This window comes from Camarhynchus parvulus, chromosome 2 (assembly GCF_901933205.1).
Source record: "Camarhynchus parvulus chromosome 2, STF_HiC, whole genome shotgun sequence".
Classification (NCBI taxonomy): Eukaryota; Metazoa; Chordata; class Aves; order Passeriformes; family Thraupidae; genus Camarhynchus; species Camarhynchus parvulus.
The window spans coordinates 25,831,506-25,961,595 of record NC_044572.1 but is presented as its reverse complement, the minus strand read 5'-3'; the positions used below and the strand labels follow the sequence as shown (position 1 = coordinate 25,961,595).

Genomic DNA, 130,090 nt, shown 5'->3' with positions numbered 1-130,090 from the left:
AAATAAAGCCTTGTTCACCACGACCTTTCTTTCTAGGCACAACAAACAGGACTCAATTTTATTTGGAACTTATCATCACTGTTCCTTTACCAGCCAAATGGGATGCTGTTGAGTGACATGGTAGACTCCACAACTACTACTGGGAGGTAAACACGCTATGAATTTTCAAAGCAGGAGAGTATTCTCTTTTTAAATAGATTTTGCAGTGCCTGGTAAAAATAATAACAATAAAATGCATTAGAGAGACACATTTAAATAATTTTAGGGCATGCTACTGTATAAGCAAAGTGTTCTTTGTAAGAATGTTCCATTCTGTGCGTACAGCAGGTTGTGGGACCGGAGCAGAGTCACAGCACTGAGTCAAAATGCTGGAAATAATTACCATTTCCAAGTAGGTAATATACTCACCTGTAGAAACAAATATTTATTTGTAAATGTGGTTTGTGGTGTGACAGCTATAAAACAGGCTTTAGGAGTTTGCCTAATGCTAATTTATAATACATTATGCTAAATACAATAAAAGTGCATTTACATAACAGTAAGCAACAAACCTGTAAAAGCAAGGAAGTGTGCAGTTAGCTTAAAAGTGTTCAGTTGAGGTGGCACAGTATTTGAGTGAAATATATGATGGATTTCTGTTTTAATTGCATGTTTCCTTAGATTTCTGAGTCCATGTCAACAGCTTTAATTGCATTTTAAAGCAAGTTTGGGGATGTGAATCTTTTACATCCCAAAGTAAAATATAATGCAAAACTTCAGCATCATTAAAAGAGAAAGGAAAGAAAGGGAGCTGCTAGTAGGCCCTCAGCAGCTGGAATAATCTCCCATGGGGAGAGGTGGAAACCTTATTCCATGAGTCATTTAATACCGAATAAACAAAGTACAGGAGAATAAATTGTAAGGCATGATTTTTTTTTCAATTGTTCATTGACAGAGGTAGGGCTATTTGACTTGATGGAGCTTTTCCCTTTAAAAAATTCTTTAGTAATAGAAAGTGTGGACAGTGTTAGAGATATAGTTTATTTCTCATTGTCTCTTTGGCCCTTACTGTCCTTGTAACAAAGGCACGAGTAACTTTAGCCCCTGCACACTATGAAGTATGCAAGATCAGGTCCTCAAAGGCTGCTGAAATTCAGGATCCTCTTAGGCAGTGGCCCTCACTTGATGTAGCTACATAGTGGCTTAATTACAGCTCCATAAAAGGTTTTGCACACCCAACTATCACAGCTCCTGCTATTAAGTGCTTTGCTCTAGTGACAAAGCTCTGAGGAAGGCAGCTGAGTAAGCTGTGTATGTGGCGTGGTGTGCTTTTGGTCCCCATTGGAATCCAGGACAGATAGAAGGCAACAAATAACCCCCTTGCATCGCACAGAGCCTGTCTGTAATCAAACGTAATTATGGAATCACTACCAGTCAGAGCTGTTATAGTCTTGCCTGTAATCAAGAACAACATTATTGCAACATTTATTACTCTCAAAAGTACTCTGGGATTTATGGGTCCTTGGAAAGAAAAGCATTGTTTGGCAAATCGATCCATAAGCATTATTTGGCCATAAAGAGAGTTCTTTCTCTGAGAGATCAGAGCCGTTCCAATGAAGCACATCTACTGGATAATTTCTTCAGATTCTTTTTAGTCCTAAATGAAAAAAGCACACAAGTTACTTGAAAAATTCAAACTTCTACTTGCCAGCCAAGTAGATGCAGACAGGCATTATTTCCATGATGCTTGAGATACAATGTAACCACTGCTGGTGGAGATAGAGCATTCCAATAAACAGTGGGAATCAGTGCCATCATGCAGAAACCAAACTCTTTGATGTAATTGCTCAGTTATTATACACCCATGATGAAAGGTCTCAAGGGGAAGACCTTCCCCTATAGTACTGAGTTATGGCTTTGGCTCTACCAATAAACAGGAATGTTAAGCAAAAAATGTATCTGGAAAAATGATATGTGACATAACTCATAAGGAGTCTAGAAAAAGGGAGTAATAAATGCAATTGATCATGCAAGGGTAGAAGAAGCAGTATCTTTTAATTTTGGAAAGAAAAGCAAAAAGAATAATTTTTTGGTGACTTCTTAGCCCACAAGGAGACAGAAGAAAGCTGTATGTTCAGAAGTGGATGTGGGTGGGAAAGCAATGGGTGAAGAAAAAGCTTGTTACCTTGAAAATGTTCCCTCAAAAGGTTTGGAAACCATTAATAAAACCACCTCAAAGCTCCCTGAGGAAACCATGTTTTTTCTCCAAGCTGCATAGGTGATCTGTAGAGTTGATCTGGAGGGCACAGGAGCTGATGCAGACAGCTCCCCATACCAAGGCTCTGAGGTTAGGAGAGTCAGCTCCTCTGTTTGTGTGTGTGGTGACAGTTCTGCCAAATACTTTTCAGATACAGCAGCTTTATCAGTGAGAAAGATCTGGGCTGCCCTGCAAAGATAATCCTCCCAGTGGTGTGTCAGCCTCAAAGGAGGGTGTGATTATCATTCCAAAGGAGTGTAATGTGAACCTGTGCCTCCCATTCAGCCAAGTGATGGCTAGATCAAGGAGGCTTCTGCTCTTTGCTCACTCTTTCTTTTGTTTCTTCTCTTTCTTTCCTTTTTTTTTTTCCAGCAAACAATTTATCTTCATATTAACTTCTTTTATTTTGTACATTTAGATGTCCTAAGAGTGAGCCAATGTCCTAAGGCACAGTGGTCCTTAGAAATGGATCTCCTGCTAGACCATCAGCAGAGTACTAGGTGGATGAGTTTCTCATCTTGGGATGCTTGGAAATTTGCTGGCTCTGATTAGCATTTTACAAAAATAGGGTTTCTCTGCAAACAGTCTGGTGGAGTCTTTCAGGGTACTTTCAGCTCTCCTAAGCCTGCTGTTTCAAGATTTTGCTACCAGCTCTGGCCTGGGACACACAAAGCTCCAGATGTAAGGGTGACTCACCCCTTTGATTGAACAGGTCTTAGAGATGGATGTTGTCTTTTCTGTCACTTCAAGAAAAAGGTCTTCATACAGTGAAATCAGGTGTCTGATCTCCCAGGTCTCCCGAACTGAACTCATGCATGTTTGTTGTTGGTTTGTTTGTTTGTTTTCCACAGGAAGGACAAGCAAATCAAACTGCAGATGGGAGAATGGCCATCCTCTAACCATATTGAGTGATGCTTATTCACGGGTCATAATCCACAAACAAATTGTTTGTGTTTGTCTGGGTTCTTGTTCTGGTCTTGCAGCAATGATTGAGTTCAGCCTGGAATTTAATACATAAAAAATACTGAAAAGTAAGGCTGAAAAACTCAAGATTAAACAAATAACTAATGCATGACAACAGCGAGTGAGTTTGATCTTTAAAACCAGAAATTTTTCTGTACCAAACTGCCTTTCCTCAGTGCAGTCTGCATAAAGGAAGGAGCAGAGGCAGCTGCAACCACCTCAGCTTCAGAGATGGAGCTCCCAGTAGTCAGTCTGTAAGAAAACACCTGGCAGGCCTTAACGAACATTACTTTCTAGAATGTTCCCAGAGCTCTGCTGGCAGGGAAATATTCATGACTTGTAAGGGAGAACATAAAGAGGCAGTTCTCCAACAGCACATGGTTTGACTTATAAAAGCTTTCCTTACGGGCAGAATTAATTATATATCATAAAGATCTGTTATATATTCTGTTTATACAATTATAAAGCATTATGGTTAATTAGTTGTGGTACAGGCTCCTGAAGCAGAATCTGGTTAGAGAATAAACAAAACGCTCAGTCAGCTGTGACCGTGGTTAGCAACTCACACTTTCATATCAGCTTTCACACTTAACTCTCTTGAAGTGATTTATAAGTTATGCAATCCAGTGGGCTTGACCTTTGTGTATTTGGTAATTTTTTGGCTTATATAAAATTAGAATAAGCTGATCAGAAATGGTCTGAGATTCAGACCTTTAAGAAATTAAATTCAAAATATTTGTTAACCAACTTTATTTCAACTGTTTTCTTACCTGTTAGTTACTTGTGATGCTATTATGTCTGGCATTGTATATACACAGAAAATAAATACTTCTTCATGCCCTTATTCTGTGCTGATGTGGACAGTTCTGGCTGGCAGCAATGGGAATCCCTGTCTACATCACTATCCTAAAAATAGGGGTGAAGTATTGATTGTGAAAAGATATTGATAGAAGTGTTTGTTCGAAAACACACAAAGATTTGCTTTCAAGCTACATTTTTACAGTGTTTCAATGCTATGATATGAGTTGACAATATTAATGTATCAAACCATCTGATGTCTTCAAACTTAATTACTTTTTCGCCATCACGTAATTTAGCACTGAGTCTTATTGCTGTGCATGTGCTACTACAGGTGTCTGGGCAGGGCAAGTGCTTTCTGAGATCTTATTAGTGTCATGTGAGTAGAGCTCAAAAAAATTAAGTTAGTATTATTTGTCATGTCATGGGATATTGTACTCATTACTGTGCATGCCTGAAAAGAACTTTTTGCAAGAAGAACCCTTGCAATATTTATAAGAGAAACTGAAGAAAAAAACCCACAAGATGGGGGCAAGAGAGTAAGAGTATGTATTTAGTATAGTCTAGATCTCTACTCTATAGTATAGGCTGTAAAATGTAGCACTCAGTATTTTTTGAAATCTACAAATAAATGAAAACAAGCACTTCTCATTGAAAATACCACAGCCTGGTATCAATTCTGTTTCCTGAATGCATCACGAAAGTAGTGGGATTTGAGATAACTTTGAAGGAAGGCTTCATAGTCTTTTTAAAAGTCTATTTTGGGCAAAGTTTTCTAGAAGAAAGCCTGAAATACATATATGAAAGAACTTCTGAGAGAGAAAGATGTAAGGGCAACTGAAAATGGCATTGTCAGCCTGGAACAACAAACTGCACAGTAAGATGCGAGATAAGATTACAGGTGAGTACCCAATGGATGCTCCTAACTTCTATTCAAAAAGGCACTGAAGGGAAATGAGTGCCAGGAAAGGATACAGTGAGAGGCTGATAAAATCAGAGAGAAAATTCAGGAAGGTTATCTTTACTTCAGTGTTTTAGGCTCAAGGGGAAATCAGGTATGGGTAATGAGAAGTGGAGAAGTTGCATTCTAGCTATGACAGTTGTATTGAGAAAATTGGAAGAAATCACCTAGAAAAACCCACAAGTAGAATGCTAAGAGGTAAAAAGAGAGCCTGGTGAGGTATCTGTTGAACTTCAAGATGGACATCTCCCACAGCTGAAAGAAAGGTTAAGGCAATAATTTGAAATATAAAACAAGAAAAGAAAAAAAAACCCTTTCCATCTTTTCAATGGTGAGTCAAGAGAGGACAATATTTCTGAGTCCCAGCATGAGTAATAACATCACAGGCTGTGGAGGTGGAAGGAGTCCTGAAATTTGGTCACATTACTAATAATGACCTCAAAAGAGCTGAGTAGGGTGTATGCAACTGAAATTAAAGACAACTTGGGAAAAGGTGAAGTTGTCAGAAAGCCATCTGGGGTCATAGTTTCAGGCAATGCATTATTTTAATTTAAAACTTACAGACAGGAGGAAAATTCAGCAGAAATAGGAGAGGAAAATTAGGTCAAATGTAGAATTTAGTAAAATATGGGGATGGATATCATTCGGTGTATACTGGGATATTTATGAAGGGTTGCAACAAACAACAAACAAGGGAAGAAACCCTACAAATAGAAAATTACAGGATTACTGATAAAGAAGGAGGGGTAAAATGAAAATCTGATAAGAATTGCCAGGAAGAGGGATTGGGAATGAGAGAAGAAAGTGGGAGAGTGAATGAAAGGAGAAAGAACATGGTTTTGTTAATTAGATCTTCTCTTGAAAAAGAAAGAACTGATAACATGGATAAGAAGAGGCAGAGGTGTGTGAAGCTGATTTCAGGATAGCGTTATTTAAATTAAATGTTTGTATTTATAAATTAAACATACTTTTAGGTTTTAAACCTGGAGAAGCTATTACATCATTTGAATCAACATGACAGAGATGTAAAATGTTCTAGTGTAATTTGAATCAATGTGACAGATATGTAAAAAATTTTAAAACTGTTTCCAGTCTCATGTCTGAAGTGTAAATAAGACTCAGATCCTTGTACAGTGATAAAAAACTCAAATATTATCTTGAATTTGTGTAGGAACTGATTATTTTTCAAGCAACTTTCAGAGAGGTAGTTTTTGTCTTCTGTCACTCAGGAAATATGTGTCTGTGTAGATTAAAACAAGATGACATTTTCAAAATTATTGCTCCCTGTCAATAGTAATAATTGACTTTACACAAAGAGATTTTGAAAATAAAATCAGAAGTCCTATTCCTGTGCTTTATGCAAGTGGAAGCCCACTTTTGTTGTTAGTGTTTTGCCAGCTCCCAGGCATTTATTTCCCCATTCCCTCAATAGTCCTGTGCATAAACAGCCCATAACTGCTGTGTAAATGTCATTATCTGCTTATAATTCTTACATTACTATAAATTAAGCTTCTTGCTGCCTAATTTTAGCAGTGACATGATCAAACACATGGAGTAGGGAAGATTTAGAAGCTTGCCTTATCTATCCAATAGTCTGAAAATCTGGAACATATCATCCTGTGGAACTTTAACTTCCCAGATAAATCAGCTTTCCTTCTTTCAAGCAGCAAGCTTTCCAAGGAAGAATTCTCGTTAACAAATTCCCCTCAAACAGTTCATTACATTTCAGTTTCTTTATTTTGTTGCTATTTGCCATATATACAAGCTAGCTATGCTGAACAACACTAAAAATATCTCACTTTATTATATGCAAATAAGGAATGTTAATTGGCATCAGTCTCATAGAAACACTCAAGAACTTAAATAGCTGTACAGAAGGGACTTTGCCACCATGTAAAAGTAACCATAAAGTTTATGAGAGCAAAGATCCCAAGGGCTGAGCTTTTGCAATAGTAATGTGTTTGGAAAGAGTAATACGTACATGGGTGGGATCACTTTGGTCCTTTGATGCAGGCATTGGATTCAATGCATGGAATGGACATTGCTGTGACGTCTGAGCACCACATGAATACACACCTCTCACCTTTAAATGTTTACATTAGGCAGGTAGGCTTTTACTATTTGTGCATTGGCTTTGAGTGTGCCCATAGTCCAACACCATCTCTCTGAGGATGGCTTGGTGTTTGGAAAATCCCTGCTTTGCCCAGAGCTAGCAGAGCCCTTGGCAGCCCAGCTCTATCCCCCAGCTTGCGTGGGCTCCTGGAGCCTCTGGCACGCAGCTTGGCAGCCACAGATGTAAAAATAACTTTGCTTCCCTCCCACCGCCTTTCCACCCCAGTGCAGAGGGAAGGAAAGGATATTTAGTGCTGAAACTACAGAGAGTTCAGGTAATAATAGCATTTTAGGAATAAATTATGAAGATATGCATATTTCAGGCAGTTCCAACCTGCCCCTAAATTACAGCCTGCAGTGCATCACTCCCCTGCACACTTGGTAGAAAAGTACTGGGCTGAGCCTACATATAAACTAAAATTTAACATGTTCAAAAGCAGCATAAATTAAAAGTACAGAAAAAGCTGTTATAAGACATTTAGGTTTATCTTGAAACCACCATTTTCTTTCAAGATGCGTAGCATACTCACAAGCACACAGCAGCAGCTCCAAAAAACATCATCCTCCAACATTCCAGGGTTTATGGGTGTGCCTTAATTAAAACTATTCTGCCAAACAAGGAAACCTGACCCTTTAGGAGAAAAATATTGATTATATAAGGACACTATTACAAATTCATACAGATTCAGGAGAGAAAAGGATTTGCTTATTGTATCTACATGACAGGCTTTAAAAAAAAACAAAGAAGTTAGTTGATGTGCCAAATTCTGTTCTATACCAGCATATATATCTTTGGAAAGAGAAATCTTGATTTCAATCTACTGCTGTCCTATAAATAAAAATAATGGTACTTCAAAAGTCTTGTGTAGTCCATGTCTGATTTGAGAAACAAACATCTACAAGAAATTAATCGGATAATGAGAGTCAGAATTATGAGTTAATTTTTGTACCCACATATCTTTTCTTCCTCAGTTACTGCGTGACATACATAGAGAAAATGTGTAGCTATTCACACCAATGAAACATGCCAATGGACTTTCTATGAGCTGCTTTTTCATGTTTTCCCAAATCAATCCTAAATGGTTCAAACGATATATGATTTCTTAGAACATGTCTATTTATAGTGGTACTGGTATGTTTACTCTGGAAAGACAAAGAAGTCCCAAGGAAGTCCCATAAGGGCAATTCAGCCCTTTTGAAGGTTTATTTTTGAGTATACTTATTGCTAATAGTACATACTCTGTAGTTGTCCCGCTGCCTTTTTTTCTTTTTTTCCTGAACAGGTCTTTCCTGTCTCTCAGACAATATATTGAGATTATTTTGCACTTTTTGTGCAAGACAAATACTGCTCAACACACAGTGGGCTAGCATGGATTATTCCCATTAATGGGAACACAGTGTTTGCTGTATCTTAAAGTCATCTCTGTCTTCATTGGTCTTTTTACAATCACACCTACAAGATCAGAGAGAGCTTTATCATGGTCCCTTCCTTGCCTTGGAAAAAATCCTTCAAAGGTCCACCCACCTGGCCTCATTCCTATACTACCTGTCCTGGAACAATGTTTCAGTCTCGAAATAAAACACTTTGCATGCAATTATTTGCTTAAAACGTACATGACATATGTGAGTTGGCACACGTGGATCCACAGCTGCAAGACAAGGTTAGACCTCACTGCACAGAAACGATCAAGGCTGATTTCAGAGGAGTGTTGCAAGAGGCAAAAGTCTGCTTTTCCAATGTAGGAAAATCAGAACAAAATTCATCTTTGCCATGGGGCATACTCCATAATACTTGTTAATATTGAGATGGCCTTTTTCTAATTATTTTCTGGATGAAGCTTTGTCTCCTTTTCACAATTAACTCTCAAATAAGTTGGATACATCATCAATATAGAACATGCACATTGTAAGTGGAAAGATTATTTATGATACTGCCTGAATAACACAGTGGAACTGCAGGATCAACCTGCTCCATGGATTTTGGGAAATACGTTGCTGACACAAAATTCAAGCACAGCACGTAAGTGCTGTGGTCAGCTCACGGCTCCACCATTGCCCAGCGTTCCTGGAGGACAAGCACAGGGAGCAATGCCTGGGCTTCTCTCTCCCTGCTGAAGGACAGGGCTCCCCCTCACCAGCCAAGGCATGATCTGGGCTGAAATGTAAGGACACACCACAATAGAAAGGGCCATTTCTGGAAAGAGTAGGGAATCAGAAAATATTCCTCCAAGCAGCACAGCTCACCCAGCTGATTCCATTCCTTTTGCAATGGAAATGAATCTAAAACTTCTTTCTTACCTCTCTGGCAGCAGCTTTTACCCTGATAAGAGCAGCTGCATGTCATCTTTTATCAAGAGAGTGGTTGCTAGCCAGAAGACCTGTGTTGCTTCTTTCTGGTTTTAACTTAATTTTCACCTGCAGTGGAGAGATAAAACGAATTCCAGTTTAGCTTGACAGTCCTGCCTGTGCAGGTGTGCTGTAAGAATACCACTGTGGTGTTCAGCTGGGTAAATGTTTTAGATGACTACAGTAATTATCAAAAGTACTGGGTTTAGTTTCCCCCCACTTTAATCCACATCAGATCTGCCAAATAGTTTCAGCTGGCTTTTTTACCTAGATAAATAAAGCTGGAGGAGGAAAGGAAAGGATTTGTGCCTCCTTTGATGCAATACTTGGCACTTGAATAATGCAGAACTTGGAAGATGTATGGCCAAGACCTTCTTCTTCATGCAATTATTTGAATTGAACTTTTTAATTTCCTATCTAAATTATCCTTTAATTACCATGTTATATTCCTTCCTGAGATGAGGTCCCCAATCCCTGTTCCTGATACTGGTGTATTTTGTGCATGTGAGTAAACGTCAGGGTGGAGCAGCACCTCTAAGGGCAGGGCACAGGAAAGGGGAGGAGGAGCTCAAGGTCATCACCCTGAAAGTGTCCAGCTGCACACTCCTCTGCCCTGCTCAGACTGGGAAGGGAGGCAAGAGCCAGTGACTCTCCTTGTCTGCCATCATTCTTTCCATCCATTTGGCAGTGGGAAAAAAAATTATGAGGAGCAGAAGTAAGGAGTTTGTGTCTTAGGGATGGGCTCTGACTGACCTAATATTTATTATGCATTTTATATAGAGGGGGTATTAGTTATATTAGAGGAAGAGTTATAGCAGGAGAGACTGAGTGAGATTCAGCTCCAAATATCCTGGTCCTTGAGGCTGAAGGATCCCTCCAAATTTAACCCAGTTTCTCACATCTCAGTGGGTGAAGCAGCATAACCATGCAGGTGTTCAGCAGGGGGTACCCCCACCTCCAAATTTCTGTGAACTGAGTGCTTTGATTCCGCTTGTTCTAGTTACTTCTGAATAAAAGAAGCTATTTCCTGTCAAAAGTAACAACTTATCTGAATTGGAACTTCTGCATTTTTTCTGTTCCGCATGAAAAAAAGAAAATATATTTTGGGTCAGTCTAAACAAAATGCCCCCTAATTAATAGCAATTAATTTTCACTCTAGAGTTAGTACAGAAAAAACCCTAGGATACAAAGTATACCTAGATGATTTCTCTCTGTGTTAGTACCAGCTGTGTCAGTCAAGTTAGGCCATCTGTAACATCCTTGTAACCTACAATTTCTAAATTCCCATCCAGCTACACCTATGCCACTCCTTTGTTTCCAGTAGCATTAAATGGGATTAAGTGAAGAAGGAACTAAGCCTCCAAAGTTAATTAAAACATTGTTGATGATGACCAGGAAGGCATACTTTGCAGCTGTAGGTGGAGAGATATAAGTGCTGAACATGGGGCAGTTGTGCCCTGGCTTTAAAGCTCTCGATCTATCGAACAAAAATGCCTCTGGTTTCTTGTGGCAGTGTGAGCTAAACACTGAGTGAAGTGTAGCTGCTTCAGCTTCTCCCACAGGCTCCCATCGTCTCTTTCCTCTGGAGGCTCCATCTTCTCAGTCTGGTGCTGTTACATCTTTAATAAGATCAATAATCTTTCCCGACTTCAGCAGCTTCATGCATTCTGATTAAGCTCCAGGACAGCAGTCATGTATTAAGAAAAATAGGCAAGAAGAAGACTTTAGTGTCTCAGTCCATGAAGCAGGATAGTTTCTTCTTTAGGCAAACTGATATTGATTTGGTTTGGGGTTTTCTCTGTAAATAAAGTGCTAGCACACAGTGCACTCACTGTTCGACTCCTCTTCCCTGCAGACCAATTCTTTCTGTGGAAGACTTACGTTAATTGTTCCATGACTACTAATGTGTTTAATTAAGGCTCACGTGTTCAAGTCTTTGATGAGAAAATTAGACATGCTTACAAGAATTAATATAGTAAGAAATCACAAAGGTGCAATCAGGAACAAAAAATGGGAATGGTCTCTAGCACTGCCTTTCGACAAAGCACCGGTGTGTGAGATTCTGCACATCATTAAAATTCAATTAAGTATTTGGGGGAAAAAAAGCCTGGCACTGACAGGATACATCATCTGACCACAGGAAGCTGTGCTGACAAAAATTCATAAAGTGGAAATTGGAAACCCATACTCTGCAGCTTTCCTGGATTAACAGTTTAATGTCCAACTATGTAATATATAATTTATGAGAATTCTCTAATGTGATCTAGCCTTGCATATTTTGGAATTTATTATTCTTATTTAGGAAGGAGTGGAGACAAAACTAGTCTTTCTGATTTCTGGAGCCATTTCTAATAATTTTTCATATATACATCTTGTGGTAATTTTCCAAAGACTGACTTTGCAAACCCCAGTTTTCAGTTCTCACTTGTGGGTTCATTTCAGCTTGATTCGTGGCCACTGTTTTCCTTTTAAAGATGGAATTTTTCAGGGAATTATACATCTGGGGCAGAGAATGATGCAATTACACAGAAACTTAGATAAAAGTATATTGTTGTTTCACTGTTTTTTATGGAAGTGTCATTCTGGAATGACTTCTGTTGTCAACTTTTGAGACTTCCTGTAGCCAGAAACAGCCACAAGTCCTCTTTCCATATGCTGAATTACTTGTTTTCTGTAGTCTTTTATACACTTTGTGTTCCAAAAGTGGATCTTTTTACTGCTTATGGTCCTTCCGTGGCAACAGTAGTACCTAAAAATCTTGGTTTAACAACTTTATGGCTCTTGTGTATTTAAATGCTTTCATTTCTGCTACTTTTTCTGAAATACATTGTGTGAAAGAATATTCTTTGTAAATCCCATTTTTGTTTTTTAATATCTTCTCCTAGTTGTAAGTATCCACTCCACTAGGAGCCTTGAGAGATACGACACATGCCAAAAATACCATATTTGGGAGTAAACTTACAGTGGAAAAAGAATAAAAAAATCATTAACATGCTTTATTTGGGAAGGAATCTTAAAAGTGCCTTTTAATAAAAAGACAGAGAGGAGAGAGGCCAGAGAGTATTAAAATATTGACTAGGCTAACAGGCAGTATCGTACTGTTTAAAAAAATATGCAGGAGTGCAAGGAGAAGGAGCAGTTGGTGAGCCCATGGAAAAGGTGACCATGTCCTTCAGAGCAGTTACCTCTGGAGCTAGATTGGAAAGCAGATACCCACAGCCTTGGGGAATAGCTTCTGGCAGGATAAATATTCCACAAAGATGACACTAGGAGAAATTGAATTCAGAAATAGGGAAACTAAAAGTAAATGGAAAAGAACCTGATAAGGAAAAGTCAAAGAATAATCAGTGTGTGGAGACTAATAGATGTTTTTTCTTCCAAGTTATTTCAACCAAGAGGCAAAACTTCCTCCGCTAATTTCTATTTGCATTTTTGTTACTCAAGGTATCTAGAAGAGGATTAAGCTGCTTCTGGTTGGTTCAAAGGTGACATAGAAGGGTATTAAAAACAAGTTTGTTAAAAAAGTAAACTTCACCAAAGTTTGCTTTAAAGTTTTCAACACTGTTGCTCCAAGAACTGTCTGAGATTACTGGAACTGAAAAATAGAGGTAGTGGTGTGGGAAAGCTCAATTTTAGGGTACTTACGTGTAGGATATTTTCATGCTTTATATTTTTAATAATAATAATAATAATAATAATAATAATAATAATAATAATAATAATAATAATAATAAACAATAACACTCCTGTTGGTTGTCTGGGTCTTTCATACAGCAAGAAGAAAAAAAAATTTTTAAAAACTTGACTGTACAAGGCTGAGTGCTTACCACCAATTTAAAGTGACATTATAAGAGAGTGACTCTTGAGCTGGTGGTGTTCTCACAGATCCCACTATGACAAGTGGAAAGTTCCAGAAAGGTCTATAACAACACCATGGACAAAGATCAGGATATAAATGTGACCAGCACACCATTAACTTCAGTGCACTCTCACTTGCAAGAACCTGGTTTATGGTGTTTGAGTACAACATTGCTTTTTTCTCACCAACTCCTCATGTAAAGATAAAACAGCTTTGCCACTTATGCCAATGTGTAAAATGAAGGAAATTACTCTCTTTGTCCTTTAGAATGATTCCCACATTACCAGCCCTCTCTGGCTCATGCTGCTTTACACAAGCAACTGGAGGATCCCGGTAACCATGGAGATTAGGGATCAATAATATAATACTATTTGTTTATAAATTATCCATAGCCCAAATATCTTTTGTAAAAGGGAGATAGGCAAGTAAGATCCAGGCAGCATGCTCAGCTTATTGTTATTTTCTAAAATCAAATGTGATTATACTTTCTGTGGGTGACTACCTTCCCGTTAATAATGTTATTTTCAAATTGTTCCATACAGTATGGATTAGGGGAGGTGACTGTTTACAGGAGAAATATAAAGCCCCTCAATATTGAAGGCATATAAATACAGGAGTCATATAAAGCTGCATATATCAATATGGAAGTCCAAAAAGTTACATCTGAAGGCTGTATAGGGAAAATTGCTTCTTCTTTGGACCAAAACCCTTAGTTGGTACTACCAGGCTGTGTTTCATCTCATGGTGTTATTAGGGAAAAAGTTATAAAAGCATGTGTATCATACACAAAACGCAATTCACACTCCTAATTATTTCTCCAGTTAAAAAATGCCCATCACAAAGCTCCCAAATGGTGGCAGTCATAATTAGAAGGTTATCTCAGATAGTGATGTTGAAGAACCTGGAAGAGGTTTTAAAACTTTATAGTTGCTTTGCCTATTGGTTAGCTAAAATATTTTCCAACTAAATATTGTTTATCTTCTTCCTTGCTTTTAAAGAAGCAACTAATCAGTTTACTGAGAATATTTTCCACTGGAAAGTCAATAATCATCAAAATCTAAACTCTTCACATGCTTTGCTATTCTGGTAACTTTTGACTTGTAGGGAAAAGAGTAGTTTATCATTAAAAATAACTTCAAATGTTTTGTTGCTTTCAAAATTACTTTGCCAAAAAATAATATTAAAAGTGGAAAAGACATGTCACATTTTACAGTTTTAAGTAATGTAAACCCAGATGTGACCTGTTTTATGTTTCACTCCATGTTGAGTTTGTTTTCTTTCTATTCAGAATAGTAATTTGAAAAAAATGCAACATTTGTCTCCATGACATTTACATTTATATTTGTATAAAAGGCTAAGTATGGAGAAAAAAGAGCAATTTCAGAATAATCTGTTATAGTGTTTCATTATATCCAGGGAATGAAATAAGGTAGGAAACTAGAGAATATTCTTGAATAAAATTATTGTTATCTGATCTGCACCGAGAAGCTAAGAGGATAACTGATTTTATGACAAATCCCACTTTTGTAGCAATTACATAATTATTATGTAATTGCCATAATAAATCCCTGGTTTATGATTTCACAAGAACAACTTCAGCATCTCCTGAGCTCCAGTCTGAGCTTGCTGAGCTCGCGCAGTGAAGTCCTAAGGTTTAGACAGAAGGGATGAATACATGTCAGCATTTCAGCTTGGGACTTTGGCTCTAGGAAATTCCAACTTACCACGTTTCCATTTCAATCCCAAAGTCATCTCAGGGCAGGAAAGCTGGTTTCCCTTTGGGTGAAACTAAACCAGGATATGTGATGTGGAATCCAGAGGACATTCAGCCCGTAGGGCAAGAGCAACAGCAGTCTAAACTAGAAATATGTGTGAGAGTGGGTGTTAAGCCTTCAGGCTTGGGTTTTTTACTCTATAGATCCATTCCCCTTGGGCAGCATTACTTGCTGTAATATGGACATGCCTAGTCAGAAGCATTACTACTCTAAATAATAACAAAGTGTGGTACCCTAAGTGTCATCTTAAACTGACCTTTATTTAAGAGGATGGATAGGGCTCTGAATTTTCTGAAAACCTCCCATTCTCCAAAGATGCAACCCTCCTGCATGAATTTCAAAGCCAGCAATTCCATTGCTTGCTGCTCCCACTGCATCCTTGCTCTGCAGGTTAAGGAACTGCCACTATACCATGTCCACCCAGAGACAGCCCCTAGTGAGCAGCAGGTTGATGTGAAGCTTGCTCTGCTGCTGTCCAAGTGCCCAGAGGCATTGGTCCCAGCGGGATGGGACAATTGCCAAGCACCTGCAGCCCAGGAGTGGCACTTCCCCTTACATGGAGATTGCTCTGGGCTGCCTGAGGCACGGAGGGAGCCGCAGGGCTGCTGTGGTGAACCCAAGCATGCAGAACTTGTTTGCCTATGCCATCAGGCTTACTTCATCCTTCACTCCAAGCAACACCTGGAAACATTTGTTCTCTAATGGTATTTGGCTATAAACAGACTGTACTCAAATGATCTTACTTGGGTTGTTTTTCTTAAAACCTTCATTTTTTTATAACCAGTTATATAAAGGTGGAATACATATCCTTCTGTTTAAACAGAGGAGGAAGGTGAGGATTTAACCCTGAGGATGAGGAGCCCCTCATGAAAGCCATGAGACTGCCACTGAGTTACAGCCAACTTTGGGAAGGGATGCTCTGGGATGTAGGAAGCTGTGTCCTAAGGCCTGGACCTCTGATGATTCAGGTGGGGATTTGACAAAATGCAGGACTCCTCCTCTAGCTGCACACACTCCTTCCAAATGAAGGTAAAGTAGGGGAAAAACAGCAGATGCCATGGCCTCGTCTTGATGTGCACCCAGGATAGAATCTGGGTGTGTGTCTCAGGAAAGAAGCCTTTCAGACCCCTGAATTAGATACATAATTACTAGGAATTGTGAGTTAAGAATCTGTGTCCATGAGAAGCAGAGTTCAGATCCAGCAGGAGCTTGGAAATGGGACACAGTCATGGGAACAAAATTTTTCCTTAGTAATCAAAAAAAACTTCCTGGTTCCCAATTGATCTGCTTGCTTCCACTGAGATCAATGATCCCTCAGTCTGCAGGATCAGCAGGTGAGCCCAGCGAGGGGCTGCAGGCTCCAATCTGTGCCACTGAAACTGGCAATTAGCAGAATGTGCTGGCCTACAAAGCACAGCTCCTGCACTGGCTGCCTTTTAGGAACCCCAGGAACAGCCACTCTGCTGAGCTTCTGGAAATACTCCACAAGGAGAATATTCCCCCACAAAGCAGCAGAACTCCCATGCTATGCTTAGCATTGCAATATTCATGCTCTTTTAGGTTAGATTGAAGTGGCTTTAATGGTCTAGATTTTAAAAAGAAAGTCAACCTCAGGATAACCTGAATGCAGCTCTTGCCCCAAAATCCATCCCACTGGCTCCAAGTGCCACCCCACCTGGGCTATCAACAGCACTGGGGTTCAGCTGCCCCAGCAGCCTGAGAGTTGAAACCATGAAAAAGGCACAGATGACTGTACTGATGAAATTCTCAGATATTTCCTAAGAGCACAGAAAAGGTGAGATGAAGTTGCCCGAAAATGGAGATGAGATGCAATTGAAGGGCGTGCACTGTTGACTGGAACACACAAGATGCAGACAGACTCCTTGGCAGGCATTGTACACACAAACAGCACATTTTTAAAAAGCATGGAAGGCAGCCACGTTTTAATAGACTTTCTCCCTGTCCTTTTTTTAATCTTACTTCAAAGAAGAGGTCAGCACAATTCTTTTTCACCAAGCCTTGTACTTGGAAATATCTAAGTCATGTAGACTAAAAAAAAATTAAAAATAAAATGTAGACTACAGAAAAAGAATTGGACTTGATCCTTTACCAAGAGGGATCACTGTTCTTGACCAGATTCTGCCAGCAATTTCCTTATGAGGATTTTCTCCATATATGACATAAAGTCAGCCATGGGGAAAGGGATAGAGAAGGAAGGTGAAGAATCAAAATAATACATTATTTGGTGCCTGCTAGAGAATGAGTCTGTCTTTAAATGACAAGAAAAAGATAGTAATGTGTTTTCACATTAAGTCAGTATTGGCATGTTAAAAAAGCTTTAAAACATACAGCCAGTTTTTGTAGTTAGGATGGGAAAATATTTTAAATTGGAAATGTGAATTTAATCCCCTCAATTAAATAAAAAATATTTAAATACTTAACCTGATTGCTGCCAACTGCAATTTCCTATAATAAGGAATTATGAGGATAGAGAGAAGTTCTTAAAGGCACATGGTTCACATGGAATGAGCAAAGATTCAGGTCTGGAAACTGCAGCTTTGTCTGTGTAAATAGTCTCTCTGCCCCTTCACACCAATTACAACTGGGAAAATTTCAAGTACTATTTTGTATGTGGCATTAAAAAAAAGAGTCTGGTATTTTTTTCATGTGGACTGTCTGGTACATGTTATTAACAAAAAATATGGCAAAACAACACAGGTTTTCAGCCAGTAGAGCGATATGAGGCCTCTAACAACCGAATTAAAGTACATACAAAATTTTTCTGAAGATACTTAGGACCAGTCTCACTCCATGTGGAATTCACTCTTTGTGAACAATCACCTTGTATGTCTATCCATACCTACATATACAGACACATGTGTAACATATATCCACACTCTCTGTGCATACATGTACTCTTTACATTGATTTTGCTATGATCTTTAGGACAAACCCTGTTCTTAGTTATGATGGTGTAAGATATAACTTTGCTGAAATACTAGTTCATATAAAAATCTATTTACATTTCTAGAACTGCTTTTTTTTGTCTGTGCATAAAATATCACTGTGCTGAGGGCAAGATGTAGGCACCAACTGGCAACTGAGCAGTTATGTGAACCCACAAGGCTGTTTTTTCACACATTTGGAGGAAGCAGCAGATTGAAAAACTCTGATTGCTGGCCTACAACTAAGCAGTATGTTCTTAAATCCACCTCAATCCATTTTAGCATGTGTGTGGTCATTACAAATTAACTTCCTCTGCATCTCCCTTCTCTGAACTGCAGTTCAATTCATGAGTAAAACTGTATCTACAGAATTAAGTTTTATTTTTATCTGACTTTTTCCTTAAATGCTGCATATTCTAATTTCCTCCTCCTCCCTCCTCCATGGCTGGCAACAGACCAGTTCTTTCATTATATTTGGAGCAGAGAAACAGCCCACTGAATCTTCCCCAGACCACATCATCGGGTCTTAAACACTGTGAACATATCAAAATACTTATTTAAAAGTAAATTAATTCCCATTTATAATACTGCCTTCCACTGCTAGAGACAGTTCTGATCTCTGCAGATATAATCCATAGGGAGACAAGAAGGACAAAAGCTGAAATAGATAACTTTGTCCTGTTCCAGGCATGCTGCTGGAGCTGTCTCTGGCAGCAGCTGGCTCCCTGCATAGACAGCCAAAGGAAGAGAGGACAAGCCAGAGGGTTATTCTCATCTTAATTGTGGACAAAGAGCTCCTCTTTCCCGTCCCTCCTCCCAGCAGATGGAAACTAGGATGACTGGGATTGTAATTAGGCACATCAGCATAGAGGAAGCAGAAAAGAGAGATTTGTGTCAGAAATTCCCTGCTCAGACTTTCTGGCCTGGCCTGAGCCAGCACACCACCAGGCACTTAAGAAAGGCACCTACAGGGCCAGGTTGGATGGATCTGGGACAAAAGGCTCAAGGGAGGAAATCCTCAGATAAGAATAATTCCCCTTATTTACCTCAAATTTCATCATCTTAATAACGTAATAAACATTACTTAATAATAATAGACACTGTGGAAGGGGCTTTCTCTAGGCCAGAGGTGTTCTATGATCAATAGATACGTACCAGAGGAAAAGGTAAATAGAGCAAGCCGAGCGTTGCTTTGTTACTCTGCTGTCAAAAGCATTTCTATCAGCTATTAGACCCTCAATACTTTTAAATATAAGAGCAGACTGCCAAATTGTAACCTTTTTTTTCCCCTCCCTGCTCAAAAGCTTAGGATATTCTAATTTCCAATGCCTCCAGTGCTCTACACTAAATATCTCACAGTGGGGATGCTTTCTCTCCTCCTGCATTGCTCAGGCAAGGCCTACACTGATCCAGTTTGCTGAGATTGCTCTGCACACATCACCTGTTTTAATACCAATTTCAGTGGAAGGCCTCTAAAAGAGACAAATTATTGGTCATGATCTCCAGACAACAGTGATATTATCAGAAGTGATCTCCAGGCTACAGTGATATATCAGAAACGGATGATGTTTCAAAGGAGAACTTTTTCAGCGTTATCTTCATCATTTCTTTGGGAGAGCAGAATGAGTTTGTGCACAAGCCAGAAAAACTCTTTGAAGCAAGATGAGGCAGAAGGTGCCAGAAAGACCTTATTCAGTTAATTTATCTAAAACCAGAATAACCTATTTGCAAATTTCCAAGTAAGATTTTATCCTTCAGTTGAATTACCTCATCTGTTTAAGAAGGGTGTAGTAGGTGATTTTTATTCTTCCTAACTATATAGGAGAAAATAATCTTTGTACAGCTAAATTGCTGTTGCCAAGGACACACTGGGAACATTTTTCTTGCTCTGTGCCATTAGATTATAAAACCCAATCTAATACCAAAAAGTAATGTTTTGAGACACTGTGCATGTAGTCTTATAAACAGCCAGAGCCTTCCATTGCTACAGGAGATCCTTGCAGAGCAAATCTTATCTGACTTCTTTTTGATATCTGTGGTGAACAGACCAGTCTTGGAGTGACTTCCTGTTCTAGCAGACAGCCTTTAGCATCACATCTGAAACCTTCCCTCCTGGTTTAGGCAGGGTGAAGTGGCACAGGCAAACTGCTAAGACTGGCAGATCACCAGAAGATGAATTTGCTCGGTTTAAAAAAAGGCAAATTGTTTTCCAAGAAGACAGAGTTTGACTTCAGCAGCACCTCTCATGCTTAGAGGAGATGTGTCAGGTATCTGTGATCAGGTGGCTGCTCCTGTACAGGAGTGGAAGTTGGTCAGCTCTGCACTGCTTTTACCCACAGGGTATCTATATAAAACATCCACTACTACCACCCTGGAGATGTCTGTCTACCAGGATATGCCCCATCATCTGTCAGTCCCAGCTGGATGGAGCGGAGGATCTCCCAGATACTGATGTTTCTAAGATAGGGTACAGCTTTCTTCAAAAGAAGAGACAGCCATCAGAGGTGGTGGTGAAGTCTCTTGAGTTTGAGAAGACTCAGGAGTCTTAATTATGAAGGCGAACAGTTTTGGACAAAACCTGAAAAATGGCTTTATTCCTACAGTTTCTCTCAGATTTGTACAAATCAATAGCTATAACAACAGTGTTACACAAAATTTCTGATGTGAATAACTGTGACATGAAATAATTTAGTTAGCTAGCCTCTAAGTAAACCAAAACATGTCAGCCATCTTTGTTCACTCACTCTTTTTTTTATAGCTGTTCTAGGATTAAATAATTTGTCTTCAATGTATGATATTAAAATTCAAGATGAATTTTAATACTGACTTGTACTATAAAGCATTTGAGAGATCTACAGCAAAACACTACATTTCCATTTCTCAATCAATGGCCTCTTAATTGATGCCATTTCTTAACAGGATGGCAACTTCTAGTTTTGAAGCAGGTATTTTAACTTGATCGTTGCATATACTGCAAACTACATGTGGTAAAAAGGAAGTTTTAAATTCCTCTATTAAACCACTATCAGGTGACATTACAACACTTTCCTACTTTGCCCCCAAAACAGAAGTTAAATTACAACATGAATTGAACTACATTAAAAGATAGTGAACATTAACCCCATGTGTCCACTTTTAGCCATAATTATACTATGATTCATATGTAATACCTGCAAGTACTGTACTATTACTTGAAATAAAATTTGGCAGTCCTTTCTGGGCTAAATTTAATGCATATGTTCTATTCCACCCTGACAAATAGAGGGAGAAGTGTAGATGTTTTTTATTTGAGAGACAACTGAAGGAGAACTAGGCAAACTCCAAAAGATATAATAACAAAACCAGTAAGAACAAAAAGATCCTTTGAATAAATTGATAATACAAATATTAAATATTCTACATAAGCCCTATCTAAACACATCATAGACAAACTTAGAGGAATCTAAAGGAACAAAATGCAGAATAAGCAGATAAGAGCAGAATAAGCCAAGCAGATGCACCAGTAGTTTTTAAAAACAGCTGGAAAAGGAAATTACACTACAGCTCACAATATGTCATATGTTGCTTCACTTTCTAAAGGAAAACAGACAAATAGCAGAACTTTTCATAAAAAGGCTGATGCAAGGTCAGACTAAAGTTCTACTAGTATCAGTTGCTTTAAATAAGTAATTCCCACCTCTGTGATGGCCAATTGCACCTGGGGCTTTGTTTTCTGAGCCCATCTGCTTCTTTTCCAGTGAGATTTAGATGGATGCTCAAAGCTGACCTCCCAGAACACTTACATGAACATTTGGATATGAGAGGCTACTCTAACCATGATGCTGATAGCCACAAAGAGTTAGATGAAGGATGTTTATAATCAAGGCTCATCTTTTTTTTTGTTTGCTTGTGAGCAGTTTCTTTCATGTTCTGTTATTGAAGTACATGTGTCAACTGACTTGAGAGGACAGCCTTGTAAATTAGATCTTTGATCTCAAGAGTTTATTTTATCTTTGCGGCAAGGAAAAATGAATTGAATTGGCTAGCAGAACTAAGCCCTCTCTTGTCTCTGGTCTACAGCTGCTGCATCTTTCTGGGGTCACCATAACTTCCACTTCCATCACTAGATACTCTCTTTTGCTACAGAATTAAAAAAAGGCTTCTCCAACATCTCATCATAACCTGCTGAAAGCTTTACAACTTCTGGTTTATTTTATGAACCATACAGCCAGACTTTTGCTTCTGTAGAGGGAGAAAACACTGAGCTGTGATACAACAAAGCTCTTTAAGGTACTCTCATACAGCAACAGAAAGTAAACTTTAATTGAATATTCAGTGACTCTTTTTGGAGTAAAACACAATTTAGAAAGAATTCTGCATGGAAGGCTGCAGACTAAAAAGAAGGATCTGTTCCAAAATGTTCAAATAGTATGTGTTCCACTGATCATCTCCCATTACTTATGTTAATGTGCAGAGGCATTAGGCACTATTGTGCTGTCTACTACATGTGCACAAAAAGGACTATGGGACATGATACTGATTTGTGTCCTGATTCAGATCACCACTATGATAGTGTCATCATATTCTTACCATCTGCATTTCATTCAGTTTCCATGGCTGTAATTCAGGCAGGTCAGCTAAGAAAGGGTCCCTGGGAATTCATCTCTCAGAAGGACATTGAAAAGAAGAGGTAGTAGTTCTCTAGGAGAGTCAAAGTACAAAAATATCTACTGGTAAAGAAAGAACACAGTTTCAATGGAGGATACAAGAAGTTAAATTTTTTTTCTTCATTTAAGGAATTTGACATATTGATGGGGAGAAGTCTGGCCTAACACACACGCTTTCTAATTTTGTGAGCTTGTTACAGAAAGTCAGGCTTAATGTTGATGAAAAGCTGCAGCACAGCAGGGTAGGCTGAATGAACTCAGCTTGGCTTACTAAACCTTTGTCTTGCTACAGCACCAAACAGGAGTCTACCTTTGGAATTTAAGGAGGATATTCTGCTTCTTTGTTGTTGTACAGTCTCTGGCTTCAAAAAGAAATCTGGTTAATCTGGAATGGCCCTGTCATCAATAGAAGAGTTGCAGTTACTCAGGAAGGGAAGGAGTTACCCCCAGGAGTTGCACTTCTGGTTCCTCTCCCTAGTCACTAGGCTGAGCAGAGAAAACCCAAAGCAAGATGAATGATCATGTCATAACAGAAGGGTGGCTGTGGGCAGGAGGACAGTTTCTCAAGCTCCAGTTTTCTGCTATTGTTCAGAACAAATCGCTCATCTTGCCCAGGAGGCTGCTTTAGTGCTTTTGTGAACATAACAGGTTCTCCAGCTAAAAATGCAATAAACTGTGTGTTATTTTGAGATACTGTAATTGCTGTGGTGAACATGCTCTTTGCATTTCTCCTTTAGGTGCTCTAGGGTGAAGCCCTCTCCTCTGTGACCACACAAGTGTGTATTTGCTGACTGTCATATCATGGTTTGGATCACACTTTACAGAAACAGCAGAAACCAGATCTGTAACCACCACCTTGACTGACCTGCTGGACACAACATTGTCTGGTTCCATCTCTGCCTTTGTCAGCAGGGAGTTGTCTGTAGGGAGCATCTCCCAGTCAGCCTTCTGACAGGCTGCTTTGGATGCAGTTGTTTTTTGATTTACCTTTGAACACGTGCCAAAAGGCATCAATCCAGTTTTAGGGACATTCTCAAGCAAGGGAGAGGTTTGAGCCCCAGCCTCTGCTAAAGGGAGGGCAGTCAGGAGACACATTCCCAGTATCCTTGCTCATTAGTGGTGCTTTGCTGGGTGTAAATTTTACCCTTTACAGGAGACAATTGAGGATGAAGACCAAATGTTTAAACCTACTGTCCACATTTCTCATCATGGTGAATACAATCTCCTCCCTACTCTCCTTTGCTGTTCCTTTCCTTTTGAAAGGACACCTGTGAGTGCAACAGAGCTCAAATCTGACACGATGTAATTATTTTAGATAAATTGCCTAACTTTAGGCAAAAAATTATTGCAAAAAATTACACACCAAGTCAGCTAGCAAATAAAGAACCAATATGGTGAGTTTGTTTGGTCTTCAACAGTGCTTTACAGCTCTGCTTCTAGACCAGCTCAGCTGCAGAAACATTTCAGATTCAAAATGGACAGCTTGAATGGAAACATGCTATTTGTAGAATGATCAATTTTTTAACTGCTGGATATAAAATAATAATTAAAATTGTTTTAGTGCTTTGAGTATACGTTAACTAAAAAACTCAGAAAACAAAACAGTTCTGAACTGTTATAAAATTAATTCTTCCTTCTATGAGGCCTGAGTACCTGACTACTTCCCAGCTCCCAGCCACACTATTCTCCAAGCAGTGTCATGGATGCCACCTAAACCACTGCAAGTCACCAACACAGCACACAGAATCCATCAGGTGAGAGGGTGATATATTTTATTAGAAGGACACTAATTTTAAAATGACACTGAAAAGATTTTCAAACTGAATTTCCAAGTTCAAGTTCCCATGAAAGCTGAATGGTCAGAGTTGTAGTAAACAATATAGGTGAAACCACATAATAACTCTCACATATAAAAAATAATTCATTATTACTTGGCTTTTTTATTTGAGTGCAGTACAGATACTCCCCTTGAAACAATACCTTCAAAACAGTTAAGAACATAGCTGTCAAAAATATAAAATATGCACATTTAAAAAAATTCTAAACCATTAATATTTAACAACCTAAGACATATTCACAATGTAATTTCTTCATCATTTTACAGTATTTATCTCAAATACTGTAAGAGGACCCAAGTCTGAAAATATATGTACTTTAAGCTACCACAAGAGTGTAAGAGCATAAAAAATAAAGGAAAATATCCATCAACATTTAGCACAATCTCTATATTGTACCCCAAGAGAGAAAACAAGTGTGTGCCACAGGTCACACATCCATCACAAACTGTGATGTGACATCAGAGAGCTGTTGCTGGTGGAACAGCAGCTCTGGTCTTAGCTGGTAAAAACATGCTCAAAGCTTGTGAGTGGGGACACAGCGGTCTGTGAGAATGTGTGTTTAGGCATTTAGCAGTTTAATTTAGTTGGATAAGAAACAATGTAATGTTTTCCTGTTGTTAAACATTGCCATCTGTACCTCTGGCACACAAATTAAAAAAAGAAGGGTGTGACCATTAAAAGTACGTGTCCTGAGATTTCCTTCTTCAGGGGGCAAAGAGGTTAAAATGGAAAAGCTGATCTGTATATAAATCAGGAACACATGTGGTAATGAGAACAAACAGCAGCCAACAGGCAGGCGGGGACAACTTCTCCAGGCAGGCACAAAATGAGACAGACAAAATACCATCTACTGGAAAAGGGAAGGAAGCAACTGATTCTCGCTTTAAAATTGGTAAGTTTAACCAATTCTATTAAGTCTTAATGATTACTTGAGGGCTTGTAATTAACTCTGAGTTTTAAAACTTAGTTTCACTGAAAAGCTCTCTGTCCAGTAATGCAGAGCAGCATTGCTTTAGCATTAATATTGGTTTCTATCTGTACAAAATCAAGAGGTGATTTTAATATGTGTAACAGGATCTATGTGTTTTGTAACTAATTGAAATAACAAAACAGTTGAGACATAGACTTCCTCTTAAAGTCAAATGTTTGTGTCTGCAGCCTACCTACTGGAAGTAGATACCAGCAGCCAGTCTCCTACTGAGGCTTGATTTCTTTGGAAATAAATGCAATATTTAACGTACTAAGTTGTTCTTCCCTTAAAGCTAAGAAATATATCACAGTTGTGAATAATAACCCCTTTGATATACCAGCGGCAAGCCCCCAAAATATTAAGTCAATTAAAGTAAGTCTTTATCTTCAATTTAAGACTTGTTCCTTGACAGAGGCAGAAAAGATAAAGAGAACATTATGGATCACAAAGCACTGAATTTTCAAGCGTAAAGTCATACCAAAACCTTGATAAATTATCATTGATGTCGTAGGTGAGCAGCCGGTCAGGAACGTCACCGTGGGTGCCCTGCACTGCTAACACATGTGGCGCCAGGGCAAAGGGGACATCGCTCAGGAGCTCTGACATGAAAGGGCTGCTCTCCAAAGCCTGGCTCCTTTGATTTCCCATCTCTGTGCTTGATACAGGCAACTGTGACCGCTGCCCCGTATTTATCTAAAGAGAACAGAGGAACAGAAATTTACACACTACAAATCAGGCAGCTATGGCTTTTTACTTAGAACCACAAGGACCTACTAACAAAGGGAAACAAAAAAAACCCCAAACAAATAAATAAAAGCAGTTTCAGAGTTCAGTTTAGGTAGATCTACAATAGCAGTTCTTAATACATGTTGATATAATTATTTGGCTCAAGTCCACCAGAATTAAGACTAAAACAAAAATAAGACTCTTTGTAATGATTACTGAGATCACAAACACAGAATATGCTGAGTTGGAAGGGAAATTAGGATCATTGAGTCCAACTCCTGACCCTGCACAGAACACCCCAAGAGTCACAACATGTGCCTGAGAATGTTGTCCAAACACTTCTTGAACTCAGACAGGCTACCCAACATTACTCTGCATTTATGAAACCCATAAGGCTCATGGGACTTTTTGTCATTATGTTCAGTCTTGTTTAGGGGAAATTACTTCATACAATTCCTTTCATAAACTGATGAAGCTCCATCTTTTTTTCCTCCTGTGCCTTTCCAGAAGTTGTCCAAGAAAAGCATGACTTTTGTGATTAAGAACTGTCCTATCCCAGTTATTTCAAAGGATTAATGATGTTGTTTTCCAGTGTGAAATAGAATTGCATGACTGGCTGGTAAATTCTATTATATAAGGAAATATATGCAGTACCAAATATGTTCTTTATAGAAAAACAAAGTTAAAACTTAAAAAAAAAACCAAACACCAACAACCCAAGAACCAAAACCAACAAGGAAATATAAAAACTTGCCATACAGAAGTAGTCAACACAATTTAGAGAATAATGTTGGACACAACAGACTTGCAAGCTTTGATCCTGACCTATGATCTTACTGTTTATCCTGACACTTTGGCCATTTTAAGAACAAGGAAAATACTATTTACTCTGCCTCTAGAAATCAAATGTAATTTTTTTTACTCTTTATAGAAATAAAATTCTATACAAACTGATACCTCTCATTAGGCACCCATAATGATGTTCCTGATAACAGGCTCTGAACAACCTGGTCTAGTGGAAGGTGTCCCTATCAATGACAGGGGAGTTGGGAGTTGGAGATGATCTTTAAGGTTCCTTCCAACCCCAATCACGCAATGACTCTGTGATCTCTAGGAGGGAGATGTTTGTTGTAAGGATTTCTACTTTGTATCAGCACACGTACAGAGATATTCAGTTACGTGTTTGAAAGCGCTTAACAAGTCTTGTCAGAGCCATGAACACAGACAGGAATTTCTGACTTTGATGAAGTCCAGACTTCTTCCTTTCAACCTCCTATATTCAACATGCAGCCAGAAAACTCCAAAGCTTACACAGCTATAGGGAAGGAAGAGCACTGAAAGTTTGAAACACTAATTTGGTATTCACTTGATCCTAAGAGTGAAATGGCTCCAGTCACATGGAGGTTGCCTGCACCCATGATTTTTAGGGGTGTTGTGCTGCTCAATATCTGACCTGTGCTAAAGTTGAATATCCCAGATCATGGCTGTTCCAGAGAACCTGAGGGCACTGCTGTCTGACAGAAGAACAATTTGGGTGGTGGGTGCTTTGTTTTCTTGCTCAGAGCATTTAGCCCAGGGAAAAGATACTCCATCTTCTTCCCAAAGAAAGGACTGGCTTTGCCTTGAACACAACCTGAGCACTAGTCATTCCTTACACAACCCAACATTTCCTCTGGTAGGACAGATAAACCAACACTAAACCTTCCATTAACCTGCCAAGGATGAGTCAAGAGTGACACAAATGACCTGGCCAGGCTGTGTCACAGCCAGCACTGTCCTGGGCGGCACGGCTCCTCCACAGCCTGCTGGGACACAAGGGCTAGTGAGTGGTGCTGCACTGAAAGGGGCCCTCACTTGGATGCTTTTGTTCATACAATGATTTGGAACCTAAGGCTTAAGATAAATTTCCCAAGATCTGTTACTATCATGTCACAGGATAATAATGGAAAATTTCTGAAGGTTAAGAAGTTTATTAAAAGGAGTGACTGCTACAGACAGCTACTAATCTTACTGGTTATGATCCAATGCACAACAACATTCTCCATGCTACTGTAATACTGGTATGCCTGTTACTACTGGATTCCTACAGCTACAGTTTACAGATATGTCTTTATTTTCCCTGTCTTTCCTTTTCTCAGTTCTCCATTTTTAGATGTAGTTAACAGCTCTTCAGAAAGCTACATGCAACAGCAGAGGCAACAGCTCATAGAAAAGATTTCTTTTGGCTTTCCTTACCGATTCTGGTACCTTTAGAGGACAGGGAAAATAGGAAAGCTAGCAGAGAAGCCAGGAAGATAGTTCTATTCCATAGTTCTATTCCAACTTTCCAAGCTGTGAGAAAAAAAACCATGGGCAATCATACTGGAAGACTGTTAAGTTCAGGAAAAACACTAAAACCTCTTGTACTTTTCTCATCAGCACAGTTATCTCCAATCCGCTCTCCCTTTAAGAGCTATTAGCTTCTGTGGCTGCTCATTGCTAACATTTTGAGAGAAGTCTTCCTTCTTGCCAGGGCCCAAGGTATGCATTAGAACAGAAGTCATAAACATCTTCTGGTACACACATATTCTCTTGCTAAGAACAGTGCCAAACAGACAGAACATTTATTTATGTTAATATTTATCTGAAAGAATGCCCCACAACACTTCAGGTGAGTCCTTAAATTTGTTGCTGCTGTAAACTTAAAAACTTGTCTTAATTTCTACTCGGCAGGAATTTATTACATTCCCTCTTGAAAGAAAGAACTTCATTTATTGAGGTGCTGGTATTTGCTTGTCTTTCATCATTCCCACATTCTGAAGGGAAGCCAGAAAGCCCCAGCTGAAAAACTGGGTTACATCTAGGAATCAATTAAACTAGATCTTCAAAGACCTTTCTGCCTCTCTCCCCTCCCACATTTCAGGAGAAAATGATCCCTTACTCACTGTCCTATTCCCGTCATTCAGATGATAATCAGAAATCCCTAGAATCTAATGTTTATTTTGATTGGCAAATTATACTTTTATGAGCACCTGTTTATATCTCAATTGTCCCCCAAGCTGGGGAAGACAATTTGCAATGCAAATTAGACCATCACGTGGCAAAACTAACTTCAAAGAGGAGAAAAAAGTCAGAGCAAGAACAAAGCATCTTGGATCTTTTTTCCTCAATAAACCTTACATTTGTTAAAATGGTGCTAAATGGGCAGACCCAGAAATTAAAGCCCTTTCTGTACATAGCAGATACAATATAGTGACAGTGATGGAGCAAGGACCAGCTTTGCTAACTCCCAAGTCCCACTCCATAGTTGAAAGCAAGACTGCAGTAAGGAAGGATGAATTATGTTAGAATTATTTTACTGTGAAAGCATCACTTTACCAAACTCAATCTCTGCAGGCTGCCAGTGAGGTTCTTAATAGTCTTAATAGGTTATGATACTATTTGAATAGTCAAAATAGTATCAAAAGAAAGCCCAGAATGGTTGACATAAACATAGTACTGGTAAGAAACAAAGGAAAGTGTCAGGTCAGTTTAACAAATGCCATTATCTTATCTTAATTCCAGTGGTCTTTGGATCTTAGTTTACTCAACCCCTCATGAGAAGGTCTTGGGCCTAATATGACAAGAAACATTCACAACACAAATGAAAAAGGAGTCTAGACTTTCTATTTCAGTTTCACATTTAATCCACTACTGTCTCTTCCATGAAAACAGTTATTTTTAATGATCTTTAAAAGTTTGCATTCACTTTTTCATTTATAAGAAATCACATTTTATATTTCTTCTCTATATGAAGAAAAAAGTTCCTGTCCTGAAGAACTCAGGTAACAAGAAGTAATTTTTCAGTTCTGCCTAGAGCAGTCACTACAAGACAGTCATTGCCCTTTGCTATGCAGAGCTGTTTCTGAGCATTCCTGTAGTGATATTTAGATGTTGGCCTCCTGTGCAAGACCCTATCAAACCAGACATGTTTCTGTGCTTCGAAAACGTGAAGATATCCTTTAAATGGGCTAAGATGTATTTCATTCATATGGTGAATATGAATGAAATACATCTTAGCCCATTTAAACCCATTTGAAACCAACCTCCTTAGCAGACTTTCAGGTAAAGTGATGAAGAACTGGGCACTCTGGTGGAGAACATCAGTCACCCGTGGGTGCTGAGGTCACTTCCAGCACAAACACCAGCACAGAATGCTGTGATGCAACCCAGGTCAAGGTTATGAAATGGCTTATGCTTTATGCATGCATTCTTCAAGCACATATAGAACTGCAAGTCCTAGAGAATTTGATATTGCACATTAGTCACACTGGTTTCTACTGAAATGCCTAACTAATGCAGAGTACAGTGCATTCAGAGCATATTATCTGGACATTAGCTAAACTGAGCACTGCCAAATGCTATGACACACAACCCTGTTGTGAGAAATATTAATTGAATGGACTGAGAAGATCATTGATTTATATTTCACCATACACCAAGGAGTCAAAAAATTAGTAAAAATTACATAAGGTATGGCAATAAAATTTAATTTGAATAAGCAAAGTGTCTTCTGTATTCTTGGTTTGCAATCCAAAAGAACAGGGAGAAAAGAAACACTATGTAAATATATATAGTAGCTGGCCACCAGACACTAATTATGCTCTGAAAACAATGTTATTTTGAAACAAACAAAGTATAAAACTACCCTCTAAAGTAAATGATTCCTTTTTTCTCTTTGTTAAAAATGTTTCTCAGCTGTTTTTAAAAACATTTAATTTGCTGCATGTCCTTGTATTAACCATAAAGTTTGCCAAGAGTCTCATAAGGAAGAAAAACCACACATTTTACAATGCACTGAGAAGCTGGATTTACAGTGCTCTGAAGGAGAATCAAAGATTAGTGCCAGCATTATTATTATCCAAACCCTCAAACAAGGTTTTCTATCAAAAATGATTATTTTTTAAAAAATTACACATTCTGTAAAAAAGATGGGTTTTTTCCAGAAACAAACCTACTTTTCTTTTAAAACCAGCCTTGAGAAAGAAACAGTACCTTCAGTCTTCCAGAATATTTAGTAGATATCCAGCAATATAATACTTATGACAGACACTTGCTGTGTGACTGGTGGTAAAGAATTATCTTTATTTCAGGCAACTTCATGGTATTACTGGAAATAGTGAATCATAAGGTATCTAGAATTTATTTAGCACCATGCAGTAGTTACTGATGTATCTAGAAATGAAAATTGTCATATGGGATTGTTCCTCTAATGTGTTTTGGTTGATGTTTTAGGGTATTCACTGGACATCCTTAGAAAATTTGTGGGAACCTCAGAATGAGTATCTCCATTGATGATAACAATTCACTTTTCAAATAAAAATGGTAATGGCAAAGATGAACAGAAGAGAAAAGAAAAAATACTCACAAGGTTTGCATTCAAAAATGTAACCTAGGGGAACATGATCCCAGAATCAATAAGATTGGAAAAGACCTCTGGGACCACTGAGTCCAACCTATCACCAGACACCACCTTGTCAACCAGACCATGGTGCTGAGAGCCACATCCAGGCTTTCCTTAAACACCTCCAGGGATCGTGACTCCATCACCTCTCTGGCCAGTCCATTCCAATTTTAACAATCCCTTCTGTGAAGAAATTCTTTCTGATGTCCAAAATTCCTTCTGATGTCCAAAGCAGGACCAGTAAAACCTTGGTGGTGGTGGGGAAAGTGCACAACATGACAATTTAAAGTACCATAAAACCCCCAACCCAAAACATTAACACAAAACCAGCCCAACACACCAGAAAGTATGTGACCTGCATCCTTACAGGACTGTAAGAAAGGAACAAACCCACCTGGACAAGCACAATACCAATGCCCTGTGGTTTCAGAAAACCACATGTGAATAATGAGAGCTGCTGTTCTTTCAAGGTTCACTCAAAATTGTAATCAGCCCTCCCCTCCAGAGACTCAAGAGAAAAGCTATTCTTAGTTGGGACAGCAAAATTAGATGTAAGAAGTGCTGGAGACCTTGCAGTGGCTTGTTGCTATATCCAAATTTCTTCTGGTTGTTTGCTTGCTTTCTTAGCAGAATTGCAGTGTCTGGGATTTAGCAGCAGCCAAGGACTGGTGCTCTCAGGGGCTGCAGGAGGGCAGACCTACAGGCTGAAAGGTTTGGGCTAACACTGAGTCCTTGGAGAGGCTTTTAAAAGCAAGAATGGTTCTCAGTGGAAATCAGCTTTCCCATTTGCTTTGGGCTTTAGTTTCCAAGCTGCTTATGAAACTTATTTTGTAATAAGCAGCAATTTGTCTTTCTTAAAGAGCTCCTGCTACCTGTAGAAGTTTATCAATAGTGCTATTCAGAGTAAAATAGAACCAATTTTAAAAATAAAGAGTTTAAGAGTATTTTAACTAATTTTTTACATACATTTTAGGTATTTTTCTTTCTCCTCTAGAGCATGCTTTTCAGCTGTTTCTTAACTAGAATGGATCAAGGTCAGGTTAATGTCACTGAAATCTTAAAGAAAAAAATTCTAAAGAAACAATGAAAAGAGGCTCTGACATTCTACAGTTTTTCTTTATTACAGCAAAGCTCCTCATGTAGTATCTTGGCCTGCAAAGAACAGCAGGGAAAGTTTTGCTAAACCACATTTCAGTATCAATACTGATGTACATTTCTGAATCTTTATTGGCATTAAAACAATTGGAAAAATGTAATTACTAGAACAACTCTATAGTGTAAATGCAGAATAAACTTGCTGTAATTAGATGTGATTATTACCCTCTCAAACAGCCATAAAATTGTTAATCTCTGTAGAGGGGGAGAACTGCAAGGTCACCATTTGAACTCTGGATACTCTGAATGCTCCATGGTTAAAGTGTGTTAATGTAAAAAATTGTATATTTTCTGTAAAAAAGATGTTCTTTTTCCAGAAACAGACCTATTTTTCTCAATAATCCTAGCAAATACTAGAGATGCCTGTGAGTTATTTATGAGAACTTACAGAATGTAATTCTACCCTGAAAAGTATTCTAAAGTACTACAAAAGACTTCAAATCTAGCGTCTAAACCAATTACCTCATTTTGCCATCCCAGAAAAAAAAATTACTTTCTTTGTTACCAATTTTGCAAACTCAGTACAAGATGAAGGTTCTGGTTTTACTCAATTCCCTATAACAATACATCAAAAGAAATATTTTGAGGGAGGTTAGTGATAAATTTATATATATTTATAAATATATATATATTTATAAATATATAGATATTGAATTTAATATAACCAAAATTGAATAATGATATTTTAATTTCAAATTCCTACTTTTATTCCTTTATTCCTAACTCCTATTATTTATTTCATTCAGTAGTTGTTTGAAGACAGAGAACCAAAACATTTCAAATGTGGGCATCTATAATGGGAAACTATAAAAAATGTTCTAAAGCTTTATTCAAAATTATAAGGCCTAATTTCCCATCATTAAGTGAAGTAATTATGCTCTTATCTTTCCTTCTATCCCAACCAATTTCCCCACTGTTGGGTCTGATAATTGAAGACCTGTATCAACCGTTGTGCCCCCTCAATAGCAGGATTCCTTTCCTTGCTGCCTCCCTGTTCCTCTCTGGAGGCCCCTGAGTTTTAGGGCACCATCTTTACAGTGCAGTCCCCTCTGCAACACAATTATTGTAATAAAAATTATCTTAGAAGAAAGACAGGGGTGTGGGTTCAACAAGGAACAGTTTATCTAGATCCTCTGTTCCTTCAAAGTACTATGCAAGCTATTCATAGCAAAGATCTCAGCATAATAAGCAACATGAACAACATTTAGTATATTGTGCTTCTGCTAATGCCAGGAAATTGTATTAACAGGGCCAGATTTTTTTTTCCTTTTTTCTAAAGCATGTGTGCTGGAAGATTAAAAAGTTAATGAAAATTACTATAGTAAGTGAAATGCAAGCCAGAAGAATTTGAGTAATTGAAAATGCACACAGCCCTAGACATCCACTGCATTCCACAACCACAAATCAGAAGTGAAGGACAAGTCAATATATTGCAAAATGAACAGGCAAGTCTGATAAATGCTGATAATGGATTTGTTTTGTAACTTCAGTATCATCCAGAAGCACAAAGCATTTACATTTATTTTTCTGCTACCTTCATTCATGATGTAATGCAAAACTCAGGTAACTGACTTTAAATATAGCCAGAGAATAGACTAAGACATTAATTTAACATAAAACGTTAATAGCATAATTAAAAAAAATTTAAATTAAAAAACAATATTTAAATAATTTGTTTTAATTTAGCAGCTACATTTCGTCGATGTAGTTAGTGACAACAAGATGTGGTATTTTCTCTACTGCTTCAAGCAAAAAAAATATCCTAAAGACTTTTGGGAGATTGATCTCTTGAACAGCAGAAATGTAGACTAACAGGGTCTCTGTATTCATGTCTCTCTATCTCTTGTTCCCAACCCCTGCTACTGTAGAAGCTCCAAGAGGGTAACCTGCTATGGTAGGAAAAAGATGACAGCTTCTCTGAGATGGTAGATGCCCATGGAGCACAACCTCTGAAATGAGGGCTAACACTGCATTCTCTCATTACTGTACTAAGTATGTGAAAATCCAAGGATTTGAATGCAAAAGAGAGCTGTCTACAAAAAAAAAAAAAAAGTAAGAAAATGTTTAGCAAACATAGTCACACACAAAAATAAAGCCAACACATTTTCCAGCAAATTAGAGAAACTGGGAAAAGTATAGATCAGAAGGTTGTTTTGTTGTTGGTTTGGCGGTTTTTTTAAGGAAAGGAAATCTTTCCTTGAGCAACTGAGGGAGTCAGCAACATCAATGAAATATCTCCCTAGATTGTCAATATCTATGAGAGGAAAAAGACAGAGGTGTAACAATTTCTATCAGAGGAAAGGAAAAGAAAATTATCTTGGATTTGACTTTCAGAAAAGAAGTAGAGGGAACAGAACAGAATTACTAGTCTGAACTCAGGTCAACCTTCCTCCAGCGATACCTGGGAACAACATCCTCAGCTGTGCTTCCAAGAGTTTTTTTAAGTAACTAAACCCCTGGATCTTAAAAGGATTCTTACACAGATGCATGAATAAAAATTGCTGTACTAAATGCTATGTTCTGAGGTTTTTATCATGCTGCTTAAATTCCAAGCACAGGGCAAGACTAGTAATATGTCCTGTTTACAAACTTAAATTATTTTAATACCCAAAAAAAAAAAAAAAATTAAGCAAGTATCTTCTCATACAACTTTCCACCTGCTTTCTCCATAGAGATTTGAGTCAGTAAGAGAAAGGAAGGATGAGTATTTGACTTTAATTTCCTCCATAAACAGTCTGTTACTGGAACACTTGTCAACACCACCTTCAGTAAACAGGTTACCAGGAGCCAGAGTTTGTAAAAGCTCCAGCCTACAAACAGCAACAAGACTGAGTTGTCTCCAGCACTGACTGAGCAGGCTTTCCAGATTCAGGAATAAAAGTGTCATGACTATAAAAGCAGCAAAAGACAAATTAATTAATTAATTAATTTAAAAGGAACTAATGCTGGTGTACCTCTTTTAAATAAGGTGGCCTCTTTGACTCTCTATGGAAAATAATTGGATCAAAATGAAAAGGAAGAAGGGTACATTTTTTTTTAAGATAGATATGACTTTATCTAGCAGTACTGTTAATCACATTAAAACAGTAGAAACACATTCTTAAAGTTAGTAGTACTGTGGAAGTAAAGAAAATAAAACTGTAAACAAATAACTTACATTTTATTTTGTATTTTTCAAAAATGCTTTAGAGCAAAATTTGAATATGTTCTTCCCAATGCACAGTCTCTCACAAGATGGACAGGAGCTGTGAAGTTCCAGTTTGGTTTTTTCCAAGGCAAAAATTACAGCAGAACTACATTGTAGCAAAAGGATCAAGCAACACTGATGGAAAGTACAGAAAAACATATTTCTGTCTACCAATATTAGCATTCTGGGCTGAAATGGGACAATTTCCATGTCATGTTTTCTTTCATTAGAATGGACTAACCACTGCCATTTGTGGTGAGTTTTATGTTTGGTTATTCTTTTTCCTCTGAAAGTGGCAGTGCAACTAAGCTAAGGACATTGTTGTTTCCCTTACTTGCTGTTTAGAGTAATTGTTAACGAGCTGCCCTACCCTACAGTCTTTCACCCACCATTTTGTGCTAATGCACCACCTTGTAAATATCACTGTGCCATATTCACACACAGTCTCATCAAGTAATGTATGATCTACACTGCATTTTAGATCAATTTTAATATTGGGAAAGCCCAGAAGGTTTGCTCTGAGAGGCAGGATGACTGATTGATTTGTTGACAGCAGCACAGTGAACCAGCATTACTGGCTTTTAGTCTAACCACATGTATTTGGGCAAGAGATACAGGATAATCAGTAGTTTTATCTGGGATTAGCTAGTCAGAAGATCCCAAAATTAGAGAAAGGCTAAAAAAGGTGATGGGAACATATGGGCACCTAGTTTGGGCATCTCTTGCTACAAATAACCAATCAATGTAACTGAATAAGCAAGCAATTAAACTGAACATACAGTGAGTCTCTGCCCAAACTAAATAGGGAATTATGCAGAGTGCGCTTCTGCATACATGTGCCTTGACCACCACTTGGTGTATATGTCTGAAAATCAGGCCAACTATACTATTTTATGAACTTTTTACATGTGGGTATATACTTTGCTATCTACAGGCACTGAATTATGAAAATATACCATGCCTGTGTGTCATTCTTTCCCTACAGGATGTCATTTTGTCTTCTGTTGCTCAAACCTCACAAATTGTGCAATCTGACTGCAGCACTGATTCCTGGCTCCACAGGCAGGGCTGTGGGAGAGGGGGCTGCTCCAATCCATTTGCTGTGTTCACATGTATTTGCTGGCCAGACAGAACATTCATGTCCCACCTGGGAAGACTGTAAGGCTTCCTCAGTTCTTGTACTGAAATCTCAGCTGAAGTTACACAAAGGGTTTAACAGCATTTCACACTTGCAAAGTGCTATAGAAAAGTGTAAGACAGCACTGCATTACGTTTTGTAAAATGAACTGTTTCCTAAGTTCAGAGAGGAAGTTGGTGACAACCACGTCAATTCACATCTCTCAATTTCCACCCAAGTTCCCTATATCTAAAAATATAATGCTTTCCTTTAAAAAAAAAAGACAATGGACATAGTATTAATGATGGTGCTGTGATTACTAAGTATCTGAATGACCCCAGCTGGGTATCGTGTTACAGAAATCAGTCCAGCTATTCACCTTAGAATTGAGAAAAACCATACAAGGTGATAGTCTTGCAAGACACCCCGGGTCTTACTGGTTGACCCTGGGTCAGTAGCTTGCACAAATCACAGTTTATAAAAATCTCTTTGTGAGGCCACTGCAACTAATCCTTTGTGACATGAGGAGCAGACTTTGTCATATGTATGTACATATACCTAATATATTCATACATAACGTGTATATAATCCCTCCCCTTCCCCCTGAGTTGTCCAGTAAGGTCAGACAAAAGCCCACTGGTCTATGTGTTCTGGAGATCTTCCTAGAATGAAAAGACCTCCTAAATATTTTGGTAAATTATCTAACAGATAGTAATAGGAACATTATGATATAATGAAGCTTTACTAAGTAAATATGTTATTGCACACTAATAGCTGTAACATGCAATAGTTGTAAAATGTAATAGCTGTAATATGCAATATTTGGGGTTTTTTTAGCTGAATGGGCTATTTACCTTCATTCTCAGTAAGATCACAAGCATATACTGTGCCTTTCTCATCATATGCCAGCTCTACTTCATATGCACTTTCCATCTGTGGCTGCACATGGATTCCCCATGAATGAAGTCCCAGCTATTTACCATACACACAAAGGATGAAGGAAGCTAAGAAAGGTGATGTCCATTGCAGCTGCCAAGGCTGTCCACGAGTCATTCTTATTTAAAGATAATGTTAAAACTTCACTTCTTACAGCTTATGATCATGCATGATAGTTGAGTAAAACATAACATCTTTCTTCTGATGGTACCAGCTTGTCTTTTAAGAGAAAAGTATATGCTTGATGACTTGTGCAGACAGTCTTATTCCAGTCCCTTCTAAGAGTGGATAATTTCAGTAAGTGATTATTGCTTACATATGCAATTAGGAAGAGAGAAAATATGGACCAACATGCCTTACGGGTTTTATATATGAAAAAGAAGATCTTAGAGTTAATATGACATATGACAATCAATTAGTCTAACCAGGCCATGACTAGAATTCTACCTTATAAGAGCTTCTAAGAAAAAAAAAAAAGCCAAGCTAAGCAACAACCTTTTCAATAGATCCTGGATTTTGTCAAAAGAGAGCACGCTAATCACAAATAATGTGATCACAATAAATTTGAAATATAAACTGCTTTCTCTAAAGTAAATGTAGGGAATTTAAACTGATGCAACAAATCTAGCCCAGAACACCCTTCTTGTGATTTTAAATATGGGACCCCCTGAACCATAAACCAAGAGTCAGTAAGTGAACAGAGACATGATCAGTAATAACTCCTTTTCTAGTAACTTGTAAAAATAATCCAGACAGACAAACTTAAGGAAAAAATAGCGACTAATAGGTCTGATAGAAGCAATTCATTTTAATTGAAAAAAAAAAGAAAACAAAATAACAGTAATATTATTCATGCCTTGGAATTATATCACCTGTGGAAGCTCTAAAGGATATCCTAAAAGTCTATCAACTTCAGCAATACCTGTTAATTTCACTAGAGGAGTAAAAAACTAATTTATTTTTCTACTACTCTGCAGATTCTCAACTCTCATTATCTCTTCTGCTACATATCTCTTATACTATATATATCTAAATACTAAGACATATTTTATATTTCATAGTATTTCTGTCTTTCTGACTCATACGTCCCCTAACCAGATGTCTAGGAAACTGTTATTTACATCCATGCAGAATCCTTTACACAGCAGCTGTATAAAGGATGAGTCAATGCCAATTAAAACATAAAAAAAAAATTCCTAATTTATTTAGATACTTGCCTAAAATGGTGCATACCTATTTCTATTTGCATAAAATCACAGATAATTTAAAATTTACTTCAGGAACTTCTATCTACTGTGTTCTCAGCTTTTAACAGCAAATTATGAAAAGAAAGGGCACAAGAATCATAGCAGAACTATTACAATTCATAAAGAAAACTAAGTCCTAAGATGATAAGAATCACAGCAAGGTATATAATTAGAGTGGCTATAACAACAACATATAAATTAGATAATTATGGATTAAGCAATCCCTTGGAGGATTCTCTCTTGCCCTAGAAAACATATAACAAGCTCCTTAGATAGAAGGCAATAACTATTAAGTGTTTGAGGGAGAAGTAGGACTATAAGGAAAAACAAAAAAAAAGACACAGCAAGATAAAAATCCTAATTTAAAATCTAAAGATGGCTTTCATTTTTGGTAGTTTATTTTAATACACTTACTGGTCCAGTTTTCCCCCATTAAATCTGCTGACATCTGTTGGCTAAAGGGCCCATGTCAGATTACCCAGAAGTGCAAGATCAAATAAACATGAACTGCTTTTTAAGGTGACAGTAGGGAGACACAAAACACTACAGTGATTACCAGAAATGGAATTTTTTTGTTGTTGTTTCTTACATCAATGTAATAATCCCAGGTGTCCTGGACACCAGACACACAATAATCTTCATAAATCCTAATTCAAAGCCATACCATCTGTCAAAAATATTTTTATGTCTCCTAATAGATATGCTACATAATTGCTCTCACAGTAGGGCAAAAATACATGGTTGTACTAATTTGCTTTACCAATTGAATAGCTCATTATCAAAATAACCCCATCATATTACTGGGGTCTCTAGCACTCTTCATGTATCAAAACTAACCTTTCCATTCTGCTATTTTCTATAACCTCAAATTCCCAATGAAAGTAGATAAAGATTGAATTATCTGGAAATTGTATGGTAATAATGGAAAAATCACAAGCATAAAAAACCCAAATCATAGTGTCTCTTCCTATTATGATTGTGTTGCAGTTAAAATTAGCTTTGTATTTCATGGTCACTTATTTACCAATTTAATCACTAATAAGACTAATCTAAGTTCTTGGCCCTGCAGAGCACTAACCATTTTGGACACAATCCAGAAAAGCACTTAAATATGTGTGTGACTTTTAGCTCATGAGCCTGAAGCAACTTCAGAGGGATCAGACACGCTTGATTAGGCCCAGAGCACTCATTACTCTGCTGGACAACAACACATCCCCCTAGGACTGACCAGCATCAGGAGATGACCCTCCCAACCCCCTGTCCATACTTGTGGAGATGGAGAGGACATTCCATATAGGAGCTTGTTCAAAGCAGGAGATAAAATGTTTGGGCTTAAGTTGGCCTTTGAGAACTCCTTCCTCCAAGGAGTTTCCAATGACCTGCAATTCCCCTAACACGCATGCAATATCCAAACAGCTGAAAACAACCCCAACTGAGGTATGGCAGGGCTTGCAAGAGGTTCTGTTACATATTCCGAGTGGCAGCAAGACCATCTTGATGTAAACTTTTATTTGTGCATTGGTTTAAATAATTTATACAAGATGATACAAATAAACGAACTTGGCAATTCAGTCATTGTACAGCAAGCAAATCCAACAGTACCTAAGGAAATGGGAAATTCCAAAGATGATGGCCATTACCAAAAAACACCCCAGAAGATAATTTCTTCAAAAAATCAAACTCAACCTCATTTCCCCTTTGAAAATCCATGAACAAAGTATTACTTCACACTTCTTTAAATCACATTTCCAAAAGCACTTTTCATGTTCCAGAAAGTTTATATCTAATAAGTAGTGAAAAAGTTTATATTTTAAAATAAAAGCAGGTTTCCAGTAACTGAAATGATGACGTGGTTGATGAACTAAATGTTCTTTTGTTCGGTTCTGCATGATAAATATCAGATGCCACTTTGCAGTAACAACTATATTTTAGCATACTGTTCTATGTTTTTCAAGAATTTGTGTTTTTATACTAACAAGGTTATTATTTCAATTGATGTGCTATGTCTCCATGACATATTGAATGTGTAATACAATGCTTTTCCAGTTTCTCTAAATTGGTAAATTATCCCACTAATTTACAAAAATATAGTCACCACTGAAAGGAGGAACATTACTTTCTTTCCTAATAGCCAGAATTATCCATTTAATTTCCATGATTCACAATTATTCTACTTAATTTGAGAACTTGAGAATTCCTTTGAGTAAATGTGAAGTCCAAATACTCTGGAATGAATTGCCTAAATAGTGCTGGATCTTAATTTAATTGATTCTGTCCCAAGCCAGTTCATGTTTTTGTATTTTTATGTATTGTATATTTGTGACATGTAAGTATTTTAATAGAAAGGTGAAAATTTATCTTTGTTTCATTTTCACTGTAATATCTGCTATTTTATTTTGAAAACTTTGCTTCTTCTCTCTAACTCATAAAACTTAAAATCAATGCAAGTTCCTCTTTTCCTGAAATTCCACAGAACTGAACAAACCACTGAGGCTGCAGTAACTGGCAGTTCACCATCCCCAGCAAGAACATCACATTAAGGAAAACTACATTTGTCCAGTAGATAACTACAACATCAATTAATTATACTGCCCAGATCTGCAGGACTTCAGTTGCAAAACACCCTGGCTCAGATGTGGATCTAAAAGTCAGACTAAAACTTTGCAATTGGTTGGAACTAATTCATACAACATTATCAGAAGGCAAACTACTCATTACTTCCAATGAATTAAAAGATTTTTGTACAGGACACAGTTTTAAACTTTTAATTAGAAAAGAAGACTACAGGCCACACATACACGCAAACCACTCTTAGAGGTGGAAAATTGTCACACACACCTCTACTATACCAAGGGACTTAGCAATAATAAATAGTGAAACAGTATTGGAAAGAGACAGACAGACAGACACTGTTAGTACCAAGGTGAGATATGGGAAAAAGAGACAGGATAGGTTAAGCAAAATAAATGAACCACCACAAAAGCACAAAAAGTCCAAGCCAAACATCTTCAGTCACCTTGCAAACAGCTAAAACTACATGGCAATGGAAAACAGGCCCATACTTGGTACAAAAACATTTTCAGAGTATGTGGAGAAGATGTACAGCATATGCAGAAATATTCTTAAAAGCCCTCGCCTGCAAACATGTATCAAATATCAAATAAACCAAAGAAAAAGAAGTTGAGATTTACAGCCACACAGTAGAGAAACAGAAAGGAAACACATAATAAAGACAATCTATTATACTCACATATGTACATGTTACTCATAATGGCAGTTGTGGAAATAGATGGTTTATGTAAATGTGCGACTTTTGCCATCACTACTCACCACACTAAGGCTTCTCTGCAATTCATGAACATTCTTGCTACAGTTTCATGCTTGCACAACTCAAGTATAAAAATAAGATATCCAGCAATACCATACAGCGCAGACTTCTGCTGTTTCCTTTTCAAATCCACAGCAGTGGGCTTCATATTATTGCCATCTAATTAATAGCAGTGCTGCGTTTTATGATAGATGACGAGGAAGGCTGGGAGTTGGGAAGGCCAATGGAAGATGTGAATGTGGTGAAATCATCTTCTGCAGGACATTCATGCTTCTTAAATGAGCTGCTGTGGAAGTTTCATATGTGTGCATAAGGAAAAAGTCTCCTACCTGTGATGGTTGACTGTACCTCGGTCTGGTCTCCGGAAATGAAGTTTTATCCTTTGAGTCTCTACTTTGATCATCAGCTGTGTCACCTACCAAAGTTAAAAAAAACCCTTTTAAATCACTGAAATCCTTGATAATTTACATAAAGTAAGAAAACCTCTTCAGTCTTCCTAAAATCAAATTATACCCTGAGAAAGGGGACTCTGTTGCCACATTTATATTTACAATTTTGAACATGAGAGAAAATGAGAGAACTGAGAAATTTTGAACATAAAAACAAAAACGTTGAGAAGTGATCTGTAAAACCCGGGAAAAAAATCTGTATCAATTATTTAAAGGAAAAATTCGTGAGGAAAAAGGGGAAAAAATAAAAAAGCAGGGCCCCTATTTTTGCATACTTTAGGACCATTAGGTTCTAATATTTAGCAAATGGTACATAGCAGTGTAAGATATCTGTGCATGAGTGCAGAGAGAGAGACAAAGCATTCTGAGAAATGGCCTGGTTTTGACTGTATGGGGACAAAGACTGCTTGGCAGGCTAGGCACTAATCCTCCCATTGCATATATGGGGCTACCTCTGCCCAGGATTTTACCAACAAGACACAACTCAGTTTATCCCAAAAGCTGCAGCTGGTACTGATCTACAGATGGGCAGATGACAGCAATAAACCAGAGACAGATTATTTTCACATTTATTCTTAAGACAGAAGGTACATTATCAATTTTATTTAAAAGGTAGAGGTAGTAAAAAAAAAAACAAAACAAAACAAAACAAAACAAAACCAGAACTTGTTTCTCAGATATTGCAAAACAAATGTCTACCTATCCTATCTTCTCCAATTTTCTTTGTCAATGGAAGAGTGTACCAGAAGCTGTAAAGATTTTGCAGATTATCTCCTTCTGCTATTAGTAGTAGTCAGTAAATAGTTTGTAAGAGCAGACAACTGAGAAAGATTAAAGATTTAGTTACATAATTTTGGTTTTATTTTTATTTGAATTCATACTGTTTTCTGTAATGGCATATTTTGGAAGTCTGTATCTTTAAATAGTCCTGCAGCAACAATTCAAAATAAAAGGGTTCAAGTTACTGTAGTTTAACTTTGCTAAACCAGTGGTTCTGGCTTCCCTATTCCATTTCTTTCAGAGGTTTACTTAAGAGCCAATGCACCAGGCAGAAGCCTTTGGAAACAGCAGCCACCTTCTGCCCGTGCCCAGCTAGGCTGAAAAGCCAATGGCACTGAGGTCCATGCATGTTTGCTCCATATTGCCATGGCCCCCCAGCTCTGACTGGTCAGATCCCTGAAGTACAACACAATATTTGGTATTTTTTTATGAAAACAAGCACTAATATATATTTTTTGTGTCTGCTTTTAATACCCAATATTATTCCTAGCAGTGTATGCAGAGAATCATCATAATTGTCTTTGTCATGGGTCTTTGATGCCTGTTAATTTCATTAATGTTTACACTTTCCAAGGCCTTTTCTGGAGTTGAAAGATGCTTCTTAGTAAACTAGTAATTCTCTACATAAAATACTCCAAAGCACTTGTATTCACAAGAGCTATTAAAAAAAAAGAGGGGTGGGAGAAGGAAGGAGACGGAGATTCAGTTAATCTTCCATTCCACTCCCAGTACCTTGAAAAACACAATTTGTAAGCACCTATAAGATAACAAGGTAAATAACAGTCATGAAAATCATGAATGTTGAACAGTTAGTTTACATTTATAATGAAGTAGAGGCCTGCAAACAAAAATTATTATAAGCTTTGTAAATGCACCCTGCCTCAGGGAGGTGTAAAAGTGGTTAACAGATGCAGGAAGAGGGCAGTAAGGTGTATTTTTGGTACACTTGCTGTGGATGAGACTGCAAACAGATTTAAATAGTACCAAATTTAGGCTAGATCAGTTTCTCCAGGAGTAAGGCTACCTAAGCACTTTGAACAACCTAACAAAATGGTTTCTCTTAACAGTGGTTAATCTCCAAAGGGCTTCAGAGATGGGTTGAAGAAACATCTGTTGTGAATGGTTTCAATCATGCCAAGACAAGGAAGATGAATGACCTGTTTGTGTTCCCTTCTAGTCCTACATTCAATGATCAATGCAGGAAGAAAGACTCCACAGGATACCCTGTCCCTAGATCAGGGAGCTTAGCTGTGTGATGAAGCCTTGGGAAGGTGCTGGGAGACTGCAGCGAGCTGGACATGCTCACCAAGCCTGTAAGGGCACAGCTGGCTGGGCAGTCCAATGGGACGTACTTGGTGAAGTTGGGTGTTTACATAAACACACTGAAAAACGTTACAGCAGGGATTCCATAAACACAGGAACCAACATTCTACTCCTTGTCTTTACAAATCATCCCTGACAAAGCATTCAAAAGTTTTTGAACACATTAAGAAAACCCAATGCATATGTGTTAATGCTATCCAGGATATACTTTTTCCCTGCGATTAGTTTTCCTTAAGATGAAAAGACTCTTGGTTTGTATCGAGACAAAAAGGTCATAAATGATCATAAGAAAGGAAGAATAAGAACAACTCATTTAGAGAGAAATGAAATTTTACTTAGAACTTTGTCATCCAGCTCCCAAAATTCACAAGCGCAGTATAGGAATACCTGTACTGTTTCACAATTCAAAGTGCCTTTGTGAAACTGCAGTTCAATGCAGAATTTTTCTTTGTTAAAAAAAAATAAAATGGGGAAACCCCAACATCTTGCTAAATTTTCAGGCATATGGTCCTGCAAGGATAAGCCATGACTCTTTGTACAGACTTTTATTATTTGAGTTTATGGAGTTGAAGCAGTGATAGGCAGCTGCCAAAGACACCAAACTGTCTAAAACATCCAGCAGGATGGACTATTTTTCCAGATAAATTGGTATTTTCAGTGTACTTTCACTGGTTCCTATCTCAAATATTCAACCAATTAGTCATCCTTATATCTACTGGCCCAAATAATTAATTAACTGTGACATACCTCCCCAGCTCTATCAATTCCCAACCCTATCTAGCTCACCATGGCTGACTCATCATGTTTAGCCACCCAATTTTTTTTTTGTGGTGTTTTTTTGTTTGTTCTTTTTTTTTTTGCTTTTTGTTTTGGTTTTGGTTTTTTTGTTTAGCTTGCCTTTGTTTCCCATTGACTTACAGTCTAATCTCTTTCCTTAAGTGCAAGTCATAGTTTGTCTTTCCTCTTCAGGCTCAGCCTTTAAAATGCTTCCCTCTGGCCTGGGTTTTCCTCTTTTCCTCTGCAACTCTGCGATCTCCTCTTCCCACCCACCTACCACTATGTGAGGAAGGGGGATGATGCCAAACACCAGACAGACAGACATCCATGAGAGCACAAACCTTTGGGTGCAGGAACTGTGTGGGTCCTTTTGAGCACTTCAAACATTTTAGTTGATAGCTTTTGACTGGGGAAAAACCCCGAACAACCAAGCCACCCTCCCTCCCCTCCAAACCTGGGAGAAAGCCCCCCCAAACAAGTTCTCTTACACAATCTTGATGTAAATAGGTATACCACCATATTTTTTGCCAAACTAAGCAACTGAAACCTGGCTCTGAAGAAAAATCACAAATACATGACCTTAGTGGAAAGCGCCCCCATAAAGTCTTTCATCAGAACTGCAAATATGTTCACAGATAAGGGCAGAAGGACTATGGTAATCACCTAGCCTAAACTCCTGTAAAAATACAGGCCATAAGATTTCTTGAATAATTTGTTTGAACTAGAGCAACTTTAAAGCTGTATTTTAATCAGGGGATAAAAGACAAAATTACTTATTTAAAAAACCACTTAGATTCTGGCTCATATATACCTTGGTTTAAGCATTGTGTAAATTTCAGTCATAAAACTCCTCTCGAAAATAAATCTAAGTCATATATCAAAAAATGATGTATACTGTTTAAAGTCTATAAGAATTAGAAATAGAGGGCACTTCATGAAATGTAATATGGTTTAAATATCAGCAGCATAATCTGTAATATGCAGTACTTTACTGGGAAAATTTATCAGGAAAAAACCAATCATGCTTATTGCTGTAAAATATTCCCTTCCTTATCAATGGGAAAATATTTAAAGTTTGAAAAGAAAGTAGTAGGCTTATTTATCCTACTGTCCAGATCAGCTTGTGTTTCAAATCCTCAGTCTTGGGAGGCTGTTTTTCAGTTATATTAAGCCTTTTCCAGGCCCAAATAATCAGTGTTCCACTGAAAGATCACAAATACATTTCTCCTTTCACTAAGCTGATACTGGATTTTCACCAACATTCTCCAAGTTCCACTGGTATCTTTTTCTAAGAACTGCAGCCAGGTGTTCCACAGGAAAGAAATACCTAGTCCAGTCCTCAGTATATACTATGTATATCCTCCCTCAGAACTCAGAGGTTTTGGTGTCTTCAGAAATCTGCATTCAGCTGCTTATCTGGACCTCAGCAAATTCTCATATAGAAAGGTTCACCCACAAGTTTGGCTTCTACTCAACAAGGAAGTGGTGTTTCTATTTATACTCTTTCCTCTTCCAGCATTTTGTTAACCTCAAGCTGTGTAGTCTCTTGATCAACAGACAACATTTAAAAGCCTAGCCCACCCTCAGTTTAATAAATTAAAACCAATTGTAAATGTACTTTATCATGCAAACTGCCATTTGTCCTGGTCTGTGTAAAAGTCCTGTGAGACACTGAGGCACGTACAACACAGCAAGCAGTAACTAGCTACCAAATACATGGATTTTCAAATGTCACCTTCAGCTTCAAAAGGAAGACAGCTATTTTCCATTATACTTTAGTTAGTTGCTTAACTCTTTGTTGCCTGTCATTATCTTCCAAGTCCTGCATAGAGATGGCAAGAACAAAGAATATTCTGGCTTCTACTTGGCAGCAAAAAGACAAAAAGTTTTAAGAGAGGATTAGTAAGATCTGAAAACAGGAGAGACTCACTCTGTGGAAGCATCAAAGTTTTGCTGCAGTTTCTTTTCCTTCTTTCTTACTCATAAATGTTCCCCTCTCTCCCTGAGATAAGGAAGAAAGGTCAGACACAGCGATTTTAAGCTACCCTGCTCCAGGATAAACTAGCAGAACTTCAGGCTTCAGTCCATCGATACTGACAGTGCTTTCAATCTCAGGAGGTATTTAAGAAGTATTGTAATTCCCTCTGAACATCTGAGTACCAGGAGTCCCTGCAATGGCACTTCCATGCAAAGGGGGTTGATAGCACCACTTTTTCAAGTCCTGCTCTCCTCTCTGCCTCCAGGTCTCTCAGCAGGGATGAAATGTGTTTCTGCTCAGTCTCTTCCAGCCCTGCTTGGTTCTCCAGCACTCACTTCCAGGGTCTCACATCTTCCACTTGCCAGCCAGTTTCTACCCAGTGAGTGAGCTGGGGACTGCACTGTGGTGGTGCCAGGGAACCTCGATGGCAATACCCCAAACAGAGAATTTTTTTGTGCTGATTTTATGGGATCAAGACAACTAACAGAAGACAGGGAAGACAGAAGGAAGACCCTTAGAAATCTTTGCTAATGAGCATAGAAGCACTGAATGGTTTGGGTTGAAAAGGAATTTTAAAGATCATCTATTCCACCTGCCCTGAATGGACTGTACACAATAAGCTGTAAGTAATTTAACAGTTTGTATTGGTGGTCAACAGTTCATTCAGTGATCCATCTGAATCAAGTAAGGCAGTGGCCAGTGCTGTCGTCTTCAATGGCACAGATGGGATATTGATGAATAGTTGGTTCCTCCATTTGCTTAAAAGTGGGACTATCATGCTGTTTAGTATTAGTGCTATAAAACTACATCTTAATCTTCATTATCACCCACTTGTACATGGCCAAGACATTATAGCCTTATAAGAATATATATCTAGTTGGCAAAACAATGAAGTCATCCTAGTTTCAGGTCACCTCATCCTGGTTTCATATTAAAGCTTTTCATATCAACAGCAGTTTCATTTCAACAAGCTAATAATATCCCCTAAAAAACCCCAACATATCAGCAGAAAGAGTCTCCACAGCTGCAACTTCCAGCAAAACAAGAGTTTAAGAGTTTATGCTGCATAAGGGTGAGTGAGAAGGAAGTCTGGCTAAGTCCACGTTGAGGCAGAGGTCTGGTAAGTGTTTGGCAGCCTTACACTGAGTTTCAATAGTGCATTAAGAGTGCACTAACCCTAACCCTAACCCTAACCCTACAGATAAATTTTTGATAGGGGTAGAACTTAACCAGTATCTTCTCTAATTCTCCTGATGAACCACAAGAAAAATCTATATGAACCCTGCAATGAGAATCCTGAAACTGATTTCCTCAAACTTGTAAAAGGTAGGGGGAAAACTGTAACAAGGTAAACATTACCCTGAACGGTTTTGCATTTGCAGACATGAAGCAACAAGGTTCAGTCCTTTCCCAATTAAGAAGAATAGGAAATCCAGCTACAGCACATGCCATTGGAGATTATGGGAGTGGCACTCCACATTGCCACCCAGTCTGATTTTGGTAACCCATCCTTCTGCAGGCATTCTTAATTCTGTCAGGGTGTCCTTAACCTGCTCCCATTATAAAGAACACACTGAAACCATAGATTAAAAACTTCCCTGTGAAAAATATTTTGCTTCCCCAAACAAAAATTTTTCAGAAGACAGCAATAGAGAAACAATTTAAGAGGATTAGAGGCTCCTGTAGTTTCCATATCCCAGATGTACATATTTTTAAGTTTGCAAAAAGTGTTTTATTTCTATATTTCCAACTACTTAAAAGTTTCACTTCTTTCAAAGCTTTCCTGAATCCTGAAACAAAGGACCCTTAGAGTTTAGCTCTAACTCCATCTCCAAACACTTCACTGAGGCTAAATCATTCCAACTTCTCTGACCCCCATTGAAAAGGCTCTCTTTTAAGAGGTGCCCAACTCTTCCAGAAAGCTGATGAATCCAAAGCCAAAGTTTCGTGGCAAAATTTTGGTTGGAGGGAATCCTGGAGATCACACCCATCCAGTCTCCAGTTCAGTGCAGGGCTAACTTCAAAGTGAAAGAAACCATGTACCTCAGGTTGTTTGGCTGAAATTTGAGGCTCCAAAGAAGGAGCTTCCTCAGCATCTCTCATCTCTCAGTTTTATCTATCCCTCTACAGTTTGTTACATCCACGTTCACAGTCACATTCAAAGCAAGCTGTAGAATTAATTCGTCCATAAGCCACAATCTCCATGATGAAATGTTACTTTTCTTTGGTTTTAGGTTATGAGACTTTCATGTCAAGCATAAAGAAATGTCAGGAATTAATCTCACTCTGATCCTCTGGTGTGATGCATCCATGCAAGTAATTTTCATCACTTATATGTGCATGACAGCCTTTCTCAATAGTCCACCAAAACACTGAACTCCCTCACCACAGCATATCTTTCCAGATATCTTGTTTTTCCATTTTGCTATTTGGAAATGCTATTCTAGACTTCATTACCTTAGATACTGCCACACCTTTCTTATCAAGTTGTGCTATCAGAATGAGCAAGTGATGGGACTTACCAGCTACTTAATACAACCTTAGGACTGAAGCAATCAACAGTATAGATCCAAGAAAGGGCTTATGACATGTTCAGTCATTCCATAAGGAAAAGTTGAAAGAAAAAGCTAAACAAGATACACATGCATCTTCTAAGTCTCCTGACCCAAGATATGTGCTGATCTGTGTGTGTGTGTGCCACTGCCTCAGGGAAACCTCAAAACTATTCACTGCTCTTCTGTATGGACAAGCCCCCAGCATATCTATTGCATGTTAGTATTTATCATGAATATTGGCCCTAAAAAAAATAAATCAGCAAATCTGCCGAGAAGGTATAGATCAGATGCCATAGGCCAGTCTCTTCATGCACTAAGTCACAGTTCTTGACATTCCTAGAGAACCCCTAAATCTTCCTGTCACTCACTTCATCTGTCATTTAAGCCACTCCATATCAAAACAAATGTAACCTTCCAAGGCCAAGTGAATCACACTTTTCTTGGGAAGCAAACCATTTAATCTACTTTTTGGAAAAGTTTTAAAAACTGATTTGTTCTCTTTTTATTTTAGACATAATCACTCAGTGATACCTGATTGTCATGGTTAGCTAGACCAGCTCAATCATCCCACAGAACAAGTACATTGTTCTAAGACTATGAATAAATCAAAAAGTCCCTTACATTTTTAGATATTTAGAACAGCTTAATGTTAATTCATATAATCTCTTTCCACTTCACTCTCAAATCTGCCTCCTGGTAGTGGAAGATGTCTACACTTCACATAATCCAACTCTGCTGTATCAATAGGCTGGTATGCAACAAGTGCAAAAGAAGCCTCAGTTTGCAAGCTTCATTTGCTTCCAGGATTACAGTCTCCCACTAGATCCTTTTTGCTTTTCCAAGGGACGGAGATAAAGACAACATTGTTTCCCTTTATTTGTTCTGTTTCTCTTGCCTAACTTTCTCTTGTTTATCTTTGAGAGAATATGACAGTCACAATCTTCACAATCCTTCCTGCGTTTTCTTATTTTGCTTGTGAGGATGATAAGAAGTTTAATCTCAAAACAATAGAAGTCTTTACCTCTTCAGTTCCTGATGAATGGTAAAAGGCTTTGGGGAAACATCAGTAATAACAACAAACTCAGAGGAAGACAATAGTACAGCTCACCCAGAGTAGTGCTGGCAAGCAACCTCCGCTTTAACATGTTTTAGCAGCATCATTTCCTTGTCACTAGTTAATCCAACCTATAAAACCTATCCCAGATTACAGGCTCAGTTGTTTTTCAAAGGTATATATATACTGTAACATTCCACTTTCCACTATGAAATTAACATTATTTCAGTATCTTCACTTAATTATGACATGAGGATTCTCTTCCTCCTGTTTTATTCATGATGTGGTTCTAAAGGCAATCCTGTCCAGAAAGCAAACAGCACACACTGAAGCCCACTGACAAGGACAGAGATTTTCCTAGCACTTAAAAACCTGCTGCGTGGTCTGCCTGTTCAGTATCTTGGTTACACTGTGCAACTTGCATTTCAGTAGGTCCAACATGCATTGAATTTATTTGCCTGTCAAAAACTGAGGTGCTGATAGCCTGATATTTGCATATGAAGCTTGTTACATAAATGGAAATTATATTAGAAAACAAACAATCCAAATTTAAGCTGGTTTCCTATGGAATTAAATTTACATGACCAGTCTTCTGTCCTTGATAACATAGGAAAACATTGTCAAATGTGGTTGAAACTGGCACAGAAGATTTGGAGATATTTAGAATTTACAGAATATAACCATCTGCGGCTAGGTAGTAAAAAGAGACTAGGAGTAATACCCCAGGTGAAGGAAAAAACCTTGCTCTGTTATTCTTGGCCTACTTGGTCAATTGGCAAAGCCTGCTGTGGTTGGTCACTGTGAATGAAGGGAAGACAAGGGAGGCCACTGTAATAATGCAGGGAAATGCTCAGGGCTGTTCTAGCAGGGTAAGAGGACTAGGAAATCCTCAAGGAGATCCTTGATAAACTATTCCAGGAACGCTGTGTTTTATTCTCTTGATAGCATTTCAGCTATTTTAAACAAGAAATACTCTTTTTATAAAGAGGGAGAGGAAAAATCCCACCTAAAAATTTGTAAATTTTTACAAATCAGTCAACTCATATTAGGGCCACTTATATCTTTGTCCCAAGATGCACTGACATGAACTCATGGTCACATACAGCCTCATGCCAATAACCAGCCTTCAAGTGAGCAGCTGCCTACAACATTCACATTACTTGTTATAAACCTTTTGTCATGCTGTCTAGAAACTCTGAAAGTAACAGAAGGCTGAGTTAATACTTCGTGGGAGAAAATTGGTAATGGGATAGAACACTCATTTAAGGTAACTTTTATGTAGCATAGTTATGAGAAATCTCCACAGTAATAATCATTTCATACCCAAATGCTACTATCCTCTCAGAGGCATGGAAACCCCACTAATTTTGAAACAATGTTAAGCAGAATTAATTTAAAACATAAAAACCACACACAAAGTTATAGAGATACACTAAAACACACTTAATGTCTGCATGCCATACAGGCACAATATAACTGATGAAGAAAGTTAAATCATAATATCTAAGATTCTACTAGAAGGCTTACAAATACTGTGGTTCAAAAAATATTCCCTCCCTACTTTTTTTTTTTTGAAGTTATTTTCTAGACATCAGACTGGAAATCTTATGTCACTGTGACTATATAATGTCAATTCTGAGCAGAAGACCTTATGGTACATCCTCTGCTGCTTTTGCATTTCTGAAACATGCTTGCAGATGATTTCTGAACAGCATGGGGTTTTTTCTCTAAAAAGCAAAAATTCTTTGCATTTTTTGTAGTGACAAGCACAACTTTATAAACATATCTAAAATTGGTACAGAGAGGCTTCAAGTATTTTTTTAAATGAAAACCTACATCCAAAAGCAATCTCAACAGATTATTCAATAACAAAGTATCTCTGCTTCCATAACTTTTTGAAAAACAACTTTTTGAGTTACACTGTTAATTCTGTTGTATCAGTAACATCTTCTGATCTCAGACTTACAAAGGGATCTAAAACTAATCAACCAAATCTCCTCACAAACCAAAACATAAATCCATTTAACATGTCCTCAGAAAGGACAAAAACCTGCATAATAGCTGAATTTTGGATCGTACCTCTGTCATGAATAACCAGCTCCACACTGATGATTAAAGGAGTACCTAATTTTATTTATTTATTTAGAGCACATAGGTCAATAATGTGGATTAACTGGGATTAAAGTGTTATTTTCTGATTATTTTTGTGCTTTAAGCTGGTTTAGTATTTCTAGGAACTTTATTCTAAATCCAGCTTTGTAGAAGAAACTATATCACAGAACTTCTGAATTACTCTTGACTAGTGTGTAAACAAAATGAAAATGTTCATTTCAACATATTACTGCTAGATTCCTTGGTTTTAATGGCAACAACATAAATAGTATTAAATATTCACAGATTTTTGAATAGTCTGGCTTCATTACTTTAAAACCTTTCTAACTATTCAATTGCATTTTTGCATTACACAAACATAGTAGTGCAGATCTGTTAGAAAAAAAAAAAGAATTATCAGCAGAAAAAATAACTAGAATAATTCTTAAAAAGTATCCAAAGAGCAGGGCAGAAGTTATTTTGGGGAGGAGAAAAAGGGATGAATAAAAATTCCTGAACAAAGGAATTTGCTTTACAAAGTCTAAAAAAGCCTCACCACATTAAAATATCCATTTACAAAGATACAAGAGCAACAGATGTAAAAGTCCAGCCGATATGTTTTTGGCTGTATTATTCAGTGAAATGCCCAAATGCTTGCATGTACACCAAAAAGTGACATTAACACTGCCCACAAAGCAAAGAGAAAAAACATAATTGTGCAGTACATGAATAATTCATTTTTAAGAAAAATCCGGGACTTTGTACCATATTTTTTTTATATGTGGAGAAAATGAAGAAAGGTCAGAGCAGCTGTTTTATTATCAGCTGTTCATGGTGTGAAACTGAGTGCTACAAATGCTTGTGTTAAGTTATGCTTACACTGTAAATCAGTGCCTTCCCTAAACTCTGCATTGAAATGGAATTTTCCAGCTGAATATTAAACATTTCAATTTGTAAGAAAAACAAAACCAAAACACCCACATAGGATTCATGCCAGCTTCAAGAGCAGAAAGGCAGATGGTCAGCTTTCAAAAAAAGAGCATTTCTTTTTTTCCTGAGATGGCAACCACCCACCCACTTCTGCAGAGGCCCTGGGGAGCTGAAGGGGTGAGCCACAGTGGGTTTCAAACTCTGCAGCCAAGGTTCCAATGGAACTCCAGGCTTAGGGACACTTAAGATCCATGGTGATAACTGGTAAACTACATTAACAGGGGCTACCAGATCTTCTGATAAAAACTTCACAATGTTCAAAGATGAAGGACCGCACTCTGCCTCAGGCTTTCAAGCTGGCAACACTCAGCAGAATAGAAGTACAAGGCTTTCTGAGTCCCTCCAAATGCAACAGGCAAATTGTCCCAAAAACCAAAGTACAAAGTTTTCCAGGTTCTGTGGCTCCTTATCCACTTGCTCAACACCAAGTTCCCAGACAGGTCCGCCCTGCACATGTAATTTTTCTGCAGAACTTTTTCATGCAATAACACGATTAGAATAGAATAAGTATCTGTTTCAAAACACAGCTCACTGAAAACAGACAAGGCCACCCTACAAAAACAAACTGGGTACAGCTGGTAACTCCCTTCTGGCTACTATTTGAAGAACTGTCAGTCAACCTGTAGTGTGAACATTATTACCTAAGGGTGAGCTTTCACAACATGGCTGAGTCAGGCTAACAGCTCAGTGCTGCCAACAGGAGCAGTCCTGCCTCTCCTCTCAGCATGGGTGCTCCAGCTCTGTCCTTTTTGGTGGGCCCCAAATTCTCCCAGGTGCTTGTGAGCCACTTGAGCTCACTGAACTGGCTTACAAAAAGATAAACACATATCCCCTATTTTGCTGGGTTAGTTTTCTGCTGGTTTTGTGAGCTAAATCAGAGATGTCAAATGAGCTGGCAGAGCTGGCACATGGATGATGGAAAGTAATCCTGCTGCCAGGAGCAAGAAGCAGTGACCCTTTCTTCAGACAGTTAAAGCTGCCTTGCAGAAGCATACCCTATTGTAGAATCAGTCTTGCCTTCCGCCATGAAAAAGCAGGATATTTCAGATCTAAATGTAGTCTTCACTCCAGATATAAGACAAATCAACATGGAAAGTTTCAAAGGTGTGCTAGACCTCACATATCAAAAACATGAAGAAGTTCTTAAACATAGGAAAAAAATTGCAAATCCCGATTATATTAGGAAATGCTCATTTTTATTATTATCAGTACACTACATATTCCTAGTTTTCCTCCTTTTCTTCAAGGGTTCAACAGTGCAACTTTCTCTCTTTAGCTTTCTTCTCATGGGAAAGTTGCATTCATTTTCACTCCATCAGCCCCAGGCAATCAGACAAGTGAGCACTTACTACACAATGCTGCACTGCGGTGTTGAAGGAGCCCTCTGTGGATGCAAACAGTATTAGTCTGGATGACAGCTCTTTAGCTACTTCCATAGACTGCCTTGAAAAAATACCATGGATAAAGCAATTTCATGAAAAATCTAAAATCTGGCTTGGTCAATGCAAAGAATTGATCCAAGTATTTTAACTTCTTTCAAGTATTAAAAAGTAGGTGAGATCATACTAGTTTTGTAAATTCTGTTTAAGATGCACTGTCCTGAATCCTGAACACCAGGAATTTTGTGAAGATGAGGCCTGAAACAGTCATAGTGATATTCTTTCCCATTCCTGGCCATGCTCCTTATCACTTCCTACTTGAACTCAGTACTCAGAGAAAAGCACAGACCAACAATGTCACCCTGATATCTCCGTACAAAACCAATGAACCAACCCATCCTCTGCACAAAGGGCTGTGTTACCACATACTGATTCAACTGGCTGCAAGCTGGCAGATGAAATTCTAGGTCACAAAGACCTGTGTTCCTGTATCTGATAGGCAGCTGCTGCGGTACATTAACGATTTTTCACAAAACAAGAGAGAATTAAGTTTCCATGATGCAGTTACTGCTTTATGTGTGCTCTACTCAGGAACATGTCCTATATTCAGATCACACTGCAATTTGCTCACAGTCATCATGAGCCTGATAGGTAGAAAAAACTAGAAGGAAAAAAAATCCAGGGCCATAAACGATATGGCACCATTTTCTTCCCCAAAGACATAGCTTCTGATTTCATATTTCAAAGACAACTGATTTCATATCTTCCTTCGTATCTCCTTCATACATCCTTTAAGGTGAGGACAACAGATTTTGTGCCTGGAATTTTACACACACAAACACTGCAACAGGGCAGAAAATGTACGTGGCTGCCAAATGCTGCCAAAATTTGTGACTTGTCTTTCCTTGCCACTCTGAGCTGTTTGCTCCTGCTGTTCCCTTCATCCATTCTGAGGGTAGTCTGACTCCTCGGGGTGTCCCCTCCTTTCTCCAAACCACAAGAACTGTTGCTGCTGGCTGAATTTGCTCGCACATTAGTCTGGTTCCAGACCTGTATCCCTGTCAGATATGTGAGCAATGAGACGCTCAGAGCCAATTGAGCAGCACCAAAAACCAAGGATGCATTTCCCATTTCTGTCTTCCCTCCTGCCATACCTGCTCCATCACTCAAGCCCTTTGAACCCATTCACCTTCCCAGAACAGCATAACACTACCCCAGAAGAAAGTTCACAAAATTGCAGAAAAATTAAATAGCAGAAGAGTAGAGTCTGTAGCAGGACAAGGGGACTGGCCCTCCTTCAGGGTGACAAAAGATCAGTCCAGCTACATACACAGCTAGCCTAAGACAGGGTGATTTTCTAAACAAAGCAACTATTTTTGCACGCAATATGATCAGTCATGTTTAATTGTGGCCTGAATAAAGGTGATGTTGTGTGAGACCACAAGAGCTCATCTAATCACTCACCACTATTAAGAAAGGGAATTTCTGTTCCCCTCACTCAAAGGCCTTTCCCTTGCACTGCCTCTGACAAAAAACGAACTTTCTGCTTATGAACCCATTTTCTTCTGGGAATTGAGCCAATTGACTAAGTCCAGCAAACACCACAGCTGGAGCAAAGCAAGATTCACTGAAGTGGAGGAAAGTAGCACCTTTGCTTTTGGGTAGTGGTGAGCTGATAAAATCTAGATTATCCTCACTTGCAAAACCACCACTGGCCAAAAACCTCTTAAATGAGTAAGATCAGAAATAGGAGAAGACAACATACAGGATTTTGCCTTTGAGAGACCCCATACTACTTAACTTTAAAACTTTGTGGTTAGAAAAAACTCCTTTGTGTTACTGTTCTGCCCCAAAGGGATTAAATAGGAACAAAGGCCTGAAAAACATCTAGTCTCAAACTATCTAAGCAACTTGGAGGTTAAAAGACTGTGCCTGTTGTTTGTCGAAATGCAGATGCAGTGTACAAATGTGGAGAATGTTTTGGGGCTAACTTATTGTGAAAGGGGTATAGCTGTAACACAGATCTCTAATTTAGGAGACCAGGCTCCCCACACAGGTATTGCTAACAGACTTTCCCAAAAGGTCCCCAGGAGACACCTATGTTAAACACCTGCTCAGTATGCAGGGAAGCATCTTTCCATGCAGTGAGTAAATTGGAAGAATTGGTCTCAGATGAAGACATTTGAAGTCAAACACTCCTACAAACAACCTAATCCATGATTTCTACACCATCCTCCAACACAAAGGGTACACTAAACCTAGGCAGTTGTTCTGAAAGGTTGCCATCAGAAGAAAAGCTCTGCTACAACATGAAGTTTCAGATATGGCATGTGAGCATGCCTCTAGGATCACCCCAGCAACTGCAGAGATTTGGGAAAGAAGAAAAAGGAAGAGAAGTATTCTGAGTTTGTGTTGCTGGAATTTGTTTCTAAATTAATAAAAAACATTGTAAAAAGTAACTGGAATACAAGTGTATCCCGAAGGATTATTTCCTTTTCCGTACCTGCTTCTATAATCAATTTACAGTTGCAGTTGTAATCAAAAGTAATGAAAACACATTGTATGTTTGAATTAGTGTATCTTTATTAGTGTCCCAGAATCCCAAATTAAAAGCTCAGGACAGACCAAAGAAACATCACCACTGTATAAATAGTCAATCAAACCTTTTCAAAACTTTGTCACAAGAGTTCTGGCATTTAAGAAAGGGGCTCTCAGTTGCACAGACATGCCTGTAATTACTTTCTTCCACCATCTCACTTCTAATGCCTGGGCGTCAGGTGAGTATATCCAAAGCTCAAATCCCCAGTAGCACACCAAGAAAGGAGTTCAGAAAACAACCTGACCACCTTTTGATCTATCACGTGTGAGCTTAAAACATCCCTGCCACTGCTCCCAGTGTTCTCAGGGGTCCATTAGGAAAACAGGATTATTTCTGATCTCAGCCCACATGGCATGGATTTATCTACCTGTATTAACCTGAGACCAGGCTGTTCTCCTCCGAGGTCTGCATTACCTACAATCCTCATAGCTTGCTTCCCACAGAACTAAGTGTCATTTGTGCTAATCGCTGCTAAGTGAACCAGAAAGGAGAGAATGGCAGGGATCCAGCTGACTCATTAATACCAGTGTAACGGATTAACCCTTTTACATTGTCTTCCCACCCCCCCCAATTAGTCAGCATCAAAGAGGTTTGAGACTGCACACACTGGAAACATAAAATGGGACAAAGTGTTTGAAAACAAAGGAGGACATCTAGCAGCAACATCATATTCTGCCACAAGGCCCCTTATTTTCATATTGCTTGGGAATAGGATTTGTTTAAAAGTTAAGCTAAGCTTTATTTTAAAAGCAGCAAAGAAATGAAATAGCCTGTTTGAAGAAAGTGAAACATTCTGATAGGTATAATAAATCCATAACAAACTTGTCATGTAAATGAAAAGTGCACAGCTCAGCATGAAACATACAACTACCCACTCCAAGTTCAAAATAGTTATTAACTGTGACTATAAAATTACTACAAAATGTTAAAGGTTTTTTTAACATATGGGCAGCACTTTTTGATTTCTTGTTTGAAACAAGATATTTTTGACTTAGTCAAACTGCTATTTAGAAAAATCCCTTCTAAAACAGTCAGTCTGAGGTTTTACATTATACAAGATGGAGCATTTATTTTCACAATACTTACCTGTTTGAACAAGTTTTTCTAAATGTGTAACTGCCACCAAAGATTAATGACTCCTCTCTGTGCCTCCAGTGGCCTCCTATTCCATTTGATAAAATGCAAGTATCTTTATTTCTTAAAATAAGCATCTGTATGAATGTGTGACATGCATACCTGCATTCTGACAAACAACACGTCCCAGACAAAGTTAAGAAAGAGACCTCAACTACATTTGCAATGATGTTTTCAGAAAATTGTGGCATTTCTTATTATGCAGTTATAGACACACTTCACCAAAACTTGGATTACTGTACTCTATAACTTGAATGCTAATGCTGAAGATTTAAACCCTGGTTTCTGCAATATATGCAAGAACATCACTATACATAAAATGTTTCATCGTGTAGTAAATTCTTGCCTGTATAAAAGCTTCTCATCCTTTTAAAAATTCAGTTACAGTTTAGTGAATATGCTGCTTTTAAGACATCCATCCAGCATTTATATTTGCTTCACATAGTCTGTCTCAATTATACTACAGCTGTCTCTCAGGGCAGAGCTGGCCATCTCCATCATGAACAACCATCACAGAATCTGAAGTTCTTGATTAAAAAGCAAATGGTTTTGTGAGCCAAGCTAAAACTACCGCAGCTGCTCCATTTCACAAACCAGGCGCCATTCAGCTGGGAAGAATGGCACCGACTCTGAATTGTTCTTCCTGAGAGTTTCCACAATAAAAACAAACCACACTACTTCCAAATTTTAAAAGACTGGGGGGAAAAAAAGAAAAAAAAAAAGTCTTCACTATTCTGGAAACAAGTGTTTTCTTTTTACTTAGAGCTTTTGATTTCTACATCAATGTTCCTCTATGAATAAAAAACCAAAACTAAAGCCAACCCCTCCCCCAGGCATGCACACACCACACGGCTTCCTGGAGATGCTTTTAATGACCATCTACAGCAAGTCTGCAGATGTATTGAAGAGAAATTGCAATGCTTAACTTTAAAAAAATACCCAACAACCCAAGTTACTACTCACTGATTGATCAATACTGATGCTGTTAAATATCATCAATGACAGGATAAGGAATGGAAATAAAAATAACAACAATAACAACAAAAATATTATTGTTGATATACATTAACACTATTAAAAAAATTGCAATTTGTTTCATAAAGACAAAGTATCAATCAACTCCTGATCACTTCCTCTCCAAGAATATACACTTCACGACAAAATTTGAAAGAAAACAATCTTATTCCAATGAAGGTGCAGCAAATGAAGTTGCAATATGTATTTTGAATAAAAACTGGGTTTAGTATAATTTACGATGCATAACCTCTGTATGTGTCAACTCGTTTTTTAGGTAACAACAAAATATAAGTGTTGATAACAAAAAACCCAATAAGACACCCAAAACATACTTACAAAAAGCTGAAATAGATTTTTTTCTTCTGTATTGAAACCACTCTAATGAAAATATCAGAATCAAAACCATTACATAGGTTTCCTACAATATCCTTATAACACTTTCTTGGTGGTCAGGCCAGGAAACACTTTGCACCTCAGTTAAATTTTAGACTTCAGCGATTGTGAATGTTTAATCAGATTTTTGGGGTTTAGTTATTTTTCTACATTAAAGTTATTTGATGTCCTGGCCAGAAATAAATTGGATGTAGCTAAAAAGAGTTCCTATTTTACTGAAATGAAAATATTTGGTAGTTTTTTCCTCAAGTTAATGTTTACTGACTGATGCAAAAATGAGAACCAACTCCTCCAAGTTGTTTAAATTCAATCGTTTCTCAGGAATGGAAGAAAAATTTGAGTTGCCTTAAGGATTTTTCTTTAATATATTGTCTGTTGCTTTCCTATGACTATTTCATTTATTTTGCCTTTATCCATATTGTATTTGACCCAGATTAGAAACACCAGGCTTAGAATAGACCACACATTACACAAGGCTTCACTATATTATAATTTTTAGCTTATAAAAAGAGTAAAACCCCAAAACTTAGTCTACCTATTCATTCTACTTTTAGAAGCTGGAAAAGATTTGATTTTGTGTTGCAAACGAATGACAGCTTTAAGGTTAATGAGTGTTTAAGGCTATGCATATCACTGCAACATTTTTAGAATGATTACAAGCAAATTTTACGCATTTCTTGGATTTTTTAAATGAAGTCTGAAAGTAATTACTCAGAGTAAGGATCTAACAAGACTGAAGAACTTTTGAGTATATCTTTAAAAATATCTCAGTATTTTAAGAACTTGATAGATTTGACTTTACAAGTCAAGACACTCTATATGAAATGGTTAACAGATTTGTAAATTATTTTACAGGATTTTTTAAAGTTGGTTCTGTAAACAAAAAAAAGGCATCCATGAAGATGAGACCAAGTAAATGTTTATCTGCAAATTTTAGTTACTGATTTCAATGGGAACACTACTTTCACTTTCAAAACCTTATATTTCACAGTACAGAACCGATTTGCTTGGGGCTTTTTTTGATTGTGGTTTTGTTTTGTTTATTTATTTTTGTTTTGTTTTTCTTTAGACAAGTCCTGGTTCCTGTCACAAAGTTATTGTGTTGCTTCCAAGCTGTTTGGCTTTTGGGTTTGTTTTGTTTCTTTTTTTTTCAAGTCTTCGAGCCAGTTGAATTCAGCACAACTCTCCAGTTTCTTGAAGCAAAACTGTTTCATTTTTGTAGGTTACTCCTTAGTACCTGACCAGCTTATGTTCACTTTGGTAAGACTGCATATAAGACAGCATAAGAATTGAAAATTCATACTTCTAGGAGTAAAAGTTAACAGCTTGAATCTACATTTGATTTTTGCCTCATTTCCAGCTTTCAATTTTGCTACTTGAGAACAGAGAAGTCACAGGCTGCCTGGAAGACCCACAAAATGGCAAGAAAAAGTCTGCAATTTGTTACTGCACCCATCAAATCCAGGTCAATGGATCTGATGCGCCAATGTTCCTCAGCCCCTCCTCTGACACAAAAATGTTTCTGGAATTCAGGTGTTTGCAGAGTTATATGCACTTCTTTCAACACTAGCCTAGTTAAGAGATAACTTCCCCCAGTTTCCTGCAATCTTCAGGCCAGATTAAGAAGGAGAAAAGTGAACCAAACCAGGTTCAACACACAACAGTCTCTCTTTCAGACTGGTCTTCTAAGAAGAGCAACCAACATATTTCAACCAAATGACACAAGGATAGAAGTCTCAAATATTATTACATCTTCACAGACGTCCTGAACAAGGCAATGGGGCAGACAAAAATTAATGTTCTGACTAAAGAAAAACTTTCAGCCAGATTTTGCAATAAAGCATAAGAAAAATCCCTAGAAGTCAGGGCTATAATAATTCCAGCCCTCTCAGAAACAGCCATGTAGCTCCTACTCTCAGTAACTCTTTTTTTTCTTCATTTTTTAGAATAACTAACATACAAGGAGCAGGGGGAGAGGAAGGAGGAAATATATTGAGCCTACATTCACCTTTTTTTTAAGTTTCTTAATAATTCCTTATTGCACTAAATCTCTTAATAATTCTCTACTTGGAAAAGTTCTAGGATCATTGCCTCCTCCAAGCCCTCCAATAATTTTACAGAAGAAAAGTTACTTATTTGCTGGCTGTTCCCCTATTTTGAATCCTTTTTTTCAGTCATGGAAAGGACTAGACCTTGTAAGGGCATGAAAAAGGTTGACATGAATTCATCAGGGAAGAGGGTGTGGGGGAGAAAATAAATTTTTTATGAAAAAGTCTTCAGATGGGAGACTTGCTACTGCAGCAATGCGAGTAAGATAAATCAGGTGACTTTCCTTAAGAGCTCAAAAGAAAGCTAGTAAGGAGCTAGTGAACTAAAGTCAAAAATCTAAGTGAGACCTCAAAACTCTTTTGAAGCAACATTTTCCAATATATATTCTTCATAATAGTTGCTCGCAAGGAAGCAAACATAGACATTTAGATGTGCAAAATAAAAACTAATCCCAGTCAATATTCTTTCAGAAATATCAAAATGCACTTGGCATATACAGCAGTCATTGTTAGGCTTTTAGCAGGGTCTGAAAGGTTGTACTGGGCATCACAAGGTCATAAAATACCTGCTCTGAAATCTCAACTATTTAAGATTGACAGGGATTTTGTGACAAAGTGCAAGGCACAACCTGCAAAGTCTAAATCAAAAATAAGATCAGAATCAGAAATAAGCAATCCTAGCAGCATTTTAAGAGGCAAACAGAAGTGTTTGGATCCAATTCCCACTTTGATCAAATATCCTGGTATAAACGGAATCAACTGGATACTGTCATAACCTTTGCTAAGAAGTAAATCTAGGTAAACATTTTTTAAAAGTTAGATACATTACAATTTACCATGAAAAGCAGTAAAATTCCAAGCCTTTTCCTCCCACTTGTTATTGCTATATTTTAAGGTCAAGTTCTGACTGAATAATCCAGGATTAAAACCAGTGAAATCACATGAGCCCTTTGTTCTCAATCATCTACTTCCATTAATTTGAAAGCGGCAGTGCTGATACTGATATTTGAAAGAGTATAATACCACCAGATTCAAAGGCTACAACATGGTTTTCCATTACAAACCTCTAACAAAAAAGTCCTTTTCAGTGTGGACAACTGAAAGAAAGAGGTAATTTCAAGAGGCCATAGATAATCTTCAGTACAACACTAATATTATCAATAAGTGGATATACATAACAAAGGATCACCAGTTTCTTCTTAGTGCAATGGAACATTTTCCACATTCCTTAATGGTAAGGTGATAGAGTTGGGTGGGTTTTTTCCACACAGTATTTACACACATTTGTTCTGAATAGGTGAGTAAGTCTAAAAGTATGCCCTGCAAGTGGCAGGCTAAAGAGCTGGAAGACAACATCAAGAGGCTGAACTCACTGACATACCAGGGAAGCAGAGAAAAGCAAAAGCACAGTGCCTTTGGAAGACAGCTTGCATGTGAAGACTTTGTCTATGTTATGTGAGTCACTGTCCTGGACAAGTTTCCACTTCCAAATTCCACAGACACTCATCACCTCACACTGTTTGCACAGTGGCCTCCCTCCTCCAGCATTAGATTAATGGCCAAGTGGCTTCTGCACACTTTCATGTATATTTCTCACTAAATCTGCAGCATTTCACAGAACTGGCAAGGGCTGGTCTTACCACACATACACTTTAGAGATCAGAGAAGTGAAGCAACTAGTACATAGAATCAGCAAAGTACTGCCTGCAAGCTCCCATTGAATTGATAAAACATGTGTTCAGTAATCAATTTATCTTTTAAGTCTTCTCAGTTTATTGAGGCAATGCAAATATGAGGCTGCCATATTTGAAAGGGCTAAGTATTGTTTAAAAATACTTCTATCTTAATGGTGCAACAGCAGAATGTACAACATTTCTGTTTGGTCCCATGCAAAAGTTAAGGCCAATGGGAACCAACATTTGGGAATACTATGTTCCTTTGGACTATGAGACACAGCTTAAATAGGCTTCTCTTGATGGTACTATTTATCTTGATGGCTATTGTAAGCATGACAAAAAAGCCACTCTTTCATTCAATGCCTTCTGTCTTCTTTTGCTCTTAATTGATCTCTTTTGTGCATTGTTATCTTCAGTTACACCACTTCCTTTTTACACTCTCCTTAGTACTTGCCATTTTTGCTAAAATATTTGTTCAACAGTAGAAAATCTTTGTGTTTTTACTGCAACTCAATGCACATGACCTCTGAATGGTATCTCCAGCTGGTTTTACAGAGTATTTACCTGAAGTAACATAATTCAGTTTCTTATAAATTATGTACCACGCAGTCATTCGTAGCCTGAGTTTTAAGGCAGCTATGCCACAGTGACATTTCTCTAAGGGGGCTGGTCCTTCAGACTGCTTCTGCTGCTCATCTGACACTTCAGTGAGACAGTTCAGATTATTAAGCAGGCAGGAAACCCCAAAGCATGTGTGGGTGTGGGTGGGTGAGTTGTTTTTCACCAGCTTAGTGAAATGAATCAAATCACCAAGAAATCAGACAAATGGCTAGACTGAGTCAGGTGCAGGAGAGAAGCAGCCAGCCCCTTGCAGTGGCAGTGATATGTAAAATGAACTTGTCAGTCCTATCTGCACCTTAAGTGGAAGTCTCTTGGGCAAAGCCCCATGAGATTATTCTCCCATTAAACACAAATTATCTGTCCTGGTTTTTTAAACAGAAGGATGTTATAAGAATGGCCCTTGAAGCTAGTCCTAGACTGTGCCTCAGAGGGGTGTGTGTGAACACTGATGGACATTTATTGCAGATCAGCTAAAAATCACCAATTCACTGAGCTCTAAAATTTCATCACTTATGACACAGAATGCAGTACTGTTTATTGCATTAGGTTTTAATATGAAAACATACCAATCAAGAAGCACCACGTCTTTGGCAGCTGAAATCAGCTATTTTATATTAAATATTTGTGATGGGTATCTCCAGGGGCATATAATGAAAGTTTGTTTTAAATTTTTTTCTCTGGTTCTGAAATTATTCACAGGTAGAATGTTTCTTTAAACTTCTCTGCAGTAGAACCTTTGGCATTTTAAAGCTGCCACGGCAGAGTAAAAAGAAAAAAAACCCAACTATTAGAGCTCTGCTCAAAGTGGAGCAGGGGAATTAAAAAAAAAAATCCAAACACTTTATTCATGTCCAATAGAATCCAAATTACTTTTTCAAATTGCAGTCTGGGATTTAGTACAAAATGTCACATACCCTAAATTTCATTTGCCTTTGACTCTATAGTGTCTCGAGATACCAGTACTTTTTCAGCCTTTTATTACGAAGTGTTTTAGAGCATTCACAATTTCCAAGATGTTGCCACTGCTTCTCTTTATTACATTTAAAGTACTTCTACAGTGGACAAATGTCTTAAAACACTGCAGAAGAAAAAACACACTTGGAAACATGGAAACCCAAGGCAAAGCAGTGAAGTTAAACATCATTAAGTGCTGGACAACATCTTTGTGCATGTCCTGGGCTGCAGCAGCACCACATTAAGCACATTTCACTCTGTGTATGACTGTTGGACTGCATTGCTGTGTCTAATGAACACAGTGCTGTTGCATTGGCCCAGAAGCAAATATAAAAAAAAAATTGAAAAAAACACCTACTCAGACAGATTTATCTTACTTTTTTTGTGCTCTGAGTAGGATCACTTTATTTATTTTCCAACAAGTTCATATTCCTGTTGGCAACATTCCTCTGTGGGTAAAAGAGGCAAAGCAGAGTCAAGTTGTGTTCCCCCTCTCCCTGTTCCCTCCTTATCCACTGTTTCTGGAACTGATTTACATTAGCCTTCTTCTTTCTGTTTTAAATAAGGCTAAATATTTTCCTTCCTTCCCTCCACCCCTCCCCCCTTTTCTTTTTTTAAACTTTTTGGGTGGGGAGAGAGAAGAGGGAAGGAATTGAGAGGTTTTTTTCCAAATAACCAGGGGAGTAACACCAGGCTACATATGCTTTGTAATCAGGTATTCAAAATACTAAGTAAACAAGAGTAAAAGCAGCACAATCAAAACCCATGGCATCACTAGCCAACTTAGCACAGCTATTAAAAATCTACTGGATATCTATCTGGCATCAGCCTTTCTCAAAATAACCCCAATTCAAAAAATTGCTAAGCACATCCCTGCATGCTCTGGGGAACTAAATGGAAAATTGTACCTTTCTGAACTGCCCTGACACGTGATGTTTGGAAAAGCTTCAGAGAAGTAAGCCAGAAATTCCAGATAACAGAACATTTCCAGATAATGTTATTTCTTCCCTTAATTGTGTTACCCTTGAAATATCCTTGTATCCTCTCATGGGGCTTGATTCTGGTCCTAAGAAAAGCAATTACCTTTCGTATGCAAGATCATACTATAGCAGGAGAAAGCCTCTACTGTCTATATACTGAAAATCAGCTTATTACAGACATCCACATGATGCCATACAAGAAATTCAATGAAAGTATCTGAATTGGAGCCTGGTGCATTTACATGATCACCAAAGCTTTCTGGGGGCTATTCAAGGTACTTAAGTAGAAATGCTAAATTTTTCAGTATAAGTTTCAACTTTCTTACAAGAGTTTGAGCTCTTGATTTGCTTATAATTACTTTCTCTTTGCATCTAACACTATGCTGCTGTGTCCCTCTGTTTATCCATCTTAGATCACTTCCATTATTCTGGTACTGAGGAAAAGGAAGGGAAGAAATATTAATCATATCCTTACTAGCTAACTTTGAACTGATAATCTGAGTTTTTTACAGTTAGTTTGAGTAATGATAGCTATGCCTCAATTGTCAAGCCTACAGTTACATCCTACATATTATTTACCACCACGTACATCCCCAGCCATGCTTTGTACATGTGCTTGTTTTATATAAAATACCATCGTTCAATACTATATTAAAAAATTAAGTCTATTAATTTTTGCAATATACAGAGATAGATTTCTTTGCAAAGAAATATAAAGTCAGTCCCCTCTGGTTTTTTAACTCATGACTTCTGATCCATTAATTGCCTCAGTTTTGTGATTCTTTGTATAGACTTTATGCTGTAGAGAGAGATGATGTTTCTTTGTTAAATGCTTTGCTGTTTCCTGTTGTGAGAACTTAATTGACTGTTACTATTCAAGTCCTAACAAAACAGCATTCTACTGTCCTTTGCTAATTATGCCTTGCCTGAATTTTCCCCAGCATTTCACACTACATTTGTTTTCTTCCTTTATGTTTTAGGGCAGCTTATTTGTAAGAATGTGCATTTATGTTCATATTATCTTGACCTAACAGACCAGATCTGATTGCTTTTTAAACGTATGCGAATAATTGGCTCGGAAGCAACACAGAAATACAAGTGCTGCATTTAGTGGGAGTGCAAGAAAAGTTAAATTGGGTTGGCACTTTAAATAAGCTCAACTTGCCACTGTAAGGGCATGTTTTGTTTTGGGCCAGTAATACAATGGATCCATCTTTGGGATAATAACAATTATGTCTATTTATCTCACAAAAATAAGGAGCCTAACCTGCTGGAGAACCCAAATAGTAGATTGTGCTAAATGTAAAATGGTGGTTAAGAAAGAGTAAAAAGGGAAATATCCAAGGTGCCTTCCTGACATTCCCACATAAGGTGTGGAACAGCTACCAGAATAGTCTAGTTTGTCTAATGATACTCATGTTCAGCAGGAGATATTACATCTGCCTATAAAAGTTGTTCTGCCTAAAGGCATTTTACCAAACAAGCATACAAAGTAAGTAAAGCAAAACATATATGAATAAAAAACCAAAAAGACAAGCTCTATACCAGTTACTGAGATCAAGTTACCTCAGAGTAACAACTGTTCAACATTTCCTTTGAGAAGCAGAGAAGGAATACAGAAGCTTTCAATATAACGTGTAAGTATGTCCTCACATACTGTTTAGCGAGAGAAATATGAACTAAAAATTCAAAGACTAATCTACTTTTGAAACACAAGGCAAATTCAATTAAATTTCTGCAATTTTAAGTTCAAAGACATTAGAGCAAAGAATCCATAGCATAAGGCAAAGATAATTTTTAAGCACAGAAAACAAAGTACAGTCACATCTTACACTCCTATTTTAGGAGAGGCTGTTGTCATTAATTACAGCTGTTAATACGATGTGTACGGATAAACAGTTAACACAGTGTAATCAAGCCTTAACTTCTGTATTTCCTGAGGTTGCTTCTTGGTTCCATAACTGACACCATCTGGTCAAAACCTCAACTAGAGTCTTGCACACTATTGCAGTAAGGGTATGTGACACCAGCAGCCCCCTTCCCCACTGCTGGTGGTCACCAACCCTAAGGAAGAGCCAGCAGAAGAGACCCTACTGATGTTCTTCATCTCTTTGCAAAGCAAAATGTTAGGCCTATTTGCTCTAGAAAATACTGTGACTATGACTGGCAGGAAAATTAGTAATAATTAGTTATGGATAGGAAAAATTACAAAAAAACCTTAAGAATTTTCAAGATAATTCCCATAATTCTGCTCTCTGGAACATGTACACCAGGTTGCCACTTAGCAACAACCACACAAATTTTATTTTTAGAAAAGGAAAAAAACCTCCAAAATCTTTCATATTTTTCTTGATTTGTGCAATTCTTAACCTGTCAGGTGACAAATTTTGGCACAGGGACGCTTTCCATAATAACTGCATCGTAAAGTTGGCTACCTGACAGAACAAAGTTATTATCAAACAGGAATTACTACTATGCAATGATATTGTTTAAATCAGAGGTGAAATTTTATTACAAAGACTACAAGGATGGGATGAAAAAGAAGAATAAGTAACTGCAGCTGCAATTTTCCGAAGGCCACATTCAACTTCTTTTATTTCATTCCTAAAGTGAAAAATGCTTTCCTTTGGCCTTCAACATGCCCATGTCTAAAGGAGGAATTAAGTCAGTTTATTACCTTGTATTTCCCTGTAATGGGATGTTTCTTTTCAAGCTTTAGTCCCTGCACAAACCCTCATCTCCCTTCCACCCCAAAAAAGCATTTTGCTTCAGCAGGGACTTCAGAACTAGATGCACAGAAAATAATCCAATGTCCCTTCCTCTGATGACTAGCCAGGAGTGTTCAGAAACAGTATAATCACTCCTCCACTATACCCAACAATATTGCATTAAACTGTAATTTAGTTGATCTACTTGTGGGAGTCATTTATTACATTCCAAGTCCTGTGGATAGTGATAAGGCCATAAATAGAGCTATAAAAAGCAAACTCTTATCAGCTGGACATCTATTTCTACTACACAAAACTTTGGTAAATACAAAGATTTATTACTTGAGCAATGCTCTATGAGAACATTGTTTATTCAGTAAAGTGGAGGTGATTTTTCTTTCATTCTGCAGTTTCCTTTATTTGCTACTTGCACACTGCTTGAAAGTGGAACTGGTTACAGACTTGTAATACACATGTATTTTTCAAAGTGAGATTTCATTCTTGACAAACTGATACAGTTTTTTAAGGCATGTCTGCACAAGATTAAAACTACAGTGTCCATATCTTCATGGCTTCTTTAGGTTGGTGAGTAGTGACAAGTGAGAAATGCTATCTGCCATGCACCTAGTCCCCTGCTCTCTGATCAGAGCTTTGCTGACATTTCATATGTAAGGCTAGATCAAAGCCCAAATCTTTATATTGTTCAATTAAAACTCTACATTCTATATGTGTCAAATAGCTAGAAAAAAATCTGCTTTTTCAGTTTTAAGGAGTAAATTATTTTTGTTGTGTTTAAAAGAACTTTTTGGTAAAAACAGATTTGGAAACAATCTGTCATTTAGCAGGAAGCTGCAATCAACTAACTAGACAAGTGAGACAGTATTTTTCAGTTTAAAAGAACCCCAAAATATTTATTTTACATTCTGCAAAACATCCCTACTGTCACTGTAAACAAAAGTATACTACCATGCATATAAAAAGTGTACTTATACATACATCTTCATTGACACTTAAGAATCTGCTCCATTTTTGTAATACTGAACAAAAATGCAAAGTACAAATACATGATAAGATCTGATTTGAAGAAATGTGCCGAAAACTGATTTCATACAGTAAATTTTATATGCAGAAAATTAAAAAAGCAATTCAATCACTCCACTAGTACCACAGAGCAGCAGCTCTTATAGTTGAGATGGTGATGACCCTCCTGCATGCAGACATGGAAATGTACATAAATCCTATACCTGCACTACTTTTGGTTACCTTTGAAAAATGCTGTACACCACTGAAGCATGGTGCAAGGAAGCAGGTAGTTTTAATTTGGGTTTTCCTACATATAGTTCCCTAATTTTGCAAGACTTACTATGAAGCAGTATTGTCCCAGTTTTAAATTCTTTACTGTAACTCCTTGAAATCTTTACAGTTAACCAACATAGGAAGAAAAACAGTTCTGAAGGATAAGAATGTACCAGTCTTTACCCAGCTGGTGATATCTGACTGCAACACTAAAAGAAGAACTAAAAAACAAAACAAAACAAAAAACGCCAAACAAACAAAAAACCAAAACCAAAACAACCAAAATCCCCCCCAAAAAACCAAACCAAAAGAAAAAACAACAACAACAACAAAACACCAAAACAAACAAGCAAAAACCAAGACAAAAACCACCACAATACCAACAAGAAAAGATACTGCAGGAAAACCATCATTACTTAAGCATCCATAAATTGACAAAGTGAACCATAAATTAATCACTCTGGACATTTCAGTTGGTATGATTTTTTTGTGGAATAAAAACTTCTGGTTTCCTACCAAGAATTTTGCAGCTGCTTAAAATATGTTCCTTACTAAGAAAGCAGGGTTCACATTTGCCTTAACCCATGCCAGGACAGAATTCTGCACCTACTGAAAATTCTGAGATCCCCACCTCCTCACTGCTTTAACCTGACACATACAGCTGGGTAATACCAAAACAAAGCAATCAGTACGAGCAGCAAGCCACATAACAGAGCTAAGTACTGAATAACTATGTTAGTGGAATCAATACAGCCATGATTCACTAACTTAAACTGATTTTTCATTTATTTTAAGTATGTTGTCCACTTAATTCTACAGTATGTCACTCATTACTTTATAAAATGCTTTTAAAAAGTGATCACTTTACAGAAAAAGGACTACTACCGAAAACAACACTCCCTTGCATTGTTGCCCACACACATTTTCTGATTCACACTTGTGAAAAAGAGCAACTTGTACTGTGAAAATTCACACAACTCTAATAATTCTTTTATAAGAAGCACTGGATTTTCTTCACTGCTCGTTTGTTTACAAAAATGTAGTCAGGATACACATGGTCTATAGGCTTACCTTGAGGGCTGGTTTCACAATCAATTTAACCAACATTAAGTGCAAGCTGCAGCTGAAATCCCCTCTGCATCTCATCCCAGCCAGGCTGCATCATCACCTTGAGGCCAGACACTCAGTGTGTACCTGATTAATTGATCAGTTCCCAGATCCAACTTGTGAGCAGCCACACCAGCAATGTTGGCACATGAAATGCATCTGGCTGCCACTTTCCAGAGGATGCACATACAGATAGATAACCATGGAAATATGGACTGAAAAAAACTATCTGCCATCTTATCCCAAAATAGCATGCGTGACAGCAGATGTCATAGAAAATACCAAATGCTATATATAAATTTATCTAAATTGTCATACATGCTGTTTGGAAAATATTGATTTTCTTTATATAACCTCTCTATCAGCCCTACAAGCCTTTTACAGAAAGTCTGACATTGCATAGACAAAAATCTTACTAAAAAACCCACATGTCTTATGACAGGTGTCTCATTTGCTTCATTTGAAATTAATTAGCTGAAGTCTAGATTCTAGATGTCCTATTCTCATAAAGTACCTAAAGTGTCCCTTATTGTCACACAAATTCCTGTTAAGTCTATTATAGAATCTGCACTGGGTCACTTAAGCTATCTGTGTTATTGCTAATATAAGCGTTGAACTTCTACGGCAATAAAAATGCACTATTGCTGACTACTGATATCTTCAGACAACAGACACATACTGAGTTTAGTATTTTACAGAGATCTGGACATCATTAAATTGCTATGACAGAAATCAGAATTTTCAACATTCAACTACTTGTTTTCAACAGTATACCACATGGATGTATGATTAAAAGCCAAAATAGATCATAATCATATAGCAACACATCACAATGACTCATTGAATATAAATGTCAACAAACGACCTCAGTAAAGTTAGTTTATTTTTAGTATGTTATTCAGGAGCAGCTGAACACAAAAGTGAAAGAGAAAGATCAAGGATGGGGATCTTTGCTAGCTAAATGTACTTATCACAGGACATAAAAAATAACATGGTTCACCATATAAATTTATAATAAAAGAAACCCACAAACATAAAACTCACTAATTGGGATGTAAGTCTAAGAGAGAAACAAATGGTGGTGAGAGCCTGGATTCCCCCACGCCTTCCAAACTAATAAACATGGTCCTTGATGTCAAATAAATAGTAAAGAATCAAGATATTTAGCAAACCCAAATTTCACAATTACAGATAAACTAGAGTAGATCTGTGTTATTTGTTAAAGAACGTATCTCTAGGCCAAACTGAGAAAAAAAAAAATCCAAACCCCAAATAAGTATTTCAAAATATTCCACATCTGCAATTTTAGTGGTTCTCCTAAAGTCAGCAGCTGACTGGAAATGCCATGGCAAAAATCAAATGTAAATACACCTGACAACTATTTTCAACATGTTGTATTCAACTTTAATATTTTATTTTTAAAGTTGATATTTACAAGACTTTTCAGTTAATGGAAAACTTCTCATAAGTCTTCTTCATCAAGCCTTGTCAACCTGGCTAATTTTGCTGTGCTATGTTAAACACAATCACATTAAACATGATTTTTTTCCTGTTAGTTATTAATATGAAACACCTTTAGACCAAGATAAAATGGAAATTACTTAGTCTTAATGTTAACAGTGTTAAAATAAATTTTAAAGAACATGACAGCATCTATGGCAAAATATTCCTCTTTTGAACACCATGGCCACATCTGTCTAAACTGAGCATTGCTGTACCCCAATATCAGAATCATACAGCAGGAGAAGCCCAGTCTTTTCCAGTTCTTTCAATCAAGGCAGCTTCCATATCCAGTATATTCAGCTATAAAACCTGTGATTTTTTTTTTAAGGAAATGCTGAATGTACCCTCAAAGAAAAATCAACGATTTATTTCATTGGCAAGTCTGTACATCATCAGATGTTAATTTCTGTTCTATTCTGGACAATCTATAGATCTGAAGATTGGGCCAGAACTGTTGACATTGTTAATATAAAAACAGAAGGTTCCAGGTAAACAAATAAGAACAGGGAAAGACACACAGACACTATACTGTTCAAGATGCTGTGGTGTGCCTGGATAATGTGCAGGATCTATGATTAAAGCAGAGATCTATAATGAGCTGGAGTCTACATCTAAGTAGTTTTCCCCCATTTCTTACTAATGCATAGGAACAAATGGTTGAATATGGTTACTAAAAATCAAATTCTGTCTTCTAATCACTTGATTAATTATAAGATGCAATAAAATAATTTAAAAACCACTCAGAAAACACAATTCTGCTTTCAGATTCTAAAGATGGAATACATAACTGAAGAAAGAAAGTTAGTGATGACAAGTGCCACTTAAGAAAGATGAACTCTTAAAATCGTTTGAATGAAATCCTAAACTTTAAGGAAAACTTCCAATTTCAATTGAAAGGATTAACTAAAAATCTTAGTTTCTGAGAAAATTATACCAGTTGACAAGAGATTTAAGAAAACTTACAAAGCTAACAGGTTTGGAACAAGACTGATGCCCAAAAAAGGCATTTAATAGGACTTCCTTTTCATTAACATGCTCAAAAGACTTAATATATATAATCTTAATTGAAATACAGCCTCTCTGTGTTACATTTTACTGGACTGACACTGTAAATAAAGTTACAGCACAATATCTGTAGCAGACACTAGTCAAAAATAAATTTTTTTTCACTTCTATTTGGCTCTTGAACCTAAACAACCACCTCATCTCAAGAGGCTTTTAAATCAATCAGTTTCCAGACGGGAATGAGTAACACACTCGCCCTTGAGACCGAGGATGTGCCGCTATAGCTCCGTGCTGACAAACAAGCTCCTCTGCCAAGCCCTCTGCGCTGGCAGGAGCTGCGGCAGCTCCAGCCCAGACAATGGAGCTCCATTTACCACGGCACTCACGGCACGGCAACCAAACCTCGCCTCCCAGCCCGCTCAGCAGCTCGGACACAGCTCAACACTGGCGCATATCAAAAAGTGCAGAAGTGCCATGTCCAGACAGACTACCAAATTCAGGCAAAATGACCTGGGGATCTGTCTGGACTCAGACATACAGACCAGACACACTGAGGATATGCCTACAGTTAAATCAAACGCAAAATTCAAAGGCCGGAATATCACTACCATTCTCTTTTCTACAAGGTTTTACTAAGGCAATGGTATAGCAGCAAAAAGTTCAAAATACAGTGATAGCCTTGATCTCCACTCAGGAGTACAAGAAGCCACCCACCACTCCAATCTTGATTTTGACACACAAAGGTGTTGACATGGTATTGTACTCTCAGGTGCAAAAGGCAGGCCTAGGCAAACCTCTGCTGGCACAAATTGCTCCTCTTCCTGCCAGCTCTGGTGTTCATCTCCCTCTGGTGGACTGTGTACACAGAGAGGAAACTTCTCCACCTAGAAGTTCACCCTCTAGGATACCAACACAACTCCATCTGTCTTCCAGTTATTAGGAAATCCTCACCTGAGATGCACCAGCAGGCACAACCAGCATGACCACTCAGAGTGGGTTCTGACACACCAGTGTGGCCAGCATATGGCCAAACAGGCAAGTTGTAGCTCTTGCAACTCACTGAACACTTTAAAACTCCAATTATTTTGATTTATATACATAGATGTCTTCTACTTACCTGCTGTGCAATAGAAAGCAGAATGAGAGTTCATTTTGTACTCAGGCAGGATGAAATGGAATAAGGTATGAAAGACTATCTGTAATTATTCAAGACCTATCATGTGCAATCTGGATCAGTCACACATGAGAGTGTAGAGACCCAAATGCCTAAGAAACTGCCTCACATTCTTGAAAGATGTCAAACACCATACTCTCACCATTGTCCATATGTCAGTATCACCTGAAGTGCAAAACCAAAGGGAAAGACAAGTCAATCAACCTTTTCTCGACTGACACTAAAATTAAGCTTCAGTCAGCAGAGCCAACAGAAGCTCTCAATGCCAGATCTACACTCAACCTTCTAGACCGACTCAACACAATCCATCTCATGAATTATTGCAGCTCCCTCATTTTTATACTGAGCATTTCCTTGAATTGCTTTGCCTCCAAATTCTGTACAAAGATTTCAGGAAATGGGCAATTGTTTGGGATCTGCTCTGCCCTTACTCAGCTATTCTATTCTATTATTTTCTAGGTCCCCCAAATTTAGCACAGTTTACACAGTGAAAGGAATACAGCAATATAGACAGAGTACATGGATGAACTGTTTTGGTATCAAACCAGTTCTACCAACTGCACTGTTTCATTCTCACAAGTCACTGATATGAACAGAAACTGAAAGGAAGGTCTTCTCCCCAGTCAGTTGGTACAAGCTAAAACTCGCCGCTGTAAACATTCGGGGTGACATCTGCTTTGTTCACTGCTTGGGAATTCTGAAACACTTACATTTTACCAAAAATAAATTTGAAGGTACTGTCTATAGGAAATATTAACCACCTTATCTCAATGTGTCAAGTATACAAAATTGTTACACATTCTAAAAACCACTTAATCATACTGAGACTTTGCAATTCTTAGTGAAAACTATCTTGTTCAACAGGAAGGAAGGAGAAAAAAGATGAGTCCGCACACGGAGTAGAAACACACATGATGACTACTCTTTTTGGAGACTAACAGGGTTTTTTTGCAGACTTACAAAGTGTTCTAACTTCACCTGAGTCTGCTGATAATCGGACATTTTTCATGCTAGCATTGGAGTACGTCCTCCAATTTTCTCCAACCTGAATTTTCTGTGGGACACAGTACTAAATTAATTGTGGAAAAATGCATCTGTACATTTAAAAGCATAATGACATAAAAGCATTATGTCAGTATTTTCTCCAACAATGCCCTTGGACTAAGGGATCTACTTTCTTTAGATTTCACTTGGCTTTAAAATTAGATGGCTCTGAAGCTATCAAGCAATACCTCTGCAGGCCTGACTTCTTTCTTCTATGCATCACATATCATCCATCTATTCTCAATCACCTTCACTATATTCCTAAGTGGGAACTTCTGTTCTCTGGAACAATGCAGTGGCATTCTGCTCATAGCTTATAGGATTTTTAAAAACCATGCTTTTTGGTTTGGTTTCAGGGCTTTTTTAAAGGTTTTTCTTGTATACTTGTCTTTTCTTCTTTAAAGGACTCCATTTGAGCTATCAAACCATTCAGGTATCTAGCTAGTGTAAATATTTACAAAAGCAAACAACTGTTTTGGGGGTTTTTCCCTGTGTTTTGGTTTTGTTTGTTTTTGGGGTTTTTTTTAGTTTGTTCGGTTGGTTTGGTTTGGTTTGGTTGGGGGCTTTTTGTTTTTGTTTTGATTTCTGCGTGTTTTGGTTTTTTCTTTTGGAAAGATACATCTACGAAACATCATTGGTTCATCATACTCTTAGGTCAGCTTCTGGCACATGGTTACTCTCAGGCAGGTTTAGTATAGTTGTTCTACTCATATAAGTAAGCTCACTAGTGACAGGCTTAGAACTCACCTAATAACATGATTTTAGGAACAGCAAAGTTCCCAGCTTTATTTCATCAGAAAGTCAACCTGATGCATCTACATTCCAGCATATTTATTTCAGTGCCTACTCTCTTGTTCCATTGTTCTCAATGTCTTGCATGCATTCTCATCTACTTTGAATTTCAGGATTGCAGCAAGTTTCATAACAGGAAGGCACACCCCTTAACATCCAGCTTTTATATGCCTAAATGGCTTGTCATCTTCCCCTGGCACAGGCACAAATGATGGAAAACCTACTTGCCATGTAGAACACTGAGAATCAAGTCCCTGGGAACAATCAGTGCTAATGTTTTCCACAAAATTGGTGCTAAAGTTTTCCACATAAGTAACCTTTTTGCAGCTCTCCTGAAAGTTACTTTCTTAGTAACACAGAGGCAATTATAGACTTGACTACTCTTTATAAAATCAAGCAGTACACAACTAAAACTTTTTTTAAAAGGCTTTTTTAGTTGGATGGCCTATGAGTTCCACAAAAGGTATTAATGAATAACTTTTGTGATCATTGGCCTGTGTCAATTAAGCTTCAAGCAAGTCCCTAAACCAGAGCTGCTAAGCCTGATCAGCCCAACCAAGGGTTAGAGAGCTGTGAGCAGCCTCTGCAGTCAGCTGCTACCCATCAGAGCCAGAGCCAAGCGCTGCATTAGGTTTATCTGGGGTAGCACACTGTGCTGGGCCAGCAGGCCAGCTAGTCCTGGGAATGCCACTCCTTGCCACCCATGAAAGGAGAGATCTGTGGGACAAGGGATGGGACTGAAGGAGGGTAAGGGAGCAGGGCTAAGGCTAGTGAGCAGTAAAGCCATGGGAGAGCAGGCTCTATGGGGTTTGCTCATAATGGAATGAGTACTTTTGAAAGGTGCTTTTCCTTGAAGGCATGTTATGCATGGTGGGTGATTGCAGCCTGCACTTATCTGCATAATAAAATGCATAATTTTGATACCTAGTTAGAAGCCACCAAATCACACTAGTTTAGCAGATGATGATACATAGAAAGCATAACCACCCTCCTAAAAGTTTCCACTTTTCAACTAAGAAAGAATATTAAATTAGAACTACTGTAAAATAATTTTTAACTAATTAGCTTCCACTAGAAGGACAAAACTGAGGACTGAAATATTTATTTTTCCTATGAATGCAGAAATGTACCGCTTAGTTCACAAAATAACTTTTTATGGTTTTAGCGCAAAAATTTATTGCATTCTTGCTTTCGTCACTATTATCTGCAATTATTAAATTCCTTATCTCCCTAAAAAAAACAAGCAAAACAGGCCCAAAATGTTTTCATAAGATGGGCTCTATTTTACAGTTCTGTTTCTCAAATACAGACACCACTCTGTGTTTTAACGTTGCATTTTTTAAATAAAAATATAACATTCCACTTTTGGTTACATTATGTGTTACAGTCAGTAAGGCATATGACAAAAATAAATGTGGAGAGGAAATGAAGGTATTTTCTAGCACTATTTATAGTAATCCAGTCATGCTGAACTGATTGTATTTCCTCCTATATTGAAAATGCACAGACAGCTGCACATAAAATACATGTCATCAACTTTCAGCTTTCATTCAATGAAAAAAGTAACAGGTAAACATACTCCTGAGTAGACTATCATTGCTTTCAGTTTACACAGAGAAAGAAAATTTTACTGCGGTCAAATCGTGAAACGAAGAATTTGAACAGATAATCTTATATCTCTTTGAAATGCATTCACATAAAAGAACTCCTGAAGATTAAGCTCACTTTCTTAAGAACCAAATTTTCACATTGGTACAGTATTTATTTTCATGAAAGCACTTAGGCACAAGTAAATTGTGGTAAACATGAAGTTGTTTCTATTTTTTTTTAAGTTAAAAGAAGCTGTAAAGCATAATTATAACCTAGTTTCCCCCATGTGTCTGGAAACAGGCCAAAAGCTATTGGTTTCCAGGAGATGTAACCCTTATGAACAATACCAGTTGAATTTTGAATGGGGATAGCTAATACTTTCTACCATGTCTTGGTAAGATATGCTTTTTCTGTGTGTCTACCTCTTCATTTTAAAATTTGTTACCTTTGGGGCCAAAAGGTAACTAATTTACATGGACAGACATACTAGACTGGCCACCTGAAATCAGTTAGCTCAAAGGTAAATCAAAGACATATTTAGTGCCCCTCCCATTTCCTCTCATGTTCTAAGCCATTAACAGCAGATTTAGTTGCATTGGTTCCGTCATACACAATGTTTAACATCCTGAAATTCCCCTTTGTCAAGAGGGCATCATCATGGAAGATGCTGACTGTCCTGGTATTTTCTCATTGAAGAAGAATAGCAGGACACAAGACTTAAATGGTGCTTTGAGACCAAACCAGTTATTCTGTCTTTTTCTCACCGTTTTCCTGTTATTTGATGGATCAAGAATCCTCCCCTTAGAAGATATCACAGGGGATGGTCAAGAACTGTGGAGCTCCATTTATTAACTCCACATTTATCTTTGAATCTTTTCCCCTTTAATATTACACCAAATTTGTTTTTGCTGCATACACTTATTTTAAATAAAGCTATTCTTTCAGTTCACTGTTCAGAAAGCAATTAAGTGGTAATAGAAAAGAACATACATATGGATTTCTAGAAATATTTTGTTCAGAAGCAGGTGGTGTACATGCAGTAAAGTTTTAGTAGTGTTCTGTAAGAATCAATACCACTGTCTAGTGTGTGTGCTCCATTGTGTAAGCAGGAGGGGAAAAAGCCAACATGACCCTCCCATGCTAAAATACAGGCGGAACTTATATGGGGAAAAATGGTAACCAGACATTCAGTTCACAAGAAGGTAAAATATAACAAAGCCTCCCCATCTGCAATGCTCTTCCTTCAAACTGTATTTATTTGATCTATCTACAAAATTTACATCCAAAACATCCAAACACTTCCACCCGGACTGTAGCATGAATTATGCTCAGGTTTACCAACAGAAATAACTGTACATAAATCCACCTTGAAAAAGTAGGAAGGCCACAGACACAGCCCCAAGTAAACTCATCCTAAAGGTTTAATGGGAATCTACAAACTGTTCCTGAGCTGCTTCACCACATCTCTTAGAAAGACTACATCACAGTTATCCTCAGGGTGTGTAGTAATGTGTACAAATAAGATGTTTTCATTTAAGAACTAAAATAACTTTTTACTAGAGTATGGGGAGTCTAAGAATATAGAAAGGTCTTGGATACGTCTTTGTCCTTCAAGTGGACAAGCTGAAACTCTTCTGTCTTTTGATAATAAATATGTCAGAAGTAAGGAATATCTAAAGATAGACAAGATTTCAACAAATGGCCAAAGTAAATACACTTCAGGGGATTTCTGCTTCTGCTTGACTAGCATTTCAGCATGTTTCTAAAGCAAGTGAGGTCACATTACTTATCCTGTTTACCTGCACGTTGTACTTCATAACTAGGTTTCATACACATCATTTAATTTATAAGTCAGAATGAGAGTTCTAGTTGGAAGCTGTTGTTTTGAAAGGAAGAAAGAAGGACAAGGACATTTTATAACATTTTGTTCTGACCTTCAGATGATTTCTGTAGGCAGTTTATATCAAAGAATATCCTCACAGTACATCAGCCATCACCATCTGCTTGCAGCATGTCAGTGTAGTACATGGTTCAGTCCTCTCAAAAGGGCAGAATAGACTGGACTCCTGAAACACTACATCAATCAGCTGGTCCTTAACACTGCAGGTATCACATCAGAGCACTTATACCACTCGAAGTCACACAGACAGATAACAAGATTAAGGGTTGGTCACTCTCCAGTTGGCAAAGGTCAGAGGGTCTACATGAGGAAAGTCCTCAGTAGTAGAATGGAAATAGCAGGAGTAGAATGGATATAGAAGGTTTAAAACAAGAGCCTCTTAAGAGTTTGTTCATTTGTACCCCGTGTTAAGCCGGATCTCCAGAGTCAAGATCAAAAGTGCCTAGACACATTCTCACCAGAAATGTCTTAACTTCATAATTCATTCCCTGCACAAGAAGTTCATTGACTTTAGCTACAGAATGTAAGCAAACAGATGGCTTATGCTGCCAGGAATGTGCTGAAGACTTAAAGAAATATAAACCCAGAGGATTCAGAAGTTTCACTGGACCCAAGGGAAAGGGCAGGAAAAAAGAGAGAAAGGAAGTAGTAGACAAGACCACTTACAGATATGACACCTTCTGAAGTAAGAAAACAAAAGAATAACACAGACATCCTTCGATCTACATCTGATTTATCAAATAGAAAAGAAAACATTTCTTGCTCAAGAGTATCTGTTACAAAGGTCAGTATGCAAGATGTGCAGCTGAAAGACACCTGCTGACATTAAGCAGGTATGAGCCTGTACTGCTCAACCCGTAAAAGATATAATGAGAAATTGAGGGGGAAGGGAGTCTTTAAAAAAAAGCAAAAGAAAAGCATTGCCTTTCTGTGTTAAAACAGAAGACTGCAAAAAAACCCAAACATTCAGACATTGCAAGACAAATTAGCTTAGGAGTATAAGGATAAAGACAAGACAAACACTATTGAACTATGGCCCTGAACAAATTTAAACCAACTTCCACAGCAGTACTGAGTGCTACAGGTTTAAAAAAAGAGCAATATGCAAGTAAGCAAAATTTTAAGAACATTTAATCTGAAGTTCTTAATGACTTCTTATAATCAAACTTGAAATCATAATGTGCTGGACAGCTTTTACTGCACTATAAAGTTTTACTTTTTTTACTATAAAGTTCTACTTTACCTAGTTGATCAAGGGAAGCCAGTTGATGTAATTTTTTGGATTTCAGAAAAGTTTCCAATACTGTCCCCACAGGATCCTTCTGGAGAAAATGTCCAGCATTAAGCTGGATTAATACATCATGCAATGTGTGAGCAGTTGGCTCAGGGGTCAGGCACAAAGGGTTACAGTGAACGGGGTGACATCAGACTGGTGACCTGTCACTAGTAGGGTTCTGCAGGCTCCATCGTTGGCCCTGTGCTCTTCAACATCTTTATTGAAGACCTGGACACAAGATTTGAAAGGATACTAAGCAAGTTTGCAGATGATACAGAACTGTGAGGAGCTGTTGACCCCTCAAAGGCAGGGAGGCTTTGGAGAGAGATCTCAACAAATTACAGAACAGGGCAATCACCAACTGTATGATATTTAACAAGGGGAAGTGTCAAATTCTGCACCTGGGATGGGGCAACCCTTGAAGTACAGACGGACTGGGGAATGAGAGGCTGGAGAGCAGTGCCACAGAAAGGGACCTGGGAGTCCTGGTTGACAGAAAATTAAACATGAGTCAGCAGTGCCCTGGCAGCCAGGAGGGCCACCCTTGTCCTGGGGGGCATCAGGCACAGCATGGCCAGCCAGGCAAGGGAGGGGATTGTCCTGCTCTGCTCTGAGCTGGGGCAGCCTCACCTTGAATATGGTGTGCAGCTTTGGGTGCCACAATATAAAAAAGACATTAAGCTGTTACACAGTGCCCAAAGGAGGGCAGCAAAGATGGTGAAGGGCCTTGAGGGGAAGCCATATGAGCAGTGGCTGAGGTCACTCGGTCTGTTCAGTCTGGAGAAGAGGAGACTGAGGGGAGACCTCACTGCAGTTACAACTTCCTCATGAAGGGGAAAGAATGGACAGTTCCTGATCTCTTCTCTGGGTGTCCAGTGACAGAACTGGAGGGAAGGGCCTGAACTTGTATCAGGGGGGATTTAGGTTGGATATTAGACAAAGGTTCTTCACCCAGAGGGTGGCTGGGCTCTGGAACAGGCTCCCCTGGGAAGTGGTCACAGCACCATGGCTTCTAGAATTCAAGAAGTGTTTGGACAACACTCTCAGGCACCCAGCGCAACTCTGTGCAGGATGAGGAGTTGGACTTGATCTTTGTGGCTTTCTTCCAACTCAGATATCCTATGATTTTACACAGAACAAGATCCCATTTCTTTTACCAGTCAGCACTGTCAGCCCCCCAGGAGAGCTGGAAGCCCCTGCCCACGAAGCCAGCAGAAGGAATAGGCACAAACAAAATGCACCCTCTTCCGCCAAACAGCTGTGCCTGCACACACTGTCCAGCACCAAAGTAGGGCTTTTGAAAATCAAATTTTGACAGCTAATGAATGCATTCATGGCTGTGACAAGTTGAATATCACCCACAAGTATGATGCTCAATTATTTTGCTCCCTTCTTTGTTTTAAAAGTTTCTTAATACTCCTAAAAAGGTAGTTTAGTGCAATAGCAAGGACTTGCACGTATAGAATTTGACTGCTGTTAATGCTACTTTAAATGAAAAGTGTATTATAACAAAGCACGACTCATTATCTTCACACAGTATGCATATTTTGCTATCAACAAGATTAGAAGTGGTAGGAGGCCTACAAAGGAATACTTGAAACAATAATCTAAGAAAGCAGCTGTCCTAAAAGCCACAAAATGCATTAGGAACCTAAATTCAGTAGCTGTCACTTCTGCACCAGTGTCCTGGCTCTGATCGGGAAGCAGCTTAACTCATGTCTCCCCTCACACTTCCCACTGCATGTTTCAGGCATGATAGGCACATTCCCCTTGTTTTAATTTCCAGGGAAAAGGAGGGCAAATACTGTTTTTACCCTCACCCTCTAAACCAGCCTACTCAAGGAACAATGGATCTGAAATCTGTTCCCTGTAGTCTGATGACATTCAGACTCCTGGCTGCCACAGGGAGCTCTCTCTGTCAGCAACACTTTAATTGCCTTGGGAACCTTTCTCCCCTTTCTTTGGAAGCTGGACCTGGTTCACCCAAAAAGGAAAGGTTGCCTGGGACAGAAGTAAAACAAATCAGAACAAGTCTGAGCCTGATGCCTAGAGGTTGGCAACACATTCTGTCTCCTCGTGCTGGAAATTTTTTTCAAAAGCTTTAGTCATTTCATTTTAAGAAATAAAAAAAGCACCACACACGGGCCAGGGAGCAGAGATCAATATTCCCATTTTCATACTCACAGGCCACTGAAGTTCAATGGCTCATGCAGTATCAGAGAAGCCCCTGTGTCTTGCATTATTGAAGTAGAACCACTCTGCAGCCAGTATAAACACTGGGAGTCCTCTCACTGGACTTTTAGACCTTGATGCTGGAAGATGTGCATCTGACAGCACTCAGCCTATGCAGAGCTCGAGCTGAGGTCTCCCACTTCTCAGATGAATGCTTGAATAAGCACAAATACACACCAAACATATTTCAAGAAGAACATGCTGTAACTTCAGCTTTTGGTCTTGAGTCAAGTGGACAGATGTGCTTGAGGTATGGTGCCTTTATTCAGACACTTCAACTCTGGAGCATACCAAGCATTCAAGCTTATTGCTGGTCTCTGCTTTTTCCAGTAGGTCATTTTATGGAAATATGCTCTAAACAGATTTTGTAAAATAAATTTCAGAGATGCTTAATTCTACTTCTTGGTTCACTCTTTCCTAATTTTTAAAAACACAGTACATGAGTTGAAAACTGCTATTTGTTCTTTACTGGGTCTCACCTTTGGGTTGCTCAGTGGTAAAGCAGAAGTAAATTTTCATAAGCACTGGTATATCCAACTGAAGTTTATATTCAACTGGAGTCAGTACTTAGACCTAATGAAAAGCTCTTCATGCATCTTTTTATAAGAGTGTTGACATAACTTGTGGGTTAGTAAAAGAAAACAGTTCCAACGAAAAAAATCCTCTCCACAAGTTTGCCTCCTAATGAAGGGTGCATTGGTATGTGTGTTTAATAAGAATCTTTTAAAGATAATATTGAATGCTTTCTGCTCCAATAGCTTTTCTAATGTTTTTGTAAAGTGAATCTTCTGTAGTCCTGCCCTTCTGCAAGACCTATGGATGAAATAATTCAGAAGGAATCAGGTAGGCAAGTTCCCACTGAAAAATAAAATGGCAAAGAAATAGCCAGTTCCATTCCATCCCTCTCAAAAAACCCTGAAGTTTCAAACTGACTGAAATAAGGACAAAAATTAATATCATGGTTTTTGAATTGTTGCTGTCCCTTATTCACCTGGGAGTACAAAAACCATGAGCTTAAATCCTGAACTGCAGTATACTGCTGCTCCAGACAGATCTCAGGAAAAATATACTTTAAATTATACAGTCTAACAGCAAGAATATTTTCTGGTTTGCTTTGTTTTGCTCCACGAAAGATCTGTGACTTTGAATCATTTTAAGGAAGTTTGCCCAATTTAACTGAAAAAAAAATCTATATTGCACATGGCAGTTACATGCTTAAAAACATCATCTTTAATCTGGGGATAACTGAAAACCAAACAAAACCCACAAAAAACACCACAAGAAACCAAAGCACCAAAACAAATGAGCCTCATCACTGACAACTCAATACTTCCAACTGTGAGATTTCCCTGCAGTTTGTACTTGTATTCTTATAGACAAAATAACAAATCCATATCCACCTAATCCATGTTCCCCTAACTTCAATTAGACACCCTGGCGAAAACAAGAAGGAAATGAAGAGATTGTATTCATCTGCTGAATGAATTTGAAATCCCACATTTATGTCAACTGCTGGGAAGAGGAAAGAGAGAGAAACACACTGTACCAACTTTCTGAGTTAAATCAACTTAAGCTTTTGAAGTGTTTTCCGTCCATTATAATTTTTGCCCTGTACACAGTTTTTATAGCAAATAGCCATGTGTAAATTGAGGAAATAATATACAGAATTGAGGCTGGGATTATATCCTGTAGTGTAGATGGGTAACTACTAACAGCAGGGGGTGTGCTAACAGATAAACAAACTGCACAAATGAATCAACCCACTAGTTCTAGGAGGTAGTTGCATTCTTCCTTATTTTTCACTGTCATGTAGGATATCCCCATGACAATGGAAATAGCACTAATTTACTAAAATAAGTGGAGATTTCCTAAAAGATATAAAAAGCACAAAGTTAAATGATCATGTCAGAACATAATGATTACTGCATAATTTCCCCAGCAAGCCATGGTCAATGTTGTGTGCAAATGCTTCTTTTTGACTGAAGGAAGAGAATAAATGTCATTGTTGTCCACAGAACCCTCATTTATGGAGGAAAGCACTATGTAAAAGCTGAAGATCATTCAGCTCTGTGAACAGACATCAGAAAGCACATTATATTTTTGGCAGCCTCCAAAGACGTGGAAGGGCAAAAACAAATGAAATAGCACTGAAATGCAAAATAACTCAATGGGTAAGTCCCCTATATCCTTTAATGTATTTTTCCTGAAATGTACTGAAAATGCACTCAACTAGTATACCAAGAAGGAGCAGCTAAAAAAACCCACATATTTCTTGCCAAGGTGACAAGCTACCTTTCATTTTTAAGGAAAAGCCTTACACTTATGTCACTATTTCACCTTGAGGCCTATGATATGACTGATTTGAAGCACTTGTAAAACACAAAACAAAACCTTACTGAGTTTCTTTATAGTATCTAATTAAAAATAATAAAAACACTATCTTTGGAAAAGTAATTTTAATTTTTCTTCTTCTACTGAAAACAAAAAAGTACAAAAACATTTATTTGCAAGAGATAGCAAGGGGTGTATGTAAAATCAATTCAGCATTACATTTCCTTCTGAGAAAATTAACACTGATTAACATCTGTAGAAGTATGAATGACTCCAACCAGACAGGCAGTGATTGCATGAGCTAATGACTAGGGCCCTCTTTGCAAGGAATGATCATGTAAGTATGCTGTAAATTGCTGAAAGAGGGACTTCAACCTGAATTTATCACTTGCCAGAACATCAACTTGTGCTCCTGCAACACGTTTTTCACCTCCTGTTTTTCAGTTAGCTGTAGCTCTGAGTCCACTGCATATAGGCAAATCAGACTTGGCCTAAAAATATGTTCTCATACCCTCAACTATTGTCTTTGCATCATAAAGCAAAGAAACTTTTAATTCTAAAAGTGATTTAATGACCAACATGTTCTGGGAAACAAAGTTTACAACCAGCATATGAAAATCCATACTTTTACACTATATTTTGCTGCTTTTACTCTGTTTTACAATAGGCAATAGGTGTTTTCCTTTTGTATATTTCAACTTCAAATTGCTTTAAGAATGGTATATAGGCCAATAGACTATGGCACTGCTACTAGAAAGTCAACTTCTACATATGGGAGTAGAACTGTCAGAAGCCAGGTGTCAAAAGTGATCACCCTACTATAAGAAAGGTTAAAGAATACAACCTCAGCTATGTAAACATCATTGTAGACCAGTCATGTCCAAAAAAAGTCTTCATTTTTTCTAAGAAAAAATTTCTAGCAAAAAAAGGATTTTCTTACTTAAGCATAGTCTGCTTCCATCAGTATTTGCAAAAACTAAAATCAGTAGGACCAAACCTCTGAGGAGCACTTTGGAGACCTGGATTGTAGAAAGTGACTATTATACATCAAGTCTGAAGGCAGTTAATATGAAAAACAGGAATGCAACCCCAACCAATATTTTCTTAGAGGACTGGCAGCAAACTGCCAGATGCATGTGTGACCTCAAAACAACCTTTTGCCAGATGCCTCTTTAACCTCTTACAATTACATCAACTTCTAAAAAGACGGCTACATTTTACCATTTTCTTCCTTTGGTTATGCAAATTAAGAAGATGTGCTTAATAGACAGAATGCAAGTGTTTGGTTCTGTGCATTTTGTCTCTTAAAGTCCCAAAATAAAGCTGCTTGATACAGCAGCACATAATTCTTTCTTGCCAGCATAAAAACAAGTTAAACAAGAAGCCTTCATCTTCTTTCTTTTCTCCTCCCTTGAGTCCATGGTCAAAACCAGGTAAGTTTTTAAGATAGTTGTGAGTTAAGGGGCCAAGACAATATTCAGCCAAAGTAAACAATAAATCACTTTTGATACTATTTACCATTTTTAAGTAAATAACCTTTTCTTTCATAAAAAGTATGCTATACATTTTATGTTACAATCAACAGAAGCCAACACAACCATTCACAATATTCAGATTCAAAACTGGGCTGTATGCTAACATTTTGAGAAGGGCATTTTCTGCAAATTTAAAAATAATAAATTCATAGCATGAAAGCATCATAAGTATGTTCCAGGGGCTCAAGCCCTAGAAAGCAAAAGGAAGAGAAATTATGTGGAATGAAAAGTAAGTAGGTCATGTATACTAAAGTGCTAAATATACTAACATCTGATTTGTGGCTGAGAGAACTGTTTTTAAAATCTAGAGGTGTACAAATAAATGAAGAAATGCACAGTCATTTGTGAACAAAAACATTCTTTGATGATGCATTAAAGAGAAAGACTCCTGCTGTATAGAATCCAAGAGGAAAAAAAAAGCATTTACTTTAAGAAATATACCTCCTTATACAGCAAAACAATGAATTTCAGTTGTTCTGTAACCCAGATCCTTTAATCTGCATAAGAGATGCTGACTGAGTTCACTCAACCAAATCACTACTGGCTTTCAGAACACAATCAACACATGCTTTTCAACAGTATTAATATAGCATGAAGCTTGTGCTCCTAATTATTCATGTTTTTGCATTCTGTTTTTTCCCCCTGCTGTAAAATATGCAAATTTACTTCTTTGTGTTATTTAGGTCCCACATGGGCCTCAACAGATCTGTTTGGAACGAATTACAAGCCAACATCTAGATACATGCTGTCAACATTTCAAGCTTCATTGTTTTTATTAGGTTGGAATGTCATTATAGATTTGATATTAGGCTTTAAAAAGCTTTTTATAAATCTCTTGAAAACCTACAGTCTAATCAAATGGTGCACTGATAATTACTACTACTGCACTTTTGTGTGTGAAAGGGGGAGAGCAAAGCTCTGGGAGCCCTGAATCCGAGGGAAATCCCCATCTAGCGGCACCACTGAAAAGCGCAGGTTGTTTTTGTGCAAAATTAGTCCCAAAGAGGATTAGTTTGACTTCATCACTGAATGAAGCGGAGACATTACCTCCTTATGCAACTAAGGATCGGTAACAGGAGAGGACTGTTTCTTCTGAATTCCTCCTCCGCCCTTTTCAATCAACTCTGGCTGCAAAATTCAATGCCCAGATGAACTACCGTGGTTTTTCAGTATAAAAACCATAAAGCAGCACTTCAGGAAAGAGGTCACTTCAAATACTGTAACTTCTTAGTGTGCATCAAAAGGGTTCACTTACTGTGGGACAGGCTGACACATACAAAATATTCTTTAGATAAAAGTATTAATAGATATCCCCAAATCTCAGATTACTGTAAAGTTAATATTAAATATTTTACCCTCAAAACCCATAAAAAACCAGTAGCTGGTTATTCAAAAACTATGAGGTTAGAAGTAACTACACAAGCGCTTGCTGTTATATAAAAAAATAGGTAATGTAAGCCCATTGATGCAGAAAATGAAAGGACATTGAGACACTGCTTTTTTCCAACTGGCACAATGCCTTGTACATTTCTTTAATGTAACAGTATATTTTAAAACACTGCAGTCCAACCTTCCTTACTAGCACCACTCAAAAGCTCCTTAAATATTAATGAGAAAGCAAAGTAGATATTTACAGGGACTTACTACACATTACTACTAACTCCTGGAAAACAAACAGCAGCAGTAGCACTAAGATTTTACAAATCTCTTGATGCATTTTATCTTTGAAGTGTGTATGCAGAGGGAAGAAAGCAGAAAAACTATTTGATTAGCAGTAATGAACTAGTATGGAGGTACTCCTTTGTTTCAGGAGTATCAATATAATAAATTTCCATTTCATAACAGATTCACTCCAGAAAATTTATACATATATACATTTCTCTCAGAGGCAAACATTTAAGGAGTTCTTAAAAAATATATGTAGAGATCTCTACTACTAAGATCAATATGGAAACTGTAAGGATCCTATTGTATGGCCTTTTTCCATGTTGGGCAACACTGGGGGTGTCACTGAATTCAAATATGCACTTTATCCAAAGTACTCCAAAAAACTACCTGCATGCAGAGTAAATTCTTGGCAAAACAGAAATTGCAATTTGGAAAGGAACAAGTATTCATAAAATTGTTCTTTGGAAAAACAATCTAGATTTCCAAAACTAAAAGCTGACTTGGCCTTATTATTTTACTTTTTGGTAACTTCAGTACAGAAGATTTCCCATTTGTTAAGGATGTTCTTCTGCAATATAACTGCAGTTGACAAAGGGAAGCTTTCATCTGGAGGTAAATCATCCTTTTCACAGTTTCACAGAGGAGTGAGGATACTCCTGCCTACAGATGAGGATGATCCCCTAAGAAGGAATTATAATACTGATTTAACTCAACAATATAGATACTGAACACCTCAGAGGAAGGTGCAAGTACCTCATTTGAAATAAGCTAAAGTTCAAATGCCTTGCTGAGATTAACTTAAAAGAGTAAGTCATACCTGACCACCAAAATTTTAGGATAAGAATACCTGTTATCATCCACCACAATTTATCAAACTCCCTGTGCATTCTTTTTGCAGCCCATTATGTTCCTGACTTTGTGATAGCAGGTTGTAATAATGAAATCAACAATATCACACTTCTCACAAAAAGTTCCCAAATCTTCTACCTGTCAACTGGTATTAGTACCAGTTTCTGTACTTTTCTGTATTTTTAATAAGGAAGAAATAATTGCCTTATACTGTATTTCATCTCACAGGATGAGAAACAGTAGTTCCCACCTCCTTTTCTGTGATATTTTAGATGCTGGTGCAAGCCTGAACACGTTTGCTCTGTAGAGTTTTTTCTCTTCAAACATCATCATTGAACTAGAAGGGACACTGGTTAATTGAACAAATCCAAGACTCATTTAAATACCACAGATCCTTCTATTTATTTGGAAGAGATTTCAAAACCCTTAATTTCTTATGTCTGTGACTACTTTCTATTGACAGGAAACCTGACAGGCAAAAATCATGCTTACTACATTAGGGATAAATATTAACAAATAAGCATTAAACCAAAAATTGCTCATAAATTCTAGATGCCTGTCCTAGATAGCTCTAGGAAAGCCCAGTAGAAAGAATGGAGGTTCACAGTGCAGAAGTGTATATTTAGTACAAAATTCCTGCCAAACTTTCTTATCATGGCCACAGCCTCCCTGTGTCTGTGACAATCACTCTACTCTGATGAGAATCCTGTGCCTGTTCACTTTTCGTTCGGCATTTCCTTGTTGAAAAACTTCATTACAAAATTTCTCAATCTCAGAAAACAACCCTTAGATGACTCTTAAGTGCTCCCTGTAAGTACCAATACGCCCTACCACTTGTTAAGAGGTCTGCTCCTGAAGCTGAGAGCAGAGCTCTGAAATGACAGCCCATGTTAATTTACACGTTAAAAAATGAAAGTGAAATCTGTCCTAGGTTCAGGGAAGAAAACAGAAGTTAAATATGTTTAAAAATCAGGTTTGTCAGCACCTGTAACTGAGCTGCTTCTCCAGACCATTTACTCCACTCCAATACCCAACATAAAAAGATCCCTGAGAGAAAACCAAACAAAACCCAACAACTCTTAAATCCATGGAACAGATTTCCCTTTAAATCACAAGTCAAAAGTAAACAAAGCCTTGAACTCAGGCATGGTCAAAGGATCAGATCAAGAGTTCCTCAGAGAACTGTGCTGCCTGCAGACACAGTGAGAGACAACACAACCCTCCTGGCTGTCCAGCCCTGAGCACAGCACAGGGCTCAGCAGCCCCTTCCCAGTGCCAGGGCTTTGTCTCTCTGTGCCCATGGCCAGCACAGACACGATGCAGCCTGAGCACATCCAGCAGGGCCAGGCAGAGAGCTCTGGGAGAAGCCTCATTCCTTGGTCCTTGCCAAAAGCAGCCTGCAGGGATGCCTGGGAACCTGAGTTACCACAACACTGACCCAGCTTCCTGGCCTGGCCTCAGTTGTGCCTGATCCTTGCAGAAGTGTCTGGCACCAAGGTCTCGGCTGGCGCCGGTCACTGTCCCCAGAGCTGTGATGTCCTTGTCCAGGGAGTGTGGCACTGCCCTGCTCCTCACTGAGATCTGTGCCCGAGCCCCTGTGCCCTTGGCACCCTTGCTGGGCTGCAGGCTCACCTGCCTGCTGCAGCCACCAGCATTTGCTGCTCCCACCCTCTGGCTCACTGCAATTCTTTCTGGAAAAGTAAACAAGACCCTGCACATTGGGCTCTTAAACCAAACCTGAAGACAAAATTAACTTCTCTCAGTCCTTTTAAAAGAGGACCTATAGAACAATATTCTAATTGATTTTAGTTATTTATATGATTTTTTAAATGATGAGGGTGATGAGACACTGGAATAGGTTGCCCAGAAAAGTCATGTTCAAAGTCAGGCTGCACAGAACTTTGAATGACAAGGTTTATTGAAGGATGTTCATGCCCATGGAGGCAGGTTGGACTAAATGATCTTTAAAAGTGCCTTCCAACCCAAACCATTCTATGATTCTATGATCTTTCAGTTGCTTCAAGCAAAAACCACCCACCCCAGTTGCACCATCAGCACCATGGGAATTTTGCAGAGTTTCTGACTGTCTTGCCAAACACGCATGGGAAGCAGCATTGCTGTCTCAGTTTTTCAGTTCCTGATCTTAGACTGAGATTAGAACTACAAGACATTTGGATCTTTAAGGCTGCTGGGAGATTTTTAGTTGTGTGCCAAACCAAAATGCATTAAAACTGTATTTTTCTCTAAGGCTAGCAATGAATGGTAGGTTGGAATTTATTTTATATTACGAAAGCCTAAAGAACCACTACTCTCCAAGATTCCCAAGCTAACTGAAAATTACTTGTTTTCTTAATTCTGGCTTTCAGAATGTTAACATTAAAAACAATTTGTGATGATCAGGAAAGCCTCTGAAACATTTTTCCATATTTCTGCATTTGATTCACTCATCAAAACCAACTGCATGTGTTATACCTATTTCATAAGCCTCTTTTCTCTCTTCATAGTGATAGTTCTGCCTGTTATAGAACAAGCACAATTTTTACAGCTTCATGAAGAGATGAGATGACCAGTATCCAGAAAATAAGTGAACTGGTAGTTAGACACAAAAATGTTTTAGTCTCTGGTAGGAAATTATATTTTATATTTATTTTCTAGAGAGAGAATTACAAATTATTTTTGCTTGACTCCCACACATGCAATATTTACCCTAAAAGCTAAAATAGAGGATTTCATTCAGCTGCTAGGCTGCAAAGTTGTTTTTCTTGATTCTGCTGTTTTTATGAGTCACCTTTCTAGTCAGACACTGAATTCCCAAATGCATTGATACTTTACAAGGAAAAGGTAGATTTCAAATATAGCAATTTATAACAAGACTTGGAGAAGTTATGAAAAGTAAAGAAAAAATCATTCTCAGGATTTGACACGGCAATAGCTGTGATGGAGCTTTCTCAGTAAAGCACTGAATTTTCTTCTCACTTTTTCAAATATCAACCAATACAGAAAGATTCCTCCCATGTCTGCAGTAGATTGGTGAACTAGGCTTTTTGTTCTTATATGCTCTGAATGAAAGACCGGGTTTAAGAACCAACTTAAAATGTCACAAATTGAATTCTCACTCCCTCCGAGTGTTCACTGCGTACAGTAGTATTCACACTTATGGTCCTAGAAATCTGCTACTGAGATGTGTTAAAGATATTTACTATTGGATTTCTAGAATATTTTACAGCAGTTTAGAAAAGCTTCAGAACATTCCATCTGAGTACCAAAATACTAAGTAACAGAATGGCTAAGTGTTGTGGTTTGGGGTTTTTTTCCCACTGACACTGTTCCTAGACAAGAACACCCCTTCCAGATAAATATCTGCTAAAGTCCTGACCCATAATTCTGCAACTACATTTGTCTTGCAAGGCAGTGATATGCTTCACTGATAAGGTTGACGGCAGCTCTTCTGCCAGTGTAGTCCATTTCACTGCAGACAGCAAAATTAACTTCTGTCTGAGCAAAAAATAAAAAAAAAAGAGAAGACTCAAATGAAATTGATCATTCTTAAATTTATATTTAACAGATAAATTTTATGTGAATTTATGTAAACAAAGTTTAAATAGTCACTGACAGCATTTCAGGAAAAAGTAATGAAGCTAAATTGAATGCACAATCAGGACATAGCAACATTTGGGTGCAGAATTCTGCCTATTACAGAAACTGAAATGCTAAATGGTCTCCAGACATTTTGGGGATGATGATGTGTCTCCTTTGACCCTTCCACAATGCAAATGCTGGAGTGACTTGATGTAGCCATCAGAACTGCTGCAGGTGAACAAAATCTAGTAGAAGGCAGCCATTAAGCATGACAACACAGTCACAGATGTGAAACAGATTTGTTTTAATGGAGAACTTTTGCCAAAAATCTAAGTTCTCAGAAAGGGTTCCAATAGTCTTTCATACTGTAGACTTCAATAATCTAAGGACTTCTCTGACTTGAAAATGCTCAAGAAGAAGTAATACTTAAACAGACTTAAACACTGTAAGATTCCTGATAAGAATGAGTCAGTAAATCAGAGCAGCAGAAGCTGAATATTGATAATGATAGATTCACAAGGAGGAAAACAAATTGTCAAAAGAGAAAAAAGAAAAGGATGTTTCAGCATAACAGCAATATTTTTTCCTGTTCTGCACACTTAAGATGACCTGCAAAACTGTAAGAGCATGATCAAAGCTCCAAATTTAGCCAATTCACAGGTGTGTATACTTCAGATTAGTTTTTGAATAACAAGAACACTTTGAAAACCCTAAACTGCTAAACTGCGTAATTCTTATCAAACTAAAGAGTCAGGTTTTGAGACAGAGCATCTACATTCACCATGACCAGAAATGCATAAGCACTTCTTGGCTTCTAACATAAAAAGTCTGGGGGTAAAATGAAAATGAAGGAACCTGAATAAAAGCCAGTCCTTTAAAAACTGCAGTAAGATATTCCCTTCCCACAATTCTAATCATAAAGCTAGAAGCCTAAACTTTGACCTTCACTGTTTTGTAAGGATGTAACTCCTCCCCACTCAGTATGAAAGGAAAACAAGAAATTACATTTTCAGTGGTCCTGAATATGAGTTCAGACTTATGTAAATAAAACTTCAGCTATTTAGTCCAAATGAGCAGACTAGGAAAATTAACTTTGTCAGGAAAAGTAAGAATACTGAACAATTTTTATCATGGCTTATCATAACATTGCATTTAGTCTAAGCATCTCAAAGAAACTTCAAGATCAAAATTTCAAAGATGAAAGAATCACTTTATACAGAAGCACCACTTACCCACAATAATAAATCCATCTGCTTCTCTCTCTGGCACTGTGACCTTCTTTGAATCTTGACTTTTTCGGAAGAAGCTGAACATAGTGTCTTTGGGTTCTTTTTGTCTTCTAAGGTGTTATCTAAAATGAAGACAAAATATGTTAAATAAATGTATGATAACAGAACTTACAGTAAGTTCACATAACAAACACCATAGATAGTTCACCAACAGATACCACAAACAAGACTTTTTCTGTCCTGCTGGGGACCTGTGGCAACTCAGTACTGACTATTCATATAAACAGCCTAAAATTCTGGTGTTACAAGTGATCATGCACTCCAGATCACACACCATATATGTAGTAAGGCCACATACCTAATCTTTATTACCTAATTTGAACTATCAGGCATTTTTGTGTCAGACTGCCTTGTTGATGCAGCAACTTACTTCAAGAGGCAAGAGTAGAGTGAAGCACAAAAGGCTTTTATACAAAGTTATGAATGGAAAGGAACCATCAAAAAAAAAACCCAAAAAACAACAAACTAACAAAACTTCAACTTTTCTCAATAAAATGAAAGATGGAAACTCCTTTCAGCATTTATTCAGCATGTTTTCATATTTTTCTGCTACTTTGTACTGTGATTAGAAAAGCTTTCTCTTCAAAGAGGGCAGTAACTATTTTCAATTTCCCAGTTAGCAATCTAAAAGACAGCCTAACAGTTCAGTATGTTTGATTAACAGTTACCAATGATTTCCTTAAAAGAAAAAGCAGCAAAATCATTTGTAGCAATTTTTTGCAACAATAATTGATTAAAAGAATCTTCCAAGGTGGCTAAGAACTCCACTGCTAGAACAAAACAAGGAAACAATTGGGATAAAACGATGGACTGCAGAAGAAAATGCTCAGTATCTCCTCTCTCAGGACTGGAAGATTACATAGAAGCAATAATGAGTAGGTTAAATAGGACAAAAATACTAAAAACCCATGAAGGGACCCATGAGGGTCCCTCAAAGGCTGAACTTGGACCCCTGGACAGCATCAACCCATGGAGCAGCCTGTGGTCTGGCTGAAACACATTATGTACTGAACACAAAGAGGAAGGCTTAAATAGAGGCATGCAAAAATGTTCTCTACTAAAATATCCATATAAAATTGGGAAAAGTAGAATAATGTAATTTCAACTTTGAAGCAGAGTTTGAGGAGCAGAATCCTGGTTTATTTTGCAGACATCAACATGTTACAGAGAAGGGACTGACAAATCAATAGCAACATCTAATATACATCTCCAACAGAGGAAAGGACTCCTGGGTAAAGAATTAAAGAGGAATACAGAGTCAAGTGTCAGTAACATTATTTCACACTGAATTTAACAAAGAAGAATCTTTAGAATGTGGGAAAGAATGAAGAGTGCTACTGTGAAATGTGCAGATTTAAAAAAAAAAAGAAAAAAAGAAAGATAAGAATCCTGGATTAACTACTTGCTGGAATTCTTCATTCCCCACCCAAATATTCATGATACCATAAGTAAGACTTTTTTTGCCCTGGCTGGGGACCTGTGGCAACTCAGTACTGACTATTCATATAAACTGCCTAAAATCCTGCTGTTACAAGCGGCTGTACACTCCAGAAAGTCCTGTGTGAAGTGTAAGCAGTGGCCTGGAACAGTGTATAAATAGATCATGGCAAAAGCAGCAACTATTCAAACTGTGGCCTGATACCTGAGACTTGAAGACTGAATACCCCACAGCCTGGCCTGCTTGCTTATGCTGACACAGTGCAACTTCTGGCCACCAAATAAACTACATTAATGTGCACAAAAACAGAACAAACTATTCTGTGATCCAATCCCAGGAATACAGTTATTTTTAAAAAATGTTATTTTACAGCACTTTATTCCTTTTCGCTTGTTTTCCTATCTTAGCAAGAGAAATACTGATATTTCCAGTTCCATGGAGACTACACAGTAGAAACTCCTAATTATCTCATTTATTCCTTACCTCCCCCCACACCCAGGCTCAACACATGGCGCCAGCAGCATATTCCTTTTTCAGCCCTGAGGGAATAAGTCTTCTCCTGCTACCAATTAGGGTTGTCAGTCCCATAGCTCAAGTGGTAAAAACCTGTGCTGTAATGCTCGAGAGTCAGGTTTCTGCTCCAATGATGTATGAAGGAGAGGCAGTTGTGGAACAGTTTAAAATGCAATTTTACCTTCATCCTAAGTGCGCAACAAGAAGCAAAATCAACTTGATGTGCAAAATTTTACAGATACTTTGGTAAAGGCTCAGATTCCAGTCAGTCACTTGAGGTGCCAGAGCTGCAGTTGCTCCAATCACATTTTTTTCCTTTTTTGAGATCTGCATTATTGTACAGTTTTCAGCTCTATCACTTAACGTCCCCCTTCCCTTCTTTCTAACACAAAAAAAGCATCTTAATCAGTATATACATGGCACAAAAGACTTGTGTAGGGAACCAAGCACTTTTAGTCTTTTAAATCCTCCATACTTAACATACCCAAACGTCACTGCTTAAAAGATAATAGGCATTTAAATTCAGAGTAAATTAGCAATCAGGACAATTTGATCTAGCCAAATTAAGGTTACAAGCACTTTCACATACTAGATTTTTTACTTTGGTTGACACTATCCCATTTTTTTCTAAAATCCACAGGATTCCTCTTATCTACATAAATCAGTGTTGATGTTCATTTTGGAATTTTCTGTTTCTGAAATAGCTTAATTCCACTGCCAGCAATATTTCTTTAACAGAAAACAAAAAACCAAAACCAAATAAAATTACAATCAAAACCCACATATAGGTTTGTCTGAAGCAGAAAACCAAGCAAAATTAATGAAAGTACATCCAAAGCTCAGCCTCAATCCTTATGCTGTTAAAGTCACCAGTCCAGCACTAAGAAAACAGTACCTGCTGTATTTTGTGACTGTGAATGTGGGGAGGCAGTATAAAAACCACATATTAAAAAGACTAACATGTGTAGTGTTTCCTTCTCTAGGAGCCTCTTAGAAACAAAAGTTGTGCTTGTAGATTTTCTCGTTGAAAGGTATGTGGAAGGAAGAGTTCAACTATTACTTACAGCATTTCGGGAGCTTTGTTGAACACAGCATTAAGTATAAACTAAAAAACAAAGAATGACTGAAAAAACAGAGGGGGGGCACAGAAACAAAAAATAGAGCTGGCACAGAAACAAACATAGAGCTACATCCAGTACAGCATGGGTAAGAGAAAGGCTGTAGACAGGCAATGCATTTGTGATGCTCTTTTAAGAATCTTATCAACTGTGCTACTTCAAAAGTAAACATAAATCTCCCCAGCAACGGGAAATGCAACCACTAAATTTCTTGAATCACATGTTAAAAACAGAACAAAGCCCCTATCCAACAAAGAAACGCAGAGCTGAATGGAAACACTCGTGCTCTTGAAGATAAGGACACAGTTTAAGCACTTGCAGAATCAGGCTGCAGTTTTACTACTTGTAGATAAGATGAGGTTTCAGGTAATGAAAGCTCAGAAGAACCAGTTTCATACAAGTTTCATTTCAGAGTAAAAATTAAATTGGAAGTTTGGAGACCTGGATGCATGGTCACACAGACTAGAGAAAAAAAGCACTTAGTTGTGTTTTTTTTTTTTTAAAGCTGTCAGCACAAAATCACAGAAAATACACCCACCATTCAGAGATAGCACCACATTCCTGCAGTCATTTCTCCTATATAGCACAGCACTTTTCCCTTCCAGATGGGATTAATTTTATTTCTATAGGAGACCTGAAATTGAATTCACTGCCTAAAGATAAAAATCTCCCTTGGTAGGAATATGCAATTCCCTTCCTCCTCATGTTTCTCTCTCACAAAAAAAAAGTGAACACAATCACTGATAGTTAAGAATAATGCTTTTGGCACAGCTTCAGTCATTAGCAAATAATAAGCTCTGAGCTACAGCAATTCTGTGAGGCTGCAAAAAATATTTTGTCTTTCTATGAGGCTCTGAGAACATACGTGGCACTGGACAAAGATGAGTTACAGAGCTGCACAAAGGGGTTAATTTATTCCTCCTGCATTTTGTCAGTCCTTTAACAAGAACTATAGGCGACCTTTGAGCCAAACCAATATGTTAAATCCAATAAAATTTTTCAATACAACAAAGATCTTAGTATATTTACTATTAGTTTTCAGCCTTTCCTTAATGTTCACAAAACCAGAGGAGAATCATAATTTAATGTTAAAGCACCAAAGATGCAGACTAAGATGAAGAGAAACTGCCCAGTAATACAGCAAAGCAGAATTGCAGTGGCACTCCCAGTAATTACATAAACGATGGAATGAGGACAGAAGAAAACACAAAACTGACCTTAAAGAAAGAACCGGAATAATTTCACATCTAGCAGCTTAAGACAGACAATCTATGGAAAAAGAAAACAGAGCATCAGAGCAGTTCTCACTTCCATACTACCATCTGCTGTGATTCACTAATAAAGCAGCAATCAGAAAAAGAGCAAGATGTTTACAATCCTTATCATGAAAACAACCAATTTAGGAGTCAAGAATATGTGTGTTGAAAATAATCTCTGTGACACCAAAAGAACAGTTTAAATGCTTTTGGCCTAGTCTAAGTTACTACATGAAGAAGGGAAAAAAGCCATATAGTTTCTTTTCTCTGGCATTAACATTAGTCATGGTTCTTTAGTTTGTATTTCTTGAAAACAGAAGAACGTAAAGTACCACAAGAAACCCAATTTTTTTTTTAAAGGGATATGTGTATAATGAAACATTAACAAAGATTTTTTTTCTGTATTATATAAAATGTTAGCATTTCTTTTTAATGTTTTTAGAAAATTTAAAGAAAGAAATACAAGAACTATACAACCCAAATTACCGTAATATAAAAACACATGAAGAGGATGAATCATAAAAAATCAGCCACAACCAAGTTAGACAATAAAAGCACAGGTGACAAAAACAAAGCCAGGAGTGAAATAACAGCACTTAAATTGATGTAAACATTCAAACCCCTGAAGACAGGAAATGCAAAAAGAGAAAGCTAGGTGTTAATGAAACACAATACTCAACAGGCTGAAGCCCACTGTTTTGCCTTCAAACAATTTTCTTTTGAATGCAAACCTTCAACAGCTGCTAAGTGTGATACAGACACGCATTTGTAAGAACTTGTACAACATGTTTTTCTAGACGCTGACCCTTCAAACTCTTCAGCCCTAGAAGTGCCACTGTGCAGCAGCCTGCTGCACCTTGCTCCAACAGCTCCAGTGATGAGATCTCTCCTTTCAAATCTCTGAAGATATGCCATGGAGGTGAGGATATTTTCTTGCAAATAAAATCCTGAACAGGTGAATGTCACAGTGACACCGAGGGGATGGCAAGCAGCTAAATCTCATATAAGATTTAAATCCAGAGCACTCCCTGATCACATGCTGGCTCTGCACAGCTTCTGGCAGCAGCTTGTTTCCTTGGAAAGCTGACACAAGGTACTGCCATATAACAAGACTACCCCAGCCAACTAACAAAACCACTTGGTACTGGTTAGCAAGCTGAACTGGCCCGTGCCTGGTTACAAGAGACAGTCAGCACATAGGTAGTTCTGTGATTGCCCTTTTAAGCCAGAGCAGAGTTAGATTTTCCTAAGTTATTTCCTGAAACACCAGTCTTGGAAAAGAAAAGGAAATCACAGCCACAAATGAGTGCAATTGGAAGGGACCTTCAGAGGCCACCTTGTCCAACTCCCTACTTAAGGAGAACCATCTTAGAGCTGGTTGTTCAGGACCATATCCAGGTGGCTTTTGAGTACCTCCAAGGATGGAGACCCCACAACCTCTCTGGGCAACCTGTACCAGTGCTTGGTCACTCTCGTGGTGACAAAAGTGTTCCCTGATGTTCCCTGAGAAACCTCCTGTGTTTCAGTTTGTCCCTTTTACCCCTGTTGCTGTCACTGGGCATGACTGAATAAAGCCTGACTGTCCTCCATCACCCTTCCTTGAGGAATTTGTATTAATGATTAGAGCCTTCTGAGGCTTCTCCTCTCTAGGCTAAACAGTCGCAGCTTTCTCAGTCTTTTGTCATATTTAAGATGGTCCAGACTCTTAATCACTGCTCTGACCCTTCTCTGGCCTCTCACCAGTATGTCCACGTGTCCTTGCACCCAGCACTCCAGTGCCCATCCCGTGCATAGCAGAGGGGAAGCAGCAGCTCTCTCCACCTGCTGGCAACACCACGTCAAATGCAGATTGGGATATGTGAGTCACCTTTGCCACAAGAGCAATTGGGAGAAACTTCTCCATGCCAGGGATCGATTGGGAAAACACATGGGAAAAGACAAGATGCATGCAAGTGCCATGTCCAGATGCTATATCTGTCCTACATCCATCTGTCGTTCTAAACTTGGGGATTGAGCACCAGCTCAATTTCAGTGATGAAATAAAATGAAATAGAATAGAATAGCTCAGTTGGAAAGAATCTACAGTGATCATCTGGTCCAACTGTCTGGTCACTTCGGGGAGGATGAGAAGCTAAAGCATGTATTAAGGGCATTTTCTAAAATACCTCTTAAATGCTGACAGGCTTGGGGCATGAACCACCTCTCTAGAAAGCCTATTCCAGTGTTTGACTACCCTCTCAGAAGAGAAATGCTTCCTAATGTTCAATCTAAATCTCTTCTGGTGCAGCTTTGAATCACTGCCACATACCCTGGGACATCCACTGGATACCAGGGAGAAGAGATCAGCATCTCGTGTCTCCGCTTCCCCTCCTCAGGAAGCCGTAGAGTGATGAGAACAACCCTCAGCCTCTTTTCTCCAAACCAGGCAAAGCCGAAGTCCTTAGCTGTTTCTCACAGACCACTGCCTTCACCAGCTTTGATTCCCTCCTCTGGATGCAGCTGCAGAGCCCAGAACTACACAATATTCCAGGGGAGGCCACACAGCGCTGACTACAGCGGGACAGCCACCTCTGTTTGCACTGTGCTTGATGCACCCCAGGCCGCCTCTTGTCCTCCTGGCTGCCAGGGCACGCTGCCAAACTACACCTGAACGGAACCAGCGCCTGAAGGGAGAGGGAAAACGCCGGGGAGAGGAAACATGGGGCGATTTCAAAGGATTCAATGACAGGACAGGGCTGGAAGCTGACGGCCCGCTCCCCCAGCCTCCCCGGGGCGCGGCCCCTCCGCCCTCCCCGCCGCGGCAGCATCGACAGCCGCCCCTCCATCACCCACCCTCCCGCTGCCGCCGCCGCCGCCGCCGCCGCTCTCACCGGCCTCCGCCTCCGCTTCCGGGTCGCCTCGGGCGGAAGGGAAGTCCCGCCCCGGCCGCCGCGTTCCCGGGGCCGCGTCCCTCCCTCTGCGAAAGGCGGGAAGCGGCGCCGGCGATGGGCGACATCCACGAGGTGCCGCGGCCGCGCATCGCCACGGGGCAGCTGGCGCAGCACATCGGGCAGCCCGTCTGCTTCGTGGGGCGCGTCGAGAAGGTGCGCGGGGCGCTGGGCGGGCTCCGGGAGCGGGGACGGGGCTGCCCCGGGGCTCTGCGGGGAGAGCCTGGCGCCGTCCCTGGGGCTCTGTGGGCTCTGTGGGGCTGGCGCCGTCCCCGGGGCAGCCCGGCGGCTCCAGGCGGCCTGGGAGCGGCTTTGCGGGAAAGAACTGGCTGGGCCGGCCAAGGCTGTGGCGCTCCCGGCCGCCTTTGGAGCGCACAGGCCTTTTTTCTAGACGTAAATATTCTTTTGTAGATTCATTCTAGCGGGAAGCTCGTCGTGCTTACGGATGGACTCGGAAAACACACGACTGTGGAGCTGAGCGAGCCTGTAAGTTAAGGAGTGCTTTGGAAATACTTGATGCCGCTTCTTGGGGATTCCGGAGGTTTTGTCTATTCTGAAACCCGGACATGCCTTCCATGTTTTGAGTGTTTTGAGTTATTCCACCTGTATTTCATTGCCCGTCTTTCTTGCATGTTTCAGCTAACCTGTAGTCAGTCTTCTTACCCATGAGCTGCCTTGGTCTTGATCAATTTTCAAGTAGTGCTAAGAGACAACTCATTCTTTGTCAGACACATCCCTGTCTGGCTGTTTTGTCTTACTCTATTACTTCGTTTATTAGTTTTATTTTAATATCAGTCTTTCTTCCTATTTTCTTATAGCTTCTATAATCAAAAAGAACATGGTGTTTTCAAGAGTTTTTTGAGTTAACATTGCTCCATCCTCTTAGAACACTTGTCAAAGTGTTTCAGTAAACTCCATAGTTAGCTTGAAGCATTCATTCTTAAAAAACCCCAAGCAATGAATGCAATGGGTATAAGATATAATTAGAACTACTGAACAAAAGTACTGCCTCTTTTCTTATCACCTACCACTGAAGTAATAATAATTTGGCATTCTCCTCTATGTTTTTTCCAACAAGAAATGTTGTAATTAAAGAATTATTTTAATTGTGATGGCAAATGCTCCAGCTTGACTCAGCACATGTGTATATTTACATATTTTTCTCTGAATGAGTTGTTAAATGCTGAGAAACCTTGCCATTTCCACGGGAAATAATTGCATATGGTACTCTCTCAGTCTTTCAAGACAAGAGTCTGTCCCTGTTGATGAAAAATCCAGTTTAATCTGGCAGAGTTTTGTCTTATAAATGTGAAAATTGCTGATGTCAAACTGCAACAAAATGTCTCTTACCTTTTTCTTGAGTTTGTGAAAACATTTCCTGCCTTGGGTTGTTAAAAATTCAGAAGTTAGCATCTGACCAATGATTTTATAATACTTTCTCTAACAGTGTAAGTGGTTGAACTCTGTAAATGCAAAGCTGTAGTGCTGGGTACTTCAGTCTGTGTTCCACTGCCTTGGGAGAAACTGGTGTGTGCAAAAAAACCAGGGCCAGGTTCATCTTTCCAGTTCACCCAGTGTCAGTGGGAAACCAATAGATGTGCTAATCAAAATGCTTTTTAACTTTTTTCTCTTTAAATATGTTTCACTGTTTGTGCATGTATAGTTCCCTCTTTAAACAGAGGACTCCAAAATTATGGGGAGGGAATTATTCCAGAAGACTTACTAGAAAGTAAAAAATAAGACTTAGATATTGGAAGAGCATTACCAAAATGGTACTGCACTGTTAAAATTTGTATCTTAAAAAACAAAGAAAACATTCAAGCTGTATTATTTTGGCATAAGATATAATTTTTAGCCTTTTTTTCCTTTGTTCAACCAAAGGCTTATTAGTGACAGTATCTTTGTATTCTGAACACTTAGTGACAGATTACTTAAGAAATGATTTACAGATATGCCTTCTGAATGTAGAACACTGGAACTGCTCTCTGGAGTGTGTGACACCTCCTTACAGAGGTATCTTACACTCTTACAGAGTTCTACAATTGACACAGGTTTGAATGCAGTGCATTAAAATCAGAATTTTTCTCTCTGTGTGTCCTAGATTAGTCTCTGTTCAGTGATTAAATGACACAATTTTATATACTTATGAACCAGTATCTTTCCTCTGATGCATCTTCATATCTATTTTTTGTGGTATTGAATTGGCTATTACAAAACCTGTAAATAAATCTCTAAGTGGATCAAGGTTTTTGTGGGGTTTTTGGGGGGAGGGTGACCAGGCTGTCCAGTACTACTGTATTGTTTGACATGGAACAGAATCTGTCATGAACAAACCATCAGCTGTGGAGAGTTCCTAGCTGTGCAGTAAAGACAGCAGCTATTTAGTGTTACTGACTTCATCTTTGGTGTGTTTTCTAGCTGGATGAGGAGATTTCAGGAGTTATTGAAGTGGTGGGAAGAGTAACAAATCAGGCAACCATCATGTGTGCATCATATGTCCAGTTCAGAGAAGATAAAAGTTCATTTGGTAAGTAAGAATATACATTATGGCAAATTTATTTGAGTTCTGAACTCATCTTCAGTAAATAAGAAGGGAAAGCCTAGTTACCTTTTTTTTTACAGACAAGGTCTTTCTTCAAGCTGCCAGATAAGGAACAGGGTGTAGAAAAGTGTCATGAGAGAAATTCTGTACCCAATACAGTGGTTTACAGTTAAACTGTAGGAAGTGACTCAATGCTAGAGCCATCTAGATCATTGTTGTGGCCTCACTGTTCTCCCACTCCTCACCACATGGTTCTCACCTTGCCCTGGACCTTGTGTGGTTGTGCAGCTAGCAGGCCTAAAAGTAACCCTCCAGAAAACAAGCCAACAAGGAACCCTCCAGAAAACAAGCAATGAGTGTTGCTGCCTTGGGAAAACAGGAGCTTGAGGGAGACTGGGATCACTCAGCAGTACTGCTTTAAAAGAAGCAGTGCTTGAATGTTGTCAGTGACTTGTGGGGAATTGAATTTATGCATTATAACCATTTTCTTTGCCCTTTTTCAGATCTGGAACTCTACAATGAAGCACTAAAAATTATTCATGAATTCCCTGAATACTACCCATTTGGTACTGGGAGGAACACTTGATCTTTATTAGCATATATTCAGATCTTCAGAGGAGACAACAGTACTGTGGTTTCTTGCCTGACAGCATGGTAACAGTTGCATTTATTTTCAACAGATATACTGAAAAGACACTGTTACATGTGCTAAGTGTTGCCTATGAAGAGTATTTTCTTTGAAAATGTATTTATTCAGCAAGGAAAACAAATGTGAATGTCTCACTCACTGTATATATTTAACCCTTTTGCATCTATGAGGAGCATTCTCCTGCAAGATTAGACTTGTCAGAAACTGAAATTTTGTAAGCATCCTTTTCTAGTTGGTAGAGGTTCTAGGATACGTTACAGGAAACTCGTATGGAAAAATTGGGGGGGGTTTCAATATAAAGATTTTTGATTTAATTTGCTTTGATAGAAATTTATTGTATGGAAGGGGTATTTTGCATCTTGGAAATGGTCTCTTTACCAATAAAAAGATTCACTGCATTTAGCCATTTGTGTCAGCATTAAATGTTAGAGTGCTATTTTCAGTGATATGTGGCGACTCTGGTTCTATTTGACCTGATACAGTTAAATTTAACAAAGTGGAGTGCAAGGTTCTTGCCTTTGCATGATGCTAAACACTTGGGAGATGTAGAATTAGGCTTGGGGACTTCAAGCACAGGCGAAGTCGCATCACAGCCTTCATTCTTGCTTGGAGTCTAAGCAGCAGTACCAGGATTCAGCCACCTTGTCATGGTGACTAACCATAGGAACTTCCAACAGTCCCCAGTTTTGTTACTATCCAGGCTATTTACAACACTTAGCAAAATTTTTGCATCACCTGAGGTAACACATTTAAAGTAAAATTGAACTTTGGAAATATTCTCTGGGAATTAATAAAGTATTTCAAAGTATTTTAAATAAACTATAGCCATGTTCTTTGAACTTTTGTACAAACAGGTTTCAGCTTTAACTGATAGCTTTGTGCTTATTTATAGACATCTCTTTTTCTAGTCAAGGAATATGTTTCAAAAACTGACACTTTGAACTCACTACAAACTGGAGGGATGAGCAAGTTAACAGAGGATCTATTTTTTCTTCCTCCCCACCTAGAAGATGGATACTCTGTTACAGATACACAGTTACTCTGACTGGGGAGGAGGTCTTCTCCTTCCCAATAGGAAGTAGGAAGCAGTCTCCTACAGCAAACAACACAAGGTCCATGTGGCACGATACCACATGTGGCTTTGTCTATCATCGCATTATTTAAGTGCTCAGTAGAATCAAATGTCATTCTTAATAACAGCACGCATGTTTTCCTAGCATTTTAAACCATATTGTTCTATTCTGCTTTAGAAAGTTGGTGTTTTGTGTGTGTACATATACTCTGTAAAATGTTATGTACAGTTACCCAGAGCACCCGTGCCCAGGGGCGCAGCCTGCCACTAGATGGCTTTAGCACTTCAGAGACCAGCCTGGGTGTGAGGTCTGGTGAGGGAGTTTGAACACACCAAGTGGGAAATGCTGGTTTCCCTTTGTCAGTCAAGACTCTCCCCGTTGTCCTGCAGCAGTGAAAGGTGGCTGGGCAAGCTGTACACACTAAAAGTTTCCTTTACATGCTTTTCATTTGTCTGCTTCTCTACAGACCATTAGTCTGTGTGAATAAATGGCCTACCCTGGCTTCATGGTTGTACAAATCACAGAGCAATGCAAGGAACTGGAAAACATTCTTGGTACTAGAGTAGTGCTCAGGTCATATATGCATTATCAGCATAATTTCCTACATTGCCATGTTGAAAACTGCCAGCTGCTTTAAATACCAAGGGAAAGACACAACCATGCCAGCTAGGCCTGATGGTTAGCAGGGCCCCAGGCACCACACACAATGAAAGGTGAGAAACTGCCAGCCCCCATAGATAATAAAATGGGAAGTAGGGGTTTCCTGGGACACTGACCAAAGAGGAGGCACCAGTGCCACTGAATCAGAAACATCAGACAGGGATGTCACCAAAGCCAGTAATGGAAGGTATGAAGAGGAGTTGGTGACTTCTTTGCAAGGACAAGAGGCTGGTGCATGGTGGGAACCTGGCAGAGGAGAAGGGGCATAGGAAGTGAATGCTGTAACTGGAGCAGAATTCTAGAAGTTCATGCTATTTGGAAGAGGACTACTGCCACTACATTCATGACTTATTTCTGAGACTTGGTACCTTTTTGCTGGGCTCTTGGCTGACCCTGTTTGCCTGCTCTGTTGTCCTGGCTTGGACATGGACATGTGCACAGCTCATGTGGTGCTCATGAGCAGGAGCCTGTGTGATGATAAAGTGCTTGTGCGTAATCAAGGAGGGGCTGCAAGGCTGGAACATCTATCAAAATTACAACAATGGAATGTAATCAGCATGAGCCAAAAGATCACAACATTTTAGCATGCAAGAACACCTTCAGCAGAGTTGAGCTGAGATTTACCAGGGAACAGTAAACAAAAAGATAACTGCAGCTAATAAAATGGGTGTAGCTGTATTTTTGTTAGAAAACAAGAAATCACCCCAAAAGTAACAATTTATTAATTTAAAAACAAAACAAGAAAAAACTCATAATTAAAAAACAAGAACTTTAGCTTTGTAAATTTTACAAATTGTGTAACTACTGACCTGAAAGCCTGATTACTAATTGCAACAACCAAAACCCATAGTGCCAGAATATACACATTCATAATCCAAAACACTGCAAAGATATAAGTATTAAAGTGAGCATGTAATTTAACTTAGTGATAGAATTTGACACACAGTTATAGTCGAGGTGAAAGCCTTACAGATTAATTTTCTTTACATGAGAAAATGAGACACTGTATGTTGGTAGTTGCATTCACCTCAACATGGAAATTATCAGGGAAATTTATTAAATGTTACTACACAAGAATAAAAAACAAACTCTTGACACTTACCAATCCTCATTTACATAAACCAAAACCTTTATTGCCTGTATTTATATAAATAGGGTATCATACAGTAAGCCCCAGTTTACATTTATATATGGAGAACATTTTGAAGAGCTCTTCAACAGCAATGTGAAGTGTGCAAAAATACTGGAATGAGAAATAAATATTCTAAAAAGAAAAACAAAGGAACTGCTCTCCCATGCCTAGAAATATCAAGTACCTCTTAGATTTTTAACTTAAAAAATTATCTTTGCCAATTTTAGATCAAAATAAATGTAGCAGATGTGTTACAACATTAATGCTAACTCAGAAAATATAACCCAAAGTTCTGAATGTAATCTTGTACATCCACAGTACATGTACATCTTGTACATTTCCATATTTTATCTTCTTGAAACTACACTAGAGCACATAGAACTAGTGGTATATTACAATATATTCTCTTTGAAACACCAATTTTCACAGTCCTGGCAAACAGTACCAGTTTATTGCTAGCATTCCATTTAGTATTTCATAGCACACAAGTGTTGAGTAACTCATATACTGTAAATAAACACACACCAAGTAAACTGATGTTATTATCACATACCTTAAAACAGGTTTGTTTTTTTCCCTAATTTGTGTGAATGTTGCCTACAAAGTCAAGGACAACAATACCAATTAGCTCCTAGCACAGTATTAGCAAAATATCATTGATGTTCTCTCAAGTTAATAATCTTAATTCCAGCTGGTAACACATCGAGAAGTACTCTGATCAATTACTCAAAACTGGGAGCAGATGGGTGTCCACTAGTAACCAGAAGTAAGATTTATACAGGTTGATTCCACACTTCCCAATATATTTCAGAAGTACAGGGAAATGCTGATTATCTCAAAGTCTTCAAATATTTTTGTAGTCAAAACAGCACGTAGTTTAAAACTTACATATTTACAAGTCTCCAGTCCTTGAAATTTCAGATCTTCACAGTACTAAGTTAAAAATTTATCAGATACAACCTCCTATAGTTTACCTGCACTCTGCACTGAAACAGTCACATGACTTCACAGGGAGCTCTTCTCTAAGATACAGACATCACTAGGAGAGAAAACCCCCAAATTCTTCAGCATTAAAATCTGCATCAGCTAGATATATAGCCTAGTTAAGTAAGAACTTGAATTGTAAAGACATTGCTTTACTATCAACAAAACCTGGGAACAGAAAGAAAAGGATTTTTCTTTAAAATAAAAATGTTTAGAAGGCAGTTAGCAGTGGCATTTCGAATAAACTTACAAGGAAGCAAACAAACATTTGCATACAAGACAGTGATCAAACAATGAACAGAGTAATCCACAGCATTACTTTGCCATCTTCTTTTCAAGTGTTTATTTTGAAGGTCTGCTTTCACAGCATATAAAGTCAGCTTTGGGACCAATCAGCATTATCCTGAAAACTTTTTTAATAAAGGTCTTCTTTGTATTTTAGCAAATTCAAAGAGTCCACAATTCCAGGAGTGCTTTTCTTCAGTCCTCTGAATAAGGGCCATGCACTGTACCTATAGGCTCACTTCAGGAATACCTGTTTCTACCAAGCACAGTCATACACACATCATTTTACTACTTTGATACCAATTTATTTTTTCACAGTAAGTCACAAATTACCTTTCTCTAAAATATCTGCTTGGACTATGATGGACATCCATTAGAGAGCCACACATTTTCTAACAGTATTTATGCCTGGACAGTCTCTGCTGGGACAAGATTCCCTGTTGTATCCAGCTGCATACACTTACAAGAGCAGGCAGAAACTGGGCACTCAGTATGGTCCCTAAATAGCAACAGCCAAAAAAAAAAAAGCAGGTAAAATAATTTTGCAATTATACATTTTACTATGTGCAGAGCTATAGCATCTCAGAAAAACTCAGCATCACAGTTCAGTTTTATTATTTAAATTTTATAATGATAAATACAAGGAAGGAGACATGGTCTACTCAGTGCAGAACACATATGTGAAATAACAAAATTTTAACATCAACTTACCTGAACCAGCTCAGCATATGTCCAGCATGTCCACCATGCCTACAGTTGTGACACCAAGTAAACCAGTTGTTGAACTGGGCTAACTTCTTGTCTTTGCTAAGATCCACTTTTTCATCTGACTTGGATCCTCCTGTCCAGAGGCAAACCCACCCCCACAAATATGGCTGTAAATCATTACACTTCATTTACATTTCAGTCCCAGAAACACCATTAAAATTATTTTGAAATAAGGAACATTATATGAAAAAGCATTGTGATTTTAAAATAGAAGTCAGTAAAAATATTAAGAGCTGGAAGAGTGCCAAAAAAGAATTAGACTGCTAAACTGTTGCTTATCTTATCTTATAGATATGCTAAACTACTCTATTAAACAAGTTTTACAGACAGAATCTCGTTCAATGGTGATTTATGCCTTATTGATTGATTTATAATCCATTGAATTATGGGCCTGTTCTGCTGCACATGAAATCTTCTGCTTTATAAAAAATATCAACAAAATCTACGTTACGAATTGGAAAAAGTTCAATACATAACAAAGATCAGTGAAAGAATGAGAAGAGGTAAATAAAAACGACAACTGTACAGCTGCTCGTGGCTCTGTAATAGACTGACTTAAAAATATGGACAAAATCCTTTTCATTTAGGCATTATATAATGCCAAGCCAAAGGCATTTACAACCAAACAATTCCAGTCATAATACCTCTTAGCTCTGACAGCATGCTTTCTTTCATACTTAGTAACAGAAAGTACACCACACATCTCTTCCTCTTCCAGCTAAAAATTAATTAATTTACATTCAATGATTTATGTAGCATGCCTACAATTGATCACAAGAAAACACACTCCCCATTTCTTTCAGTGGTAAAGCTCACAATACTGATCCTCACAATACTTGGATCTTTATATCTGTCTAACCATGGAATTTGACTGACAATCTCATGGAAAACTGTGAGAAACAAGTTATTATGCATACTGTCTGACCATTAAGAATTGAAACAAAGGTTTCATCCCAAAATTAGATGGGATGTAAACAAGTTCTCAATTATGGCTGAGTATGAATATTGACAGTATAAGCACAAATAGAAAAAAGAAGTGCAACAGAAGATCTTTCAATAGGAAATGCTAATTTGGCCTCCAACTAGTACTGCAGCTGAACTAAAACCCTTTGTGTCATACCTGGACAGCTGGAAACTGGTGTTCCCATATTAATCAGGCAAAGTGCACAGCGGGGAAGGGGCTTACGGCAACCAGGACAGCTCGTAACTTTGGACTTGGTGGGTGAACCGCTGACTCCATATTGGCTAAAACCTCGCCCCTGGTGAGGAATAGCTGAGCAGCTGTAAGAGATTGATTTTCCACAGAAATTGCAACTCACAAACACCTAAAGAGAACAAATGCCCGTTAATTTTTTGGTTTGGTTCCACTTTTGCTACACCTGTGAGTGAATCCATTCAAGGTAATTAACATTTATTTACCAGACATTCTAGAGAGTGCTCTGGAAAGCCAAGGATACTTGTGAAGGAGTTCTTAACATCTTGGCTTATAGATAAGGCACACAGCCCTGCCCTGAGCAGTAGACCTTAATGATGCTCACTAACTTCAAAAGCACATAGAAACATGTACAGTTGCTAAAACTTTGAAAGATATTATTTAAGGTATTATAATAAAAGCTGTATCTTCAGTAATAGAAGAAATTAGGTTTATTCTACTTACTATATAAAGTTTAGTCTCTCTGTTATAGTCAGATGACTCACACTACAATCCTCAATATAAGGATTATCCTAATATTATTTATCTACATCCCTTGTGTCACAAGTTGTGACTTGACACCAAGGAGCACATATTTCAAATTCTTTAGGGCTATTTATCTTAAACAACATACGGAAGGAGCAGTAAACTCAACTCCCTCCCACTTGGAACAACTCTGCTTAAACAGCTATGACTGATAAATGAATTCAAAACCAGCTTTCCTCAGAAACTCTCAGGCCCTAAAGCTCATAATGAACATACTTAGCAGACATGAGAGAGTAAACGGTGCCATGGTAAGACCATGCTGGCTGAAACTGCCACCAGATGTTAAGAAGATAGCACTTGGGCAGGGCGTTAGTTTTTAGGTCAGTGTACGTTCAGAACTGATAATGAAAGTTGCTGCTGTTCACTTTAGTTTCAGGTTCAAGGGCTTCAAAACAGCTCTGAAGTTTTTTCAATTAAAACAAAAGCAATTTGAACTAGTTCCATGGTTTCAGCATCAGTCTCACCCTGACACAGAATTCAGGGTGATACATCTCTGATTTCATTTTTCAGCATGTGAGAGAAAAAAAATCAAATGAGTTCCCAGTTTCTCCAGAAGAAAAGTGTTGATAGGTTACAGTTTCTGAAAGACCTGTTATTTGAAAAAAAACTGACACCTCCTTTTTTTAGGACAGGCTAAGCTGAAGTCTTTCTTTTGCACATAACTCCTCATGAAAACCAAAATATAACTAGCAAGGGTTTTTTTACAGAAGTACCATGCCACGTTCCTTTCTGAACTGGTCATATTTCATACAGGATTTATATTTACCTGGGCTAAAGGCTTTGAGCTGGGATCCAGCTTACTCCTATGAATATCAAATTCTGCACGTTTATGCCAAAACCTCCAGGCATCTAGAAGATTCCTGTAGTTCTCAATCCAGTACTGAACCCTTTCATCCTTAAGTACATCTGATGGAGAACCCTAAAGTAGGCAGGAAAAAATGTCAGAGACACATTAAAGGCACAAAATACATATTACTCACTTTTTCAAAAGCATTTACAAAGTGTACTACAAGATATAAGAAATAATACAGTGCCATTTATCCTGGAAAAAGATGAATTTTCTGTGAAATTGTAATGTGAGTTTGATAAATGTTTTCTTCAGTTTCTCTCTGGTTGAAAATACTTGCGCTGCTACGTCCTCCTAAGAACTCATGTCTGTGAGATGAAGGATTTCAAACTTCTGTCATGCTTCACAATCTGTCATGACTGCATATGCAGTTAAATACACTGCTGGCAATAGCTGCTACTGTGTAAGGGCCAAGGTAAATCCATTATTTAAAAAAAACAAACTCAAAGCCTACAAGCAAACAAAAAACCTTATTTTTGTTCCCTACCAAAATCCTGAAAGCAAAAACAAAAAAAAAATTCCTGAAAATGTCAGGAAACACATCAGCAATAAGCAGATAAATGGGTATTCCCAGTTCAGCTGTGAAAAGGATTACAATTTTCTTTTGTCTCTTTCCCCTATCTCCTCAAGCTACCTCAACCAGAGAGTGTGAAGACACACTTACCAGTTAACAATGAGTTTTTCAGATGACTCCACAAAAATAACCAAAGAACCAATTGTCCCAATTTAATACAGAAAATACTTTTTAGTTCATAAGATAAAGAAACTACGTTTAGTTTTCCTCCATAAAATTTATTTTGGAATGAAACACTAACCTGTAGCATGCAATAGCTTGCTGTCTGGACATCTCCAGTTCGGTCAACATAACTTTCCATCAAGTCAACTCCATCTTTTGTTAGCCCTGTTAACAGTATTCCCTCCAAATTCCCAGCCTCCTTCATTTCATTTGTCAGCTTTTCAATAAACCTGTTGAGCTATAAAAAAATATATATGAAGAAATATATAAATACATGTAAAAACAGCATCTGCAGCTAACAGAATGCATTGCTTGCTGGATGTTATGCAGGAAAAGTTAAATTACTTTATCATATGAAACTGCATGAAATCAAGTATTTATAAACAAACTTTAGGCTTCCTGATAGAAAATGCAAGGAGAGAGGTTATGTATTCTTAGAATACTTTGGTGAATTTAAAATAGAACATTTCTGCTGCAAAACCAAACCATAACTTGAGAGAACATTAACACCTGGAAATAAATACTGAAGAAATAGAAATACTCTCCAGTAAAACAGGTGTACAGTTAATGCAACTGCATTTGAACTACCATGTAATGAATACTCACAAAAACCTCCAAAACCACAAAACCAATGAAGCCCCCAAACCAACCAACCAAAAACAGAATCTAAAATTAACCTGGAAGTACAAACTAAAAACCACATGATACCATACCTTATATACTACTGTGATAAGAAAAAATAAATCACTCATGACTCATTATTTCCACTGTTCACCCCTCCACCCCAGTTTCTTCTGCCACTGGATAAAGCCCAGTTTAAAAGTTTGTTTAAAAGTGCAATCACAAACTTACCTGAGCATCATTAAGGAACTTGCAAGCAAATGCCACTCTGTCTCGTACAGCTACATTATTTTCATACTTCAGAGAGAAAAATGGGAATTACTGACATCAAATACATGTTTCCATTTTCCAACACAATATAAAAACCAGAACACTTGCACTACTGCGTAACTAATACAATGAAATTGATTGTGTACAAAGAAAATGTGACATCTGGAGAAGGCTAACTCTAAATATCAGCTTACTTGTTTGTACTCAGATACAGATATCAGAGGAAAACCGCAGATATGGGAACAATCTACCCAGAAAGTCTGGTACAACATATCCTACATGTGAAACTCTACAAAAATAAACTTTGCAAGTCCTGTAGAGGACTTAGTGCTTCCAGCATGTATAGCCAGGTGTCCCATCAAGTCACAGTCAGAAGAAAAACAAACCAAGTTCCACTTACTGTATTTACATAATAACTAGCCTAACCACTCATTCCTTCCTTAAATTGCAAACAAAAGTTAACAAAGCAAACAAAACACCCTAAGCAAACAAAAACTAAACATCCAGAATTAATTTCCCAGAAGTATATTAGCACTTGGGGTCCAGCAGTGTATTTTTACTTTTTATTCATTTTACTAGATGTGACACTGCAGAAAAAAAATACTTCTCTATATCAATTCTCACACTTAGCTATGCCTGTATTTTTCCCTGATGTTCTCAGATTAGAAATTGTGACTGCCAAAACAAGATGTGCTTGGCAAAATCTTTCATGCAGACATCAACAGGTCTCACTGAAGGAAAAATTAAAATTAAACCCAAACAAACAGCACCTTATCACATGTGAATTGCCAGTTCATCAATTAAAAAAAATCTATAAAAGTACTACCCAACATCCAGAGAACAACAATACTCTCTCTCAAAGACAGGCAGAAAGAAAGAAAGAAAAAAAAAAAGATTCAGGTTTCTCTCCTCTGGGATTCTAGCCATTTTTGTTTTTCATTACCCTAAGAGCATCAAATTATGACAACTTCACTTTCAACAGCTTTGGGCCAATTACTCTGCTGCACTACAGGAGTCTTCTCCAAGGCTAAATAATTCCTACTGAATCAGGTATTTCTACTGATCTCTAACCAGGAATCAAGTACATTAACTCCTCCAAAGGCTCAAAGTATCTCATGATTAAAGATTTTGTTTGCCCTTTAAATGGCATTTCTGTATCACTTCCAGAAGCTCTGGAACTACTCTATTTACTCTTTCAACAAAATGAAATTATTTTAACAAGTAAGCAAGGGAAAATAAAATACACTTCATTGCAAATGTAGCTTGATGAAAGTTCTGCAAACTCCCCTGCATTTAGTCTGCTTTTTGCAATTCCACTATTAATTGCTTTAATTTCTTTCCACTGCTTACATTACTTTGATAATGTATTTCTAGAGGCTTAATAACTCCATGCTAAAAATAAAATTCCTCTAAAAATGTTTTAACTCTAATCTATATTTTGGCTGCTCATGCATGACTTATTCACTAATATGAGATGTCTCTTCTGCAGACAGATATGCTATATGCCAGCACTAGGATAAAAGAATAGGTTTATATTCGATTAATTCTTGGAGTATATAGGACTCCCCCTACATAAGTGCATGTATCTACAGGCTCCTATTGCATAAAGAAATTTTAATCTAACACAGAAATTTACTCACCAAAACACCATCATATGAACCAGACTCACTCGTCAGGAAAGCAAACATAGCACACAAGTAGGGATTGTTCAACTGCAGTCTCAGAGTACTGCACATTTCTCTCCAAAGTGAGTTCTTCTCATCTGTGTAGCCTGACAGAGCCATTGCTACAACATTAAGGTTCAGATCACCTGATTTATGAAAAGTGAAAGAATATTATTCAAGTTAAGAACTTAAAAAAGCTCCAGTTAAAACTGTAAATGAAAGCATCCATTTGAAACACAATGTTTTGTCAGGATTCAACATAAAATGCAGTAGAATTAACACTACCTAAATTAATGTGCATACACTACCACGTATAGTAGCTTCTGCTTTAAATGCCTTTGTTCAGGTAAGTCAGCATCTACATGCATGACAGCCTCTTTAAACATCACCACACTACTTGTGGTATTTTGAAATAGCTATCACAAAAGATTGTCATTATCATAATTTATATCCACAAGAAGTGAAAAGGCAGGATTGTATATCCAGCCATTGTTTAACAGACCTAGCTGGAGAATTTTATACAAAAGTTTCAAGCCAAGAAGTTTCCTAAAAACAGAAAAACTATTAAATCTAAATATTCATTCTGCCAGAAAGTTCAATTTTATTCTTCAATTTGAAAATAGCACGTCTCCACTCTGACCCCTCCCTGTGGAAAGCACAGACAGACATTCTTTCCCCCAGCAGTTCCATTAAAGCAAAAAGAATCCCACTAGTTCAGAACATAAATCTTTCAGAGGCTTTTATCAGGAAGGAAATTCTGAAACACACGATCCATTTTAAATAGACAGTATGGCATATGGTAGTCAGATGAGTGAAATAGCAGGATTTGTCAAGCTCCAATACCAGTGTTTCAAGTAACAATTTTACAACGTAACAGGCATCTCTTCCATACTATCTTCCACAATTCTGTTAACAGAAAAAATCTACTAATGTGATATAGTGCCAAGATAAAAAACTAAACACAATACACACCTTTTCCTGAGGAAGCCCCTTTATTCAGAATTTGTATTGCTCGCCGTATGTCCAAGTTGAAAAGTGCTACAGCAGCAGCTCGCTCCCAGTCTCCCTCCTGTTCCAATGAATTTAGGAAAGGTTCCACATCTAAGTCTGTTCCCTTCTTTATCCACCCACAGAGCTGCAAAGCCAAAGATCTCTCTTCACTCAGATACTGAATAATATCTGCCTGTCTATCAGATCCACTCCTGCTGTGCCTGAGGTTCTCTGTTGCTCCTAGAAATGGGAAAGAAGTTAAATGATGCTTAAATCACAATTTCAATTGCAATCACAACACAAGGCTTTGATTTCAATCACAAAGCAAGGTACAAAAGCTGAGTATTGCATTTTAGTACTTTAACATAGCTTACAACTCCATGCAAGGAGCAGCATGCACAGAATTATTTTGATCTACTAAAAATTATGCACCTAAGCTTAACACATATTTCTCAGTCTTTTTTCTTTCTTCTACCACTTGTTACATTTGACAGGAATTCTCAGTATGTTCAAACTGAAAGTATATAATACACCATCAAGCACCTGCTCTACCAGCTCTCAGTCAGCATCAATGTGTCAGAAGCTTTCCCACCACTGAAGACTCATTTTCTGCTCCAAGAAGCATAGTTATTAACAAGATATATATTGAAGAGAGAAAGAAGTATTCAAATAATAAATTATACTAAGAAAGATTTCAGCAAGCATGAGAGGTAGAATGTGATGACTCAGGGCTGATCACCACTTCAGAACAGGTCAGCTTATTTAAATGTAGTTACAAATGTACTTAATACAACAGCAGTGACAACAGCAAAGTCACCTTTCTAGAACCACACCCTGATGTGGAGCTTTGAAAAATATAATATTCTGTAGGGAATAAAATATTATGCAAAAAAGTATAATATGCAGGGAGCAAGAATTCTTAGCACCATAGTCAAAACTCAAATGTTTGAAACAGTTCAAAGATTTGGTTCTGAGGATACTATGCTTCTACAATTACTGACTTTCCAAGAACACTGAAAACTCTGGAAGTTCCTGTTAACTTACATTATTAAAACACAAACAGAAATACTTTGTTTTTGTATTTTTGAATAGTCTCTTTGAACAATTGCCAAAGACAAATTCATGAGTGCATCACTCTGCAAACATAGTACAACAATACTTAGTAAAGTTAGAACATTCTTACCCAAAGATGACTTCACAATTGATTTAATGCCAGTGTAAACTAAGGGACCTTTGTTTCCTGTAAGTTTTTGATCCATATCTTCAGTATACTGCTTCATAAGTATTTTCATGTATAGGAAGCTTAATTTTTCACAAAAAATGTTTTTAAAAAATTGAAGTCACATCCTGTTAACATATACAAAATATTTACACGATGTTGCATTGTATTTAAAGATTTTAATGCATTTTATATAAGTGGTTTACATATAAAGGTATATTACTTCCTTAGGACAAAAACTACAATAAAATAAAGGATATAATGCAGAGTGTACCAAAGGGACTTCAGCTGAGGATCTTCATTTCCAGCTAGGAGGTGATTTCTCCAAACCTGTTCAGTATCAAGACCATACCTTGAGAGAGCTCTGAGGCGCATTTTGGTTGCTATGTCTTTTTCCAAGGAGCTAGCCTTTCCCTCTTCTGTACACTCATACAAATGTCGTCCGCAAGCCCACATTAAGGATGTCACTGGGCTCCACGCAAGAGAAATTCTTTCAAAAACGGTGAAGTCGGACATAGTCCTGTTGGGAGTCACTACTACCATTCGGTTCTGACTTGTGGGATGCCAGGCAAATGAAGCAATGTAATTTTCACATGGTTGGACACTTCTCTCAATTATTGTTGGCTCAGTTTCATCTCCAATAGGGGTGGGAGTATGCTGCATGTCATACAGTCTAATGATGTTACTATCCCTTGTTAAAGTAGCTAACAGTCCAGTCCTTGTTGGACACCATGCAACTTTTGTTAAGGGTTTTGGTTGTTCTGTCAGGGTCAAAACAGGCTTTTCAAACTTTCTTAAATCCCATATGGCAACCTGACCTTCATAGAAGGAAGCAACACGATCATGGAAATAGGGATCAACAGTCACTCCTTGGACAGCCTTGGTGTTCACAAATATTTTTTGGCTTGTGTTCCTAAGATCAAAGATAGCCAGATTTCGATGCATTCCAGCTAACAGCAGTTTCTGATCCCGTGGAAGCCAACAGAGAGAGAGACAAGCATCATTCTGTCCTAATTCATACAGTGGTTTTGTAACTACCAGGCCTGCCTCTGCATCTCCTGCTGAAAGCCTCACTTTCTCTGTAGCAACTGCAGTCTCTGGGGCATATTTGCTGCTGATATCCCAGATCAGTACAGAAAAGTCAGCCCGATGTTTATCCAGCCCAGCAGCAAGCCAGTTGCTGTCCAGGGGGTTCCAGGCCAGGGTATTGCACTGCCGAGCGTGCTTGGGAACAAACTCTTTGCCAATCAAATCTTTGGATTTGGAGTTGTGATCTTGCCCGAGGCTGGTAAGCACCACTCGGCCATTGGCCTGTCCAACAGCGAGGAGACACTCAGGATCGTACTTGGGATACCAAGCCACACATTTCATGTAGGGAGTATCCGAGTTTATTGATAGCAGCGTAGCCGTAGTTTCCTCTGACAAGCGCAAGGACCCTGCCTTGAGCTCTGAGCTTACAGCAGAGTCAATGTGATAAAGGCTCAGCTCTGAATCACACACAACAAATCTGTCAACGTGGTGTGGGGCCCACAGGATATCAGGTTTGGAGCCACTCATGGCTAGGGTAAGCTGACACACAATTTAAGGTCTGCTAAGAAGATTCAGGTGATATCCATGCATACGGAAACTGTTGAGAAAATAATTTGTAGGAACATTACCAAAACCCAAGTTCTTTACCTGAAATCATCATTAAACAAACAAAACCAAATTACTTTTAGCCCAAGAGTTTATCTCATAACACATTCCAGGCCAAGTCATTAAGCAATCTCCTCACAACACTTGTTGTTTTTGCTGGTATGTACGTACTGAGGCAGAACCAACACGGCCACCTACAAACTGATGACAACAGGATTTGCTGTGTTTACAAACTCCACACCAGTATTAAGCAAGAAGACATTACCCGAGATGCGCTGTGGCAGGATACGTGGGTGTGCCGCTCGGAAAGAGCCACGCCCTCAAACATCTAGAAGAAAATGTCCCCGCCTAATTAAAAAGCACTAAGTGACAAAAATTAGAGTCTGGCAGTTTTGTCTAAAGCCTGCTCCATAGGCTAGAAAGGCTTCCTGTCTTGGAAGATTTCAACAGAAACTAAAATTGTCATCTTATTGTACAGTTCCCAGTCCCACCACGTGCCCCAATGCTATCCTGTCTCGGCTCGAATTTAGTCCAGCAACATTCAAAAAGGCACATTACTGCCAAAACTCCCTTTACGCTTGCGGCAGCTACTAGCACCACACGTGCTTACATACAAACAGACCCCACAGATCCTACACACTCTGCTATTACTGTGGAAAAGAGAGGCAAGATCGGGAAGTATGAAAAACCAGCATTATTTACTACGCTTGGGCCGCCCCTGTGCGCCTGCAGGTCACCCCCGCCCCCGCCCGCCGCCCGTTCCCGGCAGGAGACGCGGAGCGCGGAGGCGGCCGCAAGAGCGGCCCGGAGCCGGGAGACCGCCACCCTGCCACCCACCGTCGGTCCGTCCGTCCGTTCCCGGGCGCATCCAGCGCTCACCCAGCCTGCGGGAGGCTCCAGCCCGGCCGCCGCCAGCGGCCCCGCCGCCCGCGCAGGGGAACGGGAAGCGCACCAGGGCTTCCGGCGGCGGCCGCGGCTCTTCCGGCGCGCTGGGGAAGCGGAAGCACCGCTCGCGCGCGCGCTTCCGGCCGCGGTCCGCGCCCTCCCTCAGCGGCCCCGGGCGGAGCGGGCCGGGCTGAGCAGGGCCGGGCTCGGCTCGGCTCGGGGCTCGGGGCTCGGGGCTCGGGGCTCGGGGAGAGCCCCGGGCTGGAGAGAGCCGGGAGCCCTCGGGACGCAATTCCTGGCAATGGGCTCCAGGGTGGCCCTGCTGGAGCAGGGGGGGTTGGACCAGAGCACCCACTGCGGCTCCTTCCAGCCTGAATCATTCTGTGCCCGTCTAATTCTGATGCCTTTTGAGATTACCTAAAAACAGAGGCCAGACAAAATAAAGAGAATAAAAAGCGGTTATATTTATTGAAGGGCCTCCAGGTACTTTGAAGGGCAGACGAAGCTCCCTCAGGGGCTGAACCCAAAAATGGACCGCGGTTCACAGGTTTTCATACTTTCATAAGTTTGATTCCTTTGCATATTAGGGGTTAATCTTCCAATTAGAGCTTCAAGTAATGAAGTCATTACCCAAGTTTGCTGCCCTCACGCCCCCCTCACTTTTGTTTGCATTTCTTACAGCTCACAATGTATATGGAGTTTAGAGTTAAACACTAGAGAACTGCAGGATTACAAATATATGAAATATATAAAAGCTGAAATTTTAAGGTATCAAATCCACCACCCCTGCCAAGGACACCTCCCAGTGTACCAGGCTGCTCAGAGCCCCGTCCAGCCTGGCCTTGAACACTTCCAAGGATGGGACATCTCAGCTTCTCAGGGCAGCCTGTGCCACTGCCTCGCCACCCTCACAGCAAAGAATTTCTCCCTCATATCCAGTCTCACTCTGTCCCCTCTTCCTGGGGACCTACAAACAGCCAAAGCACGGGGGTAGGGCACTGCGTGCCATCTCTGGGCAACTTTTCCCATTATTTGATGACACAATTATAAAGTTTTCTTACATATAAAAAACCAAAAAACTTTACCTAGAAAAAACCAAAAACATATTTCCTCACTTTTGTGTAGTTAGGATTTTACAACCTGTTTTTCTGCAAGCCATGGAGATGTGAACTGTTTCCTTTTTCCTTTTGTTTTCAACGCTCTTTAAAATTTTCTGTAATAAAAGTTATAAACTGAAGTGCTAATTTGACAATTTCAGAGTCTCTCAGAGTAACTTCCTTCATATAGGAACAGTGGTATTTGGCCTGGAAATATTTAAACATCACACTTTTAAAGTTTTCTTCAGCACTGTTAGAGTCAGGACATTAGCTCCTTACTTTAGCTGCTTTTCTTACTTCCTTTTTTATTAAAGAAAGGAAATTAATATACTTTGGCTTCCTTATTAAATATTTTCCTACTTTATTTTTTGAATTACAGCATATAATTTTTAATGGCCTTTCCAATGTTTTTATAACTTAGCAAAACATTTTTAAGAAAATGTATGATAAGTCATTGTTCATCCATCTTTTCTATAATCTGCAGATATTCAGTGCCTTTTGTTTAAAAATGTGTATGGAATGGCTTTGGACATCATTTGTGTTAATGTCTGTTGTCTTTTTTTCTTGTCTCTAAGCATAGTGGAGAATTTGTATAACAAACTACATTTTATTTGTTAATTTTTCACAACGTTCATTAATTTAAGACACAAATGTCATTTAGTGCTGCAACAACTAGTTGTTTTAGATTTTGTTGTAATATTCCTTCCATTTAAAAAGCACTTTTCTTCATAAAACAAGCTGGTTTTTTCCTTAATATCAGAAATCTTTAAGAGCTCAGCAGTTTTGATAAGTAAAATAGACCAAACCATGTGGGAGAATACAAAAGTAATTCAGATTAAGTAGTCTATCATATGTCAAAGGCAAAATTGTCAGGCTGGATTTTCATGTTTATCTGTTTCATTTTCATCATTCCATTTCCTCTGCAGCTGGTGAAGTGGAACATAGTGACTTTTTCACATCTAAGAATCACCAAGATTTCCAAGAATCACTGGTGGTTCTTTTTCTAACAGAGATGAAATTCAGATTATGTATTCATAACATTTTTCCATGGGAAAGTATGGGAGTTCAGTTTACAAATGTAGGTAATACTTGCAATAATCACATCATCTAACTTTGATTCTAAAGGTAAGTTTTTCAGGTCCTAGGGAATCAGCAGCTTGCCTATCTGACATCCTGCTCATTTCTTGAGTCCCAATGATGGTCTGAATAAACTGCTAACAAATGCACAAGCTGCAGAAGGGCTGCTTCCTGTGTCTTTGGCACAAGAGAGATTTAGAGAGGTTAAAAATGAAAGATGGTATTTTGAAGCAGTAGCTTCAAAATATAAGAGCTATTTGGTGTTTCAGGATGCAAAAGAATGTTACCACCCGAGGGACCACTGTGTCATAGTTGCTAGAACTGTTACATGAACTGTTGGGATATAGATGTTTTATATTTGATCATTCTACCACATGCAGAAGTTATGTCTCCCATGTTGATCTCAACATAAGTACTGCAGCAGTGTTTCATTATTGAGGTTGTGAATTCCTCCAATGTTTCTGAACCTTTTAAACTCTTGGATCTTCACTTCTGCTTTCCATTCCCTGATTTACCCTTTTAGTTTGCATCTAGCTGTCTCCACATTTGCATCTTTGTCCAATGGCAGCATCTTTATTTGTAAATAATACAGAATATTTGTTTAGTTTTGAGGTTGTACCTAGGTGATTATTAATCTCTTCATCACCACTGCATAACAAGTGATTTTTATATTTCATTGTTTCTTGTAATTGATATAGTTAAATAAACTTACACATTTAAACCCCCAAATCATTAAGGATCTAATTCAGCTTGACTTTCATCAAGTCTCATTTTAATCCTACATTTTTGTCCTCTCAAATTGTGCCTGCACTTATGATCATTCCCTGTTATATTCCTTGTAAGATCTGCTTGTTTCTAATATGTATTTATATGTAACAATTGCTTTTATGTTGTAGTATCTCAAACTATTTTCAGCAATTTCTCTTTATGGATGATGTATCTTTTTTTTTCCTTGCTCTGACTGCAGAGTATTACAAGTTTGCTCTATGTACAAATCTCTGAGTGCTTTAAGAATTTTTAATAACGTGGAGACTTCATGCAGTGAAACTCTTTTGAAATTATCTTCTTCTTTAAAGATACACTAAAATTCATAAGAGGTCAAGGTATACCAAGATTAGTTAATATTTTTTTTTATATTAAGTGGAAGCTATTTTTTCCTACAGCTTTGTTATGCTTTTTCATATTTGATTCCTGGAAGGCTGGCTTTTTGTTTTGTTTATGTTAATGTTTGAGATTTGTTATGTTTGTGTCATGTCTGGCCAAAATAGCTAAATCATATCAGGAATACAGAAACACCTCAGTACTGCTGGAGCTTCGTATATTTCAATGCAATTTTAACACTGGGTTTGAAGACGTCAATTATTAATTTAATTATCTAAGTCTACTGCTGCTCTTCCCTTTACAGAAGAAGTATATATTCCATCACTGCTATTTTTAACATTACTACTGGTTTGGGTTATGATTACTTAAACTTGCAGAAGTTTGATGGAGCCTAGCAGACTTTCACATATAGTGTTGTACTTCTCCATGCCATGAAGCATACCTGGTAGTATGGCTTTATCTGATTCTTGGTAAGAGAAGAAAGTATTCGTTACATAGGGAGTTTGAAGCTGGAGTTCAAATCTCTCAGTCTATGTAAAATGTATGTCTCTTTATAAAGATTCCAAATTACACAGATTTAGCAGGATGATTGCCGAAGTCATAGGCATGAGTTGCAAGACTGTTTGCTCCAGGCTTTAGTATTCTACTGAAAATTCTTTTGTTTGCACAGATCATGCTTTTTTTCTTCGTATATGTTGGGATTATCACTTAATTTTATACAATTTCATGTTAAAAACATAATGCAAGTTACTGTATTCAAATGCCATATATTTTCGGGCTGAAAAAGGTTCAGAGGATCCAGTAGGTCCAGTTGGCCCACCAGGTCTTTCACCTTGGTCATTCATTAATTGAGGCATTCAAAACAAAAAGCCTTTTAAGTAAGGAAGGTGACTCTTCTTTTGATGGCAGAATGGCCTTTGTCAACTGCACAGGCTTGGATAAGTGTGCAAAACACTCAGCTTCACTTACTCCGTTAATGTTACTGGTGGTTGCTGTACTTGTTATTCAGTGGGATGCATAGACATGTGAGCAAGGGGAAATGAAATAAATACAGCAAGAATTTCAAAGGTACATTTGTTTTCTTTTGAAGAAAACTGCTGCATTTTATTAATTGAAAAACTGATCTGTGGAAGTGATTTTAGAAGGATAGAGTGGGGGATATATGTGACAGAGGGCAAGGCTTTTTATATATTAGAGCTCGTAGTCTTCTAGGAAAACTCATGAAATAAAAGGTAACTCTACAGTTTTGATCACTGTAGGCTGTTAGAGAGAGAGCTCAGCTTGAGGTCTATCATGTGTTATGATAAGCAGAAGCATAGAGGATGTACAAAGGTTGTTTAAAGAATTTGAAAATGAAATACACTGTTTTTTAACAATATTCCACGTTGCTGAGCCTGACCAAAGCCCTTATTCAACAAATTTTTGTAGCCACAAAGTGACTACACAATGGATGATGTGATGGCAACACATTTGGCCATCTTTGCTTTAAGCTGTTAGTGAAGTAAAACATTTACAAAAATAATTCTAAATTGGAATTTTGGATGTTTTTTGGTGTTGTGGTTTTTGTGGTTTTTGTTTGGATTTTGTTTCTGTTTTGGGCACTGGGGGGGTATGTGTTTGCCTTTTTTTTTTTAAGGAAAACAGAGAGCCTGGTCCAAATGGAAACTGTGGAATTTCAGAAATGAGACTGCCAGGAAGTAAAGTGAATCTGTTGTAAACATTTTGATCCATGCTCTGTTTTCTTACAAGTATAAGCAATAATTTACCTTATTACTAATGCAAAGCACTTCTCAGGCCAGTGCTACATAAGTGACACAACAGGACTGTAATTTCACTTTTCTGACAACCTAGAACTGTACTTACTTCAGCAGCTGATACTGCTTTGCCAATACTTTCACTTTTAGCTTTCATTGTCTTTGCAGTATTCAGGAGATCCATGTGATGTACTGGTGCTCTTAATCTGGATATCTAAAAGAGAGGAATGTGTGAAATGGGTATTTTGAATCTCAGGATCAGGCAGGAACTAAGGAGTAAAACCAGTTCTTCAGGACATATCCTCCCTCCTCAGACTGCTGTTTCTCAGTCTTTTAGTATCTTGGTCTTTAGCTTCCACCTTCTACTACAAGGGCACAAATGTTTTGCCCAGACAGTAGTCTCCTTTGCTAGGTGTGTATAAATAATTAAATGCTGAATGAGGCACCCAGTGTGAAGTATTATCATTACTATCATTATGCATTATCATGTAGATACACCAGAGGGCAGGATTTAAATAGCACAAATGTCTTCATAGCTTAAATATTCAGCAACTAAGTGATCCTTTTCACACACTTACTGCAATCTGGCTTTTAAAAGGCAAGTAATCACAACTTTGCTTGCATAGTGTATGAATAACAACAGCACTGAGTGAATATATAGCTAGTACTAGGAACACTGATTTTAAAAAACGGTTTAAAATATTTATTTCAAATTGCACCTACTAGTGATGTCTCCTAGCCAGAGAACAAAAACTCTACTATTTTTTATAGTAATTATTGTCATTCTTTTTGAGTGAAGAGCACACCAGGGCAAAAGAATATAAATTTAAGGCAGTGAGTTTTGATTGATATCATCAAACCAACTGACCCATAGTATAAGTCCTCTGACATTTTACATTAATGTGCTCTAGAATACTCACCTTCTTTCAGACTTGTATAGATTGTATCACATTGGCATTCCACTGTGGCTTTTCAAGCAACAGAATCATAATTTACTTTGTCTGTCTTCATACAGAAACTCTCTCTTATCTTTTTCAACTCTCTCTTTTTATTTCTTCTTTACTATCTTTTGAGTTTCAGTAATGAGAATAGCAGGAAGTATTGCAGGACTGCAGGTATGTACCAGGAACAAAAGCTATACATTGTTTTTTTCCAGTAGAAGAGATGACTTAGCATATATGGAGGTACTGAAGGCTTTTTGCTTGAAATTCACTAGCAACACAAAATAAGTTGTACAGATAAAATTTTGTATTGCAGACTAGAATTTAGTATGCTCATGTAATGAGTGCATTTAGACAGATTCAGTAGTCCTGGCAGCTGAATATGCTGAGCATCTGGTTCAGAGCATGTGGTTCAGGGCAGCCATTGGAGCACTGCTGTACTGACAAGCTTTGCAGGAAGTATTAATGTTAAAACAGTGCTGTAGATCTGGAGACATTACTTCCATCAAATTTGAATTCTAAGTAAATACAAAGCTATGAAAATATATACTACAAGCATTAGTGAAAAAAAAAATTAAAAAGCTCTGAACTGTAAATCAACAATCCTGTTGTGGAACTGTCAAGATTCTTACTGTACTTCCAAAACACAGTAAGAAGTGAAGAAGAGCTTAGGCTGATCCCAGAGACAAGTTACAGATTAACATGTGACAGATTTACAGATGTTCTAGACAGAGAAATGCAACCAAACTTGACCCCATTACTGTCCAAATATAGCATGTGCTTCTACCAGGGTACATGTATGTTTGACTAGTCAAATTCTTATGTGTAAAAATCACAAGTATTAACATTTTCTGATCTCTGCCAGATGAAAATCATGTTTGCAGGTCCTCAAAAAAAGTGAGAAATCTTTGAACGCATCTGGAAATCCATTCATTCACTTCTGTTTTAACACATACTGCAGATAAAACTTGCCAACTGCTGGAAAAAGCTTTTCTTTTCCATAGCTGTTGCTGTGATAGGCTGTTTGCAGTCTTGATCTGAGCATGCATAAGGGTAAGAATAAGTATGTAAACAGTCTGAGTGATCTGTGTGACTAATTTGTTCCAAATGAAATGTTTGATCATCACCAGTGTCTCTACTACAACAGATGCTGGGTGCTAACAATAATTATCATTTGTTGCACTAACAGATATTTAGTGTAAAATATTGTCTTCCATTGAATATCTTTGTTTTCCCTGTGTAATGAAGGCAACATTTACTTAATGAAGACAATTAGCCTCAATAAAGATGACACATATTTGACAGGAGATGATGTAGAGGTTTCTAGGAAGGAAGCCCTTTAGGATGAGGCTGCAGCTGCTGGGCCAGCAAATCCTTCCTCACTTGAACTGGGTGAAGAGGGTGAGCAGTGGTAGGATTTTTTCTGTTAGCAGCATGTTCCTTCAGTACATTCCATGTTAACAGAGCATGAACAGACTGACAGATCTGTGTGGGAATGGTACTGTGTGCAGTCGTAGGGCAAAGGTACAGCTCTCACATGCAACCTGTCATGGCTTAACCCCAGCCAGCAGCTAAGCACTGCACGGCCTCTTGCTTACATTCCACCCTCATCAGGATGGGAGGAACGCAACTGGAAGGGTAAAAATAAGAAAACACGTGGGTTGAGAGAAGAACAATTTGTTGATTTTTTCCAGCTAATTAACATAATAATTATTTTTAAACCAATAACAATAATAATATTGTAATGAAAAGGAAAATAGCAAAGCAAAACAAAACCACAAAATTGGTGCAAATGAAAACAATTGCTCACCACCAGCTGGCACATGCCCAGCCAGTCAGTGAGCCATGGCCCTCCCAAACAAGCTTCCTCCAGCTTTATATCCTGATTGTGATAGCATATGATCTGGGATATCCCTTGGGTCAGCTG

General features: G+C 38.2%; 3 protein-coding genes across 5 annotated transcripts; 1 reads left to right on the top strand and 2 right to left on the bottom strand.

Annotated features, from left to right (window-relative positions):
• Window positions 1-24,400: 24,400 nt before the first annotated feature.
• Window positions 24,401-103,458, bottom strand: UMAD1 (UBAP1-MVB12-associated (UMA) domain containing 1). 2 transcript variants are annotated; one of them, XM_030970932.1, is made up of 5 exons: window positions 103,439-103,458; window positions 100,530-100,581; window positions 96,187-96,305; window positions 42,897-42,982; window positions 24,401-26,142 (listed from the first exon to the last, which is right to left on the bottom strand). In XM_030970932.1, exons 3-5 carry the CDS (start codon window positions 96,266-96,268, stop codon window positions 25,885-25,887), a joined length of 426 nt encoding a protein of 141 aa, XP_030826792.1. In that variant the 5' UTR covers window positions 96,269-96,305; window positions 100,530-100,581; window positions 103,439-103,458; the 3' UTR covers window positions 24,401-25,884. The 2 variants fall into 2 exon arrangements, with proteins under 2 accessions (XP_030826792.1, XP_030826791.1); XM_030970931.1 differs by lacking the exon at window positions 103,439-103,458 and adding an exon at window positions 103,401-103,420.
• Window positions 103,456-107,500, top strand: RPA3 (replication protein A3). The gene is made up of 4 exons (XM_030970933.1): window positions 103,456-103,651; window positions 103,907-103,981; window positions 105,914-106,022; window positions 106,541-107,500. Exons 1-4 carry the CDS (start codon window positions 103,553-103,555, stop codon window positions 106,621-106,623), a joined length of 366 nt encoding a protein of 121 aa, XP_030826793.1. The 5' UTR covers window positions 103,456-103,552; the 3' UTR covers window positions 106,624-107,500.
• A 1,628-nt stretch (window positions 107,501-109,128) lies between these two features.
• On the bottom strand, window positions 109,129-122,285 carry MIOS (meiosis regulator for oocyte development). 2 transcript variants are annotated; one of them, XM_030943407.1, is made up of 11 exons: window positions 122,146-122,285; window positions 119,934-121,300; window positions 119,638-119,736; window positions 118,437-118,694; window positions 117,441-117,610; window positions 115,762-115,827; window positions 114,989-115,147; window positions 114,093-114,245; window positions 112,709-112,913; window positions 111,532-111,661; window positions 109,129-111,319 (listed from the first exon to the last, which is right to left on the bottom strand). In XM_030943407.1, exons 2-11 carry the CDS (start codon window positions 121,228-121,230, stop codon window positions 111,223-111,225), a joined length of 2,634 nt encoding a protein of 877 aa, XP_030799267.1. In that variant the 5' UTR covers window positions 121,231-121,300; window positions 122,146-122,285; the 3' UTR covers window positions 109,129-111,222. The 2 variants fall into 2 exon arrangements, with proteins under 2 accessions (XP_030799267.1, XP_030799268.1); XM_030943408.1 differs by having other exon boundaries at window positions 122,188-122,269.
• Between the last annotated feature and the right edge of the window lie 7,805 nt (window positions 122,286-130,090).

What these genes read in the sequence shown, in the direction of transcription:
- UMAD1 (XM_030970932.1), bottom strand. Translation starts at nt 96,268, where the DNA reads ATGTTCAGCTTCTTCCGAAAAAGTCAAGATTCAAAGAAGGTCACAGTG. An exon ending in AGATGGATTTATTATTGTGG is followed by an intron (nt 42,983 to 96,186) that starts GTAAGTGGTGCT and finishes TAACTTTGGTAG; the next exon opens with GTGACACAGCTGATGATCAA. An exon ending in GGTACAGTCAACCATCACAG is followed by an intron (nt 26,143 to 42,896) that starts GTAGGAGACTTT and finishes TGTTCTCTTTAG; the next exon opens with ATAAATACGGGGCAGCGGTC.
- RPA3 (XM_030970933.1), top strand. Translation starts at nt 103,553, where the DNA reads ATGGGCGACATCCACGAGGTGCCGCGGCCGCGCATCGCCACGGGGCAG. An exon ending in TCGTGGGGCGCGTCGAGAAG is followed by an intron (nt 103,652 to 103,906) that starts GTGCGCGGGGCG and finishes ATTCTTTTGTAG; the next exon opens with ATTCATTCTAGCGGGAAGCT. An exon ending in AGAAGATAAAAGTTCATTTG is followed by an intron (nt 106,023 to 106,540) that starts GTAAGTAAGAAT and finishes GCCCTTTTTCAG; the next exon opens with ATCTGGAACTCTACAATGAA.
- MIOS (XM_030943407.1), bottom strand. Translation starts at nt 121,230, where the DNA reads ATGAGTGGCTCCAAACCTGATATCCTGTGGGCCCCACACCACGTTGAC. An exon ending in AGGGGCTTCCTCAGGAAAAG is followed by an intron (nt 117,611 to 118,436) that starts GTGTGTATTGTG and finishes TTCATAAATCAG; the next exon opens with GTGATCTGAACCTTAATGTT. An exon ending in CAAGCTATTGCATGCTACAG is followed by an intron (nt 114,246 to 114,988) that starts GTTAGTGTTTCA and finishes TGCCTACTTTAG; the next exon opens with GGTTCTCCATCAGATGTACT.